The 131,950-nt window shown below is 34.5% G+C and overlaps 9 protein-coding genes and 2 long non-coding RNA genes across 14 annotated transcripts in view; 2 read left to right on the forward strand and 9 right to left on the reverse strand.

Moving 5' to 3' along the window:
- Positions 1-22,428: 22,428 nt before the first annotated feature.
- LOC147390387 (uncharacterized) lies at positions 22,429-25,050 on the reverse strand. Its single transcript, XM_086458678.1, has 3 exons — positions 24,828-25,050; positions 23,587-23,792; positions 22,429-22,893 (listed from the first exon to the last, which is right to left on the reverse strand). The coding sequence occupies exons 1-3, from the start codon at positions 24,915-24,917 to the stop codon at positions 22,632-22,634; spliced, it is 558 nt and encodes a 185-aa protein (XP_086314804.1). The 5' UTR covers positions 24,918-25,050; the 3' UTR covers positions 22,429-22,631.
- A 9,026-nt stretch (positions 25,051-34,076) lies between these two features.
- Positions 34,077-36,444, reverse strand: LOC147390388 (uncharacterized). The gene is made up of 2 exons (XR_015182518.1): positions 35,928-36,444; positions 34,077-34,303 (listed from the first exon to the last, which is right to left on the reverse strand). It is a non-coding gene; the product is annotated as an uncharacterized LOC147390388 (long non-coding RNA).
- A 6,827-nt stretch (positions 36,445-43,271) lies between these two features.
- Positions 43,272-44,841, forward strand: LOC147390389 (putative 2' cyclic ADP-D-ribose synthase BdTIR). Its single transcript, XM_086457865.1, has 2 exons — positions 43,272-43,717; positions 44,739-44,841. The coding sequence occupies exons 1-2, from the start codon at positions 43,272-43,274 to the stop codon at positions 44,839-44,841; spliced, it is 549 nt and encodes a 182-aa protein (XP_086313991.1).
- A 5,880-nt stretch (positions 44,842-50,721) lies between these two features.
- LOC147390390 (uncharacterized) lies at positions 50,722-55,111 on the reverse strand. The gene is made up of 6 exons (XM_086459821.1): positions 53,946-55,111; positions 53,612-53,835; positions 52,718-52,940; positions 51,922-52,007; positions 51,499-51,590; positions 50,722-51,404 (listed from the first exon to the last, which is right to left on the reverse strand). The coding sequence occupies exons 1-6, from the start codon at positions 54,033-54,035 to the stop codon at positions 51,163-51,165; spliced, it is 957 nt and encodes a 318-aa protein (XP_086315947.1). The 5' UTR covers positions 54,036-55,111; the 3' UTR covers positions 50,722-51,162.
- A 15,191-nt stretch (positions 55,112-70,302) lies between these two features.
- PSB27 (photosystem II family protein) lies at positions 70,303-71,101 on the reverse strand. Its single transcript, XM_086459885.1, has one exon. It carries the CDS (start codon positions 71,020-71,022, stop codon positions 70,483-70,485), a length of 540 nt encoding a protein of 179 aa, XP_086316011.1. The 5' UTR covers positions 71,023-71,101; the 3' UTR covers positions 70,303-70,482.
- A 1,390-nt stretch (positions 71,102-72,491) lies between these two features.
- LOC147390392 (uncharacterized) lies at positions 72,492-74,898 on the reverse strand. The gene is made up of 2 exons (XR_015183193.1): positions 74,373-74,898; positions 72,492-72,684 (listed from the first exon to the last, which is right to left on the reverse strand). It is a non-coding gene; the product is annotated as an uncharacterized LOC147390392 (long non-coding RNA).
- A 2,727-nt stretch (positions 74,899-77,625) lies between these two features.
- LOC147390393 (uncharacterized) lies at positions 77,626-81,528 on the reverse strand. The gene is made up of 7 exons (XM_086459444.1): positions 80,839-81,528; positions 79,675-79,815; positions 79,462-79,575; positions 79,192-79,365; positions 78,235-78,350; positions 78,049-78,130; positions 77,626-77,912 (listed from the first exon to the last, which is right to left on the reverse strand). The coding sequence occupies exons 1-7, from the start codon at positions 81,361-81,363 to the stop codon at positions 77,907-77,909; spliced, it is 1,158 nt and encodes a 385-aa protein (XP_086315570.1). The 5' UTR covers positions 81,364-81,528; the 3' UTR covers positions 77,626-77,906.
- A 1,728-nt stretch (positions 81,529-83,256) lies between these two features.
- LOC147390394 (helicase-like transcription factor CHR28) lies at positions 83,257-97,738 on the reverse strand. 3 transcript variants are annotated; one of them, XM_086417441.1, is made up of 13 exons: positions 97,253-97,738; positions 94,191-94,284; positions 93,761-94,027; positions 93,566-93,667; positions 92,311-93,392; positions 90,338-90,409; positions 89,785-89,862; positions 88,766-89,687; positions 87,987-88,117; positions 87,574-87,795; positions 85,565-86,167; positions 85,241-85,450; positions 83,257-83,917 (listed from the first exon to the last, which is right to left on the reverse strand). In XM_086417441.1, exons 1-13 carry the CDS (start codon positions 97,394-97,396, stop codon positions 83,813-83,815), a joined length of 4,032 nt encoding a protein of 1,343 aa, XP_086273567.1. In that variant the 5' UTR covers positions 97,397-97,738; the 3' UTR covers positions 83,257-83,812. The 3 variants fall into 3 exon arrangements, with proteins under 3 accessions (XP_086273567.1, XP_086273568.1, XP_086273566.1); XM_086417442.1 differs by having other exon boundaries at positions 92,311-93,008; positions 93,216-93,392; positions 93,566-94,027; XM_086417440.1 differs by having other exon boundaries at positions 93,566-94,027.
- Positions 97,739-113,078: 15,340 nt separating this feature from the next.
- Positions 113,079-117,470, forward strand: LOC147390395 (uncharacterized). Its single transcript, XM_086417357.1, has 2 exons — positions 113,079-113,756; positions 117,048-117,470. The coding sequence occupies exons 1-2, from the start codon at positions 113,493-113,495 to the stop codon at positions 117,204-117,206; spliced, it is 423 nt and encodes a 140-aa protein (XP_086273483.1). The 5' UTR covers positions 113,079-113,492; the 3' UTR covers positions 117,207-117,470.
- A 4,787-nt stretch (positions 117,471-122,257) lies between these two features.
- Positions 122,258-123,488, reverse strand: LOC147390396 (uncharacterized). The gene has a single exon (XM_086457297.1). The coding sequence runs from the start codon at positions 123,352-123,354 to the stop codon at positions 122,539-122,541; it is 816 nt and encodes a 271-aa protein (XP_086313423.1). The 5' UTR covers positions 123,355-123,488; the 3' UTR covers positions 122,258-122,538.
- A 6,093-nt stretch (positions 123,489-129,581) lies between these two features.
- The window catches only part of LOC147390397 (phytosulfokine receptor 1-like), a 2,519-nt gene continuing 150 nt past the window's right edge, over positions 129,582-131,950 (reverse strand). The window contains exons 1-2 of one of the 2 annotated variants that reach the window (XM_086417459.1): positions 130,190-131,950; positions 129,956-130,092 (exon numbers count right to left, since the gene is read on the reverse strand). The exon at positions 130,190-131,950 is cut by the window's right edge and continues 150 nt beyond it. In XM_086417459.1, the coding sequence (XP_086273585.1) occupies positions 130,088-130,092; positions 130,190-131,909 (1,725 nt within the window). In that variant the 5' untranslated portion in view covers positions 131,910-131,950 and the 3' untranslated portion in view covers positions 129,956-130,087. The other variant, XM_086417458.1, reaches the window with a different exon arrangement.

Consider the following 131,950-nt stretch of genomic DNA (forward strand, 5'->3'; position numbering starts at 1 on the left):
ACATCCTCAAACCATCTCAATCATTTTTCTTATAGTTGGTTACTTATTGGAGTTTTATATTCATATATTTTCTTCAACATTACGTTTAATCCAGTGACAGTTTTTTTCTTATAGTGGGTATCCCCACCCTTCAAGAGAGATTAATCTCATGGTCACACACACACACCGCCCCCTCGGATAGTCCTACGTACAACTGGTTGAGTCGAGGGTCAACTGGATCATATAGAGTGGCCCCAAGAAATTCATTGCTTTGTAGGGTTTCGAATACTTGACCTACCCTTCCTGAGGATCTTATTGAGACTTGACTTGCCATTAGGCATGGGATTTCAATCTATTAACATAAGAGTCATGATTTTCTGACTCCCCTAAGATGGCATGGGCTAGAACTATAGTTTTTCCCTTTGGGATACACAACTGTACACCCCCATTAATATGTGTAGTTGTGTATCCCAAAGAAAAGAATCTATGGTTCTAGCACATGCCATGTGAGGGGGTGTATGGGGCGTGTGTTAGAGGAGGGTTTCAAAAAATCATTATTCTTAACATAATAATCTTTATTTTACAACAATCAGTTCGATATCAAGAAGCATCGTATTAATAGATTGAGATGCAGTAGAGATGTATGTATATTGACTAGAGATGTATGTACATTGAGTCAAACATCAAAACATTACGTGGTACATGGATCAGAAGATGGTGGGTATGGCTCGACCAGTCTAGACAGGTACTCTAATGTCATCTTGTGAGGCAGAAAAAAAAATTGATAATCATTAATCATGAGTTGCTTCAATTATTAGATATAATAAATATAGACTCATCTTTAAAGTCAAATATTAATGGAAAGAGAATATTAAACCTCTAACTATATTTTTTGAACTAAATTAGTGAGTCTAAAAGTACATTGATTTGCCCAAAAACATACAATTAAATTAGTCCAAAAAAAAAAAAAAAAAAACTAATTAGGACCTTTTCATCATAGATAAATTAAAAATCATTTATATGATTTAGACACATAGATGGATGTGTTGTTTTGTTTTTATATGATCTCAACCCATATATTTATGGGCTAATTAAGACAACATTTGGTCAGCAACATTGGGCACATGGCCAATCATTCAAATGTAAATGTTGTTTAGGTTGAAGCCCATTGGGCTGCAACCGAAACAGAGCCGTTTGTTTTGATGTAAGTAGGTTTGGCTTTATTTATAGGTCAAGAAAAGGGACTTTTAAAGTTAAGAACCTCTTTTGTAAAGTATTGTCTTTTTTTAGTGAAAAATAAAATAAATAATAAAAATGTTTGAAAGGTTTGCTAACTGTCTTTATCGCTTTATCCGACCATAGCTTTCCTTAATTGCGGAGTCTACTCTAGTCGTTCTAAAGTAATTGTAATTTGAAATTACCAAATGATCCCTAGTATCAAAAGAACTATTGAGGTTCAGTGGAATGCCTAATATACCCTCCGCACTTCTTCTGATATTAGTTAATGTCCATAAAAATAATCGATCAAAGAAAAAATGTCCATAAAAATTAAGATAACGCTAAAGTAACATTAAAATGCACATTCTGATATGATGGTGGACACATAATAATAGATGTTTTTCATCGAGATACGAGTGCAAAGTATACATAGTTATGTGTGCATCACCACATCAGAATGTCAAAATCGATGTACATTTGAATGTTATTCTAATACGACTCTAAAAATTAATGTTGATTAAGAAAGTCTTTCTCTTCCTTCTTTCCTTTCTTTGAAGAGAGATTTATCGGACAAGCCTATCTGTTGCAATTTTATTATAAAAAACTCCCTTACTTTTATCAAGTTTGTTATTTGAGCAAACCTTATTTTACAATTAGACTACCATGACAAACTTAGTATGATTTCAAATAGTACTAGGGGTAGTTGGGCCTATATGGATTATCAAATTAGAAATCCAACAACACAAAATTCTAGGTTTATTGGAAAAACTCAGATTCAAAAATATTTGTATTAAAAAATAATTTTTTTGAGCTTGATCGTAGGTGTTGAAAATGAATGGCTATCAAACTCCCAAATTTAAAATTAAAATTCATTGATGAAAATTATCTATTTTAAAAAAAAAATTGATTCTTATAATTTTTTCTTTTATAACCTTATGACATCAGATCATATTTTTTAATGTTACAAATTGATGCTATTAGAATTCACTCTAAGGTATGTTGAGTAACAAATTAACTTCATAAATTTGCATTTTATGTTGTGGATCCCCACTCAAAGGATTGCTTGGTAACAAACTTAATAAAGTGAGGTTTGGTGGGTAACAAACTTTATAAAGGGAGTTTTTGTAGTAAAAATGCAACTGTTGGATCTGTTGAGTAAATCTCTCTTCTTTTAAAGGAAAATTGATGAGATCACATTTTTTTAAATCAAATTTATTAAAGTATCTTTTGAAGAAAGAATAAAAATAATTCGAAGCCCACCATTATTGAAAAGTTCAACAATTTAATATATTAATTAAAAGAAAGAAGAAAATGAATTTTATTTTAAATTCATGAAATTTCTAATAAGGGATGATTGGTTACTATCCATCATCAACTAAGTTGAAATGAACCACCTTGACCTTACTCAAATTGTTAAAAATCAAATTAATGATTTTTATTTTCATCGTATCTCGAGTACATATTGCCCATTCACAATCATGAAGTTTTTATATGAGATTTTGTTTAATTTCTTTCTTTTTTTTCCTTGTATCTCTCTCTATCTTTTCTCCATTTATGTGATTAAGGAAATTACATTGGCGACTCAAAACTTGGAAAAAAAAGAGGCTCTTATCATTTTCACAATCAGAGCATATATTCAACTCTCTTAATATAAATCTCAATCAATCATGTCATTATAATTTTGGATATAACTCGACGGAGGGACAAGATTCATTCAATTGATAATGACCACATTGAAGATGTTTTGTGGGATGAAAAGTATGGTTCAATATTAATTATACGATCGTGTCATGCAAGTGGGCACAAAATTATTTAACATAGAATTTATAAAAAATTAACAATTAAAAATTAAAAATTAAAAATTAAAAAAAAAAAAAAAACCATTTATAGGCTCCAAGGGTTTTTGGGTAATTTAGATGAGATGGTGATAGAAACCTTAACTGACTAAATTATTTAGGCTTACGAAGATTTTAAAGGCTTGACGTGACCAAACAAAACGAATTCATGCGGCGCCCACTTTCATAGTTATAATTTTGACGCAGCTTATGTGTGCTATATCTTACGTGTACTAATTTGTTTTTGGATGGTTATAGTGTCCAACATAAAATCGCTGGACACAGAAGTGTTCAACAACCAATAAACATTTACCATCTCAGCCTTATTTTGATGAAGAGTCCTAATGGAGATTTGTAAGCGGACTCACGTTAAATTGCAATAAATACATTTTGGAAATTAGAATTTGAGGGCATTTAGATAAAAAATAATGAATAATGTTAAAGTGACGTCAGACTTGAATCACTTCTTGACGTAAAAGTGGATGGGAATCATAAATGCTTTTTCAATGAAGTCAATCCAGCACGATTTAAATAAAAATTTCAAGGTCATTTTCAATACAAATTCCAATTTTCAAAGAGTATTTATTGCACTTTAACATGTATTCTTAAGGTACGATAATAAGATCTTTTATTTTTGAAATTTAAAAGAAAAAAAAAATTAGTTCATTTTAAAATTTTAAATTTAAGGATATATTTTAAATTTTAATAAAAAGATAGGGGGCATGAAATAAATTAAAAATATATATGAAACTTTTGGTTAGAAAAGTCTTTTATGCGTCGTGGTTGGTTTGCTAACAAACCGTGAAACGTGATGATGATCCAATGACGTGTCATTCAGATATTTCTCTCTTCATCATTAGCCAAAATTCTATCATGAGTCATGAATACAATGATAATATGTTACTTACACGTGTCATTTAACTACTTAGAACACGTGGACGTTTCAAATCATGGTACCTAACTTTGATCATGATCACCAGAAACAAAAAAGCAAAAGGAGGCCGTATGATGCTGGAACGTTCGGTGGATTGATTACTTTTTGTCAACAAAGTCTTAGATTGGTGCCAAACCTTTCACAAGGATTGTCTATGGGTCGAACCGGATCAAATCTGAAATCCGATCCGTTTCAGAACGGCCTTTTTGGATTGAGGATTTGGGGTGGGATAAAATGGGAGAAATTATGTAAATTATATTATGCATTTTGTTAAAATATACAAAGTTGATCTGTATTTCGTCCATAAATCAAACCCGATTTGAACCAATCTGATTTCGTATAGTTTAAGAATTTCAAGTTGACTCAAAATTAAACTGAGTTGATGACTCAAATGGATTTTGAGGTGATTCAATTCCTTTACACGATGGAACTAACTTGTTAATACAAAAAATCATAGTGTCAACTTGAAAATCGTGTAAAAACTTGACCAAATATTTGGTGATATAGTATATTTTGTTGGAAAAAATAAATATTTTATTTAAAAAAATTAAAAATATATATTAAACTTATAGATATTAAGTCGACTTGCGAGTTTTTTAATTTTAAAACTTATGATTGTTCACAAAAAAATATTAAAATAATGATCGAAATTAACAAAAATTCTCTCATATATGTCTCTCTTATACTCAAATTTTGCAACGGGAAGAGGTCTCTCTTCCTTCTACCCCTCTCTTTCACCTATCTTGTAAGGTAAGACTTATGTTGTGTTTCAATTGAGAGACGTGAAGAGAAGAGAAAATAAATGAGTTTCTCTTCTTTGGATTGTCAAGTTGGGAAGAGAAGAGAAAAACTTGGAAAGGAGAGAAGAAAGAAATGTCAATTTTCTTTATCTTCAAAAGTTGAGAGATTGGGAGAGAACTCCTTTAGAAATATTTTATAATTTCAACTCTACCCCTATATCTCTTTTATGGCATTTTAAAATTTTAAAGCTAACCCAATTTCTCTCATATCAATCCAAACATGGTAGAAAGAAATTGAGTTTCTCTTCTCTCCACTTCTCTCAATTGAAACATAGTGAAGAGAGAAGAATAATAATAATGATTTTTTTAACATGTGCCCTAAAAAAGTTTTTGTCCAAAAGAACCCTTAGTTGCTTGTTCCCAAGGTGTATTTAATGTAGTTTAATCTATCCAAAAACACCATAATAATACTAATGATTTTCAATTTTGTTACCGTTTAGGGTACACATTAACAAGACCCTAATAATAATAAGGGGCCAACTAGTTTCTCTTCTTCAATCATGTTGAAATAAATTATTGTTGGTTCAATAATATTTATAAAAAATATTTGGTTGTATGACAAGCATGTTTACAATTTGTAGAAGTAGAGAAGATGAAGTAAAATCTTAATGTTACTGATAATGAAGTGCAATTAGAGCAACTCCAACGCATTACTTTTTCCTTTACCCATCAGCTCCCAACTGTCGATATGGATAATGGAGTCAAAAAAATCCAACTCCAATGCAAGATCCATCCCTCACCATTTTTTTGGTCTAGACATTTTCGATACCAAAAAAAGGTACTCCCACTTGGTTACCCATTCTTTTTAAAGGCAAACAATTTAGGCAATTTTGTTGAAAAAAAATTAATTTAAAAAAAAAATCTGAATTGAATTACAAAATTATTAAATAATTTAAGGGTAGCACAGTTGAAGTGCATATCACATGGATACCTATAAATGCTACCTACAATACCTAAAGACTCATTTATGGGTATGGGTGGAGGGTGTTGCGTTGGAGATGCTCTTGGTAGATTAAAATAGAGGTTATGAAAAAAGAAGAAAAAAAAGGTAATTTTTCAAGGTTGGCATGCAATCAACTACTTGGTGGAGTGCAACTAGTCTGTCCCCAATAATAATGTTGGATTTGTTTTTTTGGGAAATTAGGATGAGTGTTGATTTTCTAACTCAACCAGATAGACTGACTCTAAAACTCATTGATGTGGCACGTGCAAGAACCGTTGATTTTTCCCCTTGGGATACACAACTGCACATGTTTATGGGGATGTGCAGTTGTGTATCTCAAGGGAAAAATTATACTGTTCTTGCACATGCCATGTCTGTGTGTTTTTGAATTAGTCTATTAGAGTTGAGTTAGAAAATCATTACACAATTAGGATAAGTGAAAGTTCCGGATTGTTTTTCTTGACTTAGGATTCAATCTGGTGGCCCATTCCTACTAAATAGGATAGGTGTCTATGTGGCACATTTTAGTTTGTGTTTAAAATACATCGTATTAGAGAAACTCTAATAGACTCTTTAAGCTTGATATCCTCTTTGTTATAAATATCCCAACAACAAAAATTGAGTCCAATTGAATGTTTAATGTCAAATGTTAAAGTAAATAACACGGAAATCAAGAAAATACTCACTACATCTAACGAGTTGCTTTGGCTTGTTATTATTAAAAAAAAAATGTAAAAACATAAAAAATACTTTCCTTACTAACTTAGTTATTGGACTCACATACATTATCACATTGACAATAGATCACAACATCCTCCTAGATTTTATGGAAAAACCCATATTCATAATTATTTTTTTTAACTTAATCCAAGGTGTTGAAATGGACGGTTTCCAAACTCTCAAAACTTAAAATTATAAATCAATAGTGAAAAATAATATTTTTTTAATAATTATTTCAAAGTTTTTAGAATTTTATTCTCTAGAAGCCCGTGGCATCTGATCATGTTTTTAGATTCCAAAATGTGAGGTCAGAACTATTATTTAGATTTGAGTTAATTTTCAATAAATGAAAGATTTGTTGAGTAATAAATGTTGGATCAGTTAAACTGACATTTGTTCGATTTTGACAAAATATGCTCTTTATTGTATGCTGAATATACACCGTTCCTATCTCTGGAAAGAGAACGATAAATGGAATCTTGACTAGTTTTTCTCCTGAGATCTCGTAGATTTCTGTGTGAGGTCTAACAAACCTGAAAAAGGGCTAGTGTCCATAGAGTCTTATCTTTCCTTCTCCAACTCACCTATGTAAGTACGTCTCTCTCTCTCTCTCTCTCTAATTCATCTTAGAACTTACGTCAATTGTAGTTTTTTTTTTTTTTCCATTAATCTATAATTTGCTTTTCGACATAATTATAATGTACGGATGTTTCTTCGACATAGTTTATGCCACATTTTTTGAAAAATAATTTTTAACATCATAGGATGTTGGTGATCTTCATACACAGATTGATAGTTGATCTTAAGTAGAACAATTGAAAAACTTGATGAGTTTTCTTATATTATTTGAAAGCACATATCTCTAGATCTAGAGATGTATGTTAGGCTAATCTACATTCATGGATAAGTATTGTACACTCATAGATAAGAGTCCAATTTTTCTTTTTCTTTTTTTCACTAAATGCGGGGCATCAAGCTCTCTAGTTGTTGTTGTTGGCTAGATTTTTTTTATTTTTTATTTATTTTGTTTAGGATTATATATATATAGACAATCGAGTATCTTTGTAGACAACAGATAGGGAGAGTATCTGGGTTTTTGCCCAGTTCATAGACCATGTCTTGTCTAAGGACAAGTCCCGGGGCATGTGCAACACCCGCACATCACACACACCAAGTAAGTGAGGGTGCGTCATCGCAGGTGATCCCTAAGGAATTAATGCTCATATTGAGTATCAAACTCATGACCTACGAGCATTAACCGTTTATCTATCCGAAATTGCCATTGAGCCAACCCTCGGGGGGTTACCTAATCATAATTATAAACTATTTTTGAAATTGTTTGAACTAGTGTTATAATGTTTTGTATTGCTGAGATTTTAATTTGAGCCAAACCTTTGTAATATTTGAAGAAAGTGTTTTAATCTTTAATTCGGGCGTGGTAAATAATTTAAGAAATTGGGGTGTAATAAGTAAAAGTTGGGAGTGCCAATAACAACTCTCATACTTAATGGTAACCATTAACCAACTCTTTTTTACTACCCCTCCAAGGTATTATATTTTGGCCCAAGGACGGATAATTATGGAAACATTGGCCTTTTTCAAACCTAATACAAGGCATAAAATAACATTCCCACATATGTTTTCATTGCTGATCAACTTTCTTTCTTTGATCAAGGAATTGGTTTTGAATTTGATGCTTAATCCCAATGTGTATTTATTGCACTTTAACGTGTATTTTAAGGACACATCTTAACTAAATTCTTTTTTTTTTTTTCCTTTCTTGAGAGGAGGGGTTGGTGACAATTTTGCTGACTTGTTCTACGAATTATTTATTTGATTTGCTTAGTAAGTATTCAATTTTGCTGACTTGTTCTACGAATTATTTATTTGATTTGCTTAGTAAGTATTCAATTTTGCTGACTTGTTCTACGAATTATTTATTTGATTTGCTTAGTAAGTATTTTCTTTGCAATAAATAGGTCACATTGTCATGACTCATTAGTGGTTTAGTTTTGAAACTTGGGACATGACCTCTGGAAAGGAAAGTTTCATAAAGAAAAGTGTTCAAATGAAGCCCAAGTCCAATAAGAATACTAAACATCTCACTTAGAGTCATGATTTCCTGACTCCCCCACGTCGCATACGCAAAAACACTTTCCAGATGTGGCATTTATTAGAATCATAGATTCTTTTGCCTCAGGATATACAACCCCACACACATATATATATATATATGGAAATGTTCAGCAACAAACATTTTGGCGAAACATTTTTCAAAACATGGGTTAGAGGTCTTGGAATGTGTACATGTGTATCCCGATGCAAAATATCTATGGTTCTAGCTCATGCCACGCCATGAGTGTATTTTGAGTGTGCCATGTGGGGGAGTCAAGTTATCACAACAACTATATTTTATTGATACTCTCCTGTTGTGAGATGTTTAGTATTTTTATTGGGCTTGGGCTTCAAGAGGCGAAACAGAATCAGTCTAGAAGCAAAGTGGGTTCAGCCCGAAGGATAATTTCTTATTGTGTTCATTATAGAGGACAAAGAGTGTAATCTTTATCATTGATAGAGGATTTTCTCCTTCCCTTTCGTGAGCATAGACAATTTGTAGAACCACGTAAATCTTATGTTCTTCGAGTGTTCATTTAATCTTTATTTGTTTTCTCTTGTTACACCTCTGCACAACAATAGAAATGTAGATTTTCGTAAGGAAGAGTGCTCAAATATAGAGGTTTTCCTACCAAAAAAAAAAAGGTAAAAAAATAAAATAATGTTGGAGTTGGACTTAAAATTAGTTACTGTTAATTAGATATTCACTCATGAACTACCTTTCACTTGGAATGCGGATGTCATTAGTCTAATATTATTGCAATAGTTATCGAAATTTTGTTTTGCTTTTTTTTTTTTTCCCCGCTATTTTTCTATTAATGAAAGCTCCTTTTACCTATTAATTTTGTTTTGCTAGATTGTTATTATTTTTATTCTATTAGTTCTACATTTAGGTGAACAAGTGGTTTAAATTCTTCAATGCATTTTATTAGAAACCTGTTTTTTCCGAAACCCGAGTTTTGATTGTAATGTTACAAGTTTTTTTCAAAGGAGATTTCCAAAGCTTTTCTATTTTAACAGAAAACCATTTTCCAAACCTGAGTTTAATTAGCTGAAATTCAAGAAGTTTTGATTGTGGATTTTCTAATTTTTTTAGTGTTATTTAAATTAGAAATAAACACATTTGAGAAAATGTAAGAATAAACTAAAAGAAAGTTGATTGTAAACTTACTAGTTCTATATTTTAATTAGAAATAACACATTTGAGAAAAATTGTAAGAATAGCTCCAACAAAAAGTAAACTAATTACTTGTACTCCTCGGGATACACAACTTCCCTTCTATGGTTCTAGCACATGTCACGACAGGAGGAGTCAATTGAGTATGCCACGAGGGGTAGTCAGATTATCATGATTCAATAAAAATAGATGACTAAGAGTTTCTACCTACATTTTTCCCCTTTATTGTGGGTATCCTCACCCTTCGGGTGAGACTAATCCCATGGTCACATACACCGTCCCCTCAGAAAGTCCTACGTGCAACTGATTGAGTCGAGGGTCAACCGGACCCTAGAGGGTGACTCTAATGAATTCATTGTTTCGTGGGGTTTTGAACACTTGACCTACCCTTCCTGAGGAAGGCTCGACTTGCCACTAGGCCAATCCCTTGGAGTTAAGAGTTTCTTCCTACATACTTAAACTTTCCTTTTTTATATTAAAAAGTTGGTTTAACTATGAACACGTACTTTGCAAGCTTGAGATACACATCTTGGACCTTCATTTCATCGATGGTCAACACCGTTGCTTCTCTAACTTTTATGATCACAGTTGTACTAAGGTGGGGTACCTTCTTAATCTAAGAAATTCTAATTACTTAGTATTCAAGTCTCCACAAAAGATATACATAATTAATGAGTCTCTTAATCAGCTTCCCCTAAATGTATGAGAAATTTAACTGGGGCTCTAATCCATATCCTAAGGAAATAATACCACCCATAAGAATTGGGTGAAGGGTTCAATTCTCACTGTCTAGCTGCATAACATGGTTTATTTGGTACACTATGCAGGTATTAATTAACCCTTTAACAAAATATATATATTTTTGGAGAAATTATCAATAATAATAATAATAATAAATCTAAAAAAAAATTATTTTAAAAAAATTAACACATTTTTCTAATTATCAAAACGAACCCACATCAGCACTTAAAGTGCTGGATTTTTTTTATTTAAATATTACTAATTAAAAAGATTCTAATTAGACTTCCCTAACTAATAATAACATAAACAATTAATGGGTCTACCGTCGAGAGTTTGGTGTGGACATTGCTCACATTGGTCTGTGAAACTTACTGATATCTATTTGTTAATCTTTTCCTTCCTTCTTCTATTACGTTATGATAATTAGAAAAATGTGTTAATTTTTTTAAAATAATTTTTTTTAGATTTATTTATTTATTATTATTGATAATTTCTCCAAAAATATATATTTTTTGTTAAAGGGTTAATTAATACCTGCATAATGTAACTTAAAGATTTCATATTTTAAGGGCTGGGATTTCATGTTTTATATGAGTTATGGGATCCCAACCCATAAAAAAAGAGTCAATTTAAGTATCTTTAATTTTTTTTTTTCAAACTATCTTCTTTTCTTGATCGCAAAGTTAGTCAATGAATCAGTTTTTTTTATTAAAAAAATATAAATAAATAAATATATAAAAATGGAATTTTGCTAGAGTAAAGGGCCAGGAATCTTGACCAATAAATGAAGAATGGAATTTAACTTATTCAAAATGACTTTCACTTCACTTCCTTTTCTAATGTTCATATTACATACACAGGAACTAATAAAATAGGAGAGCTACTATTGCCACACCAACTGTGCGCAATTCTTTGGTGATTTATATAGGAATTAGTGTGGCATTAGTAAAATTTGATGCGACAATAACAACTCTCTACAATAAGATATCTTCTATTGCCATACCAAATTTTATTAATGCCACACCAAGATGAGTGGTAATTCTTAATAGACGAATATTCTTTTGCCATAAAATATTTTCAGCTGAACGTCAAGTGCCAACACGAGTTTTAACTGGGATCATGACATACATGTGACCATTGTTTTTGGGAGTTATTATTAGTAGTTTATCAAATGCACTAAATTCTTGGATCAAATAATTTCGAACCTTTTGTAGTTGAGTTGTCACCAAAGAAAACTTCTACTACAAACTCAGAACTTCAAAAGTTCCAATGTTTGATGGCTTAATTTAAAGAACTCTATTTCAACAATTACATATATCTGTAGATGTACTGAAACATAAACAATATCAAGCTCCCCAAAGAGTAAAGTCTAACTACTTTGAAACCCTAATTAGAATTTCCATTACAATTCAATTTTGTAAACAATAAGCTAAGTCAAAACCATAATTTATACAAACACCAAAAATCGACAGTTGACAAATTCTGTGAATGTTGTCATACCAATAATTTTGATCATCTACCTTAAACTAATAATCATGCCTTCTGAATGCGCTCTGGGTAACAATATAAATTCTTCGACTTGATTTCATCATAGACCCACCAAAAAAGAAGAAAACAAAAAAATATATACTTAAAAAGACAGTAAAATTCAAAGACAAGCTAATTATATGAAAGATCTAGACCCAATTCAAATTCAGTATAACGCAATACCCAATTTGAATCGAATTTTAATTTTAGAGACCTCAAAATTATTTAAAAAAAAAAAAAATACTCACTTGGAAAAATCTTTCAGGATTATCACAAAAACAAAAAATTCACTTAAAAATATCCACTATAACCAATAAAAACAAAATACTTAGAACATAATTTTCCATAATTAGTAAAAATAACCAATACCCATATCAAATTATCTATTTTTAACAACCAAAAAAGCCTAAGAACAGAAACCTCAACTGCAAAATTCCCCCCAAATTACACCATCTACCCCATTAACCATAAAGTATCTCACCCAATGCACACAAAAATCTCTAGGAATTGGGCCATAAGTATGTATAGTGTCTCACTAACATGAAACCTATGTGAATCAAACAAAAACAAACTAAATTAAAGGCAAGATACTGAAAATTCACCTATCTAAGAAATTAATCATTTTCAAATTCTTTTGTCGTGAGATGGGGAAGGTGGAACTAATTTAAAGATTGTTAGAGGGATGTAATAAAGATCCCATTTTGTAAAATCTGTGTTGAACACCATGTCATGCTATATAATGACTTGCTAATAAACATTATCAAAGAAATATCTAGTTTCTTCAAAAATTTGGTTTCAAATAATTATTAGTATATTGTTTAAATGATTTGACATAATTAATATATGATGGCACAAACAAATTAAACTATCAAGTAATATTATATATATATAGATTTTGAATAAAAAATTCAATCTTAGCAATATACGTAATATGGATCCAAAACAGATGAAGGGCCGATGCCCCCCACTCCCCTAACAAAAGAATTTAAGAATTAAAAATCAAAATATATAAATAAATAAACATAAATCTTACCTCATACATGGACGATTTTGACATCAATCCGATTTACTCTACTCAGAACTAAGGATCCACACAATTTTTTTTATTTGGTTTCATGTTTAACATACAAAACTGCATTGATCGTGAATGAATGAATCAGAAAGAAACCACTATCCCTCCTTTGAAATTCAAACAAAATTCCACCAAAGTAGTAGAAACTGCTTTTCCCCTCATTAATGGCGTCTAAAAACCCTAATTTTGAACAGACTCTACTTAGATATAGCAGCTCAAAAAAAAAAAATCTTTAACAGAAAAACACCTATATTTAGTATAGAACTTAACATAAACCAGATTCATAACGATTGAAACCAAAATGATGTTGCGAATTTAAACACATTGCTTCCTTTTGTTTTCAACAACTTGAAATCGAAATCGAGATGAAGAAGAGAAAAATCAAGATGAAGAGGGGAGAAATCAAGATGAAAAACAAGGATTTGAGAAAGAAAGATCGGAAGTAAGATTAAGGGTTTGTGATCAAAGATGATAGATGAAGAAGGGAGAAGTCGAGCTTCAAGGTTCATTCCCATTCTCGTTCGTGTTCGAATGTGACCTAAACCTGTTCTCTCGATATATTTATCTAATCCAAATCACCTTTTAAAACGGTTTTGGTCATTGGGACGGCTTATATCTGTTTTTAAATAAAAACCACTTCAAATCGTTTGAAACCCTCGTGCTTAACGCACAATTTTCTTGCAGTGTCTCCTTGCCCGTTAGTTCTTCTTCTTAACAATATGGGCAGTAGAGACTATTGGGTGTTGTTGACTCTTATGGTCCTTTGTTTCCATGCCAATCTCTTGAATTCTCAAAACCAAACCTGCTATTCAAATGACCTAAGAGCATTGAAGGATTTCCTCAATAGTTTGCAAACTGGCATTGAAGGGTGGGGCAGCACTGATTACTGTAGTTGGTCATCTTCTTGGCCTTGGGTTTGGTGGGTACTTCTGCTTTAGACAAAAGGGTTGTTGGTTTGGAACTTGGGAGTGGAAGCTTGATTGATACTTTATCCGATTCATTGGTTGGTTTAGATCAACTAAGAATCTTGAATCTCTCTCACAATTTACTTGGAAGCACTCTTTCGTCGAAACTGTTCCATTGGAAGTACTCGAAACTGTTCCATTGGAAGTACTTAGAGGTTCTTGATTTGAGTTACAATGACTTCACTGGCTTGATTCCAGGGGTCTCTTCAGCAAAACAATCTTTCTGGGCAATTGAGTTACAAAATTCAAAATTTGTCTAATCTCGTCGAATTGGATCCTCCAATGAATTTTCAGGAAGTCTATCTGACATTTTTGCAAGTCTTAGAAAACTAGAGCTTTTTTCCGCACAGTCAAACAATTTCGTTGGCCAATTACCCATATCCTTGTTGAACTCCCAGACAATACAATTGCTTAATCTTCGTGACAATTCTTTTAATGGTTTTGTCAATCTTAATTGTTCAGTCATGGTTCGTCTAGACTCTCTTGATCTTGGTTCAAATCAGTTCCACGGGCCCATTCTTGATAATCTGTCCTGTTGAACGTTGAAAACTTTAAATTTCGCAGGGAACAACCTCGACAGCGAAGTCTCCCAGGAGTTTTCAGTACCTCCAAGCTCTCTCTCTGCTCTCTCGCTATTGAATCCAAGCCTCCATAACATTTCATCTGCCCTTGAGATTCTACAACAATGCAGGAACCTTACAATTCTGGTTCTTAAACTTGAATTTCCAAGGTGAAGAAATGCCTACAAATGCAAATGTAAAGTTTGAGAAACTTAAAGCTTTTATAATTCCAAATTGTGGTCTCACTGTTTGATCCCAAAATGGTTAAGTGACTTCACCAAATTACAACTGTTGGATCTATCACAGAACAACTTGGGTGGAACCATTCCGGATTGGTTCGGCAGGCTAGAATTTCTCTTTTACTTGAACTTGTCAAGCAACTCGCTGTCTGGGGAGATCTGAAAGTGCTTTTTTTTTTGAAAGGTTAACAGGGTTAAGGCAGACCCAGACCAGCTACAAACGAGGGAACGGGATACCACAGGCATCCTGATAAATAACAGAAACAAGGTCACTAGGAAGCAATCCACAATCTAATTCAGTACAACCAAAGTTATTCTGATAGGAAGCTAGCATATCGGCAGCCTTGTTGGCCTCTCTAAAGACGTGGAAAAAGGAGACTTCGCTTAAACTGTGGAGCAAGTTCCTTATATCAAGGACTATGTGAAGAACAGTCCACGGGGGGTTCCACCTACCCTTTAACACTTAGATAGCTTGCAAGGAATCGGATTGGATTTGAATCTTTGAGCAACCCTTGGAGATGGCTAACTTGATCCCATGGAGAATGCCTCGGAGCTCATGGGAAATGACAGAAATCGGGGCTTCACAACCTGCAATAGCTGCCAACACTTCTCCTTCACTGTTCCTAATGATTGCACCAAACCCTCCTCTACTAGTGGAGAAGGAGGCATCTGAGTTAATGGCCCAAGTGCCTCTATCTGGCTTAAGCCAAGAGCAATACCTTCTTGGCTTGTGGATAAAACTAGCTTGAAGGCCCCATGCATGAGTGAAGGCACGATTCACATCAGAATCTTCAATGTCTTCTAGATATCCCTCGAAGTTGATCCTAATATCTTCCACAATCTTGCGAATAATCGAATCCGGATCAAGGCATTCATTTTGATAAATTCTATTGCAGCGCTCCCTCCAAATGTGGTAAATAAAGGCACATAAAGCCACTTGCTTCACCCTTTGAATAATCGACTTGCCTTTAAAGTTTTCAACCACCCAATCAATCTCTTCAATCCACGTACCAGAGGCTCTTCGCACGAGACATTTCAAGAGAATACCATTCCATACCCACCTCGAAAAAGGGCAACCCCCAAAAATATGGTTAGAATCCTCATCATGCACTCCACACAGGCTACACTTAGCTTCATTGATGATACCCCACTCCTTAAGCTTGATCAAGGTCTTAAGTCTCCCTTTGAAAGCTAACCACGCGATGAAACTATGTCTAGGAATCTTGTTCTTGCTCCAAACTAGGTGAACCCAACTGATAGGAGTAGAAGGAGTAGAAGCATGCAAAGATTTAACCGCTGAACTCACCGAGAAGGTACCATCCGAACGGCCTTTCCAAACCACCTTGTCTGGGGACCCTCCCAAAATGGGGACTTGGGGAAGGAGTTGGATAATATCATGCATGAGATCTCCTCTTCCCCCTAGAAGCCTCCAATTCCCATGTCTAATGATGGCTGAAACCTTAGCCTTCAGCCCAATTCTAGAGTCATTGATGAGCTCTTGAGGAAAATAGGTATTAAGAATCCCCAGGGGGTGCCACGGGTCATTCCAAAGAGAGGTGGACGAGCCGTTACCTATAAGATGAACTGTGTTACTCAAAGCTAACTGCCTAGCCTTCAAGATTTTTCTCCAACACCATGAAGCTTCTCTCGGGATCTTCATAGTCCAAAAACTCTTGCCCTTGATTAAGTGTTTTCTAACCCAGTTCAACCAAAGAGAGCTCTCGTTGGAGGCAATCTTCCAAGCATAGCGGGCAATGGCAGAAGAGTTCCACGTGGAAATGCTCACCACACCTAGCCCTCCCATCTTGAAAGGCTTGCAAACTTCCTCCCAACTGACCGCCCTGTTGTTGCTCTGTTTCTCTGGCCCAAACCATAAGAACCTAGCACAAACCCTTTCTAGCTCCTTCACCACCTTGGAAGGGAGAACAAAACAGTTGCACCAGTACACCTTGATACTAAGAAGAACTGATTTCACAAGCTCGAGTCTCCCTGCATAAGAAAGAAACCTTCCCTTCCACGAAAGAATCCGCTTGGACATTTTATCTACGAGGGGGAGACAATCTCTGTAAGAAAGCCTTGAAGACAGTAAAGGAAGACCCAAATACCTCACGGGTAAAATGCCTCTTCTGACACCAAGAGTTGTCACAGCTTCCTCATGGCTCACCCGGTCATGGCCCGCCATAAATAATGAGCTCTTATCAAGGTTGACCTTTAGCCCAGTAAGAGCAAAGAAGTCCTTTAGCACTGCTCGAATGGCTAAATTACTAGATCGATTCCCCTTGGAAAAAATCAACAGATCATCGGCGAAGCAAAGGTGGGTGATATTCTGGCTTTTGCACCTAGGGTGAAAAAGAAAGTGCCCTTCCGTTACTTTCTCTTGAAACAAAGGATTAAGCGCTTCCATGATGAGCACAAAGAGGTATGGGGAAAGAGGGTCCCCTTGTCTAATACCTCTTTTACCTTCAAACCATCCAACAAAGGAGCCATTGAGTGAAATAGTGTAAGAAGCACTAGAAATGCACTTGAAAATCCAATCTATGAACCTTTGAGGAAATTTGAACGCCTTAAGGCTGCCAACAACAGCCTCCCACTCCACAGTATCATAAGCTTTCCTCAAATCAACTTTGACAGCTTCTTTTGGGCTAGAGTTCTTCCTATGATAATTCCTAACCAATTCATGAGCCAAGAGAATGTTATCTGAAATGCTGCGGCCTTTGATGAAAGCTGATTGGTTCAAGCCTACCAACTTGTGAGTCACCTGTCTGAGTCTGTTAGTAAGGATTTTAGAAATAATCTTATAAATGACATTACAACAAGAAATCGGTCTATAGTCAGCTAGTCCTGAAGGTAGGTCTACCTTAGGGATCAAGGATATAGCTGTGGCATTACACTCCTTAAGGAGGTTGCCACTCTTGAAAAAGTACTTAACAGCATCCAACAGGTCTACTTTAATGATGTCCCAAGCCTTGTGAAAGAAACACGCATTAAAACCATCCGGCCCAGGGGCTTTGAAGGGGTCCATACTGAAGAGAGCACTATGGATTTCACTTTCTTGGACATCACTAGCGAGGGCTTCTTGGTCACCTCTTTCAAGGTGGTTGGCAAAAGCAAGCTTATCCCACCCGCTGAACGAGCAAGGGTGGTTGGTGGCCCCCAAGAAGCTTTTATAATAACCGACTACTTCTTCCTCAATTTCCATATGATCTGTGAGTGTCCTACCATCCCTCCCATTGATAGTCCTGATCAAATTCCTCGATCTCCTAGCTTTGAGAGCATGGTGGAAGAAAGCACTATTTCTATCTCCCAGCTTGAGCCAGTTGACCCTGGACTTCTGTTGGAGTTCCGACTCTAGAATCCTTAGAGATTGAGCATACCCCCTCGCTAGCCTCCTTTCCTCGTAGGCAGTAGAGCTAAAACTGGGATTAGCCTGAGAAGTGACTTGGACCAATGCGAGCCTGCTACGCGCTCCATAATGAGCCATGTTACTATAAGATCGTTTCTCCAAATTCCACGCTCGCAGCCCAGCCTTGACTGCCTTGAGCTTCATTATGAATTTGAACAGCGGGTGGCCCCGAACCCTCGAATTCCAGGCAACTCTAACCACCTCAGAAAAGTCCCGATCTTTGGCCCAATGATTGAAAAATCTGAAAGGCGTTTTTCTCTCTATGAAACCAGACCCTAAGGTAACAATACAAGGGCTGTGATCCGATAGACCACTCGGGAGAAATAACCCTTCAGCCTCATTAAAGGAGTCCACCCACTCTGAGTTCACCAAAATTCTGTCGAGCTTGCACCAAATCCTCCCATAATCTTGTTTGTTATTCCATGTAAATCTGGCCCCAAAGGCTTTGATATCCAAAAGGCAACTACGGGATAAACACTCAGAAAATTCTTTCGTCGCTGTAAGATTGATCCTCCTACCACCCACTTTTTCAGATTGATTCTTGACACAATTGAAGTCGCCTGACAAGACCCACGGCATTCTAATAACACTAGCTGATTCGGTAATGTCATCCCATAACTTTCTTCTCTCCACTATAGAATTGCCCCCATAGACCACTGTTAAGAAGAAATTCTTATTTGTTTTGGAGTTAACAAAAACATGGATTCTTTGCTCAGTTTTACTTACTAGAAGAACATTAACCTCCAGAGGGTCCCAGCAAATCCATATCCTGCCATTCATGACCGTGTCATAATTATCGAGCTTATCCAAGAGGGACAAACTCTCCTCATCACTCTATCAGCATTCTGACTGTTTACCTTTGTCTCTACTAACCCAATAATCGACAACTTCTTCACCTTGATGAGGTCCCTGACCTCCCTATGTTTAGCGGGGTCATTAAGACCCCGTATGTTCCAAGTTGCTAGAATCATTGGGAACTAATCACAGAAGTCCCCCCTGCCCCTGTTACTGCCTCAGAGTAAGCTGTAACCACCTTTTGATTCTTGCCTTTAGCCTCCGGATTGCCTTTAGGCCTCTGTTCGTGCCCAGCTGTACTAGGAGGAGTGCACTTGCCTCTGCTTCTATCAAAGGAAGAGTCAATGGAGCCGGAAGAAGACCCCTTCTCTGGGTAGGACTGAAGCTGGTCATTGGCTTTGCCAACCCCTACTACTGATTCAGGAATGGCATCAGCCAAAACTTGGAATCTGTTGGCATTGGGGCTGCTTTTGTTCTTCTTCTTCCTCTTCTTTGGGGGGCCTGTGCTACCACCACTACCTGCAACAATGTTAGTGGGGGACTTAAGAACTGAATTGGGAGGTTCCTTGTGTACACATCCTTCAGTAAATTCAAGATCTTTGGATCCCTCTCCTTCTTCCACCTCATTCCATTCCATTTCCTCATCTTCAGAAGCATCCACATCACCCTCTGACTGGGAGACAGTAGTTTCTAGCTCTTTCTCCAGCTGGCCTTCCTTGATAACCATCTCTATGTTCCTGTTAGACCTCCTCCTTTGGTGAAAGACTTCAGCCCAACCCTCCTTGTCAACATGAGGAGCACAGGCTTCCACTCCACCTGCTGCATCATCTACCTCACTACGATCATTAACCTTATTAGCATCAGCCTGTGAAGGTTTCTTAGTTTGGGTGCATTTAGCATCTGAATGCCCAAAAGTTGAGCAAGTGCTGCATCTTGGGGGGTACCACTCATACTCGACTCTCACATCAGTCCTGAGGGCTTCATTAATCTTAACTTTAAGCACTCGGGGCAGTTCAGAATCTGCCTTAACTTCGACACAAATCCTGGCAAAGGATAGTCTGCTGCCTTCATCAGTAGCATTGTCCATATACAGCGGCTTCCCCACTCCACTAGCCACATACCCCAGCCCTCTAGTAGTCCAGAACTGCTTCGGCAGATTGTACAGCTTAATCCATAAGGGAATTGATGCCTCTTCTCTTTTTTCCAGTTCCACTGTGGTGTCCCAGCGTTTGACCACCATGAGCTTCCCTCCTACAAACCATGGGCCTTTGTCTAGCACCCCAGCAAGGTCCTCCTCCTCTCCAAATTTGAAGAAAAACACCCTATTGTCATCTGAGAAAACTTCAAAAGCCCCATTCACCTTCCGTAGGGAGCTGACTGCATTCTTGACCAACATGTAAGGAATTTTGGCATTGAAGAAGTGCCCAATCAAGCATTTGTCCCATTTGGAAACCCCTTCCTCTAGGACCTCATCTGGGCAATCTATTAGGATGTCCTTCCCTTCTCTTGAAGGCTCAAAGTAAGGGATTTTTTTCAGGCTCTTAGCTGAAGCTGTCGAGCTGAATAACTTGCTCCAGGGCTTGGTAGCTCCCCCAATAGGCCCCCTGAAACCAGTGTTGCCCACTGTGCTTGCTGTTCCCTTTCTACCTCTAGCACCTTCTCTTGGAGACCTTTCAACAAACATCTTGTGGTTGCCTTTCCTGTCGGGCCCTTGCGTGTGTCCTGGCTGATGCGAATCCTCTACAGACTGAGCATGGGGTCCATCTCTGACTGGACCAGCTGTGGGGTCAGCCTCTACAGCCCTTTCCATAGCAGTCGCCACTCAGATACAGACGCCCAGCAATCTCCCCACCCCAAGTCGGAACGAGAGAGAGAGATAGAGAGAGAGAGAGAGAGAGAGAGAGAGAGAGAGAGAGTGTGTGTGTATGTGTTTGCGAGATTTACCTGAGAAAAGTCTATTCAGAGGAGACATGGCGGAAACGAGAAGAAGGTTCTGTTCTGTGGGACATGGCTGTAATTTCGAGATCTGAAAGTGCTTGATCAAACTGAAGTCCTTAATCAACAACATCTCATCTGAAGATCCCACATTCACTTTCTTACTCTACTTAGAATCGGACAGAAGTACAGCGAGTTTGCAGAATAATTTGTTTCGAAGTTTCCCACCATCTTTGGACCTGAGCTACAATGGGCTCGTTGGAACCATATGGCCAGAGTTCGGAAATCTGTATATGCTCCTTGAGTTGGATCTGAAATGGAGCCATCTCTCAGGACCCATTCCCGATGACTTATCAGGATTGTTAGACTTGGGGAGTATGGATTTATCTCATAATAATCTCTCTGGAATCATACCTTCTTCGGTCAACGAGCTTACTTTACTAACATGGTTCAACATAGCATACAATCGCTTGGTCGGGGAGGTCCCTTCTATGGGTCAATTCGAGACTTTCCCATGTTCAAGTTATTAAGGAAATCCAGGTCTCTCAGCTTCCCATTGTAATTTTCCTCCTATATCAGGAATTGAGACAGAAGAAACTCCTACCTCAAGTGCCGAACCTAAGAAAAGCAGAACGACAATTATAGGATTGCTATTCAGTATAGGAACAATAACAGGCTTCTTTCTCACTGCGGCCATTTGGTTCATGTCAGGTTGGTTGTTCCGAAGACTAAGAAAAGAAAGCAAACTTCTCGTTACAGACACTCGACATAGAGCACAGTCCAGTTTTCAGAACCTTGGCTCATATGTTTACTTCATTGTTTTTCATCTTTTTTTATTTTTGGCCTTCGAGCATGGTGAAAAATTTCTAGATAGTAAGATTGCAAGAAGGTTGGAATGAAGTAGCTGTAAAATTTTCAAGGTCTTGTGCAAATTTCCTAAGAGAAGTAATCAAACTTCTTCACTGATGTGGTGCAGCATAAATTTTTTATTGTTTCACCAAGATTTCTCCAAATATTGGTAGTATTCAAAGAAATCGACTTGCTTCGGCTCAACAAGCCTTGGCCCCCACAGAGGGAAATGGAATTAGTGAAAAAAATTCACTGGCACATTAAGGTGATGCCACCTATACATCGTGAGAAATTCTAAGTCCAATCCAATCAAATGAAGAATGGGTTTTAGCTTATTCAATGTCTTTTGATTTTCCTCCCCTCTTGGACTGCTCAAATTTCAGAAAAAAATTCCCTAGAAAATTACAGACAGCAACAACAAAGCCTAATTCCAAAGTTTTGGGGTCAGCTAAACGAATCCCGTTCCCCATTCCACCCTGTTCAGAATCAATGTACAATGTCCGAATCCAAAACCCAACGTCATCAAAATCATACTGAAATTGAACCACAGCCATAGTTCCATACTTTAATTTTCTAAGATTTTAATTTCTCAAACACAAATCAAAACTAAAACTATGACCATTATATTTATATATCACATAGAGGTCAATTAATAATCCATAATAATATTACAGAAGAAGATTAATCTTCCTCCAACTAAGAAGATTAATCTCCAGTATGAAACATAATAATGACACTCAAACAAGTAATTAAACAATAATCTAAACTGTCTTATAGCTCACATGGTGTGTTTTTTGTCACAATGGAATCAAGGTTAAGTAAGCTTAGCGGTAAGTTCCCATCCCCACACCAGTCTCACTGTTGCGGGGTGACTGCAAGCTATGTTTAGCCTTTGAGTAGCAAACGTAGTAGAGCTCGGTGAGTATCCCTGTGAAGACAATGAAGGCTGCCCCTGCCCCAAAGACTCCTTTTCTTAGGGTCTGACACGACAGAGAGTGTTGTGAGATGTAGCTCCTGTACTTGGTGTGGTAGGCATTCCTCACCGAACCAGCCAGCAAGCACACCTCGGCAATACAAAATGTCACCCTAAAGAAGATAAAATCAACATGATATGTTACATGTTGTTGAACTAAAGAAAATAAGCGTAATATTGAGGTTTCCTTTGGGACTTGATGAAAATTATATATACCCCATAATATATATATTTCTTTGGACTTCGGACATTGATAAGAGAATAACTAAAAAAATTGATAAAAATGCCCTCGTATTCAACTCTTTGCCAAAACCGTTGATTTTTTTCCTCAAAACCAATCGTCTTCGTCATCTAAGAAATTTTTTTATGACACTCTTCAACCTAGACAACAAATTTTTAAAAGAAAGATCATGGGTTTTTGTCAAGAGAAGATTAAAGGTTAAAGACAATGGGTTTTGGGGAAAAAAGATCAATGGTTTTCGGGAAGAGGTTGAAGATGAGCGTATTTCGATCATTTTTGTTAGTCTCTTATAGAAGAATGTGGTCTTTGACGGGGTTTGTCATCATCTTGAAAACTAGGGCATTGTCCCTAATTTTTGCCAAGAACTTAATGGGTGCATCAAAATTAGTTGTAAAAATTACATAAACTCAATTCTGAGAGTGGAAAACAAGGCTGTGGGCCATGAACAAAGGGTATCTGAATTCATAGAACCAAAATGTAAGTACCACTTGATTTGTAAATCAAGCTAACTGTATTTCTCATCAACGCCCCAACTTTCCACATATGAATTCGTTGCAGTACGTACCAGCAAGATATGAAGAGGATGATTGCCCATGCCCTTGGACCTCCGGGGCGTAGAGCCTTCCCAAAGCAGAGGCATTTGCTTGCTATTATTATAAGGATTTGACTAGCCATGAGGAATATAAAGGATCCCACCCCCAAGCTCGTCGCGATGTCGGAATCATAGACACAGTAGTTATCATTCTTCACATTATCTGTGAAGATTTTGGCCTGACAGAGCAGTTGGGACCAAGGAATTTGAGAATTTATATAAATCAGCTTGACACACATAACAAAATCAACACAAATACATATAAAATTTTTGGCCTGACAGAATTTCAAACAGCCAAGGCCAAGGGTTCTAGTCAAGGAGATACTATCTATAAGTCAGTTTTGGGTATAGGAACGTGAGTTTGCATTAACCATCTAAGGGTTGGTGAGATGGATAAGACCACACCTCATGAAGTGGAGGTCTTGAGTTTGAATCCCCACTTAGGCATTTATCCCATAAATTACTAGGTCGTGTGGGGGGAGTGGACTGCATGTGCCCCGATAATTAGTTGAGTGCTCAAAGAGACCCGAAACCTCTGTTCCAACCAAAAAAAAAAAAAAAGAAGCTGCATTATGGGTGTGTGTCACACCCTAAAGATAAGTGCTTAACTTTCTGCACTTAATTTCTTTTGATGTATTGGTTATGTTAGTCTCAAATGATATCATAGTCAGCACCATTAACATCAACTTTTTACTATAACACACCAATTTATGAAATTAAGTTTGGGTGCAGATAATATTGTATTTTCAATGTCTGGACCCCTACCCATTTCTCATCTTCTTCCAAGAAACTCTTCGATTTGGATTTCAACTCTCTGAGAAAGCTCTTTGAGCTTTAACAGTGGCGCTAACCAGCACGAGTTGGAGTTGGAGCTCTCTTACTACAGCATACCAAAAAAAAGATTTTTTTCTTTTCTTTCTAATTGGGTATTCTTCATGCAAGATTCTACACAGAAATTTATTGATGGTTGAGATAGAAAAATAAGAGTTGTTGTGCAGAGATAGATAGAGAGAGAGAGAGAGAGAGAGAGCTCTCTTCACATTAAATACTAAGCTAAACCACTAATTACAAAAGTTGATGATAATTCAACTAATTAGGTATCAAAATTAGCAAATTTCTCTCTTAAATTCCATTAAAATATGCCAAATCATAACAACATAGAACAAATCAACTTCAAACCAGAGAGAGAAAGAGAGAGAGAGAGAGAGACTCACTGTACTTCTCCTTTGCTCTGCTACAACAGCAAGAACGAAAGCGATGAGATCCAAGATGAAGACTACTACCAATAGTAGAGTCGAAGCCATGTTACCCTCTGATTCTAATCAACCAAATCTCTCTCTCTTTCTCTCAGCAGAGGAGCCTCGGAGATAAAACAACACACTCACTAAGAAACGCCCCCAGTTCTTATTTTACCAGATAGATTGTCAGAGAATCAAAGGAACGGTAATACCCGTGAGATATTCCCTCGAGATTCGTGAAGGCATCGATGTATATAATATTAATAAATACTGGAGGAACGTGGAAGAACAACTAAATTGCTTTACGAGGTTCTCTCTCGTTTTATTTTTTCCTTTGACGCTAACGTTATTATTGGTGAACACGTGGCATCCATCCAATAAGTGGAGAGGCATTTTCCTGAATAGCGATTTGCTGCTAATAATAATCCCATCACTCAATGACATAATGCCACGTCTTCATGTGGGCCAGACTTTTCTTGGTTCATTCGTATAGATTGTATTTTTATTTTCCAAAGGAATGCCTAAGCTGTATCCTTAGTAACTGCATCTAGGACTGTAAGTGGATCGGATCAGAACCAAAATCCGATCTAGTCTGGATCAAGGATTTGAGTTTCAATTTAGATCAGATTTGAAAACTTATTGGATCAATCAGATCCCAAGTCGATGACCCCGATCCAATAAATTATATAAATTATATTATATAATATGAAGTAAAATTTAATTTTCTATATCAAATCAGATTGGATTGCATTGACAAGGGTCTGATGGATCAGACTCTTATTGGATTGGTTTACCTTTTCGAAAGTATAAAAAAAAAATGTACATCAAACTTGATACAACTCACATGTACCATAACTTTATTCCAAAAATATTTCACAAACACGAGCACTTATTCCTATATGAATAAAATATAATTTCAGAAATATTCATCCACCAAATAGGTTAGCATGGACTTCTCAAGTGGGCGAACTTATCCAGGCCCATGATAGGATAAAATAATGTTTTCCTGATTATGAAATACTATTATGTACTACAGGTGGTAATGTACTTATCTTACACTGCCTTATTGTTGGGTTCACTATATATGATTTAGGACTGATGTACGGCAAACTTCCACACGTGAGTGACAATAAAACCTTCCCCCTAAAGGAGAGGGGCATCACTTTGCAGTTAAAATAAATAATCTTGGAAAGAACAGAGAAAGAGAAGAATATTAATAGCTGCAAATCTAAGCAGAATATAAATAAGTACTTTAATAATTATTCGAGAAGTGGTTATAACTGCCGTTATAACGGTAACACCCCTTGCATTCTACATTGATTCGTCGATTTTTATCATAAAAAAAATTATGGGTGCTAATGGGTCGGTTCGGGTTTGATTTCAATTGGAACTAGAATCGAAATCACATATATATATATATAGGGTCGCGTTCCTAAGACTCATATTGCGACTCACATTGCGACACACCGTTTTATCTTATATGGGCAAAAATGTTTGGAATGAGCTGATTTTTTGTGAGGATGATCTCTGTGATGAGGGGATCATCCTGGCAAAAAGTCATCCCATTCCAAAACTTCTAACCCCATCAAAATTGATTTACAAAAATTGGACGGTCTATAATTTTTCAACAAAAATTGGACGGTCTAGAAGTTTCATAATGAGCTGATTTTTGGCAAGGATGATCTCCTCACCATAGAGATCATCCTCACAAAAAATCAGCCCATTCCAAATATTTTTGCCCATATAAGACAAAACGGTGTGTCGCAATATGAGTCTTCGGAACGCTGTTCATATATATATATATATATATATATATATATATATATATATATATTATATATATATATATATATATATATACATATATATATACAAGCTGTCATTCTCTAGGTTTTCATCTTCTTTGTCGAAATGACTGAAATGGTTGAATCGTCATTGTCGCAATAGAGAGGAAGAGGGTTAGGATTTTAGTTACAGAAGGCAAAACGAGGAGAAGAGAGAAGAAAGAAAAGAGGAGAAAAATCTGATTTGCATTTAGTCTTTGTTTAGAGAGGGGTTTACAATTTCTAAAACTATTAAGTGAGAAAAATTATGCGTGGATTAATTATTAACATCTCAATCTAATCTGCGTCGTTAGATCTATATTGATCCAATGATCACGATATTTTATTTGGATGTTGGTTTGAGAGTTTTGTTACTGATCCCGACTTATATATATATATATATTCCAATTGTGATTTTTATCAATTTCTATCCTTACATAAGTGGAACCAGAGTCATAATTGTTAAAAAGAAAAAATCATTAAAAAGTTTTAATTCTCGATTTTTATCAATTTCCAACAATTTTGATTCTTAATCAATTAGCTACTCAGATACCCAACTCTAATCAATTCCAATAAAAAGGGACTTTGAATCATACCATTAGTTCTAGTTAAATCAGTCAACCATTGAAGGGATTTGAGAACAATTAAATAAATTTTTTTATATTTTTATATTAAAATCGTAGATCAATAAATGCTTAATCATAAAATCTTATTTACATAAATTATAAACATTTGAATTGCTAAAATTAGATATAATTTCCATGCAACAACTGGACAACCACCAAGTTTTCATAAATTTAATTGAGTTTTTGAGAATGTCGGATGAGTCATCTTAGATATGGGACGAGTCATTGTGACACGAAACTTACAAGACTTTCTCACTAGTTTTCCTCATAGATCTCCATCTTATACAAGTTCATTAATCACGATCTACCCAGTCACACTTTCCCCTTTTGAGCGGCAAATGAAGGGATTAAAAATAAAGAATTTTAGTCCAAAATCCCAAATTTATAGATCTAGATTTGGTTTTGTATTAATTTATAGTTGATACGTTCGTGAATCATTATACAACTATAAAAGTTTACATAACAAGAGTTTACGGGTTTCCATGAAATAAAAAGTTTGTGCAAAAGTTTCCAATGATCGTTCTAAAGGATTTTATGGAGGTAAGCGAAAATTTATAGGGGAATAGAAAAGGGCACATGGATTTTATCACTTTATTCAAGTTGACATAGTCAAGTTGATAAATTGACTCAATGATTTGTCAAGTCAAGAGCCATATGGCCATCAGGCAAAGAATGAGTCGTCCATTGAAATCTCACTCAACTTACAAGCTAGGATGAGTTAGGCCCATGGGCTTCTATATAGTGTCAGAGTGAGTAATCGTAGGGATGTAGGAGACACATTACACGTGAGAAGGAATGTGATCAATAATCCCACATCGCCCAGATATCAAGATCTTGGCCTATATTTAAAACTGAGGCAATCCTCACCTTACATTACAAACCGGTTTTATGAGGATGAGTTAGGCCCATGGGCTTTTACAAAATCCACGCATTAAATTGTCCATAAACCCCTTAATAATAATAATAATAATAAAAGAACTAGCATTTTAGAGCTAATAATTATCAATCAAGTGGATTTTATTAGCAGAACTATATATTGATAGGTCAAACAATCATTACCACTACACCATAAAGAATACGCCACGTATACAGTGTGTATCTATAAGGATGAGGGGTAAAGCAACTATATAGTACCTGGGTTTACAAGACTAAGTTGTCCCTCGAAACTTTACCCTAAAGTAGTGTTTGCCGACAATATTCCTTTGGGATTCTACACTATGTTAAAACTGGAAAATTCGATGTGCCAAAGCCCTCAAATTTTAGAAATCAAATTTCGAAGCCTCAAGACCGTTGAAATAATTTATGTTCCTCGATTCGACAACTTAGAGTCATCAAATTTCTCCCATCTTCCATTAATTTGACATTTTCGATCAATTAAAAAAAATCGACAATAAAAAATTCGATGCCAATAAGTCATCTTAGCTTGTCGAATATGGGTTTTTTTTTCACGTTGTCCTATCGACATCCCAACGCCATTTCTCTCCCTATCAATTAATGTGCCATAATATATGTCATTGACACGTGATACTTGATACACTTAAGAAGTAAGCAATGTTGTGTTTCATATGGAGAGTACAGTCGTACTACAAAATAAATCGTTCTCATTTTGTGAGATTATGTTGTTGTAAGTCAAACATTCCATACTACTATACGTTATACCCAAAAAAGTGTCAAATGACTTTTGACTTGGTAGGTTGAAGTTTGGACTCATTCAAATTCATATGAATAACAATTTTCTTTCTAGAAAGTTTTCACTCGGCTTACGTGTTATAGGCACAGAACCATAGATTTGTTTCCTTGAGATACAAAAATGCAAATTCTCACTCGCAAATTCTCGACTGAAGTGTTAAGTATTGACCGAGTGAAGACTTTCTCGTTAGAATATTAGTACTCAATTCTTATAACAATAATGATTTTTTGACGCCCCTTGATGTGACATGTGTTAGAACCATAGATTTTTTTTCTTGGGATACACAACTGCATGTATATATATATATATATGGAGATTTTTTAACATTTTTTTAATTTAAAGGTATTGAGACCATTGTAAAAAAGAAGAAGAGAGAGGAAAAAAAATGAAAAGGATATGAGGAGGTCATGTAATTGTGAGATTTATAGTGAAACAGCTTCTCGAGCCCTTGGATATAAACACATTTGTCGAACCATATAAAAAATTATTTATCTTCTTTAATTTTTTTTTTCTTGTTATCTCTATTATTTTATAGATTTAAATGATGAAATCATGATCAAGGTCGATTTATCACAAAATCGACCTCCACAATCTTGATAGAGGGTTGTTGAAATCTAAGATTTCTTTTAAGGTCTTTTTCTCCACTAAAAAAAATGATTTTTGAAACGTAAAATATCATATAAGGTTTTTAAAACAAAATTCTTTTCTCCCTTTCTCATATTTCCTCCCTCTCTGTTTTATGACTTCTTCTAATAGGTTTATCTTAAGGGAAATTTAGAAATTAATTTTCGTGTCTCCCTAATCTTATTAGACTTGTAATATATTATTTTGTTAATTGGTGCGAATAAAAAATATATTATTTTTTAATATTATAATGGTGTAAATATATACCCAATAACCTGATATACCCAAAAACGATTAGTTGGTTTTGGTTCTACCATAGTGTACTCGATCATTTTTGGGTACAGTTATAAGTAGCTATTTTGAGGACTCGATAAAGCATCGGTTCTCATTTGGGTACCCGACTAGTAAATTTATTTATTTTTATAATAAAATTAGTAATTTAATTTAGTACTAATAAAGAAATATCTTAACGTAAATGTACTTGAAATAATTTTTTTATTTTATTTTATAACATGAAGTAATTAATTTTTATCTTTTCTCTACCTTAAAGTCCATCATGTTTCACATATTATACAATTTCAACAACAAATAAATGCCTTTACCATAATTTTCTTTGATTTTATTTTCAAAAGTTAGATTCACTTATAGAATTCATTGTTGATTTTAACTTCCAAATTAAAGAATTACAAGTTAAATTCTTACATTTATAAATAATTTTCTATTTTATCAAATACTTATTTTTTTCTCATTCAAAAAATAATTAATGTCTATCCTTAATGGGTACCCGATTGGGCTGGTTCTAGTTCCAAGGTTTCCATAGCTGGAACCAAAATGGATGAAACTGGAATCAAAATTTTATTTCGGTTCCGGTTCTGGGTATATTTGGATCCGACCCATTGACACCCCTAATGTTTATACATAGTCCCAGTACCATATTATATTTAATATGTTATTCATGGTAAAAGTTATGATCCCTGTCCTTCTTTGTGGGCCCAATAACAAGCCCTTATCCGTTGGCCCAGAAGACCAATTAATAGCCCAACCAAAATCACGAAAGCACAACTTCTTGTGCTTCAAGGCTACGCAATCTGGGAGGATATAGCTCATGTACTACTAGAGTTCGGTGATGTTAACCATCTTCAACTTTTGCCTTTTGCCACGTGTCAAGTCCCCCCCCCCCCCAGTTGTGTTGCACATTTAAAGTAGTTCTTTTGCCCTTTGTGGGCTCTAAAACCCCCCCCCCCTTGACTGTTTAAAAGCTCATGATTTAAAATATAAATATTTATTATTATTATTATTTTATAACAAACGACGGACTTACGTCTAATGGGGGGGGATTAGATGAGTCAGGGTCAAAATCAAGGCATATGGGACCTTCCCTCGGACATGTGCAACGCCTACACATCACACACACACCAGATAAATGAGAAAACACTCTCATGGGTGGCCCTGGAGAAATATAGTTTGTACTGGGTATCGAGCACACAAGCTATCGACTCTCACTGCTTATTGAATTCGAAATTACCATTAAGCCACTCCCTCGAGATTAAATCAACCTCATTTTCGATTTTGCAGGTCTACCAAACCAAGATTTAAAATAAACTTTGGAAATAATGTTTCGATTAGAAGAATATTTGAGATTATTGAAACATTAAATATTTTTTAATCAATATTTATTTCAATTCGAGTGAAGTTAATACATCTCAGTCGACACATTTTAAATTACACGAAACTTTAAAACCATGCATGAAACTGGATGCCTAACATTCATGTTAGGACCATAAATGGATCCGATTTCATCTGATCAAGGTTGATCTGAGACCAATTTGATAATGGTCGTCAAATTGGAGTCATAATTAATCTAATAAGAATTAGATTTTGTTTTTATTGATCACAATATTAGGATCCAAATCCAATTTGGTAACAATTGAATTGGTTTCTTTGATCAAATTCGATTTGATAAATGCAAATAATTTACACTTTTTCTCACATTTTATCATATCAAGGCCTCTCCGATATTGATGTTAGTCGATCTAGATTATCAAATCACAACCTTATGATATCCAATCTTTATGGATACCCAACTCACGATCCAGATCAATTGACAACCCTAAGTCATCAATCATTTAATTTGTCCCCGAAAAAGTACAACATAAGATCCAATGGCAAGAAATAATGCATGGAATTGGGTACTCTTGGAGTACTGGATCAAAACTCATTTTTAGTTGGCCATATTTGTCGCTCATGTGGGAACATTTCTGATACGAAAGCGTACGACATTCAAATATTTGCGATTCTCACAAATTCCAGGTATTTATCACTTTATGACTTAGACAACGTTGAGAGATACACGAGAAAACAAGTTCCAGGTATTTTTCTCTCAAGACCTAGACAGCGTGAAATTCGTTGAACAGATAGAGACAAAAATCAAAATATAGAGTTTTAAAAACTCGATCACTTAAAAACCAAAAAAACTCGCTCTAGTCAAGTCTATCTAAGAAAATTTTGAGGTGACTCACTATACAATTAAAAACTTACTACCTACCAACACAACTAGGAAACCCACCAAGAAAATTCAAAAACTCCACTCTTTTCATATTTAATGGTTTATAAATAATTTCAAATAAAGTTATATTTGATTACGTGTAGAAAATGATTTTCCAACCTCTTTAAAAAATGTCATAAAATATAGATTTCATTTTCCTACTCATACTCATAAGAAAATGAAATCTATCCTTATTTTTCATCACAAATCAAAATCCTTCTATATTTCTTCCTCACCACCATGATAGCCAACAATCATAGTCACCATTGTTGGCCGCCACCCTCCTCTCTTCTTTTTTTATTCTTCTTTCTCCTACTCCTTTTACATCCACCCTTCTCTTTCTCTCTCTTTATCCTCTTCTTCTTCTTCTTCCTTAAAAACAATTTCTATGATTTATTCTAGATAAAATCAAACAATGTAATTTGATTTTCAATTCTACCCATTTGCCACATCTATTTTTCCATGAATTTCAAATTCATAAGAAAGTCATTTTCCATACAACCAAGCATATCTTAAATTCGACATTGAATTGACATGGAGGTATGCATGGAACCATAGATGTTTTTTCTCAAGATACGAGTGAAAAACATCAACTGATCAACCGTTTAGTGCACACCTCCACGCCAGTTTAGTGTGGAATGTAGTGTCCTGTGCAATCATTCTAGGAAGATTAAAATTTAAATTTTCGTATAGATTAAAATTCTATTATATTTACACTCCATTTGAATTAAGAAAAATGGAGAGAAGAGAAAAAAACCACTTTTCACTCCATTTCTCTTGGTTGGAACGTTTAGTGAGGAGTAAAAAAGGATATTAATGGATAGAAAGTAGGAAAAAAATACTCAATTTCTTGAGAGAAAGGGAACAAACTATTATTAAAATGACAAACTTTTTTTTTTTTTTAATTTCTCAGTTTATTTCCTATCTATCCAAATAAGATGGAGAGAAAGTTACTTTCTATTATCTTCTTTTCTCTTATTGAGATTATTTTCTCTTCTCTCAATTTTTCTCAATCCAAATAGACTATAAAGTAATTTAGACAAATAACTCTGGCTTTTAAAAAATATTTTAGATGCCTCCCTATATTCCAAATTGATTATATAAATCCGTTAATATCATCTTCTCTGTTATATTAGTGTAAAATGACTTATGATACTCTTTCTTCAACTACTTATAAAAAACATTTGTTTTTCCCAAAAAACAAGCATCGTTTTTCAATTTATTCAATCTGTAGAATAGATCTTTGATTATTAGCTAACCTTAGATTTTTCTTCTTTAAAATATTTATCATGTTAAAATCTTGATTCATTTAACAAAATCATCTAGGATAAAATCTTTATTTTTTTTTCTTCTTTTAGATAGTGTAAAACAATATTCTTCCATTATACTACAAGAGAGATTTTTTGCTCACTGAAAAGTACTTAATTTAGGATGACCAATCACACGAAATGTAACAATGGTAGTTTTGCAATTTGAAGATGCCCTCAATACAATATGGTATTTGTGATTCGTCATTCTGGGATTATTTGAAATCACGAATTTATTTTTTGTGATCAAAAGCATTTTCGTGCTTAGATGATTGAAAATAATAACTTGTCCACTTTTAGGTGGACACCTGAGGGGAGGGGTGGCATCCCAAATGTGGATAATCACCTTTGGCAAAAAAAAATGAAATTAGCATGCTAAGAAGAAAGAGTAAAGATCCGATGAACCAAGAGGATTCTACAACATTGCAGGTGTACATTGTCACGCCCCGAAATCCCAACACGAATCCCTATGATTCATCGGTTAGAATCTCGAGGTATGAGGTAATCAATCACACAATCTGATAGAACATTCATAAATAATAATACTTATGAAAAGAAAATATACGCAGCGGAATAAACATTTAACTAACATCTATACGAGAGTCTAGAGTAAACAGAAGAAATCGACAAACACTGATATAAGTCAAGATCTTTAATCTCATAATTCATCAGGTTACAAAAATTTCTAAACTACCATGTTTCTTATCTACAACCAAAAACCGCTAAGATCCTCTACTAGTCCTCAAAGACATGGCGGCAGCAAGACATCAATCTGATCCTCCTCAAGGACCTCCTCAAAAGACTCCTCAAAGAACGGTTCTTCAAAAGTTGAATAATCTGAAAGGGAAGGATAGGGTGAGTAACAGGGGAATGTTACTCAGCAGGATGAACGCCGTTCTAACAACGAGTCATACATGCACGAGTAATCAGTTGAACAGTTAAATAATGTAAGTTTTTCATAATGTAACATACGATAAATGTCTAAGCATATTCAATAAACAGTTAAATAATTTCAACCTATCATTTCTATCATTTAAAGTAGCATATGCATCTTTTAAATGAAAACATCTATCAATCATTACAAAATAAGAAAAAATACATAATAAAAACACGGCGGTGTAATCGATAAGAGAGCAGAGGAACACGCCGATATAACCGCCTCGGCTATGGCAATACGATATTCCAAACTTAACCTCCGATGTGGAATCCCATCGTTATAATCTGATTTTGTGGCCGGTCTAGCATACCACGGTTGGATGACCATTTATCCGGCTCAGACTGGCTGTTGACCAAGAACCCAATACTGAGTTCAACTAACGGTGAGGTCGACCGTTTGACGACTACAGACTAATAGTGATCACTAACTAGCCCAGGAGACCCCTCGCGTCGAAGCCTATCAAGAGGCAATGCATGTGAACCCCGCCTATCTCTACACTATACAGAGACCGCCTTTACACACAACGTTCCCCAGGAAATAAGTAGGAGAAATTCCCGGATTTCATAAGCTGTAATATGCTCTAAGGTATCCCATACTACCGAAGAGCATATGACATCTAGTGTTATCCTAGATTGACTCGCCGCTTCCGGACGCACAGCAACGCGTCACTCTTTATGGGTTTTCTACAAACCTTTACTGGTAAACAAAATAATTTATTTTGTATATAATATATAATTTCTTTTTAATCGAAAATACAAACAAAGTCTGGTAGTGCCTTCCAGTGACAATTATTTGTCATTTCCATCCATCAAGTATCTCATCCCTCTATCCATCTATCACGTTTTACGTGGCATGGCCACTACGTAGAACTGGAGGCACTGTCCCATCAATCAGTCGAGAACATACGTTCTCTCTATCCATCCATCAATTAAATCGATCAATCTATCATCTAATTTCCTACATATCTATTAAAGTAATTTTACTTTTAAAGTAATTCGAAATCCATAAAGCATCAACCAATTCCATTCGATGGTTTTGGTTGAGTCGAGAGGCTCGAAAACAAAGATAAAACTATAAGACATAAAAGCTGAAAATCTATGAAAATTTAACTAAGTGTTAAAAAAATGATTTTTCAAAGTCGAACTTGAAAACGAATTATTTATTTATTTATTAAAGAACTTAAAGTAATACTTAATTATTTTTAATGAGATAAATGTAGGAAATGGGTATACATAGTATATGGAAGCAACACAAAACAAATTAGAACCAAACTCAACATTCGGATACTTTTCCGAATTGCTGATTTTTCGTCGAAACTCGATCAAAATCGATCCAAATATCATATTAACTATAAAATGATTATATTAATTCAATGAACTAAAATCAATCATAAATAAACATGCAAACATGATTTAAATTATTCAAATATGTATAAACTTAATGAAATAATCGATTTATCAATAATCATATGGATTTTCTATGAAATTATCGCATAACTAGAAGGTAGAAAGGAAGGCAACCTACCTCAAGCTAATTTCAACGGTTGAACGAACTTTAAAATCGCCTCCGGCCAATCTCCAAAATTTTCTTCCGGCGAAAATCGGATTTCTTTGCGTCCACGCGTAACCCTCGGCGAGAGGAACAACTTTCCTTCTTGCGCCTAAGCTCGGATCGTTCTCGTTTAGTGTAGATCTGAGTTTCAAATATTGAAGGAAAAGGGTTGAGATTTGTTTGAAGAGGAGAATAAGAAAAATCTGATTTTTCTAATAGAATTTAGATATTTATATCACTTAAGTTGGGACATACTTGTCATTTTGGGAATTGTTTTTCCCGAATGCCGAATTGGACAAACTTATACTCTATTTCGGATGATTTTTCGACACGAATCTAATGGTATGATCGATTTCCTCAAATTACGTCTCTAAGGTGTCGTTTACCTATTGGAAAAATATCTAATGTGAAACTCGAGGATTTGATAACTTTTAAATCAACGCACGGATCTAAAATTCTTTCCTCGAGATACATTTTAGGATTTCAGGTCATTACATACATTGCATCCAATATGACAAGGTTCACTAATAAGAAATATATCACATTGACAATATAATGAAAGAGATGTAAGAAACCTTAGACGTCAGCATTGACAAGGAGGTTGGGTAGAATAATTGGCAAGTTCATCATGTCGAGAGTCTAGAACAAGTAACTAACATGACGAAGTTCGTCTGGCTCATGGTAATGCATGGACTTGGGAACATCATCGATGAGGAAGGTGAATACGACACAATCTCTCTCTCTTTATATATATAGATCGTTCGGCCAAGGAGAGTGAGTATCGAATCAATTAAAAAAGGATAGAGACCTTTCTCTCTACACTTGTCATGTTCTAAGTCTATGTTACCTGGTTCGTTGGTTCACTTAGTTCAAATTAAGATTCGCGTTTCATGGTTTGCCACTCTTGAACGAACCTGGTTTATAGATGTATTTCATGTCGGATATTAAGTCATTTATACTAATCTCATAAATAAGACTCGGGGTCAAGGGACATATCAACAAATTTAAAATTCTAAAATAAGGGTTTCAATATTTTTAGCAGTGATTGACTCTGTTCTTATAAAGACTAAATTCAATTTTGGTGGTGATGCTACCCCTTCAGTTGTTCTTTGGGGGGATAACATTAAGGGGGCTTTTCTGTTATAGGGTCAAAATGACATTCATTGGCATTTGTTAGTTTGTTTGAGAAGTGTAGACATCTCATTTTGCATTTGGCTGATTTGACAATCCGTCACTTGGTTGTTGTGAATTGTTATGATGAGCAAAGAATATGCAAAGAAGTTGAAGGTTTATGAGATGTCCTCTCCCAATTTTCAATCCTTTCCCAGTCCTCATTATTCCATATTTATCTTTCTCGACATGCTTGACGTAAAAATTATGCATGCTTGGGATCGCTACATTTTACACTCGATTTAGAAAATACATACACTTAGGATCACCACACATCGATAAAGTAGAAACCTCGCAATGCTAGGAATCGTTACTCCGGGATTTAGAAATAATCATACTGGAACAAGAAGAAGCCACTTGTCAAAATTCACACAAATTGACAAATTAACCAAAATATCCTTAACATTTGACTCACGATTAGAAATCTCACTCCTTTATGAAAACGAGATTCCTGAGTAAAACTAAGCATTTCGCAAACAATCGCGCAAATCAAATAAAATCTAGAAATCTTTATACTTAGGAAGACCAAAATTTTCACATGAAATGATAACTTCCATTTACATGGAATGACATCTATTGTCACATAAAATGACGACATTCTTCACATGAAATAATAATGTCCATTTGTTTGGAATGACACTCGTCACCTCATTAAAATAACAATTTTCGCCTTGTGGAATAACGTCAATCGATCATACGAAATGCTAAAAGTCAAACCAAAATCGAAAGATTAAAATTTTGAACAAAAACTGACAATTAAAATCTGGAAATCTAACAAATTGAAATTCGACGCATTAAAATCCTCAAGATATTTAAACCATGAACCAACTAATCGAGTTGTGTAAATCAAACCAATCATCCACCGCGAAATTCAAATCGAATAAATTAAACCAATAAATTTTAAAGATCACCAATCAATAATAATCCATAAAATTAATTTTAATATCCGGACCAATCAAATTGAATTGATTAACATATTCAACTTAAAGTAATCAATCACTTAAATGAAATTATTGAATTGAACTCCACATTAGATTTGAACATCAATCAATCAACTAAATTCTCGATCGAACTTGTCACCCAACAAATTGATCCCTCGATCAAAATCTAGTTAATTGAATCAATCAAACAAATTCAATTAATCTATATGACAAAACCTGTCCAATCAAGTCAACCAAACTGATCAATCAACCAATCCTCAATTCAATCAACTAACTAGTAAGAATCGAAAAAATCAATAGAAAAAAAATGATCAAACTGTAAATAAATTGACCAATCAAACCATGAACAAAACTGTTGAGGAAAAAACTAGAGTACTTGACTTTAAATGCATAAATATTGGATATAAATAAGTAAATAATTTACTTGTACTATACCCTCAATAAAGATATCACTCACAAGTTGAAGAAGAAAATAACACTCTATTAAGAAAAACACACTTTTACAAACACTCACACTTTTTACAACCTCTCAAGACCTCTTACTCACAACTTATTTCTCACAACTTGTTTCTTACTTCTTGATTACAAAATGAGAGGACTCACCCCTATTTATACTAGTGGCACCTCCTTAACTAATGGTTAGGATTGTGCCAACACATTCTTAATCTAGTGTTTACAATTTTGTCATCTAGAACTTTCTAAAAATATCTATTAGTCTAAAGTTTTCTACCAAAATATCTATAATTCTAGAATCTTCTATTTTTCTCTTATCTAAAGACATCTAGAGTTTTTTCTAGGAAGATTCTAGAAATTGGGCTATAAATAACTATTGGGCTTGGACAATAAATGTGGACTTTTCCAATTTGGACTGGTGTTGAATTTTAACACTCCCCCTCAACACCAGCTCTTACTCTTTGCACCATGTTGAGTTGACGACGAAAATTTTCGAACTTTGCCAGTACTCGATCCTTTTGTGAGTTTTCCACCTAACTATATGTTTCATCATGTTGTTGAGAAAACCCTCGAGCCACCAATCTAGTCTTGTACCTCTCTATCGATCCATCTGGACAACGTTTTATGGGTTTCACATCTTTTGGCTTTGACACCAGATCCCAGGTCTGATTTTGCTTTAATGCTGTGACTTCTTCAAATATCTTAGGTTCTTTAGCAGTTGCTTCTTCAACTATGGCTACATTGGCATATTTGGGATTTGGTTTACGAATTCTGTTTGACCTTCTCAGTTGTGATTGTGGATTTGATACTTCCGTTTCTCCATGATGATCTTCTTGTTAATACACACCAATTTCCCAAGGATTTTGGGCCATCTCTTGATCACCATCACTGTCATGTAGATCTCCAGCCTAATCTGAACTTGGTTGAATGTTGACAGTGTGCTCCTCCATCTTTTGTTGTAGTTTGTCTTTGAATTCTCTTGAGTCTGGCAACACCTCTTTTCCTGAGGACCACCAAGAAGATGTTTCGTCGAATACCACATCTCGCGATGTATAACACCTTCCAGTTGTAGGATCACAGCATCTCCACCCCTTTCTCTGATTATCATATCCAACAAAGATACACCTGACTGCTTTCTTATCGAACTTGCTACGTAAATGATCAAGAACAAATACATAGCATACACATCTGAATACTCGAAAGTAGCTAACTGTAGGCTTTATGTCCCACAGTTTTTTAAAGGGTGAAACAAACTCTAACCTTGGTTGAGGAAGTTTGTTGATCACATGGGCTGCTGTTCTCATAGCTTCGGCCCAAAATCTTCCAGGTACATTCTTTGCATGTAGCATACTCCGATAAGTTTCTGCAAGATGTCGATTCTTTCTTTCTGCTACACCATTCTGTTGTGGTGTATTGGCATATGTATACTGACGACGTATTTTGCATTCTCGTAGGTATAGAGAGAACTCGTCCGAGCTATATTCTCATCCGTTGTCTGTGCGCAAGCAACGGATCTTCTTTCCTACTTCTCCTTCAACTATCTCTTTGAACTCTTTAAACTTTGAAAAGGTTTCAGATTTTTCTTTCATAAAGAAAACCCACACATACCTAGAGAAGTCATCAATGAAGGTTACCATGTACCGCATTCCGCCGATTGATGGTTGCTTGACTGGCCCGAACACATCAGAGTGAACTAACTCTAATGGTTCCTTTGCTTTAAACTTCGATTTCTCGTATGACAATTGATGTGCTTTACCATACTGGCATCCTGCACAGACCGTGTCTGTTCTCACGTCAAGCTGAGGAAGTCCCTTAAGCATCGACTTCTTTACCATCACACTTAACTTGGAATAGCTAACATGACTCAACCGCATGTGCCACAAATCTGCTGTCTCGTTCCTTCTTGTCTTGTCTACATATGCAGACTCTGCTGACATTACGTAAACTGACTCCAATCGTCGTCCCTCCATCGTTGGCTTTTCTGAGATTTTGATGTCACGATATACCTTCACATCTTGGGGACCGAACAAGACATAGTAGCCTGATGATGTTAGTTGAGCCACGGATAACAAATTTTTCTTCATTCTTGGAACATGGTAGACATCTTGAAGTGTCACCTGGTTAGAATTATAACGAGGTGTGACTATCGTCTTACCGATGTGAGCTATCGGTAACCTTGAGTTATCAGCTGTCACCACCACACGACTTCCCTTATACTTGGACAGATTTTGCAGCTTCTGCCTATCACCTGTCATGTGATTTGAGCACCCCGAGTCTACGATCCAGTCATTCTCGTAGTCAATCCGTTCAGATGTAGCTGTAAGAGCTACTTCTTCTTCTTCCTTTACAAATGATGCTTCAGCATCCCATTCATCTTCAATTTTCTTTTTAGAACTGGAAGTAGCAGCATTACTTTCAGCATGCTTTTTCTTAGACCAGCAGTCTTTCGCCATGTGGCCCTTCTTCCCGCAATTGTAGCAATCGCCTTCGAACCTTCTACTATTACCGTGATTCTTTGAAGCTCCCCCTGAACGAGAGCCTCCCTCTCTTTGATGACCTCTTATCTTGTCACCATTCGTTTTAGATCCACCTCTAACGTGCTGCTTGAATTTACCTTTGTTTTTGCTTGTGTAGAGTGCTTCCTCCTCACCCTTCAACGAGACTCCTCCCATTTGCTTAGCCAAAGCTTCTTGACCAACAAGCAAATTTTCGAACTCAACAAGTGATGGTTGTGTCGGCCATCCTTGTACTGCAACAATAAAGCCTCGGTATTCCGGTCGCAAACCATGGATAATTATTCTTTTTATCCTGATTTCTCCAATAGCAGCATTCGGATCTAATTCTAAAATTTCACGGGATATCGACTTCACCTTATGAAAGTATTGGGCGATCGTCATATCACGTTGCGCCATTGATAGCAGCTCGTTCTCGAGAAGTTGTAATTTTATATCGTTCTTCTTTGAAAAGAGTGTAGCGAAGGTATCCCATGCTTCTTTCGGTGTTTTGGCATCTCGAATATGCTCTAACATTTCTTCTTCAATTGTTATTTTTAAAGCAAACATCGCCTTGCCTGCTTTAATCTTCCATTTTCTCAAGATGCCATTGGCATCTTCTGTTGTCGGTTGTGTAACTTCACTACCACCGACAATCTCCCAAAGGTCTTGACCTTGTAGGTAAGACTCCATGCATGTTGCCCACGTGTTGTAGTTTTGGTTGTTGAGCTTCTTGATTCCTCCAACTACTTGAAGGTCACCCATCGTGCTGACAGAGCTTCGACTGAACGGAACAAACTTGACTAACGATCTTGTAGAGTAGTAAACTCCCCACGACTCAAGATAACTCCACCAAAATCGATCCTTGGCAACCTCGCTCTGATACCAATTGTTAAGGAAAATATAGAGTACTTGATTCTAAATACTCAAATGTTGGATATAAATAAGTAAATAATTTACTTGTACTATACCCTCAATAAAGATATCACTCAAAAGTTGAAGAAGAAAATAACACTCTATTAAGAAAAACACACTTTTACAAACATTCACACTTTTTACAATCTCTCAAGACCTCTTACTCACAACTTATTTCTCACAACTTATTTCTCACAACTTGTTTCTCACTTCTTGATTACAAAATGAGAGGACTCACCCCTATTTATACTAGTGGCACCTCCTTAACTAATGGTTAGGATTGTGCCAACACATTCTTAATCTAGTGTTTACAATTTTGTCATCTAGAACTTTCTAAAAATATCTATTAGTCTAAAGTTTTCTACCAAAATATCTATAATTCTAGAATCTTCTATTTTTCTCTTATCTAAAGACATCTAGAGTTTTTTCTAGGAAGATTCTAGAAATTGGGCTATAAATAACTATTGGGCTTGGACAATAAATGTGGGATTTTCCAATTTGGACTGGTGTTGAATTTTAACAAAAACTACAAATTTTGAATCGATCAAACGAAGATGCATGGGTTCACACCCCTACATACACATGTAAAATATGGAAAAATAAAAAAGAAGAAGAAAGGAAATATCTTCTCTTTGGTTTTATCAAAGCAAACAAAAAAGAAAAGATAAACGATATAAAGAAAAATAGAAACAAAAGAAAGGAAAGAGAAAGTTGCTACATTGGAAGTTATAAATGTAAAATTGGAATAAATCAATAGTTTTTGGCAGTAAGTCGTGGTAGGTGTATGTCCCCAGTTTGAAAAGATGGGAATCTCAAATATTCATAAAAGTCCAGGGGGTTATATCAAAATTACCTGGTAATTGTATACTTTGATCTAGTCAAGTAGCGGGTTGGAGAGTTGACTCAACTCTACAATCTTCCCGAGCTGAATCTATTGGTATAAAATTAACTAACGTACCAAACGTATTTGAAGGTTCAATATAGTCCAAATAATTCTAATAAAACATTAAAAAACAAAAAGCTTAGAAATTCAAACATCCTTTCAAATCAAAGCACGCGATCTTGGGGACCAATCCTCACTTCAGAAATTGGACCTTGAAAATCAAACCTATAACCGTTATAAATTCATACAGTCTTTCTAACTCCTTATAAAGCAAAGCCCTCCTTCCCACAATCCTACCAAACTCACCACTATTCTTCATTTTTAACTCTTACAATTAGAACTATCAAAATCTTATTTCGAAGATTTATTTAAGATCGAATAGAAAAATCTTATTCGTTCATTTAATTTTGTCTAGAGTCACGTCTTTTATTCTAGTTATCTTTTCAAAAAAAAGAAAAAAATGATGCAGAAGGCAAGTCGTCAACTTCTACGGTCGATGAACCAATCATGCAATGTGTTCATCAACCATAGAGGGATTGACACAAAGCGGAGCGTGGCGGGGTTGCTTTACGACAACCTTGCACAACTTAATCTTCGACCATTTCTTGACAACCAGAATATGAAACCTGGGGACAAGCTTTTCGATAAAATTGATACAGCAATAAAGGAATGTAAGGTTGGGGTTGCTGTGTTTTCGCCCAATTATTGTGATTCTTATTTTTGTCTCCATGAATTGGCTCTCATGATGGAGTGCAACAAGAAGGTTATACCCATCTTTTGCGACGTCAAGCCTTCGCAGCTTCGAGTGTTGGATAATCGAAAGTGTCCAGCGAAGGAGATGTGGAGGTTTAGGTGGGCACTTGAAGAGGCAAAGTATACTGTAGGGCTTGCATTCGATTCCCAAACTGGGTAAGATGGTGCACCTTATTTTTGCTATTTTGCAACAAACAACGTTTGAGGTAGATTTTCAAACGCACGGCTGAGATGAGAGCTAAATACAGATTCTCTAGGGATTAGCTTCAATTGGGAATCCCTATGAATATCTTCACATCTCAGCTGTACATTTGTTACACTCCCTCAAACCTTGATTGAGACTAGTATCTTCGTTACATCTATATTGCCTGCACGTATTACAGCGTGGGCATAGTTTTAGAACTCGTAAGAGTCGAAACAAAACTCCGACAAGTCGAGTAGCTTGACTCAATTTGATTTGAGATGAATCAGTCTTGAATATTGACACAACCAATTTGACTGAGTTAACATTGGAGAAACATCTGAGTCAACTCGATAATGCACCCATTAAGAACTTTTCATACTATATTTAATATTTTTGTAAAGTGAAGAATAAATATTATTTGAAGTTACCAACAAACTTAGTTTGTAAAGTTCATGGTCCGAGATAGCATAGACCTGAATTCAACTCTCATGACTTTCTGATGTCTCACAAAGTTTATAGAGTCATGATATTTTGACCCGGAAATTTTCAGCCAATTAATTTGTACGTAATTAACATGACAATGGCACAGAATCGTAGATCTTTCTCTTCAAAATAAACAAGAAATCTGTGCCCTTGCCATGTCAGATGAGTACAAACCCAGTGCGAATTTTCGACTGTAAAAATAAATATCACTATTATTTAATTTAAAGTATTATTAAATATAATATCTTTATTTATTTGACTGGTTCTAATCAACTTGAGAATCTTGGACCATTCTAGATGGATATACTATTCAAATCAATTTTTGAGTTTTAAAACTATGCTCTACAGTATAAAATTTAGAGATTATATAACACATGTCACTTTTTTTTATATAAATAAAGAATTAATATGCATAGATAGGTAATTTGGTCCTCATTTATATTCAATAAATATTTGATATCACTTCTTGCATTTATGACCGTTTGATTTAATCTTTATTTTGATGATCAGGAACTGGTCTGATCTGGTGACAAGAAGTACAAATATTGTGGTGCAGAGCTTGATCGAGGTAGAGCAAGAACGTGCCTACCGACGCAAAAATAAGAACTCATGATAAATTCTTCAGTGATTCAAAAAAAAAAAAAAAAATTTAGTTGTTAATAAACAAATTAATTAACTCATCTCATCAAAGCTTTGTTCTAATGGAGACGGCAGCAAATAAAGAAAATAATTCATCGGCACTTGTTCACTCTTGTAATCTTCTTGATTGATACGTTTTTTATTTTAATTTTTAGTTTCTTTTTTGTAGTTAGTGATTTATTTGTTCTTTGTGAAGGAGAAATAATAAGGAAGCTTGCTAGCTCTCCTCACACGTAATTGATTCCTTCTGTAATCCTCTTCAGTGGTTTGTACAACTTTGGTCATGATTCAATAAAAATTTATTTTCTTTTTCTTTTCTAAATGTCTTATGTGTCATCAACAATTCTTAATCGTCTCCATATCATCAACAATAATATAAATATAATAACAAATTGGCTCACAAAACTCAAGAATGGTTTGGGTGGAGAACTTTGTGTTTGATTGTCTGTTCTTAATTGAAATGTACATGGAGACCACAAGGTTAGTGATGTAAAGTTGCTTTATTGGAAAATTGAGAAATGAAATTAAAAAAAAAAAAATCTCTCCAAGGAACCTCATTAACAAATAATGGGTTGCCTCTCAGAGCTCGAGAATGGTTTCTCATCAAGATCAATATATTTCTTTTACTACTATTTTAATCATTCAAGTGTCACCACTCACCAAATCAACTTGACTCGATTGGTTTTTCAAGTTTGAGTCGAGGTTCCAGCCTTTGAAGAATCTCATTTAAACTTTGAACTGGTGGTTTAGAACATTCAAATCTTAGATTCTCACTTCAAAATAGTTATGGAAATAAGGGTTAGTTTTGAAATTTAAACATGGAAATATAATGAGTAAAAATAATTTTTATTTTTTATTTGTAATGTGAATTCTCTTATATTCTTTTTTTCTTCTTTAGGAGGAAAAGCTTAGGTTAAGTAGATCCTATATAATCATACATTATTAATAAATAACCATTTAAAAACTAGGAGAGTCCTAATATTATGACTCGCCACATGGCATACTAAATCGACTCCCTAATGTCGACAAGTTTGGGAACCATAGATCTGTACGCCTAGATCGGGATACACAGCTCCCTTGGGATCTATTTTTTTTATGGGGAAGTGCAATCCTGTATCCCAAGGCATACAGATCTACGGTTCCGGAATTTGTCACGTCAGGGACTCAATTGAGTATGCTACCTAGTGAGTCGTATTATCATGACTCAAACTATAATGGTTTGTGTTTATGTTGATGCACGATGTATTCTATCCAATTTTGTAATAGCACACCATGCACATTGATATCCTACTAAACCATCTTTCAAAGACTTTGATTTGTTGGATATTAGTCGGCAAACCATAATTTGCCATTTTCATGAAGGCTATGCAAATGGCACCTTCAAAAGATAATTGTCACCACATTATACAAGGATTCATAGTGATTTCATAGATCAATTGAAATGTATCTAAGTCCCAAGAAGTTCCACCCATTTCTATTAACTAATTAAACTTGGAATTTGGATGTAGGAGACATACTACACGTGAGGGGGAGTGTAACCAATAGTCTCAAATCTCCTGGGTATCATGACCTTGGGTTTTTACATGGTATAAGAGTGGGTAACCGCAGGGATGTAGGAGACATGTTACACATGAGGGGGAGTGTAAGCAATAGTCCCACACTACCTGAGTATCATGACCTTGGGCAATTGTCACCTTACAAACAGGTTTTGTGAGGATGAGTTAGGCCTATGGGCTTCTTCAGAGTGAAAGTCATGTTACTTCTAATTGACTTCATTCCATTACCACACCTTCTCCAATGTGAAGATGGATCAAGGCGTCAATTTTTTTATTTTTTGTGACTCATCAAAAGTGTCAAATTAATGGAGGAGGAGAGAAATTTGATGACTCTAAGGTGCTGTTTGTTAAACTGAAAAAAATAAGTGCTAAATAGCATTAAGCGCTGAAACTTATAAGCGCTGAATTTAAGTGCTGAAAAAGTTGTTTATTTAGATGCTGAATCATGTTTGTTACACATTACTGAAACTGGTAAATTGTCTTTGTTACCCTTACAATCATATTATACATTGTTTGCATGTTTCAAATGCTTATTTATTATCAAACACAATAAAATATATTATTTCTTATAAAATTAAAATATAATTTATTTTTAAATAATAAATAATATTCAAATCTTCAATTTATAAATAATAATTTCTATTTATAAAAGCCCACAAATTTCAAATTAAAAATAATAATGTCATACAAGTCACCAAAATTTGAAATCAACTTTAAAAGAACTTAATTTTGGATGAATAATTTTCGATGGAAATGAAGGATGTGCAATTATAAAAGCACCCTATGAATTAATAAGGGGAACCCACACTATAGCCATTTTTTGTTTTGTTTTATATGGGTTAAAGTTTTGGGAATGAGCAAATTTTTAGTGAGGATGGTCTATATGGTCTAGAGATCATCCTCACCAAAAATCAGTCTATTTTGAAATTTCTAACTCGTCAAAAATAATTTTTTATTTTTTTTTTAAAGGGATAATTTACGGTTCTTGAACTTGTTTTGATAAGGTTAGAAGTTTCAAGATGTGCTGATTTTTTGTGAGGATGATTTCCTCATTGTAGAGATCATCCTCGCCAAAAATCAACTCATTCCAAAACTTTTAACCCATATAAGACAAAATAATTTAGCTATGGTATGGGTTTATTAATTTGTGGGGTGTTTATATACTTATTCATAAGATATAAGAAGTAATATCCTTTTAAGAATAAGAGCATACTTGTCCGGTCAATACTTGACTGATGTGGCACGGAAATGGAATCATATATATATTTTTCCTTGGGATACACAACTGCACATTACCATAATGTGTCGTTGTATATCTGGAGGAAAAAGATTTGTGGTTCCGTTTCCATGCCAAGTCAGCCAAGTGAAAGCTTTCTACTTAGAAAATCATTATTCAATAACTATTCTTAATTTTTAAGGATTGCACTTCATTTTTTCCACTTCTCCTAGAAATCACTGAATCCATTTCTTTTCCTCCAAATGCTCTCTTCAGAGAGAGTTGGGTAATGTCCTTGGTTCTTCGACATCTTCTCCAAATGTTCTCTTTAAAGAGAGAAATAAATGTGATTTTAGGAGAATTTCATCAATGGAGGATTTTTGAAATCTAAGAATTTTGAAGACTATTATTTTGTTGTGGCCGACAATGGTGATGACGACGACGATGGTGAGATTGAGATGAAGAAGAAGAATATATTTTTGGGATGAAAAATTTAAATGAATTTCACTTTTCCACCCATATGCCATATGGGTGGGAAAGTGAAATCCATGATTGGATGGAGTTTTTGATTGGAGTGGAAAATAAATTTTCATGGACATGTGTAATCAAACACATGAAAAATGTCATTTTCCATGGAAATTGATTTTCCACCTTATTTTCCATGTGCAATCAAACATACTCTTAATTGAAAAAAAAAAATTAGTGTCATATCCATCACCAAAACTAAAATGTCATTATTAAAAATAAAGTCACAACCATAAACCAATATCTAATAACATAAATTAAGTATCACAAACCATAAACTAAGTTTTACTGCAATAAATGTATCACAACCAATTAAAAGGAGGACAAAAGAAGAAAAAGAAAATGGATAAATATCTTAAAACACCATCTAGATTTTATAAAATTTGAAAAAACATATTATCAAAAAGTTCTACGAAATTATAACACAAAAATGGATAATTAAAAAATCCCTTAAATAATTATTGATATTTGAGATACATTCTATATTTCATGATTTAATACGACACATCAATGACAGAAAAACTAAATATGTCAAAATGAATTAAGCGGGTTGACTTCCCTAACCCAGCTAGACTCATTTACTAATCGTGTTAAAGGGTTGACGCTATTATGACCAAAATCTACTAATTTCATATTGTTTTTGAGTCGTGTTTGAGGAATGCAACTGGAGACCAGTTTCCACTTTAAATAACCATTTAAGACTGAAAAGAAAATTAGATTTTGGACTAAAGTAATTTGTTTTCTAAATATCTTGGACTTTTTAAAAAATGAACAAAATATCCATATGCCTTGTCAGGCCCAAAAAATCTCAAATTTCCTTCAGAACCTACAAAGTACTAAAAATCACACTTAAAATGGTTTTATACCTGGTAAAAACAACGGTCCAAATGAAGCAAAGTAGATCAGATTTTATACCTTTTAAATCTAAAGTCAAATGTTCAAATTCAATATGAATCACATTTAATAACTTGGATCTTAATCTTTTTCAATCTGAAATATCAATCATGCGTCCATATTTGATCTAACCTCTAGGTGTACTTTGGATTTTTGGAGAAAGTTTGAGATGCCATTGTTTTCAGATTGATGACTTGTCCCTTGACCATGGTCTTCTTTGAGAGATTATTAAAACATTCAATATCTTCCAAAATCCCTCGATATTTTGCAAAATCCTTCAACTTTTTATTACACCCCGTGAACAAGATAGGATATTTAGAGAGGTTGAATATTATGGATTTTTGGAACAAAAATAGGGAATTTCATGGAATGAATTTGTTACAAACAATTACTATAGAGATCGGATCGATAAGCGGTTAATGTTTGTAGGTCGTGAGTTCGATATGTACGAGCATTAATGCTTTAGGGGCCACCCAAGAGGGCGTACCCTCACTTGCCCACAAACCGAAATCTTCTTCTTTGATTTCTTGCTCCCCTTCCTCTAATCTCTCTCACCCCCTCTCTATTATTATTTTTCTCCTCCTCCTCCTCCTCCTCCTTCTTCTCACTTTAGTCGTCGAAATTGGAGGATAAGAGGGGTGCCCTTGACATAGAGTGCCCACAATTTTTTATTTATTTTAGAGGTGCCCCTAAAAAACATACGGGGTCCTTAGAGTTTGTGTGTGTGTGTGTGTGTGTGTGTGAATAAACTTTTCTTATTTTAAATTGAAATTGTAAAAACATCTCATAAAGGCTAGTGAGTCACCACATATTGGGATTCAAAAATTAATAATAGATAGTAGGAAGGAAGTCAAATCAAAGAAGATATCACTTCTTAATGAGTAGGTGTTTAATAGAGCTGTCAATGGTTCGGAAAGGATTCAAATAGGATCCATTAAGACATTTGAAATAATTTATCTGTAATTATTGACAATATAAATAAAGAATCGTCTATTCAAGAGAGAGAGAGAGGAAAAAAAAATTAGCTCAAGAAAGAAAAAACATTCACTAAGGCACTACTCCATGGAGATAAAAGCATATAAGACAGAGACAAATGCTATTGCCCTTATGCATGGGCAGAGATTGGCACAAAAGAGAACTAAGTAATGAATAAGAAGCAAAATATTTGTCACATGAAGTAGAAATAGCTCGTCAAAATGCGAGCATAAAGCACATTAGATTTCATTCTACCCAAAGCACGTCAAGTTTCATTACGAAGATGGGTGCTTGACTAACAAAAGTAGGATGCAAGGCCCATACCTATTACAATCCATTAGCAGCCCCAATTTTAAATAGGATCGGGTTCCAGTGATTCATGAGGAAACACAATAATCCCAACTAACACAAAATCCAACAGTCAAGACTTATACATATCCCCATAACATACATCTTGAAAATACTTATCTCAAGGATAAATCTCAACCTTTGGATTTTGTATTTAAGTGGTAGAAATTGTGTGTTTTTTCCATGAGTCACCCAATCCTAACCTTTTAAATAATGTTAGTGTTATGTACAAGTGAATATTAAAGTTATTTTTTGTAAATGTATTACAAAATAAGATTTTAAATTCTAAAAGTATGGGCAACCATGTCTAGAATTTTAATGGATAGAAACATGTCTAATGTGCCTAATAAATGTGGAAGGTAAATCCTACTACACATGTAATCATTTAGTTGGCTCTTGTATACATACATAAAAGCTTCATAGAAAAAGAAAGTTCATCCATAAAAGTTGATATCTTGAGAACCCTTATCTCCCCAACCGAACACATTTAAACCCCCAAAACGGTAGACCTCTTAGAGAGCACAAAAAACTTATCACCCAACCCATCTCCCCAAAATTGTTTAAAGCCCATATTCCTTGCCTGCCGGCCAACCAAAATAATCTAAGCTCTATGATACAATCTCTCATTAAATCACATTTGGGCCGAGCCCAATGTTGAGCCCGACTCCAAAAGAGAGGAATCAACAGCTTAAACAAAAGGAACCACAACAATCACATTCGATTCTACTTTCTTTGTGTATGTGGTCACACCAATTTCAACAAAACGAAAGTCGGTGCACTTTCAGCCATGTCGAATCCCTGTAAAGTAGTTGAAATCATGGTGTTGGACCCCTAGCTGCTTTAGCCAAGAATCTGCTGCGCTCAATAGTGACAACCACCTTTCTTGGTCCCGACCATTCTCGGCCGAGAGCCATACCCTTCCTTGCATCTTATAAGTGGCTAGGCCAAATGGAGGGAGAGCGACACCTTCACCTTCCTTTCTCTTCCTTTTGTCGATACCAATTTCTTCTTCGAGATCCATATCTGCACGACATCAATATTGATGATGCACATATACAAAGAAAACAATGAAAAAAGGAAACAAATAAGGGAAATAAAATGAAATAAATAAAGATACCTTGGAAGGAAGCCGAAAGGGTGTGGTAAGTGAGGAAGGATGCAGACAAGTCTTTCACAGTTCTCCCCATTGGGATATGGTAAATTGGATACCTGAAGAATTAATCAAATAACATCAAACACTTACTCATTTCCCATGGTATTGAATTACGATATATTTCAACGAAATGTTTTTATTTCTACAAGGCTCAACATGAAATTATATGTACTTGAGTGTTTAAGATGGTACCACAAATTAATCGATTGGCCCAACTTTGGTGACTTCCAATCACAAATTAATCGGGCAATCACGATGATTTGTGATCAATACATATTCTACTAGTTAGGGGCATTCAATTATAGCAAATTCACTATAGTACCCTTCATGTCACATCACCTAAACCATAAACACCCAACAAAGAGAGCGAGTGAGCAAGAGAGATACCAAGCAACTGCCATCCAGCTAGCTGGAGAAAGATCCACGCTTTTTAAAGCCATTAATCCAGGAAACTTTCGAGTTAACCCATTGATCTGAAACAAAAAATAGGAAAATTGAGGTCATTGATATTTACGAAATATATAAAGGTACGAATTTAAAGCCAAATGACCCAACCATAAATGAGTCATCTCATATTTTCTTTGGTAACATAATTTTTATAACCAAAGATGAGATAAAGCCTCAAAATGCAGAATTAAATCACAAACAAAAAATATCAATTTCTATATCAAATTCAGAATCCAAAAGAAAAAAAAAATTCCAAAAAGAAAGAAATGTTCTATTTAAATATCAAGATAAAGAAGCATAGAATAAAGTTAAATCATAGATAACAACACCAATAATTTTACAAAAGAAATGGCTATAAGAAATTTGCTTTTAGAAAGTCAAAAGATTCATTAAAACTCAGATGCCTACAATTGACAAACGATACTTCCAAGTTCAATATATTTTTTTAATTATATAGAAATTATATTAAGAGAATAAGCAACAAAAATTTCAATGACATTTATCTCTTACAAAATTGCTCCAAAAGCTGATCTAAGTAAACAAACAGAAAAATAAAAGATGGAAAAATTCCTTAATTTTTTTTTGGCAAAAAAAAAAAAAGAAACATTGAATTTGAAGAAATTTACTAACAATAAGGGAATGATATTTGTATAATTTGTAAAATTAGCATTAGTTTATGAAACTTGGTAACAATGGTTATAGCTAGTACGAGAGAAAAATGGAGTTGTAGGGATACCTTATCCATGAGAGGGACTCTTCCATAAGGAGCTGATCTCTCGAAGTACTGAAAATAGGGGTAGCCCAACTTATCATTGAGATGCCAAAGGTTCTCTTGTTCTAATCCACCTTCCTCAGAAGAACCACCATCCCATCTCCACAACTTCTCGTTCTCGCTCTCATCACTATAGGAATCACTAAATGAATCCCTTGTCTCGCAATCACCCATCTCGGTCTCTTCCCTGAAAACCCATCAAATTCTCTTAATACACTTAAACTCATATGGATTTGATACATCTACAAGGACCCACATATATATTTGAGTCTTTAAATAGAGATAAAATGCATTAATCATCGAAATCAGGATTACCACGTTCACGATATAGTAATTATAATAGATACCCATTAAAAAAAATTGATTAATGAAGCATGGGTTGTGGTGGGGTCGGGGTCAGGCCAAATGAGTAGTTCAAATACCAAAAAAGAACAATTCGCCCATGCCTGATAGGCATGACGAAGGCGAAAAGGTCCACAAAACGAAGAACAGAAATTAACAAAGAACAATTCTTGATATTGCAGGCCAAATGACCATTTCAAGTATCTAAAAGATCAATTTGCCCATGTCTAGGTCTACAAAGTGAAGAACAGAAACAAAGAACAATTCTTGATACAAGAGGCCAAATGAGTACTTCCAAGTATCTAAAAACAACAATTTTCCGAAGTCACGATTAAGGAGAAAAAGGTCTACAAAGAAAAAAAAATAGAAACAAAGAAAGTAAAAGAATTAACTGAAATCAATGCTACCTAATTTTGCCTACAAATTTGGTACTTAAACCAGAATTATACACTAAATCATGAAACTTAAATGAAATTGATCCAACTAACAAACTAATAGTGCAAATTGAAACGTTACCGAAAACTAGTTAAGGTTTTATTGCTTGTGGAGATCTGAATTGCAGAAAGATAAGGAACATAGTATTGAACAACGGTTTCTTCTTCATCGTTTAATACAATTGGGACTCCAGCGCCATAAGCACTCCATTCATCATAACAATTCCATAAGTCTCCCAATGTGAAATATTCGACGGTTTCTCTCTCCCAAGGATGCCAAAGCTGATTAAGGTTACTAATGGCAATCTACGATGAAAAAAATTAAAAATGAATAAATAAATAAAACCATTAATTCTCCAAAATAAAATAAAATAAATAAGAATGGTAGAATAAGATCAGATTGATAATTCACAGACCTTTGATAGATTCTTGGACCGGACAATCGGTGTTGTACTGTCGAGAAATCGTTTGAGGTTTGATTGCATTGAACCTCTCTCAGAAACCATTGTTTCAGAGAGAGAGACAGAAAGATTCTTCCTTATTTCCCTCTCCTCACCCACAGAACAAAGAGAGAGAAAGAGGGGGAGAGAGAGAGAGAGAGTAGAGAGAGAGAGAGAGAGAGATTGATGGGTTGCTTTGCTTTTAAAAGGGGAGGAGAGGAGGACAAATCGGACCACAAGAATTCTATTTTTGACGTTTGGATTTTTTACAGCTAATTTTGATTTTTAGGGAAAGAAACAACTAAGTAATTAGAAACTCTTCCAAAGGAAGAATCAGTCTTTTATAGCGAAAAATAAATAAAAAATTCAAAAAAATAGAAGCTGAAAATCCTGAAACAATGAAAATAGATGATAAAGCAAAGGAATCCTTCAAATTTGGCAGACAGAACCCAATAAAAAGGATTCAATCATTCCTACATTACAAGTATAAGTTTTCTTCTCTTGTTCTTCTCTCTTTCTATTTAATTTGATTTAATCTTGAAGAAAACTCAACAGATTCGCCGTCGGTTCATGAACATGAATCAAACCCATCACCATAAATAGCAAAAGATACGATTTTTAAACCAAAAAACAATCCATTAATCCTTAAAAACACGAGTTTAGCTTCAAACCCAATAAACCCCTTGAATTGTTTTTAAATAAACCCTAAAGAAAATAGAGAAGAATTACCACTCTCTGCTTCAATTCTTCGATTTTATGAGGAATTAAGTAGACCCAAATGGTTAAAATCCTCAATTTTCATCCCAACATCACTAAAAAAATTAAACTTTCTCATCAAAAGAAAAACAATAATAAAAATCACCCAATTCTCATTTCAGGAATTTTCTTTTTTTCAGAAATCGCGATTTCAAGGAAGAAAGAACAAAGACGGCTGGGTCTCTCTTCCTTTCTCACTCTCCCAACTCTACAAAAATCGAAAATCTAAAAACTCTAGAAGAGTTGCCGCGTTTTCTAGGCAGATATTTTTAAAAATTGATTTTTAATTTTCGTTTCGTGGAAGAACTTAGAAGGGAAGATTGGCTTGGATTTTACAAAACCGCGTAGATTTGTTAGAAATTCGTAACAACTACGGAGGAACGTTTGCAAGGTTCCATAACGTAGAAGCGTTTTTTGATGCTTACAGCCTCCCCTATTAGTTTATTATTATAGAGGAAAAGCAGAGACGATTCTTACATTCACACCACGTGGCATGGATTCTAAAATGAAATTTGTGGCCCCATCTCTTGGAAAAGCTACAGTAGTTGCATCTCTTGTACTCTATGATCTAGCCATTGATTTGTCTTATCTCATGTTCAACATCAATCAAGCAAGGACAAAGGCTAGGATTGTTAGATTCTAATCTTGGATGGTTGAATTAGATTACAAAAATTAATTTTCAAAGTTTGGAAATTCGTTTACCTGAAAAGTCTTGATTTTCTGACTTTAAGATTTTGAACTCGACTAACGTGGCATGAGCACAAAATTATAAAACTTTTTCTTCGGGATACACAAGGAAAAGATCAACGATTTTGTGCCCTCACCACATCAAACGAATACATATTGAATGAAAATTTTAGAATTAGAAAATTATTGGTGTTACCCGAATGGGAGTGTCTAGTTGAACTAGTTTAAATTAACCTAAGCCTTAATGGGTTCCAATTTCTAGAAATTCATAGACCCATTGGACTTGAATTGACTAGACTAGTGACATAACTAGATCAATAAGTTGTGCATTGTGGCCAAAGCCTCTCATCAAAAGGTATAGATCTTGAGTTCAATCTTTTTTGTTGGAAAAATTTCTTTCTTTAGTCTTTTCTTAAAGTTGTTTCATAATTGTTCCTTCACCCTTTTATATGTTTTATTCACAAAAAGTCCAATTTTATTATTTTTTTCTCATTTTGAATTTTCAAGATTTACAATAATGAAAATTCAATTAATTAAATCATATTAATCATCACAAATTGAAGGTAAATATCATCAATTTGTACAATTATCACTTGTTAACAACTCACAAAAATGCATCCTACGTTGCCTGGTATGTGTAGTTGTTAGGGTATTACATGTAATAAGATAATTTGGGCAAGCTATGTTGCTCTAAGCCTTACCCATGCCAATCGAGCCTCCATAACACACATGTCATAAAAAAAAAAAAAATACTTTTAGGGTGTTTGATTTGTTAAAAATCAAAATTAATTATATGGATGGTTTCATTATGCATAGCATGTTATATTTTTCGGTTAATAATTTATTAAAATTACAAAAGGGTAATATGGTCAAAATGACCATTATGTTTTAAAATTATATTTATAACCAGAAACTTTTAAAAATGATAAACAAACAACTTTTTCAGAATAAGATTTCAGATTCCAGATTTCAGAAAATAGACTTTAGACTTCAAAAATATTACCAAACATACCCTTAGTAGTTTTCTTTTCGTGTTTTTATCAGAATTTTTTATATTTCATAATGTAACATTTCTCTTTTGGATCAGACCAATTTAATTAAACTAGTGTGATCGTTTAGACGAGATCGAGTTTGATAACAGTGGTCTAGTCAATGCTACAACTTGTTAAAAATTGCAAGAAAAAGATTACATAATGGGAACAATTGTTTCTACCTCATTTGTTAGTTTATTTGATTTTTGATCTTAATTATGAAAAATCATTTTTATAAAACAAATCAAATCAAATATAATGGATTCTATTGTTGAATTACAAACAAGAATCGAATTCTACAATCTAAAACAAAAGCTTACATCATAAAGTAATAAAGGTAGTCCAATATATTCTGGTTTTTATTGATTCCTACCGCCATATGAATTAATAAAGTTAGTTTACTATATTCAGATGTTACTGTTTCTAATAGAATAATAAATGAAGTTTACAGTTTCTTATTTGAGTGATTTCGAGGTGAGCCTCTCAAGTCTAGCGAAAATTTGACATACCACCGGTTTTCAAATAGATGAAGAACCCTTGACTTCGATCTTCTATGAGAGACATAACGTGAGCTAACCAAAATGCTCTCATCTTAAAACCCCTTTGCTAAAAATCTTTTATTTTTGCCAAAAAAAAAAAATCATCTTCAATTTTTAGGATTAAAAATTTATTCTCGCCTTCGACTTCAAAATTTTATCTACCTCGACCTTTAAATCTCATGAGAAAAAATATACTTGAGGATGCTAAGGAAAAACTTGAAGAAAAAAAAAAATCTTTTAAGGATGTTGTATTGAAAAAATTGACAAGAAAATAAGCACACAACGCAAAGAAAGAATAAAACAAAAACACAAAAATTTATGAGTTTCACCTTTTTCGGGGCTACATCCTCGGAGAAGATCAATCTTCTTCACTATATCAAATAAATGTTACAAAGGAAAACCTCTTATCCGTTTTTTCTCGCTTAGATATATATATATATATATATATATATAGTTTCGTTCTCAACCAGAAAACCCAAGGTCGAAATTATATATTTGTACTTAGGTCTGATTATATAAATATCCTTTGAACCCAATGTGTAACAATCTAGGTACTAGGTTCTCAATCACAGATTAAATACAAGACACCTTTGCACGACATAACAAGGTTGAAGACATGGGGGAAAAGGATTTTTGGTATGACTAAAGAGGTTGAAGATGAAGGTATTTCAATAATTTTCTATTAATTTCTTGTAGAAGACCGAAGTCAAGGAAGTTTGTCATCAATTTAAAAACTATGGGTATCCCTAAATTTTCCTAAAAGCTAGAGGGTATCAAAATTACCCATGTTATTATTGTTGTTAGAGGTGACAATCGTAACACGACACAAAGTTAGTGGGTTTGGATTGAGCCTAATCTTGTTTGGGTCATAATCGTATTGACTCATCTGATATGATTATTGAATGGGTCATGTCTAGGTTAGTGATATCACCCCGTCTTGACACTTTATTGTGTCATTAATGTGTCGTGTTGACTCACGTACAATCCGAGTTGTATATAACTCATTTAAGTCATGAAGCATAGCAAGTATCTCAAATATTTACTCTTTTTAAAGCGGTTTTAAAATTAACCATTTTTGCTAGAATTCGCAATTCTTTTTTCCAAATTTTTTTTTTTTAAATATAGAGGGTATTTAATACATTTGTCAAATAATTCATGGTTATACTCTAAAAGATTACATTGTGTTTAAAATTACTCATACCAGCAATTTGTAAAGATAAATAATGAACGAAGAACAATATACTCATAATTTCAAATATTTTGATATAAGTTTCAAGAGAACCCACTCTTTTTCGATTAACAATCCTTTTCCTTTGCATAACCATACTCCTCTTTGTTAGCTTACTATGGGAAGGTTGTTTATTTTCCCTTTGTCGATCGGATCAACTCACACATATGGAATTTGTAATGCTACCTACTGACATATTGCCTCGAGTGGGATTCCTCCTTCTGGTGTGAGAGACTCAAATGGTGGTTTAGGCTACTTATTGTAGAGATTTGGCTCATAATTTTGAAGAGTTACTTGTAACATTTGATCCCGATGTTTCTTTCACCACTATAATGTATACATTTTGCATGTTTTGGAAGATCAATACATTGTTGAGTTTGAAATATTTTAAAAATCAAAATCCTTGAGGTCAATGATTCAATCTTCAATCTCGATGTTTTGATATATATATAGAGGGCGGTTCATGGGACATATGTAAAAACAATGGTTTTTCAAAATATGAGTTAGAGGTTTTGGATTTAGCTGATTTTTTGTGAGGATGGTCACTATGATGAGAAGATCATCCTCACAAAAAATCAATTCAATCTGAAACTTCAAAATCCATCAAAGTGAGTTACAAATTATTGGCAAAAACTCGACGGTCCACATCCTAAATCACTTTTAATGGGGTTAGAAATTTCAGATTGGACTGATTTTTTTTTTTTAGATAATCTTTCCATCATAGAGATCATCCTCATAAAAAATCAGCTCAATCCGAAACTTCTAACCCATATTTTGAAAATTTATTAATGTTACATTGTTTTTACATATGTTTTTTCATATGACCCCTTGATCCTAACCCTATATATATTTTTGTTTTTTCGTTTCTTTAAATTCGACGTTGGATAAATCTTTTAGAAATACTTAAGATGTATACATAACATCGGCAAATCAGGAACTCAGGTCAAACATTATCCTTTGATTAACATTGGGGGTTGGATAATCTTGAGTAGAGTGTAGTGTTTTATGATCCAAGTCTCCATTTTGCCATTATTAGCTATGCATTTTCTACGTTTCGAAGAAGACCTATTCAATGTTGAAAAAAGCAAAAGTCAAGATCGAAAATAAAAATCTTCGATTCAATCATCAAGATTGAATAGTGGAAAAAAAAAATCCTTGTATAAGCCCACAGGGATGATGATGATGAAATTTGGCCCATAGATTGTCTTTATATTGAATTATCATCAATGAGCCCAAAATATTTTGACTTCGTGGCAAATTGACGTACTTTAGTTAGAATTGTCCTTTTTATGCCTTAAACACGCTAATTAGCAAGTTGTTGGAAATTATTAAAACAAATGTCCTATCCGTTTCCTGTTGAACAAACAACTCCCCAACTCCCCTTTCATTCAATTCAATTAATGTCTGCCCACTCTTCCATGTTTAACCTCTTTTTTTTTTTAAATATATATGGGTCCCGTTCGCCACCCTTAGTTTTACCACACACTTTAACAAACGCGTTTTGTCTTACATGGGTTAGAAGTTTCGGAATGAGCTGATTTTTGGTGAGGATGATCTCTATGGTGAGGAGATCATCCTCACCAAAAATAAGCTCATTCCAAAACTTCTAACCCCATCAAAATTGATTTACAAAAAATGGACGGTCCACGATTTTTCAACGTGTAAACATGGGGCTAAACATTTCGGAATGGGCTGATTTTTGGGGAGAATGATCTTCTAATCATAGAGATCATCCTCACCAAAAATCAGCTCATTCCAAAACTTCTAACCCATGTAGGACAAAAAACGTTTGTTAAAGTGTGTGGTAAAACTTAGGGTGCTGAACATTTCCCTATATTATATATATAAATATTTCCGTCATCAGTGGCACAATTTGATTAGGAAATAAATACATTGGGATGCATGAACAGCTTGATTAGGAGCCGAAGTGTTTTAAACATCAATTTAAGTGTGGCACGAAGACACCTATCATATTTTATAAGAATGAGACACTGTATTGGATCATGAGTTTATTAGTCAATTTCTTAATTTAATATTAAAAAATACCAATGATTCGGACTTGAAAATTTTCACTCCGTCTGTACTCGACTGATGTGGCAAGGGCACATAATTGTTGATTGTGTTTCCTTGTGTATTGCGAAGAAAAATATTAATGGTTTTGTGTCTTTGTCACGTTAGCTGCATACAGACCATGGAGAAATTTTCGAGTAAGAAAATCACAACTCATTTAAAAAAATGAAACTGTTAAAATAATAATAAATAAATTATTAATTATTAAAAAAGTAATATTTTATTCAAATTTATCAAAAAAGTAATATATCGACGCTCGGATTGATGATTTTCAAATTGATGAAAATTTCCCCATGAAACTGGCAATCCAACTGCTGATTTTCACATCCCTTAATAAATTCAAAAAAATATATATATTATTATTTTGATATATTCAAAAAAAAATTATCACTATTTTAATATATTATTTTTTAATAATTATCTTTTTACTATTTTTTGATAATTTTATTATTATTATTCCTAATAATTTACTATATTATTATTTTTGAACAATTTTCCCTAATTATAAATTAATATATTCATTTTTAATCAATATAATTACATTTTTTAACCAATAATTATGAATATTATTTTTTATATTTTATTATTTGCTATATTTCTTTATATTCATAATTAGAAATAATATTAATAATTACATATATCTTGAAATAACTATCATTGTTAATTTTAATAATTATAACATTATATTAAAAAAATTGTAACTAATACACATAAATAATTAAAATTATTATTTTTAATAACTATAACTATTATTTTATTTCATTTTCATAATTTTTCGTAAAAACAAGGGAAAATTATTATTAAAAAAAATATTGTATTTATAATTATCTAAATGAGAGTGAGAGCAAGTGAGTGAGTGGGAGACCACAAACCACTATGTATAGAATGACAATCGGCGGTCAAATCGTCACATTTCAAAGTCAAAGGTTTAATTCGGTCATTTTGAAAATTAAACATCTAGCCGTTGATTTTTGAAAACTGACGATCGGACTGTCGATTTATTACTTTTATGATAAATTTAAGAAAAATATTATTATTTTTTAATAATTATTAATTAATTTATTATTATTTTTAATAATTTTCCCTTAAAAAAATATTTGGAGGAAGAAATTTTTAGTACGGACAATGCCACTTGGTATAGAAAATGTAGATCAAGTGTACCACATGGACCTTTTTAAACGGGTGTTGTCAAAATGAGTCCTGAGGGCACAAGTTAGATACAATAAATACACCTAAAAAAAAATTCACTATCTAAAATACCCTAAAAAAATTCCTAACAAAAATGTTCTCAGATGATTATTTCCAATTGGATGGCAATGGGTTGGGTTGGTTCGTGTGGTGTTGAGGTAAGAGTATTCTAAAACTTTACCCAACCCAAATCTGATCCATTTAATCATTTAAATATACATTCAAACTCGACATATTTATTAAATAGATAACCTCACACGATCCATATGATATGTTCAATAAAATTTTAATATGAAGTGAAAAAAATTAATTTCATTTCTATCGCTAAATTATTTTCCAAAGTTTTTTAAAATTTTTGTTTTTTACAATCATGTTTTAAGGTAATGTAGTTAGAAAACATTTTTTTACTAACTTTATAAGAAAAATATTTTTTCTTTCCTAACTAAAACTTAACCCTTAATTTTTTGAAAATATCTTCAAGCACCCTTTATATTTTTATAAAATTTGAAAAGAAGAAGAAGAAGAAGAAGCATACTATAAAAAAGTTCAACGAAATTCTAATAACAAATGGATAATCATGTTAAGTGGGTTGACATCCCTAACCTATACATAACTTGTTTAATAATCATGTTAGATGAGTTGATACGATTATATTCCAAATCAAATAAGCTATTTGACTCAAACTTATTAATTTCGTGTTGTTTTCGAGTCTTGTCCACTCGGTTAAGATTGTCATCCCTAATTTCCAATGTGCATTTATTGCATCTTAAGTAAAATCCTTTTTAACCAAGCTGTCGGCATGGTGAACGTGTTCACATATTCTCTGACGATATAAATATCAAATTTAATTGTTGAGATTTATCTTAGAGATCTATAATTTATTCCTCATATACATTTTCTATTTGGATTGTTGGATTTCATATTTTTATGATTGCCATTGTGTGTAGGGGTGGCAATGGGTCAGGTTGGGTCGTGTTCATGTTGTGTTGAGTTGAGGTAAGGGTATTATGAAAATTTTCCAAACCCAATCCATTTATAATTAGGTATACCTGACCCAACCCGTATATAACATATTTAATAAAATTTTAATTTTTATTGGAAAAAATAAGTTTTATTTCCACCACCAAAAATAAAATATCATTACTAAAAATAAAGTCACACAACCGTAAATTAAGTTTAATGGTGAAAAATAATTTTTCTTTTGAATTTTTTTCTTCTTCAAAGTTTTTAGAATTTTATCCTTTACAATCATGTGACATCAAATTATGTTTTTGGATGGCATAAGGGGATTTGGTCATAAAACTTTCCTTACTAACTTAGTAACGAAGTGTTTTTCAATATTATTATTACTATTATTATTTGCAAAGCAAAGTGTATTTTATTATTACATGAGACATAATAGTCTTATTTGATAAATCTAAGAAAATGTCATTTTGCCAATATTAGGAATGATACACTACATAGCTCTAGATTTTAATGAAAAACATGAGTAAAAAATATATATAAATAAATAACTTATTGAGAGAAGTATTTTTCCTTTCTAAACTACCGTTAACCATTTATTAATTTAAAAATATTTTAAAACAATCTTTTCTATTTTATAGAATTTGTTATAAATAAAAAAAAATGTATTATGAAAAGGTTTTAAAAAATTCTAAAAAAAAAATAAAATTGAGTAATTTAAAAAAATTTAAAGAATTATTGATATATTTAAAATTACACATTAACAACAGAATAACTAAACAGGTTAGGTGGATTAACGCTTAGAACCCAAACCCCACCCAATCGTATTATAGATAATGGGTTGATATTATTATGACCCAAACTCATTTAAGCTTGATCCAAACCCATTAATTTTATGTTGTTTTAGAGTCGTGTTCACGGATCATGTTAAGATTGCCACCCCCACTTGTATGTGAACATATAAGTTTCTTTTCCACAAGGAAATTTTGTGTCTACTTTTTTTCTCCAAGATGATCATAACTGCTTGGAACCACCTTTAAAACAAATCAATAATCAAGCGGAAATTTTGGAGGTGAAGTGCACCGCCAAAAGACTGATGGTATCAGTGGGCCCAACCTAACTAACTTGACCGTTTGAATTTTGTACCCACATACGCCTGCTGCCTACACACAAAAAAATAAAAATAAAAAAACAAGTAAATAAAAATTTCGTGACTCCAAAGCGTTAGTGCCCATTGTCTGAAAAAAAAAAAAAAAAAAACTTTGAGGCCCTCATCCGTTTCAAAATTTTGATAGAACCCTCTATTTTGAATTAAATGTGTTATTCTGAAGGAGATATCTCAAATATTAACTAAAAAATAGGGATATAAAATAAATACAAAAGACCATATGTCATGTTATGAGAAGGATTAATGCTAAAGATATCTCAAGATTGTACCTCACATCACACATCCTGAAGTGAAAGTGTATAAAAATCATAGATACTTTCATCGAGATACGTCAAGATGTGCAATATAAGGTACAATCCTGAGATCACTCTGGAACAATTTTTTGGAGAGGGTACCTCAAAATTTTTGAAGCGTGACCACTTCAAATTCAGACTCCCATAATTATAACCTAAGGGGAAAACTTTGAAATGGGTACTTGCTTCAAAATTTTGAAGAGACCCTTCTCTATTGGATTACACTTGACATTTTTAAGGAGGTACTCCAAAATTTGATAGAAATATAGGGGTGTGAAGTAAATTTAATATGCCACGTGTCTTTCAACAAGGAGGGTTCCTTCAATATTTTGAAGCGGCTTGCCTAGGAGTCTGAGATGCCCGAGTTTTTTTCTAATTCCACAAAGTGGTGGGCCAAGGATTTATGGATCAGTCTTTAGTGAGGGCCCTTCGAAATAAAAGAGAATATGACGTTTTATTTTTTTTCTGAGGCCTTGAGGACGAAGCTTTTCTTTGATTGTGAAATAGCAAGTAAAATTTTCCACTAACAGTATAGATTGGTGTGTTACAAGTAAAAGTTAGTGTCTTAATAAAAGTTATCTTTTTCCTTTTTTGAGGGAAGAGTGGGAGACCAGAGATGATGGGGTTGGCTCAAGCATGTTCATTCAGCTTTTCAACCGCTTTTCAACAACTTCTGGCCTTCAAAAGTTGAGGTTTGGGTGTGGAAGTCCTAAGAGCGCTTTACGACTTCTTACCTACACATGATTTTCGAACTCGACCGAGTCGACTGGTTTGTATGTTTAAGATCTCATAGTTGTGTTACAATATGTCAACCGATCGGCTATATAATAAAAATAATAATAATTTATTAAAATACAAATATGCATTTTTAAAATTTTATTTATGTTTGCTAGGCAAGCAAGATTTATGATAAGTAATTAGTCGGTGAAGACGGATTTTGAATCCAAGATGTCTTATAACGGTCATAGACTTTAATCAACTTAGCAATTTGACACCTTAATCATTTTTAAAATTCTTTTAAAACAGATTGAAAGAATTTGAGCCGAGACATCTCATACTTTGTGGACATTGAGGTGAGACGAGAAATAAAAGTTATATTGAGATTTCAATATCAGGGACAAATTTACAATGGGGGTAATGGGGTCATTTGCCCCCACAAGAATTTTCAAAGTTATCAAAAATTAATAAGCTATTGCAACAGATAACAATAATGGATATTTTCACTCTTAATTGCCCTCACATGTGGGATTTCAGCCAAAATTCTCGTACACATTTGATAAAGAAAGATCAATTCATTTATACTTATTTGCATTATCTCGATTTTAATTCAATGGTCTTGATCACTACTTTGATGGCTACAATCTATTGTCATAGCCTTCTTATCATGCCATATGTTGTGGTTAGCTAGACTGGGATCATGACCCTATTTATAGGGCCTATAGACTCATCTCTATCCATCAAAACAGATGGTGAATGCTACATGACACAATTTTTCTACACAATAATGGACCTAACATTAATTTCATTCATATACAGTATGGTCAAATATATATGTGAGATGTACCATAGGCATATCGAACACGTGTGTTGATCACATCCTACGTGAGCCCATTGACGTCAGATCGTCACATCCGACCGACGATATATTTATAATTTAATATGGTATGATCAAAGTATGTCCAATGCTATGAAGATAAATTTTAATAACATTATTATAGGAGTCATGCTGGAGGAACATTAAATTGACATCGTTTCACACGTTGGTGTGCACAGAACCATAGATGCTTCTCAATCATATCTCGATGAAAAGCATCTATGGTTCTGTACACACATCCATGTCAGCAATATGTGAAAGTATGTCAGTTTCAACATTACTTTAACATTTTCTTTATTCTAGAGTCAGAGATCATAAACTTGATAAGATCAAATTTTTGCAAAAAAAAAAAAATCATCATGACCCATCATCCTAAAAATAATATTGTCCATTGAGACCACTAATATCAAATCATGGCAATTTCTATCAAATTTGTTTTGGTAGGACCAATTTATGGTCACAAACGTCAATGTCTTCGATCACAAAGATTGAATATGAGCCACTTAATATGAAATTTACATATAAAAAGTGATCAGTAATTCTTTTTCCAATTGATCCAACTTTATGCCTCAAAACTGAGGCCTTGGTCAAAATGTTTAGGTCCAAATAAAAATTAAAACCCAAAAATAAACTTTCCACAAATATATATATTATCACTATAGGTGTCTATATATACTTTTATAAACATAAAGACTAACTAATCCCATCCGAGTAGTTAATCTTTAGCCAATGGATTTGCAATACTAGGTTCCATGTTGATATTTTTTATTTACTCCTTGACGATCGTAAAACCTTCTCTTTGACAATAAGAAACTTTGTGCCATTCTTTAATAAGATAGAACATTATGTAGTCTTGCTCTAAAAATAAATTTCAACAAATTTGAAATAAAATATATTATCTAAAGTCCTACTTAGATCATTTGGCAATTATTTAATTTGGTTTCCATGGTAGATATCTAATACTTTTCCAAGACACAACTCCCCTGACCATTGCAAAAACATTATAAAGTTGATTTTGTTTCATTAACATAGACTAAATTAAATTTGATTGTCCAATATAAAGTACTCCAAATGATTAAATGTCTTATAGAAGGAAACGAAGTCTCTTCTTATTTACAAATGCTACGTCACCTTTTTAATCATTCACAAGTTATCTATTAAATACTTGCTTTTTGAGAAAATAGGGATAATTGAACCACGAAACGAATCACAACAAAACATAAATCACACACAGAAACATAAATCACACACAGAAACATAGATTTTTACATAATTTCCTTAAGATTGAAGTACGTCCACAGATCACACTGATTCTTCTATGAAGAGAAAACTTGCAGTTACAGATTACACCCTTTCATCCAAAATAAGAAATATATATACCTTCAGAAACCTAACTAAGGTTATATATAATATTAATAAAATTACGAAAATACCCTTGGATAAAATTTCGGTCAGAACATGTGACTTTATTGTACAGTACCTCCTTATAGACTAGTACTATCAAGCTCCACAAACCACAACACTGCCAACATTCTAACGACATGAACTATATTTGGACATATAAGAACTTGAGCATACATGAGCTTCTCATTGCTACATCTATTAAGCACTTGTCAGCATAATTGTCTTGTAATAAGCCAAGGGCTATTGACATGTTCTATCTTAATTGTTTCACTATTGGGAAGGAAATGGAACTAGAAATCCTTTATTCTTTCTAAGTACAATGTGAAATGACAACTTATATGTAGTTCTGTAATCAATTGTCTTTCATATGATTTGTAAGGCTTGGCCTCTGTTGAGTAACACCCATGGTTTTTAAATTTGGTATAGCGTCTCGTCTCGTTCAGCTCTGATACCAAGTTGACTCAAACGATATGTCTCGTCTCGTTTGACATTGAGACAATGGTTTTTAAACATTTAAAAATTCTGAAAAAATTCAGAAATGATTCCTATTAAAAAATGAACTGAAAAAAAATATAAAATTAAAAAAAATCGATTTGGGGGTGAAAGAATAGAAGGTTGAAGCTTTAACTCATTTGTCTCGGTTATCTCGGACAAGATTTTTAAAATCTCGTTCAAAGCGTCCCATTTAACTCGTGAGTTAATCATTTTATGCGTTATCTCATTTGTATTATCCGAGATATTGGAAAAAATCGTCCGAGATGACTCGCTTATCTCACGATACGCGATCGTCTCAAAATACATTATGAGTTGGTCTCGTTCAGTTCTGATACCGAGTGATATGTCTCGGTCTCGGACGAGTTTAAAAACCATGGTAATACCAAACATGGAAAATGCTTGATGTTAGATTTTCTGAGTCCATAATTCAAGCAAGACTTTTAAGGTTGAGTGGTTGAGTATACTAGTCATTATAACATTTTGGGTGTAGTTTCATCTCTCAACTACACTATTTCAATGTGATGCCACCACAGGCGTAGCGTATTAGGATTGGATATGTCATGCAACTTTGATTTAATCAATGGAGCAATCTACCAAATCCTTTTAGAATAATAGGGCCACTAAAAAATCACCTCTAGTGAGATTTTTGGTGCACCATTCCAATTAAGCCTTTCGAAGAAGAATATATATAATATGAGTTTAGTTCCTTCAAACATAAGGCTAAAAACCCCAAGGGGTAGCTCAAGGGCAATTTCGGATCTAATAAGTGGTGAGAGTCTGTAGATTGTGTTCGATACCCAATATGAAAAATATTTTCTCAAGGCGACCTGCGAGGGTGCTCCCTCACTTACCTTGTGCATGTGATGTGCAGGCATTGCATGTGCCAAGGGGAGGGACCCATATGCCTTGGCTCATAAAATGTAGGAGCACAACTTAGTACTATCCTTTACTTTGTTCCAATAAATCAATCTATAAAGAAAAATTAGCATCTTAGCAAGCACCAATCTTAACTAAATGAAACATGGACCATTTCTGGAAGCATGAATAGTGTGAAGGGTTGAGTATAGATTTATATACATAAGGCCTTAAAATTCCTTACTTGACGACCTTTTGGAACAAAAAGTATAGCTCAAAACTCCCTCAATGGATGTCAACTTTATACCAAATTATAGACTTTGTAAAGAGCTTTAAAATTACTATTAATGGGTCTATATCCTACCTGAATAGGGTTTTAAATGGGCCCAAAAGAATTTTGGGCCAGGCAATGTACAATTTGGACTGAGATGGGTATATCTATAGGTTATGGACCATTTGCTTTAAGTGGCCTGTGCATTAGATCAGTCCAGATTATAGGTCCAAGCCACTTGAAGAAAATGACAAAAAAAAAAAAAAAAAGTTCTATTGGCACCCCAAATTTTGCATACAACACACCAATCCTTATGACATTAAATACTTTGTCCATATATAAATTGGTTTGTTATAAGTAAAAGTTGGTGTGTTAATAACTCTCACATCTAAGAGACTGGCACTCGTTGCCCCCCGCTCTTCTAAAAATGAACCCCACTTAAAACACAAAAAAATATCGAATGGGTTTATTTGGGACTTTGTTGCTTTAAGGGGTTGCGTTTTGCGAATGTGCACGGGGGGATCCAAGCCCAAGTCTAAATAAAAATAGTCAAAACTTTTTAAAAAACAAATGCATAAACATGTTCATTTCATTTACTCTTACAAACCACCCATCAAACGTGAGGTTTGTGACCGCTTTGTTATGATGAAGTTAGATGACACCATTAAAATCGGTACCAATATTCAATATCTCAAGTTGGTCATCAATCATCAAGTCCAAATCATAAGGGCTTTTGCATCTTAAAAAGTCCTTAATATATATTATATACAAGATCGATGTGTCACTTAATTAGAAAATCCTGGGTGGATTAGAAAAATCCTTTTTCTTACTCTAATGATAGATACATGATAGTCAATCCCACATGCTTTGTCGATATTTTTATAATACAATCACCTAGGATTCTCATGCACAATCAATAGAGAAAAAGTAATTCACGCTACCTATTTCCATGATCCCGGATTTCAACAATCTTGATCGCTACCCTGATGGCTATGATTTCCCATCTTTAACCTATCATAAAAGATGATGATTGACATGAACATAACATGCTTCATGCAACGAACCACAAACCAAATTCGAATGAACAAACCAGGTAACATAGGTTGGGATTATGCCCAAGGCTTAGTCTTTAGGCCCCTCACATTGAGTTTGTCAAGTATGTATGAGGTTACACTCCATTCGGAGGTCTAGATGTTATAGTTGAAAAAATTGAAGAACAAGCCTTGGATTCCTCAATGGGCATAAAATGATTTTCCAGGAAAACTGTACCTACTACATATTTAATGTCATATCTTCATGGAAAAACTAGTTTCTGACGAAAATAATTAGTGGACCCCTTGACAAATGATTCTATAATTAATCAAATACCGACAATCAATTTTTTCAAGAAATCCATTATTCCATTTTACTTGAAAAATCAGTTTATCAAGGAAAATATTTTCTTCGAAATCACACACCCTTTTTTGCATTTGATTGCATATTTTCTTGGGAAACACATTTTCCTAAAGATCACAGTTTCTTACTTCAAAATATGAAAGTGTAGGTCGAACCAACCTTGTGAAAGTGATTCTTGTTAGGGAGAAAAAATTCCCTCACCCACAAAAAATAAAAACCACTCCTCTTTTTCACCTTTTCCAAATGCACAATCAAAAAACCCGAGATCAGCATACATTCTGTCCGGAAATCCATTTTTCATCAAAATCAATTTTCCAAAGAAAATATGTTTGTGGCAATCATACACATTTAATAGCTCTTACAACTTTCTACTTAATTTATCAACAGAAATTTAAATATTTAGAATCTAAAGATCTCATCATGCAAATCTTATACTTAACAAAGTCCAAATCTCTCTCTCCCCTCAAAATGTAATCCAACCTAATAATGTGTTCTCAAACTTAACAGATTAAGAATCACAATAAGTGATTAATAATAATAATAAAAAAAAAAGCTTCCCTCCATTAAAGTGCATTTCTACCTTCCCCTCAGTAGGGCCTTCTCTGCAGTGTCCATCTCTTCCAAGATCCTAGCTTTGCGCTTAGCCGGAATCGGTGCCGTTGGGCCAAAACTAATGTAATGCCCCGATACCGCATTGAGGGCGGAGTACATATCACGGAAAGACGCTCGGCCCAACAAATCCTTCTCTCTTCTATACTTAGCTACCCATGAATTCGATGTCTCCCTAAGGTCGGAAACTGCGGTCGCGACATTGGGATCATTTTTGTCCATGTTAATTGTTGATCTGACCTTATTGATTACATCTGATGTCTCTTTAACGTACTCCTCGTCTGAGGTGGCTAACGCTGAAGGGACAGGAAAAAGTAATGCCGGCGATATAATTCCAGCTGTTAGAGCAATGAAGTCTCTACGACTCGTTCGTCGAATAATTGTATTGAGATTGGTGGTGGTGGTGGTGGTAGTGGACGCGGTGGCAATGGTGGTGGTTAATTTGGAATGGGTGAGAGGTAGAGGTTTTGGTGTAGAAGTAGGAGTTAGTAGAGATGGAGAGGCCATATTGAGGGAAGAATGAGGGGGAGAGGATGAAGAGAGTGAGGGGAGAGGGGTTTGTAAGGGGAGTGGGAGAAGGATCCTAACAATTGCCACATGGGCTTATCACCTTATCTTAGTTGAATCGTTTGGATGACAAAAGATCCAATGAAATGTACTCTCCACCATAGTTTTAAAACTCCCCGAGTCAACTTGAAACTCAGTCTAGTCGACTCGATTTGGCTGGATTTTGAGGTGACACACACATCGAAACTTGACAGAACCAACTCATTGTGTTAACTCAAAAATGTACCAACTCTGGTTAGAAATTCTACCTAGTTATTCAACTATATATAACATTTTGTGGAGAATCATATATATATATATTGAAATTTAATATATTTTTGTTTAGGTCAACTCGTTAGTTTTTTTTTTTTTTACTTTACTCGATTCAGATGGGTTAAGTTTTTGAGTTTAAAATTTATGGTCTCCACTCGACCTTAGAAAAAAGTTTGTACTTCTGAGGCCTCAATTTGGACACGAGCAGTCTAAGTGGATAAAGACTCTCTGCCATGTTCATACTTCAACAAATGGCACAGATCTAAGCAATCAATCCTGGTTGACAAAAGTCTACCTGCTTTATAGTCGTTGGGACTCGGGGATGTAACTCTGGTCGGGCCGGGTGGTATCTAATCCGAATCCAAGTCTGAATCCAAACCAAAATCCTAGCCAACCCAAGCCGAGAATTAACCTGAGATGTTCTGCACAAGACCAGCTGGTACACATTACTATTCAAACTCAAATAATATTTCTTCGTAACATAAACACGTTACAGATCGACGAGCTTAAGGACCTGCTACATTTGCAGATGCTGATTTGGATGAAAGGTCTTGTGTCATGAAACAGCAAGAAATAAGCTCTATTTCAAAACATCTTTCACGAGTGCGGAGTGTATAGCCCACTTTAGTATTGCTCAAAAGGTCATTTGGTTAAAACACTTCATTGAAGAATTTAGTTACTAAAGTCCGGTAGGCTTGTCAACTCCAAAAAGATATTTCAGAATGAATAAATTTTAAAAATGCTAAAAAACCTATAAATGAATCATGTCAAACTTGGTTAGCACATCAAGCACCCAAACAAACTTGATTAGCTTAGATAAATAGTCAAATTGCCAATTTCCCACCTTTCATCTTATCTATTAGGGCATCATCATCCACATTTTGTCCTAAAATACAACGGTATTCAGATTCTTGTGCTCCTGAAAAGCGCTATTGTAAGCTTCAGAACTTATACATTTTCTGAGCAACTCTTAATGGTTAAAAAGCCTCTAGATTCACGGATTTCCATTGTGTATGTCTTTTTTCGGGAAATCAGGGGATGAGATGGAAGTAAAGAAATGAAGAGAGAATAAGGTTTTAATATCCTATCTGCTAAACTAAATTATCATCACTGGTAACCAATGTTATGTTCAATATAATTACCAACTTTCAAGATCAGGGAGATGAAGAGAATTTCATTAATATCGAGAAAAATGTGCATCAAAACCAACATCATAACAAGACCTTATTCATGGATGCTTTAACAACAGTTAATCGTGAGAATTACAAGCTGAAACCCAAACTAGACTTGACAGCTTTGTCCTGAGTTGAAGACTGAAATACAAATGTTCATTGCAAGTATCATGAAGGCCTGGACAAAAACGAAAGGAAAAAAAAACTGTTTACAGGTAAGTAAGTAAAAGATAACAATGGAAAAGTTGAGTAAGATTAATAATAATAAATAATAAAAAGATACGAAGGCATTCTAATGATTTATTGGAAAAAGTAACTCCAAATGTGAGTCATCAAGAATTTACCAAAAATGACACACTTGAGTTTAAGATACTTTCGGAAAAGCCAGTGGTAGCACTTGAATCTTAAATTATCATTAAGGAACACTTTAGTAGGCAGAGAAGTTGCATACAACAAAGCATGAGTTTCCGAGAAATTCCAGTGAATGTCTCTTGAATGAAACTGGACAGCATAACTAAGAATTCCGTTGGCTAAATTATCTATAAATCCAATACATTTTAAAAAAATGTGAAACTTTTGACAAGTTTGGTACAGGTGCAATGTAACACATGGGAGATTAAATATTATATATGTATTTAGGTTACTTGAACTTCTGGATAAATGTACATGGCTTAGTCCATGAAAATCTGGTATCATTTAGTCCATTGGGAGGAATACAAGGCCTCATGGCATTATTCCAAATTATGGGTTTGGCAACATGGACCCTATTTCTCCATTCAATTCTATCGTGAGCCATATCTTCAGTCTAGATATTTGTCTTCATATCTTTCCTTGTTACCTCTATCTATATCATATCCAGCCTCCCTCTCACCCTTTTAGAGGTACAACATGCTTTAGAAGAGGTACAACATGCCCTAAAGCACTTCTTCTCCCTGGTTTTATAATTGGTCTTTGTCAATTGTCATACATGCTCAAACCATTTTATTCCGATTTTCTTTATTTATGTTATAAATTTGCTCGAGTGTACTAATTTCCTATCATCTTCCCTAATCCTATCACTTATCCATCTCAACATCCTTATCCTATGAATGTGTTTTTACTTAACTGTCCAAAATTCAACCCCATAAAGTAGGGATGGTCTTATGGCTATCTTGTAAAATCCTCCTCAGTTCAATCGGTATGTATTGAGCATGTAAGCATAGAATAAACAGTTCAACAATAAAAATAGAACAAAAGATCCAAAACCTAGAGATTTGCTTAAGAAAGTGTATTTGTGTGCGGCCACCAGATTCCTAAGCTTGTATAAAACAGGAAAAAAAAAAAAAAAAAGCAACTGAATCATCATTAGAAGAAATGTATGTCAAAAGAATTAGAGAAATAGAGCATTTGAATTTAACCCTCAAGGCACAAACAAAAATTCCTTTTTCATATTTGATTTGAATAGGAATTTTATTGTTCGACGTAAATTTGCAGTCACAAATAATATCCAATAAAATACAACTATCATAAACAACAGCTTTCTCTAACAAATTTAAATTTAGAGATGATGAACCTTGTCACCATTTCCATTGTTACGTTTGAGGTTATCTTGAGAGGTTAGGATTCACCCATGATTGAGGTGATTACAGATCTAGCAATGAAGGGGCCAACGAATCCGATCAGAGGTCGTGTTAGCACGTGCCACCCACATTTTTCTTCTAACAACGTATGGATTTCTAAACTTCTAATTATTGATCCAATTTTTTTGAAAAAATAGCTAACAATTTCATTACAAAAATATAACTAAAAACAACAAACGAAGGACAAGTTAGATTAGGATTAATTACGAATAATTCATTAAAAACAAAGAGGAAGATTATCTATCACCTTATGCCATTCTCAGATCCGAAGAAAATGGACGAAATTTCTCGCTCATCTTGTTTTTTTTTTTTTCCTTCTTGAATCAAACATCGATCATCTTAAAGAGGAAGAAACAGAGGAATCCGAAGAATATGAGAAGAAATAGATAATCAACAAAGAGGAAGAAATTCGTGGATCCATGGCTCTTCTTCCAATCCTCAATTTCTTCCAGCTTCGCCATTAAATCAATCAATCAATCTCGGATTAAGAGAAAGAGAGAGATCTAAGGTTGTCAATGATGCAGATCTAGGGTTTCAACGACCCTTAGTTCTGCTGGATTGAATCTCCCTTTGTTTCTCTTCTCCACAAACTGTAAGTCTGTAACTGAAATTGTAATTCGTGGTCTTCGTGTTCATGCTGAAGCCACCCAACAGACCCTGATGTAAGGAATTCTTTCTGAATACCCGCCAAAAAGTTGGGCGGTAACTCAAAACCTTAAATGTCTCCTCACCTTAATAAATAAAGACAGCTACTATTACCACACCAACTTTTACTAATGTCTCACCAATTCCTATACAAATCACCTAAGAATTGCACATTATTGGTGTGGCAATAGCAACTCTCTAAATAAAGTACTTAAGGTATGTTTGATTGCACATGGAAAATAGGGTGAAAAATCAATTTCCATGGAAAATAACAATTTTTAAGTGTTTGATTGCACATGGAAATGAAAATTCATTTTCCACCCCATTCAAAAAGCCCACTAAATCATGGATTTCACTTTCCCACCCATATTTTTCATCATCAATTCTTCCCTACCACCACCACCACCATTACACTAACCTCGCCGTCGTTGTCATCGCCGTTGTCACCATCGTCGGCGCCGTCGACTTCGTCTCCGACCACCTTCTCTCTCTCTCTTCTTTTTCATCCCTCACCTCCTCCGCCACCACGTTCTCCCCCATTTTCCTCACTTACCTCCGTCGTCGTCACCGCCGTCGTCGTCGCCATCGCCGTCGTCATCTTCACCACCGTCGCCGTCGCCGCATCCTCCCCCCTCCCTCTTCCTCGTCATCTTCTTCTTCCTCTCCCTCTCCTCCCATCTTCTTCCTCCTTCTCCTCTTCTTCTTTTTTCTCATATTTTTTCCATGATTTTATCCAAGTGAAATCAAACAATGGAATTTGATTTTCCAACCCTACCTATTTTCCACAACTAATTTTCCATGGATTTCAAATTTCATGGAAAGTGACTTTCCATGCAATCAAACATACCCTTAGAAAATTGTGATTCATTCTCACGAGAGCCTGTGTTTGCACACACCAAAGTGACCATTTGCACCCGCTTAAGTGATTTTTGTTATATAAAAAATAGAGTAAATTTATTTTAACCTTTTGTTTTTGCTTATTGCACACACAATCACCTACCAAATAAAAAACTCAAAATCCACTTCTTTCTTCCTTCCTCCTCTCATCTTTTTCTTCATATTCATATCTTTTTTAGTTTTGTGTGAGATTGAATCAATGGAGATTAGATTTTAGGGGGGTTTTTTTTTTCAAATTATTTTATTTCTTTAAATTTTTATTTTTATTTTTTACTTTTTTACATTTAATCATCAAAGTAAATGAAAAAATCACTATTAAAATCTTAAAGTGATGATTTTAAACTAAAGAACTTGAAGATTTTTTGAAATATTTTATTCAATAAATTTAGATCAAACATTACAAAACCGATTCGATAAATAGCTATTGAACAAAACTTTCTCATGTGAATGGTATCAACTCGATTGCAAGTGTTAGGATAAGAAAAATAAGTAACATCAGAAGAAGAGAAGAGGAGAAAAAGAAGAAAAATGATTAAGTACCTTTAGGTTGGTGAAATAAGCAATTTAAGTTCAAGTACATTTATTAGGTGTGTGTAAATAGTTGTTTTAAAGTAAAGGTGAGTATTGCAAGCAAGTACGACGAATGATATACTCATAATTTCTAAGATTTAAATGAAGTTTCAATTAATTCGAACGAAGTAAGAAGAATGATACTCATAATTTTGAAGTAACTTGGACAATCTTCAAAATTATATGATGTATCATTCTTCATTTGATAGGGCAAAAAATTGTCATAATATATCAAAAGTTATGTCAAAATCTTCAAAATTACGAGTACTATCGCTTTTCCTTCGTCATTTATAGTCACAAATCATCAGTGACTTTAGAGATTATTGGGCTCCTGTTCCTTTGGTCCAAGATGAACAAAGCGTTTGAGGGAGTGCACTTTCAAGACTTCTTATTTAATTGGGATTCCATCTATGACAACTAGTGTCAATCCTTGTATTGTTTCTTTATTTTTGCTTTCTTTCTTTTTTGGTTGATTCTCGTGTGTTGTTTGGGGGCTATCTCAGCCTCCCCCTTTTTCTCTTCTTCATTTATATAATCTTATACTTATAAAAAAAAATCTTGTAATTTCTGTACCATCTAGCTTCCTACAAAGTAATAAGCCAAAAGCAGAGTCGAGGCCAGTTTTAGCTTCTTGTTTTTGTGTAAATCCATAAGCCAGGTATCCACAAAATATGCTTTTTTACTCAAGAAAGTATAGGGCCAAAAATTAAAAAACACCCCCCTCCAAACACTTGTTAATTCACGAGAATCTAATTATATTACTATGATTGTGATTCTTCTCAGAATCACATTTTTTTTTTATAGATTATATAAAAATATAAAAATGTTTAAGGATAAATTCCACATTCCATAATGCATGAGAATTCTCTTTAAATAACTTTCAATAACAAGAAGTCGAAAGAGTTGAAGTCTGACACATTCTTTCATTCTACTCTATCCTGAAAAGCCAAGCCTAATGTTATTTGAAAGTGAACTCCCACCTGTTTTCGCCATCTCCATCAACGTTCTTTTGGGTCTTTCTCTCGTTCTTTTAAGACCTTCAACTTGAAAAGGTATTTGAACTGGGTTTTTAATCAAATTCCATTAAACGTGTCCAAACCATAAATTGTGACAATCCCATCCATAAACTTTGTCAAGGAGCAAGGATGTGCAAGACTAGTGAGACAAAACCCCGAAAAGATCAAAAGAATCCTAACCTTTTGCCCTCCAAAATTTTCACTTCATCACCAACCAACTCAAGGAGAAACCCTTCAAACACCCTTTTACGTTTCGGATATTGGATAAGCCAATGAGAAGAGCACGTCACAGTGACCCAATTCATCTAGGTCTCGTCTGTGACTTAAAACCGTGCTAGGTAATTACATTAACGATTTTGGAAATGGGACAAGTTGGGAAATCTCTCTGTATGTTATTAAGGAACCTCTTCCTATACATTTGATCTCTAGAATCACATCATAGTTATTCTTGATACATGCAGATAAAATTGTGAAATTTACATATACATACAAGTACCCAAGGGAAGCACGTGATGAACCGATGAGGTTGGCCCCACTGTATTTCCCCAATCATCGTCATTTTGATTTCAAGACAATCCATCTTAAAGACCATAGGGGTCTTTCACTCATTCTACTACACGAACAGCACAGAATCAACATACTCCTCTCTTCATTTACTCCTGATTAGAGGGACCCAAAAGTAGATGACATTAGTCAAGAAAAAAAAGGGGAAATTTTTTTTTTAAGCGCATTAGTATTCTATTATGCTAGCCATTATATACAAAGAGATGTCCGAGTAACAAAATCGCCATGTACCTCAGAAGGACCAATTGATTGAATAGAATTTGTCTCCAATGATGCTTCAGAATGCCTTGCTTCTGATTTCTCGTTCGAATAACTAGAAAAGAAAAAAGGAAAAGAGAACATCAGTGTGAATGGCATGACCCCTTCCATGATTATTATACTTTTGACACAATTTAACGTGTCAGACTGCAGACTTACGTAGAGAGTATGGTCACCCAGATAAGCTCCACACAGTCGACCCAAAGAAGCCTTTGTTCCACCGGGACCACACCATAGGTAATAAGGTGAGCAAAAGGCCACAGCTTCCATCCTGCCTGTAAAGTAAACATATCGAGAAACCTGGTCAACGGAAAATTCCATTTTCTATTCTGAATTCATCAAATATTTTAAATACTCGCAAATTTCAAATACTTGTGTCACTTATTTGAGCCTTGTCAACTATTATAAGAACTGAGTACCATTGTGAGCCATCTTGAACAAAATCTCCTCACATTACATCAAATTTGACTATATCAATTTAAAAGCGCTTAAATGAGTTGTGGAGAAATGGAATCATTATCTTTGGTTCTAACAATCAGAATAAGACTGCTGACAAGGATAGACAAGAAGCAATTGAGATACAAATAAGCTTGTGTTCCAACTGGAAAGAAACTCGATTTTTTAATAGGTAAAAGTAACTCAAAATGCTTCAAATCTGGAATCTAGGATACATCTCACACACACAGAAACAATTCCTCTCTTCGTTAACTGTACCATACCCATGCAAACTTGAAACCAATCATATGATGGGTCCCAGAGGAGATTCCTAGTTTTACATAAAAATCAACATAATCCAATAAACAGTAACCAAGAAACCTCTCTCACTCTATTGAAAACCGTCCAAGGCTTAGATCCATAGCTTAGTTGGTTTGACACATTGCAAAGCAACTTTGAGGTCGTGAGTTCAAGTCCAGCTTACCCATCAAAAGAAAAAAAATTTCCAAAAAAGAGGTCAAACAATTTTTTTGAAAAAAAAAAAAAAAAATGTCCACAATTTTTTTTTTTCTAATTTGACTGGATTCTCACCCTATGTCCACTTTTGCAGATGAGTGGATCGGTTGGCATCTGAAAATATGTTAAAGAGTAAAAATATATAGAGGAGAAGAAAATCCTTACTGTCAGCATAGGCCAAAAGGTCGCCCTTAGTTCCCTAAAAATGCTGGCTGGGGATTCGAAACGCAAGAGACCCAATACCACATAGTAGATGCTGTTCCAAACTGCTGCCCATGCCGTTTGATCAAACACAACTTTAGCGGGAACCACCCACCAGTCCTGGAATGGGAAAAGAGCCTGAAAAGAAACAGAATTTTTTTCAGCCCTTCCTTGGAAATCAATTTTTAAGTTGGAATGAACACCTCTAGAAAATAATTCAACCATGATAATTACCTCACAAAACTGGTAATAATAATGAGAAATGGAACCATGAAGAGAGAACCCAACAAGGCCCGATCTGAACATGCGTGCTCGGTCGAACTCGAAAAGAGGTTTTCCTTCATAGCACTACAAATCGGTAGTATATCAATAAGACACATGTAAAAATAAAATAAAATAAAAAATTAATGCCTAGGAAACGGAGGAGTCCTTTAAATATGTGATTACCTGTGCAATCCAATCTCCGAGAGAGTAGACAACCCCACTAATCACCATCTTAGCTAAAACAGGATTCGTTTTTAGAGCTTCCTCATAAGCAATCCAGTTGTGTTGGGGTGCATATCTTAGTATCTCAAAAATGGTCCATCCCTAAAATGGAAACAAAAAAAAAAATGAGCCTAACAAACAAAATATAGCAACAATTAAGTTCTTTTTTACAAACTCAAATCAAGATCCCAATTTTAGTTCACATTTCCAGGGAATCTGATATTTAGGAATCAAAGAAAACTTGAAGAAAAGTAAATCAGAACTAACAACCCTACGTAGCATGATTCAAATCTAAATCGAACAGCCCCCGCCTTGCAAATAAATGAAGGAAAACTCTATACAAACAAATATTTAATCTATAAACACACTCAAAAAATAAAAATACAAAAAATCCAGACAAGATATGAAGTACCGTTTGAAAATCCCATCTGCAAGGCCCAAGGAAGAACCCCAAAAAATACCATTACGAGTTAAAAATATTTAATCCAAAAAAAGTCATCATGTGCACGTGCGAGAGCATGTACACACACAACCAATTCATCCAAATAAACAAGCAAAGAACAGAATTTTACAGCATTTGAACATAATACAACCAAAATCATAATTTCCCATTCGACAATTTCAAGAGAAGAAAAGGAAAAATTTGCAGCTAAAACCAATGAAAGGCAACAAGCCACAATCAAGAATGCCCAAGCCTCACCATGAAATGAACTAAAGCATTATCATATCTAAAGAAAAGAACATCAAAATCAAACTTCAAGGAAAGAATCCCAAAAAGAGATTCGCATAAATAACAAAAGAATCCCAACAAAAACAATTAATAACTCAATCTCCTGCACATAAGGGGGAAAAACGCATAGAATTTAATAGTAATAATAAAAAATAAATGATGGTCAGCTCCGGTTGTCTTCAACATCACAAATACCAATCAAAAAAATCCAAGAAAAAACTCCAAATTCCTTAAAACTGAAACCATTTCCTCCAATAACAATCAAAAATGCAAACCCATATCCAATTATGCCTCTAGACACCAACAAATAACTGAACAATTTGATCTTAAAACATGTCTTCAAAATCTCAAATTTCCACTTAAAATCCACAAAAACAAAAGAATAGATCACTTACGTGCCAGTAATCCTGGTCAATGGTGAGCAATTTAGTGATGGCGAAAGTCCCCGCAGCAAGAACAATAGTCGCATTAATCGTCCTATCGATCAATTTCACGATATCTTCCTCTACATCTCCTTTCCCCTCTGAAGAAACAATCGAAGAAGAAGAGAGACCCTGAAACTCTCCAGCTCCCTCAAACGAGAATCTTCCTTCATTAACAAACCCACCAACTTGAATCGAATTTTCTCTCTCTCCTTCACTTTCTGTTTCAATTCGAGCTACAACTCCTTCTTGTTGATCCGTAGAATCACTACTCTGTACTGGAATCAAATCCAAATCTTCTGCGACAGACCCAATAACCCAATCTCTCTTTCTTCTTAAGTTACTCGAATTCTTCGATCTGTTGAAATTAAAGAAACTTTGGAGTGACGAACCAGAGAGACCCTTTACAGGGAGATTGAAAGTTGGAGACTTTAATTCTCTAATGGGTTTTGTAATGAGAAGAAATCTCTGGGTTGTGATGCTATTTACAGAAGCCATGGATCTTGTGCTTTTCGGAAGAAAAAAACAAACAAACGAACAAGAGATTCTGAAATCAATCGCTCGTATGTTGTTTTTCTTCGAGTAGGAGAAGAAGAGTCGTGAGTTCTTGAGAGAGGGATTTTAAGCGTAATTTTTTAAATTAACAAGGAAAAATCTAGTCATCCAAGACAAATAAAAGTGGCTGGAAATCAGAAGAGCATTTTAATATAATGAGCCGAGAAGCATGAAAAAATAATTTTCGGATAATTTATGGCGTCCACAATAAAGAGACGAAAATTCCAGATCAAACGTTCTTTGCTTATCGGGCCACATGGCACTCTGTGGGAAGAAAAACAAAAGTTAAGAAAAAGATGAAATTACTTGGTAGAATATGCGGGAAGGAAGTGTTTCTAAATCGCAACCCAGTTACTAAATGGGCCTTTCATTAACCCAGCCCATTCCTTCTTGGACCTGATTTGGATAGTAATGGGATTGGCCGAGAGAGACCCAATTCAAGTTTAGGTTTGAACTTGGGAGCTATGATCGGCCTGGTAATTTCTAATATAATTTATCTGAAAATTTGAAGGTTGGCCTCGCCCGAATATTTGGAGGTCGATTGGGTTCGACATAGGTAATTTATTTGGCCGACCCAATCATTAGACAAGTTGGGCTGGGGCTAGTATAACGAGGGACGATTAGTTTACAGACCATATATGGCCCAGCCCATTGGTATATTACATTGACTTCAAGGCTTATGGGATTGATTGGAGATATGTAGGCTCCTCTGATGTATTAGGTGGAAGCATAGTCACAAAATTCTCCGAATGATTCATGGATTAAATAGACAAACCAACAAATTAATTTGTGTTTTACCAATAACTCTCGAATTTTTAATTTTTTTTCAACATTCAGGGTCGACAAAAAAGGTAGGATTTTTAGGGAGGTTGAAGATAATGGGTTTTGAAAACAAAACTTCAAAACCCAATTCCGCTAATAAAATTTTCAATTTTTTGACAAAAAAAAATGTTTCTGAATTTATACGAACTAATCCAATTAAAGGCCGCCAAATAATTATCGAATTTTGTTGTTATTATGGGGGAAGAGAGGCAGCAAAATTGAAAAGGAAACCACATTATGTGGGTCCCATGTAGCCAACCACACCTATTTGATATCTGCAAGTGGTGGACCCATTTGGGTTAACAGTAGAGCATATATGTGGTTATAGAAGGACGAGTGGTTGAATCTAGATAAATTCCCCTTCTACAAGCAATTAATTTTGTTTGTATGGCTGTCTCCAATTTTTGTAAGCCATTCAAATTATTCAGGTCTTGGTTTGGCCTTTTTGTGATCGTATTTGTTCTCATTTAAGAAAAATGGTACGTGGATTGAATTATTGAAGGGTCACTATCGATTTTGATTTTGATTCTATATTCCAATTTTACATTATATGCATCAAAATATAAATAAATACAAATACAAATTTAAAATTAAAATGTTGGTAATATCATGTTGATTTACTAAATTTTAAGAGAACTCCTATCTGCAAACCAATATATTACTTATTGGGCTGGGGTCTGTTGACTAGTGAGAAAAGGCATGATCTCAACCATTTAAATACAAAATCTAATAGTTGAGATTTATGTGTATCTTGATAACACATCTCAGATACTTATCCCGAGAATAAATCTCAATTATTAAATTTTATAATTATTAAATTTTATATTTAAATAGTTGGGATCATGTGTTTTTTCTACGAGTCAAGCAATCTTGACCCCTTGATATGATATACACAAAAGAGGATTCCCACATCTCACCATACATAATTACACATTCAAGATTCATCCTTCATTGGTTCCCGACACCAAGGTTTTTGAGAAATTGAATCGAAATGAAACAGCAATATTAAACTCCAAGAAATAAAAAAGATGACTTTTAATCAAATGCATTAGCTATTACATTGAAACTTTCTCGAAGCAGCTTTTCTTTGAATCAGAAAATAAGAATGGAATGATATGATTTACACTTCCAAAAACAATATCTATTAAACTTTGCATCTTTCTCTGTAGGACTTAATACTCAAGAAAATCCGAAACAATGTGTTAGCAAGAACAATTGAGAGAGATGAACCATGTAGATTCTTTCCAACAGTATCCACATTATCTGCTGTGCTGGATAAATCTGAAACCAAGAATTTTTGCTTTCTGACCCAATTTATATCTACTCAGCCGTTGCGTCTATTTTTCCTAATTCCTCACATCACGAAAAAAAAATGAGCTGCTCCAAAGACAACCTCTAGTGCCGCCGCTACTGCTACTGCTGACAAAATGCTGCCTCTGAACCCTCTTTAGAAATTAAATGAGCTTCCACCAAGATCCATGGCACAGAAATTTCTTTAGGTAAAAGGTGTGCTGTGTTGCGTTGGTCAACAACCAATATGGGTAAAAACTTAGTCCTAAAAGTGCCCAAATCACACCATAAACAGGTATTTCAAATCATCCACAGTAAGACGAGTCTGACGACTTCCCGTCTCATCTTCGCCAAATGCAGAAGAAACCATTTCTCTCTTCTTTTGCTGCCCCCCAGAAAATCAAATATTAGTTTTTTTTCATTCAAAAATAATTGTCTATCTTATCAGGTATTGCAAGGTTTCCAAGAGTTCTACCTAACACTAATAAGAACTGGAACTAATGTTTTAGGAAAGAGCCGTGATAAACTGACTCTTTGACCTGGCAATTCACAGAACCATAGATCTTTTTCATCGGGATACACAAGGAAAAAAGATCTATGGTTTTGTTCACATGTCACGTCAGAGAGTGTAGCGTCAGTTTTAGAGCGTCTGTTTATCATGTCTTCAGAAAATGCTGATGTGGCAGTGGATAAAGAACCATGGATTGTTGTCTTTTATCTCAAGAAAAAATATATGATTCTTTGCCCACTGCCACATCATCGCAGTGTTGAGCGCAGTGTCAAGGGAAGTCAATGATTTATTTAGGTTTAACCAACCCAATGACATTCCTAGACTCCTACACTAGAGAACCATACAACAGAGAAATAGGAAAGTGTATACTATAGTTATTTTAAGAAATTGCTCTCTGGAGTGATGCTCCAAACCAATTCACTGGAGAGGAAGAACGTATTTTGCCACATGAAGCAAATGAAGCTATGAACATGTTAATAAATGCATATTTTCAACCTTGAACCTTTTGACGTATCATAAATTAATCAGGCAGAAGAATTTTTTTTTTTATATTAAAAATAGTGAAACAAGTGAGGCTTGTCTGCGTGTGGGGAGAGGGGGTGGTTGGGGAGAAAATTCAAGGGTTTTCTAATTAAAAGGTTGAAGAAAAGGGCATTTAGATCTAAATCAAGGGGAAATGTCATCAGTTTAAAACATAGGGTATCTCAAATCTTCACTGAAACCCTGATATGCCTCCTTGACCTCAGTCTTCTCTAATAGATTAATGCAAAATGACCTCAATACCCTCATCTTCAACCTGAAACCAAAAACCCTTTGATTCTCTTCCCAAAACCATTCTTCTTCAAGCTCTTCAACCTCTATAGTAAGCAATATAATTAACAAAGCAAGAAGGATTTGAAAGAGAGGAAGAAGCAAGTCAGCTGCCCATGAGTGGGGCCTCTTGACTTTGACAGACGGCTAATCTCAGTGCACATCTCCGTGTCATCACTTTGGAAACACGGGGCATCTCAAATAGTCACCAAAATGTAGAGGGGTGTTTAAATCAATAAAAAAAAAAAATTTTAAGGAGGGGGGCAACAAGGTCAAAGGGAGCATGTCGTCAGTTTGAAAACACAGGGTATCTCAAATATTCACCAAAAAGAAGACGGGTGTCTAAATCACCCAAAATATTGAAGGGCAGGTGGGGGCAAAGGATACCTGAAGTGCTAATATGCGATCTTCAACCGTATCTTTCACAGTTAACCGCAAAACAGTAACAGGACGAGTCTGTCCAATTCGATGTGCTCTATCAATTGCTTGATCTTCAGTTGTAGGGTTCCACCACAGATCCAAAAGAACCACGCGACAAGCTGCAACCATGTTCAGCCCAAGACTTGCAGCTTTCAAAGACATTATCATAACAGTAACCTGTCACAAACAATGAGGAATCTAATTTAAAAATTAAAGCTATGGAATATTGATCTTCACAAATCTAATAAAATTATGAACTTAGAAGAGATGGAAAGGGGTTCAGAATCAAACCTCTGGAAGGGTGTTAAAATCCTTTACAGCTTTATCTCTAGCAACAACAGACATTGTTCCATCCAGTCTCCTGTACTGTATTGAAGAATTTTTCAGATGAGCTTCAAGCAAATCCAGCATCCTTGTCCACTGTGAAAAGACAAGTGCTTTCTCTGATACTTTAGTACTTGAATCCTCTGAAACCTTTTTTGAGTTGACATGTATTTCTTCAGGGAAATCTTTACAAGCTCCCACTGAACGACAATCAGATGTATTACCTGGACACCTGGCAACCTCATCGACAGAATTCAAAGAGCTATCTTTTGAGGTACCATCCCATGGTTTCGATAATGAGTGCAGGACCTCAAGAGCAGCTTTGATCTTGGAAGAATTAGATAGACTCTCTGGACAAGGCTCAAGTTTCTCAACAAGACAAGTAGAACTGTCAGGCTGATCAGACAGGGAACTTTTTAATGTGGCACTGGAAAACACTGAAGTTACACTCAGATGAACCTTGCACTGGGACACGGGGCAGAGGTTATCATCACCTGTTAGGTGTTCACAGATACATTGATTACAGAAAACATGACCACAGATTGTAACAGCAGCATCTTCAGGGGGATCCTACAAATACATCAACAGATAAAATGTCATTCTCACCACGTGTAAGCTAAGATATATGCTAGACTTAGGGGTGCAACTTGGTTCGGTTCAAATGGAGAACCAAACCAAATTGATTGCTTTGGGCTGGTTTGGTTCGGTTTGGAACATGTTGCGGCTTGGTTCTAGGTTAAGAAAATGGAGAACTGATCAATTTGGTTTGGTTCTCGGTTCAAGGCTCGTATAGAATCAAACCAAACCGAGAAGGCAACAACCAGACCCTTATATAATAATATATATATATATATATATATATATAGGATTAGGATCCGTATACACATAAAGCTACTCATAAAGCTACAACGTGTTTTGTCTTATATGGGCAAAAATGTTTGGAATGAGCTGATTTTTTGTGATGATGATCTCTATGGTGAGGAGATCATCCTTGCCAAAAATCAGCCCATTATGAAACTTCTAGCCCCATGTTTACAAGTTAAAAAATTTTCGACTGTCCAATTTTTGTAAATCACTTTTGATGGGGTTAGAAGTGTTGGAATGGAATGATTTTTTGCAAGGATGATCCCCTCACCACAGAGATCATCCTCACCAAAAATCAGCCCATTCTGAACCTTTTTAACCATATAAGACAAAAATGTTGTAGCTTTATGAGTAGCTTTATGTGTCTACGGAGCCCGACCCATATATATATATATATATATATATATTATAAATTAATTTATTTTGAATTATTTTAGGAGTTAGAACATAGATTAATGACTTTTTTAGGGATAGATTAATGATTTATTATATGAAACCCAGAAACCAAGCTTTCTTTCGCAATAAGAAACCAAACCATAATTCACCTCCCTTTGACAAACCATAATTCACCTTCCTTTGACAAAAGCCTCCCAGGAAGGAGATGTGTCCTTTTTTTATTAATAATAATAAAACAGATAATTTCTTTCAGGGGAGTAGAATGCCCAAAAAACACAAAGGATGGGAAAGAGGAAAAAAAGTGAGAAAGCATCTCACTACTCCCACAATAATGAAGGAATTCCCTTAACCCTTGAAAAAATATTAAATGCATCCATCTCAATGATTTTAGGATTTAAAGCTTGAAGTTTAATCCCCAACTTGAGACAAAGGGAGATGAACCAATTGTGTATATATAGTTACAACTTCAGAGAAATAAGTTAAATTCCAAATATAATTTTCATACACTGAAAACAACAGAGACCATTATCCATATAAAATTCTACCTAAATTAGAAGGAATAAAACGAAACACTAAGCCAAATGTCATTCTCATGTCTACAGTATGAATGTATTTACTGTTATAATCAGGAATTTGTCCGGAAAAGAACTGGATAACAAAAAAAATATTACCAAAAATAAAACACAAGGACAAGAAAGTAAGGAATGACCACATACATTACAAATAGCACAGATTTCCAAACAAGCTTCCAAAAGATTGAGCAGACCAATTTGTTTCTCCCTAGGAAGCCTCTTTGCCATCTCTACAGAGGATCTCCAAACAGAATTAGAATCATATCCCTTAACAAGATGAGGGTGATCACAAGCTTGCCGAAGGCGCAAGAGCATCAATAGAATGTTAACATAATTTTGTTTGACTGTCCCAGAAGCAGCATAAGCCTGAGATGACATATACACACATTAAGCCAATTTAAATTGGAATCCCAAACCCATTACATGTCATGAGACTAAAAGAACACTCAACAAAGAAAAAACAATGAATTTATGAAAATATTTCAATTTCACGGCGCTATAGAACTTGCATGCATACAAGGCATGGAAAAATGAAATCCAACAGAAAAAAAACTCACATTGAATTGTGCACGTGAGTCAGCCTCTAGTTTGGAATAGAAGTCCCTTTCCTCCTTTGAGAAATCCACCTTTTTCAATTCTACAGTTTTTGGAGGCAAGGTAATAACTGGTTCCCCGTTGATAAGTGTGCCTACATGAAACAACTACCAGTATATAAGCAGATGTTATTGCATTACAAATATATAATACATTATTTGGTGACCTCTAGAATATAAAAATAACACTTGAATTCTCCATGAAAAATACAATCAAATGGTAGCATGCCAAACCAAAAGACCAATAACCCAAAAAGAGACCAAGTAAAACAATGATTTCTTTGAGAATTGAGACTCTCCAAAGAAATTCTGAAAATTCCTACTCTTGGTGAGATGTTCAGAATATTATCCTCAACATCAAGGGGCTCATCTTCAGAAAGTCCAAGTTGGAAATTGAGAGTAAGGGGTTATCGTTTGAGGCTTTTGTTTTGAGGTGAGGTGGGGCATAACTCTTCCACCTCCTTAGTCCAATGTATCCTCACTTTTCTATTAATAAAATTTGTACTATCAAAGTAAAAAATCCCCCAAGACAGACAGCAAGATTATAGTCAACAATCAAAATAAAGGTCAGATGGTCAAGAACTACCTAATGGTTGAAGAGAATATGAAGCTGAAGTTTGCATTGATATATGATACAAGGTGACAAATAAATCAAACTTTAGCATATACAGAGGATTTGTATTATCAATTACCGAAAGAACAAAATATAGTGAGGTATGTAAAAATCTTATATCTGATGTCACCTTTTGTACGACGTAGCATTATTGTCTTCAGGACAGCTTGTAGCTTTCTGTACCCAGTAGTTGGGTTCCTATTAATTGGAACCTTTATCATAGAACAGAATGACTTGTAGACAGCATATGGATCATATCTGAGAAATCTGAAATAACTATAAAGATCGTCAACTGCATTCTGGATAGGCGTTCCAGACAAGCACCACCTTCTTTTGGCTCGAAGTCCCCAACAAGCCCTAGCAGCTTGAGTTCTGTGATTCTTAATGCTCTGGGCTTCATCCAATACTACCCTAAACCATCCAACCCTTGCAAGAGGGCGAGCTGAGGATTCAAGCAACGCACCATCCATCCCCTTTTTATCCTTCCGGTTTTTCTTATCAGAATTTGGAGGATATTTCCTTTTTCTACTAGAAGACAGTTCCATAGGCGGAAGACCATGACCTTCTGGCTTCCCTTTCTCATCTTCATCTTTATCAACAAGTGGCTGCTTTGGGACTTCCATGCTTACAATGGAATACGTTGTAAGCACAACATCATACTTGGCCAGCTCAAAAGGATCCTTTGTTCGATTGCTTCCGTGATATACCAGGGTAGAAAGATTAGCTTCTCTTGTTACCTTATTATGCAGCTCATCAGCCCATTGCCGAAGGACACTTGTCGGACACACAACCAATGTCCCAGCAGCTGGCCTCCCCCTTGCTAGCATATAAGCATTCTCGCTCTTCGCTAAACTTTTGTTCACCACAATATTACCGGAATCTTCATCTTTATTTATGGCATCAAGTTGAAGAACTTCACTACCACCAAAATCATCTTGGTCCAAATTTAAAGCTTTAGATTCATCTTGCTTCACAACCATGGAACTCACTTTGGATGATGAAGGCCTTTCCTTAAGTATAAGCGCAATTGTTGATATTGTCTTTCCCAATCCCTGGCACAAAATGAATATGTCAGCCAAGAAACACGATTCCCTTACAATCATTATCCGGCAACAAATAAAGGTCAATTTATAGAACAGGAAAATCAACCTGATCGTCTGCAAGAATTCCTCCAGAGCAGTGTAAGCTGGCCGTCTCCTTTTGGACCATCCATGACAAAGCAATTCGCTGTCCAGAAATGCTGCTTTAGAAATATATTGGTTGGAAGGCATAAAATACGAATTGCACCAATAATCAGGGATGATTTAAGGTCTTCCTCTTGTACGATGGTTTTTAGATAAAACATTCACTCGCATGGATTACTACAGGCGCACAAGACACGCCCATCCCACGCATACCTTTTGGTAATCAGCTAAGCTAAAATCCATTCCAATTGGATGATTATAACCATCCAGTCCACCTGATTTCAAGATAATTTGTTCTTTCCGCTATTTTTACGGTCCTAAAGAGGGTGATAGACGGTCACCATTTCCCAATTGGGTTAGATTTTGGCCGAGGAGATCTCCCGGGTGAATCCCATTGATTGGTTATAACCCCCTTGCATGGGGTTCAAATGTAGGGGTATGTATTCATAAACTACAATGTATATTAAATATTAAATTCAACTTCCCAAATAAACTAACTCAAAAAACCAAACCCAAACCTGGTGTTTCAAAAGGGGAACAGCCAAAACACCATCTTGTAGACTAGCTTCTGACTTAGGCTGAGAAAGATCCTGCAATCCATCATAACCTTAGTCCCAACTCACTACATAGTTTTACATAGTCAGACACAATTGCCTCCTTGAAATGTAATACAAACACAAAAATAAACCTTTTTTTTGTCTTTAAAATATATGATAAACAACTCTGGTTACAGCAACACAGTGATCCTGAAGTAGAAATGAGGATATTCCAGGTTTAAATAAATAAATAAATAACGCTTTTTCGCTGTAAAACTATGTATACCACCAGCATAGTGATGCTGAAGAACGAATGAGCACAATTTTAGATTGGATTCAAACAAAACAAAATGCCAACAAGGAAATGAATCCGAATGAACAAAAATAATCAGTACAAAGGATATCTAGATCTAGTCCAAAAATATGCTATGTTTGGACATAAGGACATAAGGACATGGAAGAGATATTCCCAAGATTAGTATCTCTTTCTTGGTCTTGGGTGGCGACGTATATTTTTTTGTTTTTTCAATGGACTCCCCTTGGTAGAAACAAGGACCTCAAGAGTCAAACTTCAAGGTCCTGACTCTCCCTGGCCCACTCTTTACCAAGCAAGAGAAACAAATAAAATTTCTATCCACTATATGGGGGATTGAGCAACCTTGTGCCCAAAACATGATCTTATAAAATTGTTGATACCCCCTCTTATATTCCTAACTGTAACAAATAGATAGATAGAAAAAGAAAGTGAGAAAAAATACGATATTGATGTCAGACGAGTGATATTTGCCACCCATCCCATATGTTAAAAAGCAAAAGGAAGATCTGTTGAAAATAGAGTTTATACAGCTTGGGTACTTCATTTTCAATCCATGTAGCTCTAAAATCTACACCACATAATTGTATCATTTTTAACTCATTTATCTGCAACTGGACACATATCGCATTCATATATCAGAGCAGAAGTTATGGGCACTCAAAAACAAAAAGTGTATTAGGCAGTAAGTCATATTACCAATGACATACGTGCATACACATACAAGCATTTTTTTTAATCAACTTCATGTTGTCTTGCCCGTGTTTCACCAGCCCTTCAGTCTCTACAAAGTATGTTACTAATGCAGTCTGCATGTTTAATTGAAACCTAACAGCTTGAAACCAATAGATCTCTCACAATCTAGAACGCTTTTAGTTCAGATATCGGTGGAAAGGTATGTAGCCTGTTAAGAGTGAAGAAAGAGATTTAGCTGAGAACCCGATTTTGCTTTAAGAACTATTGTGGTCACCCCGTCTCTACACAGCAATTCAAGTATTCTAGAATATCTAGTCAACTAATCTCTTTTTGTAAATTCCTTTTCCTTGTGAATATACTTCTGTTTGTTATAAATAAATAAATAAAGGACCATCTGTTGAAATAGAGTTTATACAGTTTGGGTACTTCATTTTCAATCCATGTAGCTCTAAAATCAAAATCCCTTTCTTCACTCTTAACAGGCAACATGCCTTCCCACCGATGCCAGAACTTAAAGCTTCTCATTGACCACGTGCTGGTAGTTGACAAATGAATACCAAAAATCTTTCCTTCAAATTTCTAGGGGTAAACTAAAACTTAAATAAGGTTGTAACAATCAAGTCTAAGTCTAAACAATGGTTGGGTGGATCTTATGGGTTGGATACATAGAACGCACGCATAGGTAGGTGACACGGGGTTATGCGTATGAACACTAGACAAAATAAAAGTAAAAATACTATAAGCGGAGAAAATAAAAGTCAACAGAGATAGACTTAAGATATAAAAGAGACAAAGGAGAATCTGACAATAGTTACACATAGATGAACAAACAAATCTTCATTAACAAAGAAAGCACACACAGGGCTACAAGATTACAAGAAGACTCTTAGCTAGGTACCATCACTAATGCAAGCAATAAAAATAAATGCAAGCACATAGAGATCACCTGCAATGCAACCCGAAGTGTTAAACTTTCTTCATTTCTCTTAAGCCTCGTGCCTCCCACGCCTGTGTGATAAACAGGATCACTAGATACAGAACGTTGTGAACTAACAATGGTTTTTCCATGCACCACAGCCGGAGGTGGATGTCTAGGGTGGCTGATATCTTCAAGGATACATATATCAGCATCATCATCATCAACATGGGACTTGTAAACTGATGGGTTACTCTGAACAACTTCACCAGTTTCTTTCAAAGAATCCGAACTCATGCTCGAAGACGGAATCAATTTATCATTTCTTTCTGCCTTGACTCTTAGCTTCTTACTTGAAGTTACTGACTGAGTAGAAGACAACAAGTTACTTGAGGCACGATTAGAAGAAAGACCACGATCAGCACCACCAACTGCCTCATCAATGACATTTACAGAATTACAACATACACTTTTAGATGCACACACTTGATCCTCTCGGGCATCCTCTTTACAATCCAGTTCCTTATTACTGGATGCAAAAGATTGGATGTCAGACAACAATTTTCTTGAGGGATCATCAGCCAAAGGCCCGTCATCAACACCACGAGAAGAGTTTTTTCCAATTGGAGAACAATAAGCACTAGCTTCACATTTGATACCTTTTCCTGGATAATAATTTATATCAGTTGAATCCACCGTGGATGCCTCCAAGTCAGACACGCCGGTTACTGTTTCCACTGCCAAATTAGTTTTACCATTTGTGTATATATTATGAGATACAAGCACTTGATCTTTAACTTCATCCTTTATGTAAATCATCTTTTCTTCCTTAATGGGCATAAGTGGTAGATCAAAAGTATCATGCAGGCATTGCCTTGAGGGGTTAGCAATCATGCTAGAGTACCCACAAAAGGGTTCTGGTGGACAATGGTTACCTGGTTCACAATGGATGTCAGAATCATGATTGCTTCCATTGGGTAAAGATGCCTCAACAGTAGATGTACATGGGCTTCTTTCCAGTCCTCCCAGGCCTTCCATGCTATTTCCAATTACATCACCATAATTTCCAAAAGGCAAACCTGATTTCTCCATCATTGTCTGATGTGAAGCACCTGCAATTTATAAAAACCAAGTTACCGTCATCAACAACTCAATCAATACAAACCATATCATGCACACACACTGAATTTCTAGGTATCCCCAGCTAAAAACTCACTTTTTTTTAAGCAAAGAAAAAAGGGGATACTAAAGCAGAGTGGTGTTTCTAGCAAAAAGCTTGACATACATTTGGAATAAAGATCTCCCACATGCCAGAATTCTTTATTTTCACTCTTCAAAGGAATGAGACTCAAATGGTCTGTACAACCAGTGGCTTTGTTATCTTCTCCTGCAGAAAAATTAAAAGTGGTACTACAATTTGGCATGTCACTAGGTATTGTTTTAATATCAGTATTGCAATATAAAGGAGCATTCATAGAACCTCCAACCCTCTCACTAGAACAAGTGTCGTGTTCTGCATACGACACTGGCAGCCAATGTGCAAGGCTTGCAGAGCAGCTATTTACCGGAGAGGCAATATGCAGTGGCTTCCCATTATCAAATATTGGATTTTCTGGAAACCCAAACCAACCATCCAAGTCCATCCCTGTCCTAGAATCTGAAAACTCTGAGTAATCTGAAGAATACCAGAGAGAAGATCCTGATACTCCAACTCCCATTGGAGGTGCTTCCTTATATTCTTGGATACCTAGAATCAATTACAAGAAAATACAATTAACACACAAATAGCTGCAAATGTCTCCCCAAAAACTTCATCCAGACATCTCCGATCCACCTTTTATGTAAATAAAACGATATTAGCAGAATAACATATGCAACCAATAAATAACATGTGGTCAGAATCAGATTACCATTTTGAGTCTGGGAGGACCTCACATGGTTGACTTCAACAGGAGCTGCCTCTCCTTGGAAAGAATCCTTACATAATAAGTCTTCTGAACTATTCTGTAAATGAAACACTATATTATTCAGAATCAAAGGCAGGGATGATCATTAAAATCCATTAAAAAATTTATTGACGAAAAAAATATTACTCATCAAAAAAATATTAAACAGATTACAAACATAAACCAAAGCATATTTGGCAGTTCGAGAGGGTGGCAAAAAAGGGAGGTCTGAAGGATTATTTAATAATAAACTTCTAATGTCCATTTATTTTTCTGGATAATAATCATGTTTTTCATAAGTGCAATATGCATTTATATGACAACACACACAAAAGGGACCAAGTAAGCCTACCACATAGCAACAGCAAAACAAAAAAGGCAAAGGAACAAAATCGCAACAACATATCCGTACTAACCAGCTCACCTAACAGTAAAATCCTCAAAAAAATAGCCCCTTAAATTCCATATGAAGTTTGCAGCAAAGGAATATTAGGCCTAAAATGCTAATATTGATGCCATAGACTGAGTAATCTTTCCCCTTGAACATCCTTCTCTCCTTCTAAATGCTCTAACAAACCGAGAAAGGGGATCACAATTATATTTATGCTTTTGACATTCTATAATGGTGAATTCTGTTAATATAACCTCTTTCCTTGAGCTACAAGTTCAGTTCGCAATTTTTCATAAGAAGTCAATATGGATTGTTATGGACACTGTTACATCTCTAAAATATGTGAGATCCACATAAACAACTCAAAAGGAAAGAAAATGAGAGAAATAGAGAGTACAAACAACACATCCCTCAAGACCTTACCTCCAATCATATTTGAAATTTCCGTACAACATTGGAACCAATACACCAGTTAGAACATTTTTTTCAAAAACATTGAATGTTTTGGGATTGTCTTGGTTGAAAAAATCTTGATTTTCTCCTGACCGTGATAATATCTCGAGGACAGATTTTAAACCCTTCCACCAATATGAAAATATTAATTAATTACAACTTCTTATGAAAATGTCCACATTCTAATGGTAGTATATAATGTGAACCCTATCTAGATAGCATGATGAACAACTAATCCAATTTTGACTCATTCTCAAATGATTTAAGTCTTTCTGAAATGTAAAGCTCATAAGTTCACAACCACAGTCCACAAGACTGCATAAGGTAATTGAATACTAAGTCTAAACTCAACAGACAATTGATCTTATCCATGGCATAGAGTGGGTGGACGACACAGGTTATTCATAATCATAATATCATTAGCAAGATGTGGGTACCTAAATATGGCATGTAATACAGTGGAGGTTTAATTAGAAAGAATGAGAGAGTTTAGGGTTTTAATAGAGTTTTTCTTCTTCTTCTTTTTTAAAGAGTGAAACCCTAGAATTTTCTATCAAAAAAATCTCATCATCTTCTAATTCAAAAATCATATCTTGTTTTTTAGGTTTGAGAGTTAAAGTAGATTAATTTTAAGGTCGAAGGCTAGGGATAGAAAAAAAAAACTTACCCAAGAGATTGGACTGGTATGGGGAAGAGAAATCAAAGGGTTTTCTATTTCAGGTTGAAGATGAGGGTAATGAGATCATTTTGTATTAATCTATTGGACAAAACCGAGGTCAAGGGGACATCTAGGCATTTTTGGTGAATATTTGAGATACCTTATGTTTTTAAATTGATCACATTGCTCCCTTGACTTAAGTCCTCTATCATAGAATAATTAGAAATAACCTAAATACCCTTTTCTTCAACCTCTAACAAAAAATCCTTAGTTTTCTCCCCAAGACCAATCATCTTCAAGTTCCTCAACCTTAATAGTTAACTATAGTTTGTCTCCACTACAAGAGAATCATGGCTCTGTCCAGGGAAACATCGAAGTGTGCAAAGTTGAAAAGAGCTAAAATCTTAAACTCAAACAAGGCTACATCCATCCGATCCATGCTGAAAAATATAACCCCAATAATCTAACATGTGTTCTCCCAACACCAAGAATATTCCCTAGTGTAAGAGCCCCCATGTTTTTCTCCAATAAAACAACTGATGCATAGAGAAACACCATGAAAATAGGAGATCTACAGTTCCCTAGAGAGGAAAATTTTATTTCCCAAAATCAAGTATCGATACTTAAATGGGCAAGGTTGAGTTTGGTGGGGTATATCTACCACGGCATCAAACTATCATTGTGGGTTAACAGGGTTTTCATAAACTGCCTCTTTTTTTCCAAATTCATCAACCCGCCTCCACGACTAGTGTCTAAGTGCTAGGAAATTGCCTGATTGACTCAAGGCAGTAGCTTCCAGGTATTGTCCTCAGCACCCACTTTCAAAGTTTTTTTAAAGAGGAGTTACTTAACCTATGCAGTGCCTCATACTCTTCCTCGACAGTCAAAATAATCCCCTGTTTGGAGATGAACAAATTAAAGAAACATTATGTTAGAACCTTCTTTATGCTATTAATTAATAAGGTTCTATGATCAACCTCTACAACCACCACAAGAATGACTTAGCCACGAAGGCAGTACCACAATGATAAAAGCAACTTAGTTAATAAAGTTACCCAAAAACCATCACTAGAATGAGCTAGCCAGAACCGCACCACAACAACAATAAAATCCACATTAAAACTATCATCTGAGCCACAATATTCTCTGTTGTTACTTCAATGCTAGTTCTTCATGAGAATCACCCAATAAAGCTCCAAATAAACACAATTTAAAGGACAAATCAGATATGATCCATCATCCAAGTTGCCCTACTGTCCAATATCTGCTTTCGTCACCTACAATCTATATAACCTGTCCGGATTGCAATTTTGCTCCCAAAAACAAACGAACTAGCATCTTCACTAACAATAAGAGAAACACGATAATGTTTCCCACAAAGCTAATAAGATCAATTTCAGTAAACGATTCAAACATGATTTTCACACATAATTCAAAGCAGATAAAAACTAAACCTAATTAAAATCCAAAAAAAAAAAAAAACTAAATTTTAAAAATCTGTTAACGAAGAAAGATCAAACATACCAGAGAATAATTTTGCGATGGATCCAAATCTTCTGAAAGAATTGCATACAACGAATCGATATCGATTGAGAAATTATCTTGATCTTCAGATGTTGAGAAATCGACAGTTGACCAGAAGTCAGGATTGTCATCCGCCATCAACATGAGGAAGTACCAATCCCTAATTCCTAATTCTGCGATACAAGAATCAAAAGAATTTCTCGAAGAAACAATGATGATTCAATTAACAGAGATCAAAATTACATAATCGATCGAGAGAAATTAGGGGTTCCGAAGCGATTTACGGAAGTTTTGAGGTGAGAGGGAAAACCTAGAGAAGGAAAAGTCTTCTTGGCGGGGTCGGTGGGTTACAGTAGAATTGGTTATTATTCTGTAACGCGTCGCGTTGTCTTTTTCAATTATAGAAATATTTTAGAAAGAGCGAGAAATTGAATAAGGGAGTTGTATTTGTTTCCAGATAGAGTTCTCTGTCTGCAAATTGTTCAACCTTACTTTATGTTGAAGGACCAAAGAAGAATAAAATATTCTTCGAACATGTGTTTCTGTTACCACTTACCACTGATGCCGAACGAGTCAAACTCGTTCGAGATCAACTGAATTTTTAGATAAATAGTAATTTATATTTGAGTAATTGTAATGATTTTCTAACGCCCCCATCACATAACTATAGATTATATGCCTCAAAATACATATAATCATCCATATTTTTTTATGTATTCCGAGACAAATGTTCTACGGTTTTGTGATGGGAGCATGTGTCAAAGGGCCGCATCATATTATCATCACTCTTTGAGTAATTATTAGAGTCATGATAAATCCACATGGCAAAACATATGTGATATGTACACGACTGATGTGATACAAGGTTTTGTATTTTCTGACGCCTCCCCCCTTATTATTAGAGCCGTGATAAATCTACCCACCCTTCTCTAATACGCATCCCCGTCACAGAATCGTAGATCATTTGCCTTGGAATACATAGAACTATAAATCTTTTTTATATGTAACTCGAGGCAAATAATCTACGATTTTGTGATGGGGGCATATGTTAGAGAGGGGCGTCAGATTATCACAACTCTTATTATTATTATTATAGACTTTACTAATAGATGGTCAACCATGAAGTTTTATTTTATGTACAATACAAATTATTAAAAATTAGGGTATGTTTGATTGCATGGAAAGGTACTTTCCATGGAATTTGAAATCCATGGAAAATTAATTATGGAAAATAGGTAGGGTTGGAAAAGCAAATTCCATTGTTTGATTTCACTTGGATAAAATCATGGAAAATTATGAGGAGGAAGAAGATGAGAAGAAGGGGAGAGGAAGAAGAAGATGACGAGGAAGAGGGGGGGGGGAGGATGTGGTGACGGTGGCGACGAAGGTGGTGACGGTGATGGTGGCAGCGGTGACGACGGCGACGGTGACGGTGACGACGGAGGTAAGTGAGGAAGATGGGGGGAGAACGTGGTGGTGGTGGTGGCGGAAGAGGTGAGGGATGGAGAAGAAGAAAAATAAGAAGAGAGAGAGAGAAGGTGGTCGGTGACGACGATAGTAACGACGGCTATGACGACAATAGCGAGGTTAGTGTAATAGTGGTGGTGGTAAGAAAGAATTGATGATGGAAAATATTGGTGGATTTCATTTTCCCACTCATATGAGTGGGAAAGTGAAATCCATGATTTAGTGGACTTTTTGAATGGGGTGGAAAATGAATTTTCATTTCCATGTGCAATCAAACACTTGAAAAATATAATTTTCCATGGAAATTGATTTTCCACCCTATTTTCCATGTGCAATCAAACATACTCTTAATTATTTTATTTCAAAACATGAAATTGGTCGACCTGCCAAGTTTTCATTATTTCATTCTGACATTGTTTAAAATATATATGTATGTATCACAGACAAATCATCTTGAATCTCGTAGCTAATGGTGACAAAATCCATGGCTCATACATTGACTCGACTTGGATCCAAGTCAAGAAATGGTTTTACATCAGAAGTCGAAACCTACTGTCATGGAGACATAAATAATTTTTCATACTTCATAATGGAAAAGCGTTTCCATTGGAAGGTTGATTTTTTGGGCAAGTCAAAGTGGGGTTCTAATTCATGGTGAAAAACTCATTCAACGTCTTCACACTATGTTTTGACAAATTGGACTCTTTTCAAATTTTAAATCATAGTCTTGACACTCAATGAAACACATGTGATCGCTTTCAAACCATAAGTCTATAATATTTGTATCTGCTCTTGTGCAAAAGAGGCAGGGGTGAGCTTTCTTACAATCGCATTTCCATGTCCCACATGGGCAAGAAAACATCATTTTTTCATTTCTATGAGATCATGTACAGCAACCTTAACCGCTCAAGCCTGGGTTGGGCTTATAGATATCAAGTGTAGTAGCGCACGTAGACTTGACTTGACAAGTTGAGTTGGCTTGCTTTTTGTTAGTTGGCTCAACAAAGGGGTTTGACTCCTGGTTGATCCAAATTTGCTCAAGTTCCTCCGTATTTCGATCAAACTAAAAAAGAAGGTTTCAATTTTCATTCTTACCACTATTCTTTTAAAAGTGAATGATTGAGCCAATGCTAACATAGATTTTGAATTTGCTTTATTTCCTCCAGAGCTGTTAATGAATAGGATCCGGGTCAAATTGGGGTTGATTTGGTACTGATCCAGTAAGGATCAGATCGACTTCGTGACTGATCCAATAAGTATTGGATCGGGGTTTTATCGGAACTCAATATTAAGATTCAAATCTGCTCCATTAACAGTCGAGTCAGGGTTGGAACAGGTCAAATCTGATTTTATATACAAAAGCCAAATAAACTCCATACATCTCAATAAATATATAATATAATTTACATGCTTTCTAACATATTATCAGATCAGGACATGATTGATCCAGATCCGATCCAATAAGATATCAGATCGAAATCTTATTGAATCCTTAATACAATCTAAAACATCGATTCCAAACCCCAAGTTATCAGAATAGATCGGGTTTCGAGTCTGATTTGATCCATTGACAAACCCTACTCCCCCCCCGGCTCCCAAAAAGTGATTACTCTTTTTGGCCCAATTGAATTAGTGAATACCAATCCTAACTGGTTCAAAGCCGAAGTCTAATGTGATATCCAAGAGGAGAGGAGAGAGAAAGAGTATCAATTGGGAGACATGTTATCCCTATATTTGAAATGAGAATATTATGAGTTACATATCACATCTTTACTATTATAATGAGTGAACGTGGAGTAGAAGTGGTTCGACAACAAATTTTAGATTACACAAATATTCCCATTTTTACATTTAAATTTTATATAATTAAGGTCATTTTGTTTAAAAACCAAGAAAATTGCTCTATCAATTCAAAATTAATAAAATATATTTTTCCATCTAATATTAAAAAAACCCTTAATCAAGATTTTAAATTACAAACCCACCCTTTTCATACATATGTGTTAACACATGCCACGTTCTAGTGCTATATAATGCTAGAAAGAGCCGATCTGAAAATATGCATAGGAAGAATTCAAGCATTAGAGTATGGCATTTATAAAGGATAAATAAGAAGTTGTCGATGTGCTCGCGATGGACAGTGAGATTTTCAACACCGACAACACAAACATCATACATCTAAGAAAAAAAAAAAATTTAGTGAATCCTATTAAAATAGAAGGATTCCCATTGTTGTATCTATCTTGAGGTGTGGGTTGGTGGAAATCACATTAACAATAGTTAAAGTTATGTCTATATTGCAGACCCAAGTAATTGGGATAAAGTGTAGACGATGGTGGTATAATTTTCTCAATGGTAAAAGCAATGCTATTAGAATAAGGGAAAATGATGATGTATCACCACCATCATTACAATGATTATCAGCACTATATTATTCTTATTTCTAAAGCAACATTTCAAGATTTTAGGGTACTTTTGACATACCCCCTCTGAATTTTTGATGATCATTTGAGATTCCCCTCGACAATATGTGAGAGACTAACAAAATGATCAAAATACCCTTTTAAAGGTTTTGCCCTAAACCATTGATTCTACCCCCACCCCACTTGATAAAAAACCCATCGGTTACCATGTTGTGTTGAGATTTGAACAAAGATTAAGGATTAGCGCATAAATCAATAAGACGAAAATAAATCAAGTTTTATATCCTAGAGGATTTTGCCAAATAAATCATGGGTTGAAGAGAATGGGTTGGGGATTAAAGGTTTTTAGCGAAAAGTTGAAGATGATAGTATTTAGATCATTTTATGTTAATATCTCACAGAAGGACACAATCAAGGCTGGCATGTCATTAGCTCGAAATGAATATCTCAAATATATATAAAAACTTGGAGTGGTATTTCGCAATTATATACGCAAAGTTTTTATTAAAAGTATATGATTTTATTATTGCCGAGTCTTTCAATATCATAATTATAATTGATTAGATTTTTACAAACGTATAGGAATGGCTCCAATAGGTGATAAAATGAAAGAAAGACGATTTGGTTATGTTCAACAAAAATTGATCATGTTGTCTTAGTTAAAAGAAACTATTCAAGTAGATCATTAAACATCCTAAACGAACGAAAGGAAGATCCAAAAGAACATGATGGAGATAGTTTAAGAAGATTTGGACTCCCTTACAATCAAAAGAAGACTTGGCTTTAGTGTGTATTTGATAACACTTCTAAAATTTGAATGAAGGTGGTCCACCTTTAAAATTCAGACAATAGAAGTTTTATTTCTATTTGCTTCGTTTCAAATTTCAGAATTGAAATTCAGAAACTTTGAACTAGAGACGGAGGACGCTGGATGAAACTTCTGAAGTCTGATTTTTAGTTTTCAGACTTCAAAAATGTTACCAAACATAACTTGGACATAATGAAATGGATGAAAGTATTTGGTTTAGCTGAGCCCACGTATTTGGGATAAGGCATTGTTGTTGTATAATTTGATGACTAGATATTAAGCAAATAAAAGTCCCTCTCCTCTTTTTAGAAATGACAAAGATTCCTTCAATAGAGGGTGGCCAAGAAAGATTCTTAGCTACCCATTGAACATTAGTTATTCCAACTTGCTTTTCAGTATTATTAGCTGTAAACAATTATATCCTGTTTGTTTAAGTTTACCAAACTACATAATATATATAAAAAAAAAGCTTCTTAAAAGTTCTATGAAAGTAGCGAAAACAACAGCAAAAAACTTCAACTATATATATGCATGAAAGGTCAGTCGTATTGGAATCCAAGAGTGGTCCTTCTTTATTCCAGAAGTAGAGATCTCTCTTTCCTTGACTTGTATTTTATGGGTGGTTGGTTATACAATGTAGATGATATGCATTGGTCACCTAAATTCTTAAGAAATTTCAGTAAATGATTTGAGGCACAAAAAGTGGCGCAATTTGCAAAATTATTCGAGTCCAACTTATATATATTAAAATTATTGCAAATTCAAATGATCGAGAAGGAAACCCAAAAAAAAAAAAAAACCTCTGAAACAGTAAATTTGTTGCTCAGTTGATTTGGCAAGTATAGATGATAGTTATGTGCTCATGTTCCAACTTCTTATCTCTGCTTTTCAACCATTTGGACTGATTTGAGTGCTGAGGTCTAGATTTCATAGAAAAATCAGTGGGAAAAAATAATTTTTGCAGGTGTATGACGCTGTAGTTTCACGTTGAAAAATCACTTTTTGCAAAAATTGATTTCCAATCTAGATAAGAAAGTGTTCTAGAATACCTGACCACACAGAGAAAACCATATTGCATCTTATTAACTCACAATTAACCTCACCCATAAAACTCAAACCAACCCTATTTTTGAAATTTTCACTACAACCAAACCCTAGCGAAATTTTTTCTCAAAAAACTCATTTTCTCCAAACCTTCTTTTTTAAAAATTGATTTTATTGAGAAAACGTGATAATATTGGCACGTGGGCCTTGCAAGCGAAGGCTTCGTAATCCGGGAATCAAACCCGAACAACCTCACGCATCTGATACTACACAAACATTCGCCCACAAACGGACTCAAAAAAAAAAAAAATGAAGGCAATTTTTTTGGAATGGAATTTGATACGTGAGATTTAGAGTAAGTGTTTACGTACCTAATCTTGTTTTGATCGAAGAAATGATTCATCGAAATAATGAGTCACCCGTTCCATTAAATAATATTAGTTAAATAGCTAAGTAAATGAGTACACTGGTCCCTTATTTCTAATACAAATAAGATTTGAACTAAAAACACTAATAGGCAAAAAAGAAGAGAATAAAACACAATGAGAAAACTGCAACCATTTCAATACTAGCCACACCACCAAACTAGTAGATAACACTGCCAGTGTAGAGCAATCAAACTTGGCTGCCTCCATGAAGAAAAATTAGTAAGATTTCACCAAGAGAATGTAAACCCAAGTGGAGGTTTTACTGTATGGACAGTCCAGAGTTTGAGTATGCTGAAATGTATCGGCTTCCTTTCTTAAGTCGCGGCATCCATCGTCGAAGTTGAGAGCATAACTCGAAGGATCGTATTCGAATTTGAGCTTCTGCTTGCTCCCATTCTTAACAGCCTTCTTTGTTGCAGCTCTAATTCTCCAAAAAATGGTTCTGCAATGTTTCTTGCTATAATCATTTATTTGTACTAGTCTCCCAATCAAACCCATCTTTTAAAAAGAAATATATTGTTCTTGAAGACCCAAGTAATCCAAATTAAAGCTTCTTCTAATCCCAAAATATCAAAGTTGAATCATGCAAGATTCACAGTAACATAGAGAGGGAGAGAGAGAGAAGTGGTCATTTTCTTGAGAACATATAAACATTAATTTTCTCAAAATTACCCAAAATAAGATTGAAGAGAGCACTCAAACAAATAGTCCTCTTAGAACACTGAGAACTTTAGCAGATCTTTTTGGGTTTTTATATCCCATTTCCATCCTCTACCCTCCCAAATAAAACAAAAATTTTAAATTTAAAAGAATTTAAGCAGCCTTAAACAAATAGCACCAACACTATTTTAAAAAAGAGAGTTAAAAGAAGTCAAAAAAAAACAAAAAAAGCAAATTCTTTAGCATCTAAAGAAGTTGTTCCTTGCAGTCTCTGTGGTTCTGCAGCAGTGATGCAATGGATGCTCACATGGGGATGCTAAAATTCCATAATTCAGAGTGAGACAGAGAGAGACTTATGGAGAGTAATGGGCAGAGGGCCCATCTCTCTGGTCCTATCAATTCCAATAGTGTCACCTTTTATTGGTAAAGTGCCGATCATATATAATCCTTATGAATTCCTCGGCAACCAATTTTTTTTCTGTGATCTAAGGGATTTGGTCCAGAATGTAGAGATCAGGTAAGACTATTGTGCCTATCTATCAAGGATGATCTATTGGGGCCACACATCCACATGGCTATCAAGGGGCTGGATTTTTTCTGGGTCGAATCAGACATTTAGAGAGTGTTTAAAAGCCCATTTAGTTATGGGTCTTGCTAGAAAAATCCGATTCATATTAGGGCCAGGCCAAGCTTGGCAGCTAGGTTGGTTAGGCGGCTTGGCCCTATTGTGTAAATGTCTTGTATTCTATTGGGGTACATTGAGCAGTCGCAGCTCGGGACGAAATCCCTAGCCCAAATTTTTTAAGGTTACAATAAAAGGTAATTATTATATAATAATTTCTTAAAAGATTTTCTATTTTTGAGAGATAGACACGATTTTCTCTACTCCCAGGTTTATAAATATAGTTATCTAGTGTGGTAAAATTTGAAAAAATAGTGATTATTCTTAATCTGATCTGTGGACATAGGCATATTGTCGAATCACGTAAATCCTGATATTTTTGTGTGCATAGGCCAGATAACGTGTATTAAAACTTTAGTTGAAATATGTATTAAAAAATGTATCCTAGTCGATTGGCCCATAAATGCGCCTGAATATTTTCAAATTGGAAATTTTCATTCGACTCTACCGGATGCATTGAAGCCCTACTCATGTATAATGGTATGACTTAGTTGAATCCATAGCATGGTCAATATGGTCCTATTTCAAACATTCACAAATCAATTGGCCCAAGAGAATGTGCCATTTTGTGCATAATGAAACGAAGATTAGGAGTCAGATTGTAACCAATCCTATACCAACGATCGCAAGCATATTTACATCAAAGTATTGTGTAAAAAAAAGATTAAGAATGAAGATATTATAATAATGGAAGTAATGATCAAGGCCCATCAAAATCAGGATCATAGAAATCGATATTTATAAATTATTATGTTAATTTTCTATATCAATCATGGATTGGCTTGTGATTTGTTTGCCAGTTGAATTCAAAATAGATAGACGAGTTATTCTCTCATTGATCCATCAAATCGTAATTGCACTTTAAGTTTGATTCTAACTCTTTGTCCCCGATCGAGATTTGTGGTTACTTCTTCTCTCTTCTTCTTGTCTTCATCTACTCCAAATTCTCATTAAATTCCCTCTTGTCTTACTCTATAATCCTTTTCCATATATTTTCTTGGCAATTGGTTTTTGGGTAACTGTAAAGAGTGGGTCCCATTTTAGATGATGTGTCATTCTTGCTGATCTGGCAATCCTGTATTAGACTTTGGTTTGCACTATTTTTGTGAGATGTGATAATGTATTTTCTAGCTCACAAGATGAGTTTTTTTTTTTTTTTAATGGGATTTCCTCGTTTGGCCTTTTTGCAATAATGGGACCAACAAAAACAGGGTTTGCAGGTAGGTGGGCCCACTAATCTTGATGGATCGAATTATTGAGTGACACGTATTTCAATCATAGGTGGGCACTTTGGCTTATTGTGACTTGTGATTCTATATTGACAATTCAGAGATATGAGCTGTTAGTACTTGGTTTCTGCAGTGGCAGTACTTTTTTAATCGTTGGATTATTATGTGATGACGTGTCTTTTAATTATTTGTCACTACATGGATGGACTTGAACTTGGAGTCTTGAAGACCAGAACTAAAGATGAGTTAAAGGTTCTCATAATCTATTAATTCTATAAATGTTCAAAAGTACAAGACCTTATGTAGTCTTCATCTGTCCATCTTCCTTTGTTTGGTTGATGGTTTCAACTCTGTCTCTCTCTCTCTCTCTTCAATTTTCACTCTTGGAGGGCGTAAAAGGGGGATTTCATGTAAAAATGCAATTTTTCTTAACCTATCTCTATTGTGGTGTGTTGTCAATCATGAAAATGACTCATAGAAAATCACATGATACTGGCCAGGGGTGGAGTCAGGATTTTTTTTTTTTTTTTTTTTGATAGGGAGGCTAATTACAATTAATGGTACAATTGAAGAACTTGAAGACGATTGATTTTGATTTTAGAGAGAAAATTCAAGGTATTTTTTATTAAAACTGGATAAAAGGGTATTTATGTCATTTTTTTGGAGAAGACTAAGTCAAGAAGGCAATGTCATCCGTTTAAAATAGAATCGTGTAATCTGACTACCCCATGTGACATACTCAATCAACTCTCGTGACGAATTCAGGAACCATAGACTTATATGCCTCATGATACAAAACTGCACTTCCCCATTTAAAAAATGTGTATCCAAAAGGAGAAAATTTTGAATCAATCCTTGGTTTATTTTGCAAAGATTTAGTGGATTTATTTGTTTTCTTTTCATTGATTTTGAAGACAAAAAAAAAAAAAAGTAGAGAAAATAGAATAAATAGTGAACAAGTAGTGATCTCATCACCAAACCCAAGGTTGAAGAGGGATTTTGGAGAGCAGGGCAGGAAAGTTAGATTTTCCCAAGGGGTAAATTCCCAATAATTATCGAACTTTTAAAAAATATCGAAAGTGTTACATGTATTAACACAACCACTTGGTAATGTTGTTAAAATGTTATCAAATTGTCAATATTATTTGATTACTTTATCAACATTAGCAACATTTCGGAAATACCAAAAACTTTTATAATTATTTGGGAATTTACCCTTTGGCAAGAGGTTGAAGTTGTATGTGGAAATTTCAATCAGTTTCATTAGTCTCTTATTGAAGACCATGGCCAAGGGGGTATGTCATCAATTTGAAACATGGGGGGTTATCTAAAATACTCACCGAGACGTGGAGGGGTAGGTCTAAGTCACTTAAAATTGTATCAATTAAAGGAAGCACAAAACATATTGACCCGAAAACTTTTCTCTTTTGAAATCGTAGAAGGAGTTACACATTTCTTTCGGGGATGCAACCAATTTAGGGCTGTCAATGGGTCGGGCCACAAATGTTCCGGTGCTAACTGGGCCTCAAAATGTTACTCCAAGCCCAATTCTACTAGGCCAGACCAAATAAATTATCAGGAATGTCTAGGCCTGGTTATTCAATAAGTAACACTACGCCCAGATGCAGTCCACCATAAGCCGGATCCGGATCAAAACCCAACCCATTGATAGTCCTCATGACATCTAAGCACCATTACACCACAATTTTTTGTTTTTATCCCGATTTTCGATATTTTAGAGTCCTACCAAACTGGGCCTAAGGCAACACTTTACTAGAAAAAGATTATCACTAATTTATACGAAAATTAAGATTATGTCCCTGAAATAGAATGCTATAATAATCTTTTATAACTAGAGATAAGGTCTAATTAAAAAGTAAATTGGATCAAAATTACTCCCTAATTCTCTATAAATAAGGGCATCAATCACAATGAAAGGTATTCATTCTCTCTACCCTAAACTTCCAAACATGAATCTTGAACTGACTTAGGCGTTAGAGAGTTTTGTGCAGGGGCACCGAAGAATTTTTTAGCAGTAAATCTTGAGGAGTATCAATTAATCTCAGATACATTGAGGTTTATTATGGATTTTTGCATCTATAATAACTTTTTCATTTTATAAGAATTCATGTTGTAGTAAAATAGTAGAAAATGATATTCTGAAAAATAGTCGAAAATGACTTATAAGAAACACATGATTTGAATTCTGCCAAAAAAAAATTTCTCTTTGAATTTGAGATAAAATATAAGGATAAATCACCATAATGTCCATGCAAATTATATTCAACCTATCAAACAATAACGTTGATTAGTTTCAGAAGGAAAAATTACTAAAAATAAATAATTTTCAATTAATTTTTAAAAAATCATTGAAAACGAATTAACATGCGGGCATTTTGTGAAACTGCTGGACTGCCTAGAGTTTTAATATGAGAGCTGCTATTGGTACCCCCACTGTGTGTGTGTGTGTGTGTGTGTGTGTGGGTTGGGGGTGGGGGGGCTAATCATATGCATAATTGTAAACAACTAATGAAATTGTTTAAATGAGACAAACCAATAATCGTTTGTAATGTTTGAGATTATAATTTGAGCCAAATCTTCGTAATGCTTTAAAAGCGTGTTTTAATTTGTAATTGGGATCCAATAAATAATTTAAGAAATTGAGGTGTAATAAGTAAAAGTTGGGTGCCAGTAACAGCTCTCTTTAACATCTGATTACTCAACATGTAAGACTACCCTTACTAATTTAGTAAGGCTTCAAATCTTACAAAGGGTCGTTGGGCACACGTTGTGGCATCCAAAAAACATGACATAATGCCATATGAATGTAGAGGACAAAATCCTATGACCTTTTTAAAAAAAATTGTTCTTTTTTACCATTAAATTTGGGAGTTCGGTAGCCACCTTTTTCAAAGTCTAAGATTAAGTCAGATTTATATTTTATATTTTATATTTTATTTTTAATTCTTATTTTGTTGAGTTTCATGAACCCGAGACAGCCGTGGTGTTGGATTGCCAATTTGGTATTCCATTTGAGCTTAACTAACCTTATTAAGGTTTCAAATCTTCCTAAGTTTGTAAAGAATTTGTTTTTCTACAATGCCCATAGCCCCTTACGTGGTTAGTTAAAATGCTTTGGAAAACGTAAAATACTAGACAGTCCAGCGTCTTAAATTGTTTTTTGTAATTTTTTTTTATAATTTTTTTTAAAATATGAATTTTTTGAGAATTATTTAAAAAATTAAACCTCTTTTAATAATTTCCCTTATTCAAAATTATGAAATTATCTTTCTTAATGGGGGTGTTTGTTTCAACTCATAAATTGCTTGATGGAATCGTAGGATTACATGCAATTTTCCTTCACAAGCGAAACCTAGAGGTAAAGCCATATATGCCTTTTTATTTTTATTTTTATTTTTAAGATAGATAGTATAAATGCATTCTACACGTGGAGTTACTATGTAATCTTCAAACCTTTAATTAGTGTTTTAATTACAAATAAACCCTTTTGATACATGTGCGTTTGCACATGCAACCTTCAAGTCTTACTAATAATATACAGTAAATTTTCACCCTTTTGTCTCAATTTCTATTTTCATATAGATTGTATCTCGAGGATAATTTTATTGTCTTTTTCCTTATTTCTGTTCCAAGAATACCGCAACTTTATTGTCTTTTCTCCTTTACCCCTTTCCCAATTGGTTGTTAAGCCTTAATCCTAATTGGATTTGATCTTGAAAATTATGAACACCTATTTTTCTTTTGCAAACTTTAAGGTTAAGACCCCAACTCTCATTTTTTGATCGCCCGGGTCAAGTTTGTGGGTCAACTCATCCGATTGTTAGCCCTAGAAATAATGTAACATTGGTTGCCTCTTACGTTTTATATGGACCCTTTCCAATAACTCTATAGCCATCTCAATTGAAGCAACATAGATCATCAAGATCATCTCCATGTCACTGGGCATGTCTCTTAGATGCAGGACATTTTAAAAATCACAAAAAAATTAGGGGAGTAGGCCATCTTGATTCAAAATTTTAATGATATCTTGAATCATATCATTTAACCTTACTTAAACAAAGTAAGCATGGACTTCCTCTCTAGAAGAACCATTTTTGTCTTGGTCCCAATTCGATACTAAACAAGTTTGAACTAATTGAATACTTGTATGAGAAATTCCTCGAATTGATTTACCAATTTCGGTATATTTACTTACTTTTGAAGGGAATTTAAATATTCATTTTCAAAAGTAACTAGCAAATCAAAATTGAAACTGGCCCAATTCACAAAGTTAGAGGCCTTTGCATAATTCGCTTCTGATCTCAATAAAGCTACTCAAAATCAATTGGCAACAGGTCAATGATTACGTGAGTTGCTCAAACAATCCCAACCAACCCCTCTCCCGGTGGAAGAACATATAGTGACTAGCAGAGCAGATTTGCTCCCTCTATTATTGGGTGATCTCATCTCCTAACTTACCTTATTACACATTATAAAACTTTCGTGAGATCAGGACATACAATCGACCACTGTGAGGGAATACTCTAATTTATCTATCAATCAAAAAATTTAAAATACAACTATTAATTCAAGGGCTAGGATTTTTTTAATTGGTATGGAGGCATTTGAACCGTCCACAACAAGGCCTGCAGCCGGTCCAACTTGGGGCCCACCTACTCTTTTTTGTACTTTGTAGCTCATTACCCAGGCTTGTAGCTTGTGTAAGAATCAAACCAAAACTTCAAAACTTTTCTTACCATCAAAAGAAGAGAAAGGAGAGCAAAGAAAGGAAAAGGTCTTTCACGTGAGCTAGACTCGCACCAGTAATCTGACCCACCACCCTGAACCAGTCAAAGTCAAAGAAAACCCAACTTTGCTATGCTTTTACTGAATGAAGTTTGATCTTCGTTGCACGAGTCTGATAGACACGTGGCACGTAACATGAGATACTGACAACTCTGATTTAGATTTGTATCATTTTGACTCAAGAATTGGGCAGACCGGTAATTTTATCTCTTTCTTTAAATCGACGGTTAAGATTTGATCATAAGAACCAATCTGGGTCGTTTATCTGATAATCTCGAGATTCGACACCCACTTGCGGAGATGAAACCTGGAAAAAAGCCGACATTCAACCTTGACATGTCGGACGTGTGATGGGGGAGGAGGAAGAACAAGAGCTTTAATGCTATTTTCATTCTCGACCACACCAGCTCAGACACGTGTCTTATAATTTTAGCAGCTATCCCAATGCGACACGTGTCCAACATATACCGTATGGGGACCATGGCTTTCGGTCTTGGAGACATGCGGCACGTGATGTTTAATAAGGGAGGTTGCGATGTTGATGACGTGTACGCCACGTCACTTCAAGGATTTCTGCATGGATGACACGTCATCGAAATTTCGTGGGGATCACGAGCTGATAACCTTTTCGAGATAATATATAGTACCTTTCGTCAATTTCCATAAAGTCAGTGAGACTTTGCTCTTCCATTTGCTGAGTTTGGGACGATTGAGGTAGCATTTATGCCCCCCAGTTTATAAAAGTATTGCATAAATGCCACCATTTCGAAGAAATGCAATACGAGGCAACGTAGAAAGGCGTTAGTCTTACAATGGCAATAGTGGGATTATACTCAGAATATGAGGTAATTAAGTTGTAAATCAGGCTATTTAAAGAATCATCATAGGTGATAGGACTAGGCCAGAGCTGTACCAACCCAAAAGTTACATATTGGGTTAATATTAGAAACGACGAAAGCAGATTTACCTCAAAAATTATTATCTAAATAGATTTGAATATCAAAATAGAATTTATATTTCCTCTCGAAGTACTAAGTAGGGACGTTAATGGGTCAATTCTACATCACTATTTAACTGTATAGGAAGTATTAAATTTTATAGATTTTGAATTTTATCTATTTAGATATGAGATTAATGAAAATTAAAAAAATTGTTCTAAACTAATTTTGATTCTTAATGATTTTTATGATTTTGTTCCAAAAAAATGGGATCGAGAATCAAGGTTTTCTATTTAGAATCCAATTTGATTTCGATTAAATGGATACCCATTAGCATCTTTAATCCTAAGTAGTTCGAATAAATAGATAAGTGGGTTAATTTAAAAATGTTTAAAGTGGTCCAGTAAATTGTGTAAATGTCTTGTATTTTATTGTGCTACTCATAATGTAGGGGTGTCCCACGCTCGATCAATTGATGAGGGCGAAGTCCCCTCCCAAGTGTTTTAGGAATATGAAAATGACAGTTGTATAATATTTTCGTAAGAATTTCTTATTTGGGGAGATTTACATATTTTTGCAATTCTCAATTTTATAAATAAGGATCTCTGGGATTGTAAAACTTAAAAGAAAATGCTAATTATTCTTGTTCTGATTTATGGACGTAATGACACTGTCGAACCTCATAAACCCTTCTACTGCTCATGTGCGATTTTTTGATCTTTTTACTACTTTGTTCTTTCTCATAGTATGGACAACACTGGATGAAATCAAACCAAAAACTTGATGTGATATCTTTGGATCTAGATAAAAAAATTTAGGTACCAATAAGAATCCAATTTGATAAACTATCGAACAATCTTGGATCAACCATGTCACGATTGAATAAGCTTCCAATTCTATAAATTTGATTAATTATGTAAATTATATTATATTTTTATATGTAAATTGACCAACAAATGTTTGATCTGATTCTTAATAAATTGGTTTTGGGGTCCGATCCTTATAAACTCAACCTAGATCTCGACCTAGATATTTTGGGCTTGAACCCAACTCAACTTTAGGCCTATCCCAAAAGGAGGGACGAAAGCCCAACTCAACAACGCCTGACCCAAAAGGAAGCCTTGACTGATTTACACCCCCCACTTTCCCCAAAATAGTTTGGAAATAATATTAATATAATTTAGGAGGGAGTTGTTTTCAATTTGTCAAAAATTTCTTATATTTTTTTTCTTAAAAAAATATTAAATTAATTATTAAATAAACACACTTTCAATAACAAAATATGAATTTAGACCCAATATTGAATTTCCATTGACCTCAAAATTTGGTACAAAGTTTCAGTGATGATGATTAAAGAGGGAAAAAATATTTTCCTGAAACTCACATGAAATAGAATATGGGCCCAAACCAAATCCTTCCTTTCTTATGTAATTTTAAACCTCACGTCATATAAAACAGAGGACTGGTGACCATCAGAAGCTCTCTCTTTAACCTCAGGTCACATCTCTCTCTCTCTCTCTATTTGTAAAAGAAGCCATCATATCTTCTCCCACACAGCTATAATTTTCTTTCTTTCTCTGTGTCTTTACCACTTAGGCTCTTTGAAAGTAGCCATGACGACTTTCTTCAATACTCCTAGAACCTCAACATCATGAAAAAAAATCCAACTGGGTTTCTTTCTCTCCAGCTTTATCTTTTGTGGGTTTTGTTTGATTTTTTATCTGATAGAGAAAGTTCTACTAAATTTAGTGAAGAATGGGTGAAGATAGTTGGGGTCTTCCGCCTTCAGGGGCTCCATTAAATGTCCAGAGAGAGGAGCATTGGAGACATTTTGATGACTCTGTAAATGCTGTTTCTTTTGGGTTTGTCGCTACTGCTATTCTTATATCTATGTTTCTTGTTATGGCAATCTTTGAGAGGTTTCTTAGGCCAAGATCAATGGCTTCTGGGGTTCAAAATGTTGGGGATCTCGAGGCACAGATGGGTTACAATCGAAAGCTTCGTCATCCATCACCTAAGGTAATCTCTCTCAATCTCAATCTTCCATTCTTTTTCTCTGTTGAAGTTCTAAATTCTATAATGGTTGAATTTTTTTTCTTCTTGTTATGACGGAAATGCCCTTCCGTATTTTTTTTTCCTCATGTAATGTGTGCATGTGAGTGTCCACATAAATTATTTTCATTATTGCAGAAATGTCCTTTGTGTCCTTTTCAATTTATAGTAAAAAAAAAATAATAATATTTTACTGGGTATTCTGTAATTAATTAGAAATCAATGGTGAAATAAATTTCAGGGATTTTCTTTGATTATTTTCAGATTGTGTGTGTATATGATTCTGTGATTCACAGAAATGTCCTTTGTGATTCTTTCAAAAAAATACTTTTTATAATAAAAATATATATTTTACTGGATATTCTGCATTAATTGCAATTAATGGTCCATGCCCTTTTTATTTTATGAAAAATGGTGAAATAAATTTCAAGGATTTTCTTTGATTATTGTTGACCCCATTTTTCCCCTGTTATCTTTAAGAAGTTCTGCAAACTTTGAGAACAAGGGGTATTTTGGTCTTTTCATAACTTATTTATTTATTTATGTTAATTTTTGGTATTTAATGATGAACTGAGCTTATTTCCTCACTGAAAGCTAGCCTTTTTTATCCTCTTTTTGAGTGTTTTCATCTTAATGTTGGGGGGTACATCATGGGTACTGCATACTTCTATTAAATAATGTGGACTTACGTAAGACAAATAAGGGACCATTTAATCTAAATTGATCCTGACCATCCAATGGAAAGGTGGGCCACCTCTGTTGTAGACTGATATTTATAACATTGACAATTTTTTTTATAATGCATGGTTAAAAATTTAGATGATTTGGTGGTTTTGGGACCATAACTGGTTCAAGTGGTAGCATAATTTGGATGGTTTGGATTGATTAGTTTGTTGATTGTACCAGAGAGGTGACGGGAAGTATGGAGTTTCTATCGGCCACTGGATTACTTATTAAAAAAAATTATTTTAATTTAGACTTGGTGGGTAAAAATAATTCGTTTATTATCCAAAAAATTACTTAATTTGTTTAAATTATTTATGAATTATGATCCCTTTAAATGCATGTACATCTCATATAAAAACAAGGGTGTTTTACCTATTCGGATGAGTATTTTGCCTAAATATTTGTCAAGTGTCTTATATCCGTTTTGGCATTTATTTTTACCAAAACAGGTATCTTTTGTGCGTTAAACTGAGTTTTCTCTTTTCTACTCTTTCTTTAGATTTATGTAAGTATGCTTCTTTTTTTTCTTTTTTTACTTTCTTCTTTCTTTCCAAAAAGTATACCCATTATGCTGGATTTACCTTTGTAATGTTTTTTTATTTTATTTTGTTGTTGTTGTTGTTGTGAAAGGAAACATGGTCTTTTATTTGAGGTTCATAAGAAAGCTAAAAAATGTAAAAATGCAAATGTCACCTCACATGGGTACCTGTTTTGGTAAAAATAAATAAATACCAAGGTATATAGCTTTTTGATAAGTATTTTAAAAACATGCCCGGGCAGGTAATTTTGACCTTAAATGATCGTTTTTGGTACTTTCACCTATAAACAATGCCAAACACGATGAATGGGCTTCCTTTTCTGATTCTACAACATTTTTTTTTTCCATCTAAATTGAAATTTTAGCCATTTGATTTGATTTGATTTATTAGTGTATTTTTTGGGTTATTACCCATTCAAAGGGCCATTTTATAATATTAAAATTTATTATTACCTAAAAGTTTTTTCGCATTAAATAAATAATAATGAGATAATTCCCTTATTTCAAGGGAATTTTATTTGTGATATAGAGAAAATCAAATCCTTATATCAGTTATTCTTAACCACTTAATTTCTTGAATAACTAAAATTAAAAGAAAAAGGGTAAGAAAAAACATCATTAGTATGTTATATGATTATGTTTGTTAGTGATGTTATTGTCTTTGTTTGTACTCAACCTTTCATGTGATATGCGTTATCGCCACTCAACACTGAAGACTTGGACCATCTCATCTATCTGTACTTTCCAATTGGTGGACCACCTTCTACATTACCCATTAAGAGGAGAGGAAAAATAATAATAATAACTTAAGGGATGATATGTGTGACCATTTCATCAGAGTGTCTGAATTTTTAATCAGCATTTAATAGAAATTTTATTGATTGGTTGTTTATATAGCAAAAATAAATAAATAAATGATTTGTAGATCATAACTCCTTTGCCTTTGTGGACATTTGGCTTGTATCACTGGTCCCAAGCCCCCAGATGGAGGGATGGATCATATTGACAGCCGACATAAAATGTCGTCAAACCCTTGACAAAGATCCAAACTCATTGATTCAGAGCTCAATATGTTTTTTTTTAAATAATGTATGGTGTCCCCAATACCCTTTGGAAGTAAGACTAACCCCTTCGGATATACTTAGCCAATAAAAGAGTGAGTAGGCCAAATGGTTACATTATACGAGTGTTAAAGTGGGTCGGACCTCTAAGCGGTTCACCATGGAAGAGAGCACCTTGTTTATGTGTTAGTAGTATTAGTGGATGGACTGTGGTGTGTAAGTAGTTGTAGAATTATACTTATTTGCTGCTGATTCTTATCAGTTTAATCTTCTCTTTTGTAGACCATTTCCCATTGCAGTGTATTTTCCTTCATTCTTTTATGTTTTTGCCGCTCTGGCTTCATTTTGACTTGTCATTTGTCTTGCTTTTATCTTTGTATATCTAAAGACAAAACAAGCCATCCAAGTTTTGGATCTTTCTCTGGTTTTCTTACCCATTTTATTGATACATCTTTGTTCTATTTTTTTTTTTTTACTTATATTATAAATCGTTCTCCCTTTATCGATGGGCAAGTACATGGGTCCAAATGCCATGGAACATCAAATTTCAATGGCTATTAGTGCTAGTGATAATTTAGAGAGATTTTATTTCCTCACCAAATTTGTATCATAGCACACTCCTTATCTTTCTTTATCTTCTCTCATTCTATGATTGTTGTATTGTAATAAAAAGTTGGTGTGACAGTAATATTTCTGCTAATTTATTATGTATAGTTTTTCAAGGAAAATGCTGAACTGACTTCGTTCGGTACTGTTCAACACGTCAGTGCAGTGTTGAACACAGTGTCGAATGAAGTCAGTGTAGCACGACTCTAGTTTCAATTGTAAGTTGTGCAACAACTTATATCTAATTCATTTATTTTCTTTTGTAGTTTATTGCATGATTGAAAATTAACTTCTTGCATCCATTGTGTGTCATTGCTTTCTTTTCAGATGTCGGTTTACTCTAGAGGGGTTTCAGTGTTGATGCCTGGAGAAGAAATCCCAACCTTCATCGCTCACCCGGCCCCTGTGCCATGCCATCCTGAGAACATCTCTTGGCCCCTACACCATCATAATCCATTCTCCAACTCTCCCCAATCTCACACTTGAACCTGATTACAAACCCAAACTTGCCTAAAAGAAATTGACTAATATGCATAGTTCAAATCTCGTCAACTGGAACCAAAATTAGGCAAATCATTCAAAAAATATTGAAACTTCATCAAAGACAGATACCCAATCAACTGCATTCACCTTAAACTCTGAGTTCGAATTCACATTTCCTTCCTTAACGCTCTTCTCACTGTGTAGCCTGCCTTGTATAAGCTTCGGAAGTGCTTATGAACTTCGTCTACTGGCAATGGGTTACTCTCTCCTCGGTTACTCTCTCCTCGCCGTTGCTTTCTCTTCTAGGATTTTTAAAATGGGTTGGATTTCATGTTCAACCATGTTGAATTGGCCAAATCTTGTAAGAAATGGAATGTAAATTTGTTTTTGGAATGAGAAGCTGCGTGGATCTATGTATTTTTCTTGGAGCTGTTATATTACCACTCCAATTTGTTATGGATGTACACCACTCTATAAAAGCACTCCTTTTATTCAAGTTTTTTAATTTTAGGGGAGAAAAGAAAAACTTTAAATTGATGGATTTTCCCCAAGAAGAATCTGATTTTCATATGTATATATTTTGCATTTTACTTTCATTTACCACACTAGTAAAAAATACCTTTTGAGAGTGAAAATGTTTCTCTTAACACTTTCATAAAAATCTATCATAATCTTGTAGAAATGATTTGGTGCATCTTAGTACATTCTAATACATTGCTTCCCTCACTCTCTCGGCTGCAACAGAACGGTTGAATTCATTTTTGCAAGGAATTTTATATTCCTTGGAAAAAAAATTATTTGCAATTTCCCTAGTAGCATGTTCTGATCTCACAAAAGTTTTCGAGTGTGCAATAGGACAAGTCAGGAGGCCACCCAATTTTGAATACATGACCACTGGAACTACTCCTTAGGGGTATATAATGGGCAATATTGGTACTCTTCTAATATAAAATAAACAAAATGCAAAAATCTTCATTCTCGTTTTTTATTTTTTCACAAACCCATTGTCTTAAAATTCTAAAATAATTTTTTGAGTCGTGCTGGGGTGACATTGGATTTACTGTGATTCTCATAATTCTGACATGCAGATGCATACATAATCGTAGATGGTTTTTACTTGAATCTCGAGAAAACACATCTATGGTTATGTGCACATCCCAAGTCAGACTTGTGAGAATCGTAGTAAATACCATGCGTCACTCCAGCATTTTTTTACTTTTTATAACCTATTGAACATCTTCATGTTTGTTTTCAACTTCTTATTAAAAATCTTGATTTCTTTAAACAACCAATCATATCCTACAACTGTCAAAATCCCATCTTGTTCTTGATGCTTTATGGTTGAAAGAGAGATAATCACTAGGTTTAAGGTAATTCATAAGTTTCTTTTTTTTACCTAAGAAGTTGAAGTGGATGGATTTTTGAGAAAAAATGGATGGCTTTTTAAAAAAGCTGAAGACAATGGCATTTCAATCATTTAACGGTAACCTTTCAAGGAAGACTGAAATCAAGGATTTGTATTTAGCCCTAACTTTTTAAAATTTTTTACCAAAGCTTGGAGTTCGTTTTTAAAAATTACCCAACACTAAATAAATGGTGTAGTTATATAATCTTTATAAGTTTTAGACGTTTACACAAAGCATATTGGTGTGGCAATATCACAATTCTTTATAATTTTTATTTTTATTATAAAATTATGATAATCTAACTTAGGCATGTGGCATACTCAAACGAGTTTGAAAACCTTAGATCTATTTTTCTCGGGATATAAAATTATGATTCCTCACAAAAATTGACATTTTATATCCTAGGAGAGAGGATCTATGGTTTCTGAGCCTATCACTTCAGGAGTGTCGATTGAGTATGTGACGTGCCTAAATCAGATTAGCACGACTATTTTTCTTATGCAATCATCTCTCTTCTTTTACTTCCCTCCTTCATGAGGAGAAATACTCCCCATTGGAAAATTTATTTTGTGAATTTTATCTAAGTTAGTGACTTCTTTCTAAATTGAGCCCTAACTTTTGGTTGGTTTGTCCCCTTAGTTGAAAAGTAAAGTTTTAAAGTAACTAATGACAAAAAGATAAAAGACAAATTCATAACTTAAAAGGTTTAGACATAATTTTCAAGCCATTAGAGGATTTGTGATAATAAATGATGAATGAGAACTAAATTACATACTCATAAATTTAAAGATTCTCTATTATCATATGTGTATTTTAGATATTTTGAAAATTTTATCTATTGTAAATTTACCAATTTTTAGAAATGACGAATTCCTTTTTTCAAATGATGAGTTAGTCACTTTATTTGTTTAAGATGATGAGATTGTCACTAGGGCCCAATCGATACAAGTTTAGGTCTAAGGGAAAAGCTCTAAATAAGGCCTTTTTAATATTTAATATATTAATTAATTGTCTGTATAACGAAAATAAAGAGGATTTTATAATTTTCTTTTGTTAAAATTATCTTTTATTTCGTTATAATGTTAAGAGATTTCACTAAAATTATTTATAACCTAATGTCTTATAAAAACTTAATTAAACTATAATTTATCAATAGTAGTACCATATGTATGAATCTTGGGAGTGTCTATGAAGGAACCTTTAATTTATTTTTTTTAATATTGAAATTTCAAGGTGGGTGGGGATGAATATCTAAAGAGTTTTATTTTATTTATTTATTATTATTATTTTATATAGAAAATTTAAATGCTTTAACGAGTTGGATATATATATATATATATATATATATATATTGTAAGGAAATCCCAACATAAGAACCTTAAGGAATATTCTTTTTGGTTACTTTCACGTGAGCAAGGACTTATTAAAAAAATAAGAGTAAGTTTAGCCTTGGTAAGATCTGAAATCTTACCAAGAGTCCTTGAAAAAGTTATTTTTCACTGTTAAATATTAACTTTAAATTAGATAGTTTGGTGGGTGTTATGTTGTCGATCATTTCAAAACTTCAAATCAAATCCAAAAGGAAATTATTTTTGAATCATAGTTATTCCATGAAATCGACAAGGTTGTGGTGGTGGATTGTCAATTTGATAACCATTTGTTCAACTACCTTTATTAAGATTTGAAATCTTTCAAAGTTAATAAAGAAAATTTATTTCTAAAAGAGTTGCAATAATCGGACTCCCCCACATTACATACTCAAAATACTCTTCTGACATTGCATGTGCTAGAATCATAGATTTTATGTCTTGAGATACACAACCGCACATCTCAATATATATGTGCAGTTGTGTTTCCCAATAGAAAATATATGATTGTGGCACATCTCATGTCAGGAGAGTATTTTGAGTATTTCAATGGGGGTGTTAGATTATTATTACTCTTATGAAAAATAATAATACTAAGAACGAGGGAGGTGGTGGTTCCGCATTGAAGAAATCATTTTTTAGAGGCTTTTTACATTGCGCGTGGATAAGGGTATTTCTAAAAATGTAAATTTAAGGTAAAATTTTTGTGAGACCATTAAGAAAAAGAAAAAATATATATATATATATTAGAGTCTTAGATAATTATCTAAGTGGCCTTATGCCTCAATCGACTTGATTATCACTTGAGAAAAATATTGACTTCTTCACTTTTGGAAAAATGGCAAATTCATCATTCGAAAGATTTTGTCGAAATACTTTAAAATGGATAATATTATTACAAAATCTAGAATTCAACATCTGATAATTATTTTAATAGATGATACTCCTAAATTTTAAAAAACAAAGACACACCTCTTTTCAAGCATGGCTCACAAATAATAATCGTTGAAAAATTATCTAACTATATATGAAAGTCAGGTGCAGATCTATGATAAGAGATGTTGTGTGATTATAATGAGTGTGTAAAGTGGCCCTCCAAGAACGTGGAAAATTGAGTAATGTAACACTTAGTGGAGTTCCTGTGTCAAATCAAACCTTTTTCAACTGCTTTTCTGTCGCAAGGACCTGCAACATGTATTTTCAATCAATCCATAGCATCTTAGGGTCCGACTAGCCCTACAAAGTTGGTAAAGATTTTACACTTAACAGGAGTCCTTGGAGGAATCCGGAAACATCATCCTATGCTTCAGGACTGTAGAGGAAAAAATTAGAAACTTTGAAAAATAAAAATTTTCACCAAAAATTTTTTTTCACATTAAATTTTAACTTTCAAAGTTATATGAAAATTCTAGAACTGACCATTTTGAAAATATTAAATTAAACTTAAGAGAAATTATTTTTTTAATTTGAATTTTTTTTTATAAAAGTTAGAAGGATGTGAAATTGGATTTTTGATGTGATTATCCATTTGAGAAAAACGACCCTTAGTAAGATTTAAAATCTCACTATCTTGATAAGTAAAGCGATTCGTTGAAAATAACTCCTACGTAATTGGGCTTAGGCTAAGCATCCCTTCTAAACTGATGTTTTGCAGAGTTAAATCCATGGGAAGTAACTCTAATGAATGTGTTAGAAGAGGCATTTTGACATTTTTCAATGAGAAAGAAAAGAGGAAGAGATAAAAAAAAAGTGAGATTTTCTCTTTCTCTCTCTATCTGTCGATGATAGAAAATATGGTACTTAGAGAGTTATTTTACCGTACATAAATTTGTGAAGAGCCGTTTTGACTAGTACAATTGGAGTGCAAATCTGTTAGATAGATAAATTGCTCTTCCAAAATAAAATGCTTATTTTTTTCCTTTCATTCTAATCATCAAAAGCACTTATTTGTAATTTAAAACATCGATTCAACGTATCTGTTGCAAATTTTTTGAATTTTTATCAAAAATAACTCTCATTATATATTAAGTTTAAAAATTAAGATGGAGGCATTTTTGGAATTCAAATTTTGATGCCTAATCACTTCTAATAGGCCTCATCTCACTATAATTGTTAAGATAATAACGCAGTATGGAACACAGTACAATCAAACTATATCAGATTGCTTAGAAAAACAAATTCTTAGGTCCAGCAAGAAGTCGTTGGACGCCGAGTGTACAACGAAACCGATTCCAAGGAATCCTGTTGGATGAGGGTCCATCCAACATTAGGAAGTCCAAAAGACAAAAACATCATTTCTGAATCTGGATGTATCTGTTGATTGATTGACAAGACTTTACAATAATACCAAATTAAACTTGATCCGATTGTTAATTACAAAATTGCCATCTAGGAATTAAACTAAAAGCAAGGTCCGTATCACGAGTCACGATTCAGTCACGAGAATATAACACAATCTCGCCAAATACTTCACCCAAAACTATCAGTTTATTTACACAAAGACCATGGAGTGAGAGATTTCGGGCCGCAATCTGACCCACATTTTCTTTCCGGCTGAAATAATTACAGAAATATGAAACACTCCAACGAAACAAGAGGCTCTTCGAGAGACTCGCTCACCGGCAGATTCTCCTCTTTTCTCTCTAAATTACGGCTGTTCTCCGGCGAGACCACCGGAACCCGTCCAGGAGACCGCTCTCCAAGCCTTCTCGATGATGAGCTCGGGCACACATCAGGCCGATTCGTGCAGGCATTACTACGTATGGCCGGAGACCTTGACCTCCCGACGGAACTCTCGCCTGAATCTCTTCTAGGTCTGTTGTTACCGGTGAACCGTCGGCTTGCCGTCTGACCCACTTGTCTCCCGCGAACTGACTTCACAGCATTGTTGTTTTTCCTGCGCGGCGATGGTTCTGTATCTGACCTTCTCACTATAGATTTTCCCACAAAATCACCAGAAATAGACGGTTTTCTGGGGATCTTATAAGGAGGTCGAACGACTCTCTGCATCACTTCGCCATCTTCACGACTCCTTTCGTCATCTTCTTTCCTCTCTGTTACTGTGCTCGTAGAAAAACTCTCGCTAAAGCTACAAATCTCAGAGACGTCAGAGAGATCTTCAACAACTGATGGATTGATAATGGGAAGTTTTTTTTCGATCTTCTTCTCTTCTTCTATCTTTAAAAAAGATAGTTTCGGGTTTGGAGTCTCTGAGAGAACTTCCTTCACGGTCTCTTCTTCTAATGGAGGAGATTTTCTGTTATTTTCTTGGACTCCAGACGTGTCAGATTCTGGGTTTGAAGGTTTTTCCGGAAAATGGGGGTATTTTTTATTTGGAATTTTCTTGGAAGCTTTGTTTGAGCTGAAACAGCAACCCATCAGGAGAGGAGAAGAGAAGAGAGAGACTGTGTACTAAAGCATGATGTCTTCTAGCGAGATTTTGGGCAGAATTCGAGGGTAGTGGAGATTAGTGGATAGTGGTGGTGTTGGGTTGATTGAAGAACAAAGGAAAGAAGAAAAGAGAGTAATATAAAAGAACATAAAAAAAAAAAAAACCAAAAGAGTAACTATTGCCACACAATTTTTACTAACGCCACACCAACTACATGGAGTTTTTTCATATAGGGATTGGTGTGTATTAGTAAAGTTGGAGTGGTAATAATAACTCTGTAAAAATATCTGCCTAATGAAATAAATGGCTGAGATGGAAGGACACTCTTAAAGATAGTAAAAAAATTGTTCACGAAAAGAAAATGAATTTTGTTGGAAAATGAATTTCAGTGCATGATGGAATTATTGTGTATGGTAAAATATAAAAAAGAGAGTTGGTTGTACTTTTCGGAGTGGTGGGGGTAATCATTAGGAAATTACGTTAGCATGTGAGAAATTTATTTTCTTTTGAAAAGAATTTTAGAGAAAATGTAAAATCAAACGGACCCTAAGACCTTTGTGAACGGCCCATGGCCCATGATGTTCCGGAGGCTCAAGTTATTGAGTTGAGGCTCACAATTAATCACATAGTTTTAAAGCTTGTCAAATTGATTGAGCCCCCAAAATTTGATGGACTAACTTATGGAAGTTAACTTGGTCAAGTCAGCTTGAAAATTGACTTTGTCAGGTCAAAATTGTAATCGGGTTACATGCAAGTGAAGAACAAAAAATAAATATATTTAGAAAATTTATATCTAATTAATTGATTCGTTCAAATTGACCCACGAGTTTTGGAGTTAATTCAACATGTTAGACATAAAGTTTGTCAAATTTGTGAGTTTAACAACTACCATTAAACATACTCTCCATTGTAAGTAGTATCTGTTCTTTACATACAAGTCTCTCATTAGACTCTAAGAAGTTGCTTCTAGGAAAATCTTGTTTGTTACAGAAACTAATGAAAAAGTAGTATAGAGAGATTGAATTGATTATATGCTATTTAACCGATGAGTTAAGAAAAATGAAGGGCAAAAATATCATTTTACCCTCATACATTTTTTGGTGTTGGCTTCTATTAGTGACTCTCGCGCGAAAGCAGTTTGAATAAGGTTTCTTCAAAACGCAATGTTATCATTCTTACAAAAGTTGTTGAAGCAAAAACCGTTACCAACAAACTTTTTTTTTTAAAAATTTTTTCTGACTTTTTCGACTCAACCCAAAAAAAGTCGCTGAAAAAAGCCGTATCAAACAGACATTAAGATTTTATTTTATTTTATTTATTTATTTTTTCAACTTTTTAGATTTGAATATATAACTTGAGCCAAAGGAGAGTAGAGGGTTAGATTGCACCTTAGCTTCTGCCTGTGCAGGAATGCACCCCTTCTAATGTTTTATAGGATATATATTCTCATTAAACCACGGAGGTCTACAAAACATAGGCTGCATCTGGCACACATGTGGAGAGTTTACTAAACCTTGTGCATGATCATGGCCAGATAGCAATCCAGCCAAACTGTCAACGACATTCTTTTTGCCAACAAGCCTAGAAGAGATGGTTACAATCATAAGATCCATATGTCCATTGGTATACTATAACCTGAATTATTTCAACAAGGTACATGTGTCATCTTGAAATGTGTTTGGATTGACTCAAATATTTATAATCATAAAAACAATTAATTTAAATTGAATAAAAATCAATATCAAAATATATTTGAGAAAATTATTAAAAAATGATTAAATATTTCAATATTTATAAAGAATAACTCTTTTTTTTTTCAAAAGTATAAAAAACAAATTAAATTGTCAGACAATCAAGCATTTTAGTAACTCACTAGACTGTCCAACATATTAAATGGAGACTAAATTGTTGGCGTGTTAAAGAATGCTATTAAAATGTGGGATAGTTCAAGGGTTTTAATCATTTAGAGGGTATTTTTGGTAAAATAATACATTTTAAAAATTATATATATATATATATATATAATTTTTTTTTTTTTTGGTGTGTGTGTATATTAAATATTTAACCCTCTTTTAATAATTTTCCCAATATATTTTCATATTGTAGAGCTAAAAGGTTTCTTCTATTGTCATATAAACCATCTTAGAGTTATTGAGATTGGCCAATCTTATTATCAATATAATCTTCATTTATCAAACCCAAATTACATAATTGAATTTAAATTGGGATTAATTTTTTGATACAATTGTTTATATGACACCTACTCCTAACCTCTTGAAAAAATCTCAATTACAATTGAAATATCTGATCTAATCGATTTAAATCAGTGTCTCTGGGTCAACCAGTAGTATGCTAAATAGCCACGTTGGAATGGACTGAGTTTTGACAATGATGATCATTTTATCAAGTGTTCGAAATCCCACAAAACAATGAATTCTTTGGGACCACCCTCTAGGGTCCAGTTGACCCTCAACTCAACTAGTTGTTGCATGTAGGACTTTCCAAGGGGTGGTGTGTGTGACCGTGGCATTAGTCTCACTTGAAGGTTGGGGATACCAACAATAAGCAAAAAAAGCACACATAAAAAACAAAAAAAAGTATTCACAGCAGGTGGTTTGCTTAGTCATTCAATGATGATCATCTTATATAGCAAGTATACACATCTTGTGGTCGTGATTTTAAAGCTCGATTTTAGGTCTCGTCTAGTCCATGCCAGATATTGGGTTAGTCTTGGACAAGTTTTCCGATACTTTTGAGACGTCTTGTTACAAAATTTAAAAAATGAATGTAGGGTCTTGAATCTTGTTCGAAAACTTGATTTGTCCATCTTGTCCATGCCTGATACTAAGACGACTCGGGTGATACGTCTTGATCTTGGACTAGTTTTGAAACCATGTGTGTGATTGGATTGCACAATAAGATAAATATACTAGAGGTATATCTTTATCTTTAAAATTATAATGAGAGAAGGCCGAGACACCAAAATTTGAAATTCCAAAAATGATCTCATATTTTTATTTAACCTTACAAGGTCAGGTCATTTGCGACAAAACAGATATGATTGCAAGCCACCATCCCTAGATTCACAACAGTCAGTTTTCAAAATTTGCAAAAGTATATCTTACCTTTAAAATTTTAAATTACCAAGGGTCCTTACAAAATTATATAAATCCTCATTTTTATAATACATGTGCGTTTGCACATGCTTGCTACTAGTTAAATAATGTGTTTATTTGTTGTATTAGAATAATTTAAGACTACTAGATCCAGTGAATCATGATATGCTATGCTCTTGCTACTTCTAAGTCCTTTTTTACTTTACGACTCTGGAGAACAAAATAAAACACAAAGACATTCCAGCACCAACCACCAAATGTCAACCCTTTGTGCAATTTATTGATATAATTTAGAGTCGTCATTTTCTGACATGAAAATTTTCACTTTTTCTTCACTCCGTGGACGTGGCAAGTGCACTGAACCATATATCTTTTCCTTCTTGTCTTCACTTGGTCGACGTGGCAAGTGCACTGAACCATATATACAATATATATGGTTCAATGCACTTGCCACGACAACTAGGTGAAAAATTTTAAATTAAAAAATTATTATTCTACAATTCGATTTTATTTGATGCTGTATTTGGATTTCAGTTCACACTATAAAATAGTATAATTTTAAATTATAGAATGAATTTTTTTAGAAAAATAGTATTAATGGTATCTTTTTATTTAAATACCATCAGTCACTAACATAATATCAAAACTATCTCAATGGATACAATTTAGGGGCTTACGAAATCTCCTTTGCATGTAAAAAATAACATCTATCAACTCTCTCTTATTGACACATAGTGAAACAATGAAAGAACAAGAAAATTTAGAATCTACCAGAAAAGAACTCGCAAAGATTTTTTTTCATTAAATTGAAGATTTATGCATTGTAGTTACAACCTTTTTATAGAAAAAAGAGTTATAATCCATAAAAAAAAACACGAAAAATAGTCAAAATAGTAAAAATGAACTAAACAACAAAATAACTACTACTTAAACTTAGAAGTAAGGTAAAATCGACCGTGCTTGATTCTAACTTGTATAGTTAAAGTTATTAACAAAACAAAACTTTCCTTAAATAGTAATATTACCCTAAAAAAGGGGTAGACAAAGAAAGCAGACCTACAAATAAAAAGTCTAAAGCATTATTTGGATTTTGAAGATCTCGACGTTTCCATTCAAGAATAGGTCTCTAACTTTGTCATCCATCCAGGTTTGTTGGCCTAGGTCTTCCGCTTGGACTTTTGGCGATCCAATCATTCCATGCATTCTTATGCAACTTGTTCTACCATCACTGACTTTTTTTCTTTTTTTAAGGTTCTAATACTACTTTTAAAAAAAAGATGAAGAAATGATTTATAGATGGAAGAATATAGAGAGACCACGGAGTAAAGCAAGTTATGAAATTCTATTTTTTCATAACTACTTATGTGAACATTTGCTTAACTGATTTGTGAGGCTAAAAGTTGTTATAAGGGAGAGGGTATGAAACTCATATCATTGCAAGAAGGAATGATTCTTAGTCAATCAGATTAGTTCAAGAAGGAATTTACAAAAACCTTACATTAAATCATTGCAATTCTCTTGCAAACTTACAGTCTAGAACAGTTCTCTAAAGATTTGGCTTAACCAAGACCAGTTGATCTCCAACATTACTAGTATAAACATGAGCCCTGAGCTTCTGAAAGAGGCAGTAGACATCACCCAAAAGTCTCTACAGCCCATATTTTCTAGTAAAACAAAGGGGAGGGGGAGATTAAGAAAGTAACAAGGGCGGGCTATCACCCTTGTTAAGACTGTTTTTAATGAGATCAGTAACTCGGTGATGACGGGAATTGAACCTAGGTCTATCTATCGTATCATCGCCAATAGACTTTACTAACTAAAATATTTGGCACCTTCAGAAAAATATTTGGGTCTGTATACTTATGAATTGTTCAAGAGGAGTCCAAGAGAAGGGAATTCATTGAGTGAGCTAAAATGCACGCTAAATCCCATTCTTAATTTGAATTTGATTGTGTAAGACTTTGAACTGCCTCTCTTCCTGACTTAATGTGCCACAAAATATTTTTTTGGCATAAAAAAATAGCCATGTTGTTTCAGGAAATAATTGTTTAGAGTCGTGCTGGAGTGACCTAGAGATTGTACCCCATCACACTTTCCTGGCGTGGAAGTGTGTAAGAACCATAGATGCTTTTTCACGTTAGAAAAGTGCTATGTAGGGTACAATCTTGAGGTCACTTTAGCATTATTCAATTGTTTATATAAAATAATGTGTGACCTCAAAGTTTGACCTGAGTTCGTATTTTCCTGATGTGGGGGTGTGTAACAACCATGTGGATGTTGATCCCGCCGAGGTCTTAGGTTCAAACCCCTTGAACCTGTTCTTATGCTAACTGTTAACCACTGACTCCACCAAGCAAAAATAAAAAATAAAATAATATGTCATACTCTTGCTACTTCAAAGTCCGTTCCTTGACTCTGGAGAAGAAAATAAAACAAAATATATAGTTTTCAACATTACCATGAAATGTGATAGGATGACTGATTCAAGTCATCTTCCATGGTGGTACATCCATAGTATGTCAACCTTTCATGTATGTTATTGATTTACTGTTTTGGTAAAAAATATTCTGAAAATGGTAAAATTATCGTTTTTGAAATTAATTGTTACAGTTTACCATTTTGATAATTACTTATGAAAACTGTACCGTTTTGGTAAATTTCTCTTTAATTTAAGTATCATTCTTCATATTTACCTTAAAATTATTTAGTTATCATATTCTTTCATTGTTACCCATGCCTCAATGTTATTTGATGTTGTCTTCTGATCTTCGTTCATGCTATAAAATCGTAAAATTTTAAATAAAAAAAAATGATTTTTTAGAAAAAATAGGATTAGTGAAATTCTTCTATTTAAATAAGATTGGTCACTTAAATTATATCAAAACTGTCTCAATGGCTTTGATTTAGGGGCTTAAGATATTCCTTTGCATGAAAAAATTAGCATCAGCTCTCTCTTACCTTTTTTTATTCTATATTTAAGGTTCTAACACTATTTTTTTTTTAATTCTGATCTGAACTGATTTGTAAGACTAAGAGTTGTCATTAAGGAGAGTATGAAACACATGATTTTTAGTCTATCAGATTAGTTCAAGAAGGAGTTTAATTACAAAAACCTTATATTATATCATTGCAATCCTCTTGAAAACTTACAATCTAGTACAATTCTCTAAAGATTTGGTAAATGGATCTAATGCCAAGCCTTAACCAAGACCAGGTGATATGCAAGATTACAAGTATAAACATGAACCCTAAGGTTCCAAAAGACAATATAAGAGTTTTTGGCTTAGTTGGACTGTGTTCTATAAACAATTATATCACGAACCAGCCCACCTTCCTTTCCGATTCTTTGGGAACATCCATCCTGACAAGAAGCATATAATCACAGTGACAAGAAAGCCCGTTGCTGCTCCGACACCAAATGGAAGTCCTATAATTTTCGTTGGTTTATGAATTGTGGGAGGTGTTTCTTCGGGTTCATTTCCTGATATAGAAGTATGATCGTCACAATTGAAAGCTAAGAGACCTGAGTTTCCTTCGAAACTTGAACACGGGAACGTCATGAATTGACCTGCAGAAGGGACCCTCCCGTCCAACCGATTGTATGCTACGCTGAACAGCGATAGAAAGTTTAGCTTGGTCAGCGAAGGAGGTATGGTTCCAGATAGAGTATTATGAGACAAATCTAAAGTCATCAAGCCTGACATACCCGATAACTGATCAGGAATGTGTCCTGAGAGAGAATTCCATTTCAAATTCAACACAAAGAGCGTCTTCAGGTTTCCGAATTCGGGCCAGATTGGTCCAACCAATTTGTTGTAGCTCAGGTCCAAGAAAGATGGCAAACTACTAATCTGATTATACTGCAAACTTGGTACAGTTCCCACAGAATTTTTTGAAATTGGGAAATCGAGCAAAGACTCCTCAAATGTAGTCCTGTTAAGGTTGATGAAGCATTCGAGTTGGGTCAAGCTTTTTGGGATCTTTCCAGAAAGCGAATTGTTCGACAAATCTAAGTAGAAGAGAAATTCTAGCTCATTGAACCAATCTGGAATGGTTCCACCCAAGTGGTTCCATGATAGATCCAACAATTGCAGTTTGGTGGAACCTCTCAACCATTGTGGGATAGAGCCTGTGAGACCACAATTTGGAATCGTGAGTGCTCTCAAGTTCTTGAACTTTACATGTGCATTTGAAGGCATTTCTTCGCCGTGGAAGTTTGAGGTAAGAATCAGAATTCTTAGGTTCCTGCATTGTTGTAGAATCTCAAGGGCAGATGAAATATTTTGGAGGTTGGTGTTTGAGACTGAGAGGACAGAGAGGACCTTGAGATGCTTGAAACTCTCGGGGATTTGGCTGTTGAGGTCATTCCTGGCAATATTTAAAGTTCTCAATCCTCGACAGGAAGACAGATTATAGAGAATTGGTCCATGGAACCGATTTGTGGCGAGATTGAGGGACTTCAGACGAAACATCCGTGTACAATTAAGAACAAAGTTACCACTTAAAGAATTCCTTCCAAGATTAAGCCAACTTAATGATGGACAGTTCGACATTGAAGTGGGTAATCGACCAATGAAATTGTTTGAATGGGCAGAAAATCTCTCCAGCTTTGTGAGGCTTGCAAAAACATCTGGGAGAGGTCCCGAAAATTCATTGAGGGAGATATCGAATAGGACAAGTTTAGATAAGTTTTGGATTCTATAGCTTAGCTGCCCAGAAAGAAAGTTGTTGTGAAGATGCAACCGACTCAATCTTTGGAGCCTGAATAAATCATTAGGCAAACTTCCCCTGAGATTATTTGAAAATAGGGAGAGATGATGTAGTGACGTACAATTTCCAAAACCATCTGGAATATATCCAGAGAAGTGGTTCATAGAGAGATTTAAAACTTGAATTTGGATGGAATTTTCACAAATACCGGTGTCAATGGTACCTGAAAGCGAATTTTGCGAAACATCGAGAAACTGGATTGAGGGTAGATCAGTGTCTTTCGGAATCAAACCATTAAAATAATTCTCACTCAAATCAAGAACCACTAAGTTCTTCAAATGGAACATCGTCGACGGAAGAGCGCCTTCAAGTAAATTTTTAGAGAGATTAAGGGTCCTCAGTTGATCCAAACCAACCAATGAATCAGACAAAGTACCTCTCAATCTTCTCCTCCCAAGCTCCAAACCAACAACCCTTTTGTCCAAAGCAGAAGTACCCACCAACCCCAAGGCCAAAGAAGATTCACAGATGACACCAGCCCAACTACAGCAATCAGAGCTGCCCCACCCTTCAATCCCAGATTCCAAGCTATTGAGGACATCCTTCAATGCTCTTAGGTCATTTGAATTGCAGGTTTGGTTATGAGAATTCAAGACACGAGCATGTAAACAGAGGACCATAAAAATAAACATCACCCAAAAGTCTCTACAACCCATATTTTATAGTAAAACAAAGGGGAGGGGGAGATGAAGAAAGT

Source organism: Akebia trifoliata, chromosome 11 (assembly GCF_017979445.1).
Source record: "Akebia trifoliata isolate Shusen 1 chromosome 11, ASM1797944v1, whole genome shotgun sequence".
Classification (NCBI taxonomy): Eukaryota; Viridiplantae; Streptophyta; class Magnoliopsida; order Ranunculales; family Lardizabalaceae; genus Akebia; species Akebia trifoliata.

Coding starts and splice junctions, on each gene's coding strand:
- LOC147390395 (XM_086417357.1), top strand. CDS start 113,493: ATGGGTGAAGATAGTTGGGGTCTTCCGCCTTCAGGGGCTCCATTAAAT. Junction 113,757..117,047: donor TTCGTCATCCATCACCTAAG/GTAATCTCTCTC, acceptor CTTTCTTTTCAG/ATGTCGGTTTACTCTAGAGG.
- LOC147390394 (XM_086417440.1), bottom strand. CDS start 97,396: ATGTTGATGGCGGATGACAATCCTGACTTCTGGTCAACTGTCGATTTC. Junction 90,410..92,310: donor CACTTCGGGTTGCATTGCAG/GTGATCTCTATG, acceptor GATGGATTGCAG/GATCTTTCTCAGCCTAAGTC. Junction 89,688..89,784: donor GAATTCTTGCAGACGATCAG/GTTGATTTTCCT, acceptor ATTTTGTGCCAG/GGATTGGGAAAGACAATATC.
- LOC147390390 (XM_086459821.1), bottom strand. CDS start 54,035: ATGGTTTCTGAGAGAGGTTCAATGCAATCAAACCTCAAACGATTTCTC. Junction 53,836..53,945: donor GGTCCAAGAATCTATCAAAG/GTCTGTGAATTA, acceptor TTTTCATCGTAG/ATTGCCATTAGTAACCTTAA. Junction 51,405..51,498: donor CCTTTCGGCTTCCTTCCAAG/GTATCTTTATTT, acceptor GATGTCGTGCAG/ATATGGATCTCGAAGAAGAA.
- LOC147390393 (XM_086459444.1), bottom strand. CDS start 81,363: ATGGCTTCTGTAAATAGCATCACAACCCAGAGATTTCTTCTCATTACA. Junction 79,576..79,674: donor TCGGAGATTGGATTGCACAG/GTAATCACATAT, acceptor ACCGATTTGTAG/TGCTATGAAGGAAAACCTCT. Junction 79,366..79,461: donor ATTATTACCAGTTTTGTGAG/GTAATTATCATG, acceptor GTTTCTTTTCAG/GCTCTTTTCCCATTCCAGGA.
- LOC147390396 (XM_086457297.1), bottom strand. CDS start 123,354: ATGGGTTGCTGTTTCAGCTCAAACAAAGCTTCCAAGAAAATTCCAAAT.
- LOC147390389 (XM_086457865.1), top strand. CDS start 43,272: ATGCAGAAGGCAAGTCGTCAACTTCTACGGTCGATGAACCAATCATGC. Junction 43,718..44,738: donor GCATTCGATTCCCAAACTGG/GTAAGATGGTGC, acceptor TTTGATGATCAG/GAACTGGTCTGATCTGGTGA.
- PSB27 (XM_086459885.1), bottom strand. CDS start 71,022: ATGGCCTCTCCATCTCTACTAACTCCTACTTCTACACCAAAACCTCTA.
- LOC147390387 (XM_086458678.1), bottom strand. CDS start 24,917: ATGGCTTCGACTCTACTATTGGTAGTAGTCTTCATCTTGGATCTCATC. Junction 23,793..24,827: donor CAGAGCAAAGGAGAAGTACA/GTGAGTCTCTCT, acceptor CTGCTCTGTCAG/GCCAAAATCTTCACAGATAA. Junction 22,894..23,586: donor ATCCTCTTCATATCTTGCTG/GTACGTACTGCA, acceptor TATCTTCTTTAG/GGTGACATTTTGTATTGCCG.